At 40.2% G+C, this 135,217-nt stretch overlaps 10 protein-coding genes across 18 annotated transcripts; 4 read left to right on the forward strand and 6 right to left on the reverse strand.

Annotated features, from left to right (window-relative positions):
* Nucleotides 1-222: 222 nt before the first annotated feature.
* emx2 (empty spiracles homeobox 2) lies at nucleotides 223-5,069 on the reverse strand. Its single transcript, XM_039784336.1, has 3 exons — nucleotides 4,281-5,069; nucleotides 2,883-3,067; nucleotides 223-1,494 (listed from the first exon to the last, which is right to left on the reverse strand). Exons 1-3 carry the CDS (start codon nucleotides 4,666-4,668, stop codon nucleotides 1,327-1,329), a joined length of 741 nt encoding a protein of 246 aa, XP_039640270.1. The 5' UTR covers nucleotides 4,669-5,069; the 3' UTR covers nucleotides 223-1,326.
* Nucleotides 5,070-7,313: 2,244 nt separating this feature from the next.
* Nucleotides 7,314-16,585, reverse strand: eif3s10 (eukaryotic translation initiation factor 3, subunit 10 (theta)). 3 transcript variants are annotated; one of them, XM_039784333.1, is made up of 22 exons: nucleotides 16,409-16,585; nucleotides 15,717-15,907; nucleotides 15,472-15,608; nucleotides 15,086-15,249; nucleotides 14,421-14,620; nucleotides 13,963-14,171; nucleotides 13,704-13,875; nucleotides 13,492-13,596; nucleotides 13,252-13,350; nucleotides 12,808-12,924; nucleotides 12,484-12,669; nucleotides 11,911-12,258; nucleotides 11,704-11,808; nucleotides 11,515-11,628; nucleotides 11,282-11,404; nucleotides 10,959-11,112; nucleotides 10,630-10,811; nucleotides 9,598-9,710; nucleotides 9,022-9,518; nucleotides 8,779-8,908; nucleotides 8,482-8,648; nucleotides 7,314-8,208 (listed from the first exon to the last, which is right to left on the reverse strand). In XM_039784333.1, exons 1-22 carry the CDS (start codon nucleotides 16,455-16,457, stop codon nucleotides 8,039-8,041), a joined length of 3,732 nt encoding a protein of 1,243 aa, XP_039640267.1. In that variant the 5' UTR covers nucleotides 16,458-16,585; the 3' UTR covers nucleotides 7,314-8,038. The 3 variants fall into 3 exon arrangements, with proteins under 3 accessions (XP_039640267.1, XP_039640265.1, XP_039640268.1); XM_039784331.1 differs by having other exon boundaries at nucleotides 9,016-9,518; XM_039784334.1 differs by having other exon boundaries at nucleotides 9,070-9,518; nucleotides 16,409-16,584.
* A 1,698-nt stretch (nucleotides 16,586-18,283) lies between these two features.
* dennd10 (DENN domain containing 10) lies at nucleotides 18,284-23,336 on the forward strand. The gene is made up of 10 exons (XM_039784335.1): nucleotides 18,284-18,477; nucleotides 18,563-18,617; nucleotides 19,585-19,781; nucleotides 19,898-19,977; nucleotides 20,085-20,233; nucleotides 20,614-20,725; nucleotides 20,835-20,935; nucleotides 21,067-21,174; nucleotides 21,281-21,375; nucleotides 21,471-23,336. Exons 2-10 carry the CDS (start codon nucleotides 18,572-18,574, stop codon nucleotides 21,636-21,638), a joined length of 1,056 nt encoding a protein of 351 aa, XP_039640269.1. The 5' UTR covers nucleotides 18,284-18,477; nucleotides 18,563-18,571; the 3' UTR covers nucleotides 21,639-23,336.
* A 47-nt stretch (nucleotides 23,337-23,383) lies between these two features.
* sfxn4 (sideroflexin 4) lies at nucleotides 23,384-26,788 on the reverse strand. The gene is made up of 14 exons (XM_039784337.1): nucleotides 26,602-26,788; nucleotides 26,375-26,440; nucleotides 26,225-26,281; nucleotides 26,098-26,124; nucleotides 25,614-25,668; nucleotides 25,317-25,342; nucleotides 25,182-25,235; nucleotides 25,022-25,084; nucleotides 24,856-24,924; nucleotides 24,662-24,752; nucleotides 23,954-24,069; nucleotides 23,790-23,875; nucleotides 23,597-23,714; nucleotides 23,384-23,520 (listed from the first exon to the last, which is right to left on the reverse strand). Exons 1-14 carry the CDS (start codon nucleotides 26,638-26,640, stop codon nucleotides 23,443-23,445), a joined length of 945 nt encoding a protein of 314 aa, XP_039640271.1. The 5' UTR covers nucleotides 26,641-26,788; the 3' UTR covers nucleotides 23,384-23,442.
* Nucleotides 26,789-27,274: 486 nt separating this feature from the next.
* prdx3 (peroxiredoxin 3) lies at nucleotides 27,275-33,467 on the forward strand. Its single transcript, XM_039784338.1, has 7 exons — nucleotides 27,275-27,405; nucleotides 29,454-29,565; nucleotides 30,747-30,888; nucleotides 31,140-31,273; nucleotides 31,463-31,568; nucleotides 32,840-33,005; nucleotides 33,293-33,467. Exons 1-7 carry the CDS (start codon nucleotides 27,370-27,372, stop codon nucleotides 33,341-33,343), a joined length of 747 nt encoding a protein of 248 aa, XP_039640272.1. The 5' UTR covers nucleotides 27,275-27,369; the 3' UTR covers nucleotides 33,344-33,467.
* Nucleotides 33,468-34,127: 660 nt separating this feature from the next.
* tm9sf3 (transmembrane 9 superfamily member 3) lies at nucleotides 34,128-47,545 on the reverse strand. Its single transcript, XM_039783382.1, has 15 exons — nucleotides 47,347-47,545; nucleotides 46,132-46,327; nucleotides 45,861-45,983; nucleotides 43,353-43,513; nucleotides 42,621-42,698; nucleotides 41,951-42,082; nucleotides 41,525-41,691; nucleotides 40,776-40,870; nucleotides 40,522-40,652; nucleotides 39,829-39,968; nucleotides 38,442-38,510; nucleotides 38,190-38,336; nucleotides 37,530-37,613; nucleotides 37,314-37,390; nucleotides 34,128-35,765 (listed from the first exon to the last, which is right to left on the reverse strand). Exons 1-15 carry the CDS (start codon nucleotides 47,440-47,442, stop codon nucleotides 35,698-35,700), a joined length of 1,764 nt encoding a protein of 587 aa, XP_039639316.1. The 5' UTR covers nucleotides 47,443-47,545; the 3' UTR covers nucleotides 34,128-35,697.
* A 1,052-nt stretch (nucleotides 47,546-48,597) lies between these two features.
* Nucleotides 48,598-60,901, reverse strand: si:ch211-117n7.7 (uncharacterized protein LOC751622 homolog). Of its 2 annotated transcripts, XM_039783384.1 has the most exons (13): nucleotides 60,676-60,900; nucleotides 53,563-53,666; nucleotides 53,363-53,468; nucleotides 53,110-53,229; nucleotides 52,931-52,961; nucleotides 52,783-52,828; nucleotides 52,357-52,486; nucleotides 50,610-50,647; nucleotides 50,443-50,522; nucleotides 50,253-50,335; nucleotides 49,695-49,773; nucleotides 49,441-49,562; nucleotides 48,598-49,332 (listed from the first exon to the last, which is right to left on the reverse strand). In XM_039783384.1, the coding sequence occupies exons 1-13, from the start codon at nucleotides 60,765-60,767 to the stop codon at nucleotides 49,311-49,313; spliced, it is 1,053 nt and encodes a 350-aa protein (XP_039639318.1). In that variant the 5' UTR covers nucleotides 60,768-60,900; the 3' UTR covers nucleotides 48,598-49,310. The 2 variants fall into 2 exon arrangements, with proteins under 2 accessions (XP_039639318.1, XP_039639319.1); XM_039783385.1 differs by lacking the exon at nucleotides 48,598-49,332 and having other exon boundaries at nucleotides 49,449-49,586; nucleotides 60,676-60,901.
* Nucleotides 60,902-61,128: 227 nt separating this feature from the next.
* On the reverse strand, nucleotides 61,129-70,468 carry mocos (molybdenum cofactor sulfurase). 3 transcript variants are annotated; one of them, XM_039783383.1, is made up of 15 exons: nucleotides 70,223-70,468; nucleotides 70,036-70,125; nucleotides 69,874-69,940; nucleotides 69,122-69,766; nucleotides 68,931-69,007; nucleotides 68,589-68,788; nucleotides 68,362-68,478; nucleotides 67,895-68,275; nucleotides 67,619-67,781; nucleotides 67,393-67,480; nucleotides 66,894-67,030; nucleotides 64,108-64,204; nucleotides 63,819-63,960; nucleotides 63,620-63,724; nucleotides 61,129-63,131 (listed from the first exon to the last, which is right to left on the reverse strand). In XM_039783383.1, the coding sequence occupies exons 1-15, from the start codon at nucleotides 70,335-70,337 to the stop codon at nucleotides 63,027-63,029; spliced, it is 2,529 nt and encodes an 842-aa protein (XP_039639317.1). In that variant the 5' UTR covers nucleotides 70,338-70,468; the 3' UTR covers nucleotides 61,129-63,026. The 3 variants fall into 3 exon arrangements, 1 of the variants encoding a protein (XP_039639317.1); XR_005637104.1 differs by lacking the exons at nucleotides 61,129-63,131; nucleotides 63,620-63,724; nucleotides 63,819-63,960 and adding an exon at nucleotides 66,459-66,565 and having other exon boundaries at nucleotides 64,107-64,204; XR_005637103.1 differs by lacking the exons at nucleotides 61,129-63,131; nucleotides 63,620-63,724; nucleotides 63,819-63,960 and adding an exon at nucleotides 65,878-65,976.
* Nucleotides 70,469-75,630: 5,162 nt separating this feature from the next.
* zgc:110045 (uncharacterized protein LOC664755 homolog) lies at nucleotides 75,631-87,724 on the forward strand. Of its 4 annotated transcripts, none has more exons than XM_039784288.1 (13): nucleotides 75,631-76,185; nucleotides 79,591-79,699; nucleotides 79,885-79,908; nucleotides 80,041-80,073; nucleotides 80,185-80,301; nucleotides 80,491-80,622; nucleotides 81,611-81,739; nucleotides 82,392-82,481; nucleotides 83,113-83,154; nucleotides 83,568-83,784; nucleotides 84,602-84,654; nucleotides 85,923-86,092; nucleotides 87,363-87,724. In XM_039784288.1, exons 2-13 carry the CDS (start codon nucleotides 79,622-79,624, stop codon nucleotides 87,397-87,399), a joined length of 1,122 nt encoding a protein of 373 aa, XP_039640222.1. In that variant the 5' UTR covers nucleotides 75,631-76,185; nucleotides 79,591-79,621; the 3' UTR covers nucleotides 87,400-87,724. The 4 variants fall into 4 exon arrangements, with proteins under 4 accessions (XP_039640222.1, XP_039640220.1, XP_039640223.1 ...); XM_039784286.1 differs by having other exon boundaries at nucleotides 75,633-76,185; nucleotides 86,423-87,724; XM_039784289.1 differs by having other exon boundaries at nucleotides 75,634-76,185; nucleotides 83,568-83,643.
* Nucleotides 87,725-91,012: 3,288 nt separating this feature from the next.
* Nucleotides 91,013-120,060, forward strand: vwc2 (von Willebrand factor C domain containing 2). The gene is made up of 4 exons (XM_039783070.1): nucleotides 91,013-91,298; nucleotides 102,127-102,856; nucleotides 104,334-104,463; nucleotides 119,131-120,060. The coding sequence occupies exons 2-4, from the start codon at nucleotides 102,206-102,208 to the stop codon at nucleotides 119,280-119,282; spliced, it is 933 nt and encodes a 310-aa protein (XP_039639004.1). The 5' UTR covers nucleotides 91,013-91,298; nucleotides 102,127-102,205; the 3' UTR covers nucleotides 119,283-120,060.
* The last annotated feature ends 15,157 nt before the right edge of the window (nucleotides 120,061-135,217 follow it).

The raw sequence follows: 135,217 nt of genomic DNA on the forward strand, positions 1-135,217 counted from the left end.
CGTCTCCATCCCACTGAGAAACTACTGCAGAGCTGAGGACAACAAACTACAGGCTGGGCTTGTTTTTGTTGTTTTTTTTAAACGAGACTCTAACGCCACATCAGCAAACAACTCAACGTCCATCCAAATGGCTCCGTTTGATGGCGCACACAATAAGAATAAAGCTTCCTCCACTCAGCTGCTCTATAGAATCAAAAGTCTTTACGTTTACTGCGCGCAACATATTGATAAAACTTTATTGACAAAATATTGACAATTACATACTTCTTGGAAGTATAATGTGTGTTAAAATTGTAGCAAACTTAACACAAACACAAAAAAATATTTACATTCTGTAAAAGAGGGTTTTAACAGAAACATTAACTTTTAGCATTTCTGTACATGGAATACGCTCAGTGCTTCTTTTTTTTTTTTTTGAACTCTCAATGCTTGCATTTAGTCCTTCGTGGCAACTTTCACTGGAGGGTCGAGTCCTGACAGCAGGCTGCGTGGGGCCACAGCGACACATTGGTAAAGCTTTAGGTTAAAGGAATGTCCTGATACCTTCCCTTTAAGTACTATTAACTTGTGGTCTGATTCACTTATTAGAAAGGGTTTTTTTTTTTTGTAAATCGAAATTCAATTTTTGTTCTATTTTATAAAAAAACAAACAAAAAAAAAACACCATAACGCAGCACCGCTACTTCATATGTTTTCACAAATCACGTTTACACGAGAATCATTAATTAAAGACTGCACACTTTGTAAAAAGGAAGAAGCACGACATCTCTGTTTGAAAATAGAGTTAAAAACAAAATTGATTATTTCTTCTTCTTCTTCTTCTTCTTCTTCTTCTTCTTCTCGGTTTGAGTAAAACTTGTCAAATTAAAACAACTACCAGGAGAAAAAAAAAAACTATACCATGCAATTCAAGTTTTACAAAAAGCAGTTTGGTGTTTTGGTTTCTTGACGTGGAAACGTTTTTGTTTGTTTAAAAAAAAAAAAAAAAAAACCTTCTGAAGTGCAAACGTCCAATATGAATTGGAGAAGAAAAAAAAATGAGGTGGTGGTAGATGGGAGATTGTAGTGGTGGTGGTTGGTGCGTGGAAGGGTTCAGGTGGGTGGACTGAGACACTGTCAGTCACATTTTCCTGGCTCGTTTGGATTGACAGACCCACGCGGTGACAGCAGTGCCACCAGTCGGGTTTCTCTCACCCTCAGCTGCCGATCTCCGGAGATCAGAAATGTGACATTGGCTTTTTAACCCCCTCACTGTCTCTACACGGCATCCTTTATCCATGTCCTCCTTCACTCAGACGCTTATAATATAGTCTTTTCTTTTCTTTTTTAATCGTCCGAAGTGACATCAATTTCCTCTGGGCTCCCCTGTTTAGTCGCCATTCTCCACCGGTTTATATGATGCGATCCTTTCTTCTTCTGCTGAGACTCCGAGCCCTCCTCCTCCAACTTCTGCCGCTTGAACTTCGTCCTCCGGTTCTGAAACCACACTTTTACCTGAACAGAGGGAGAAAAGAGAAAGGAGAGAGGCAGAAAGAAAAAAGAAAAAAAACCTGGATCAGTGTCACGAGATAAACCGCGATTGTGCAATGCGTAAAACCACGCATACGAGGTATACACACTGTTTTTGTAGCAGGGCTAAATACAAGCAGGCAGCGGGGCAGTGGAAATAAAAAAAGGTAAACAACGTCCACAATAAACAATTATATTCTCATGAAGATGCATGCATGCATTAAAACCCTCAAATTACAATTGCTAGTCTATTTATATAATACTAATTCAAATCAATCGAGTAAAGTATAATCACATTTGGGCACACAAACATCTGATGTCTGGAAAAACTTTTGATGCGTCATCTAAAGTAGGTCAGAGCATTTTTCTTTTCTTCTCTCTCATTTTAAGTATTTCTGCCAGCAAGTAAACTTTAAGAGAAATGAAATAGTCGCATCCATGTCACATATTTAACATCTATTTTCACACACTCCTTTTAATGGACTTAGCTCTGTTAAACGGTAAAGGCCCACCGTGGGGAATTAACAACATCTAAATCGATAAATTGTCTGCTCCTGCTTTGTCACTCTGCAGCCCTTTTAGCTCTTAAACGGCAACTGAGGTGCATTTAATACGCCTTCAGTGGGCCAATTAAAGTAGGTGATGGTTCATTTTCCCCCTCAGTCCCTCCAAAGGCCCCGCCGACCAAAGCAGACACAGCGGACAAAAGACAGCGGCTGATGGGCTCAAACAGCATCTTAAATATGGCAGGGGGGAATTCACTGAACCCGCCTCGTTCTTTGTATCGCCTATCCCATAAAATGGTTAACTGGTTAATTTGCCCTCCATTTTGAAAGGCAACATTCTCCCCCCAAAACAAAGTAATTCAACCCCTCCTGAAATGAGGTTAGGCCTATACAATGACAGTGGATTCGATCCAACAGAAAGCCTCTGTCTTCGATTGACAACATGCATTTATGGACCCCGGTGTGTAAGAAAACAACTTGGTAGCTGATTATTTAAAATTATTGTTTTTGCTAACTATATGTCTATTCTTTGTCGCCATACGTTAGAAGATGCATTCATTTTATAGCGGTCTGTCTTATTTTTATTTATTTTAAAGGCCCCATTTCCCACGGTGCCACGTTAAAAATAAAATAACAAAATATCACATACAGTCTACACTACATCAACCATAATGTGAGAAATATCTTTTTATATTAACAATCAACAGGACTATAACGTGCAGTGACGCCTGTTCCAGCAGCCAGAGCATGGCACAGCACACCAAGAAGCAGTAACAGCGTTCCAAAATAAAACGCACGCGTTGTCCAGGTTCAAGACAGCGGCGGGGATGTGAAGTTTAATGTTGAGGGACATATAGTGTTTCTTACCTGAGTTTCTGTGAGGCTAAGGCTGTGGGCGAGCTGTTTCCTTTCTGCTCCCACCACGTAATGGTTTTTCTCAAACGCGTGCTCGAGCCGCAGGAGTTGCGAAGGTGAAAAAGCTGTCCGGATTCTTTTGGGCTTTCTGGCCAGCGCGTTGTGCAAAAGGAAGCTCTCTGGACTCGTTTCATTACCTGGAATAAACGAGATAGAAAACGAGGATCCGTCATGACCTTTTCTTTTCCTACTAAGATATCAACATCTCCATAACAACCAGCAGGCCTGCGCACAAGCTATGCAACAGTAGTGTACTGGGCAGCCTGGAAATACGGCATGATAATAACAATAATAATGTCTGAGGAGAAGCTGGACATAAGTCAATAAATGAAGAGGAATGATCGAACACGTACGCATTTTAAATGCTTATGGACGCTTTTCATCTCACGTGTGTGAGACCACCGCATGAAGGAGAGAAGGAAAGAACCCAAACAGAGGTATAATCCTGGGCCTAATTAAATTAGCTCCAAAACAGCCTTTGTTAACAAAATCACATCAGGTGAAATGGAAGCAGCATGAAGACGTTTAAATAAATAGCGGCCAAAAACATTTTAGAAATTAATTTCGAATGCAATTCAATTTATCACATTTTATAATGTGATGAATTTGCTTTTATTTTTCAGAAAAAAAACTTATAATCACAAATATAAATACCATAAAATGAGCGTCCAAAGGCAAAAAATAATAATCGAATCTTCTTATTTTCTCTCTCTTAACAAGTCATCTTAGTTAATAAAATCTAAATTACCCGAAATTGGACTCATGTCAGCCTTAGAAAATTAGCAATAGGCTAGTCAAGTAACTGCCCAAATTGTTTTATTTGTTTCCCCCTTTAGAACAAAAATGTATCTTTTTTAATTTAAATGTGAAATAAGTCTTATTATAAACGGCCGAGCAGCGAGATACATTCGTTTTTAAGGCATGGATATATATAGATCATATACCCAGTGCTAAATATAACCTGCAGGACCAACAGTGTATACACACATGTCAACATTTCTACTGGTCTTTTTTTTATTTTTTTTATTGTCTGAATAGACACTCCAGGCAGCAGACAGCTATAGAAGCCAAGGCTTACTCGAGTTCTTTTTGTAAATAAAGAAATTCGTTACAGTTTTTTTTATTTTTATTTTTTTCAGCGAAATAATCCTCTAGATAAGTGTCTATTTTTGGCCTGCGAATTGGAGGTGATTTTGACTTTAAAAGTGCTCCGCTACAGCTTCACCGGTTTTGAATTCCTTGCATACATCCTGCTGTCTGTGCTGATGGAGAGACACAAATCTGGAACCACTCTGCAGCCGCTCGGCATGTTTCGTGCGTAAAAGAGCCGAATCATTTTTGATAACTTACCTTGAAATCTGTGACCCAAGTACCTATATCTGTGTAATAACCAGGGGTAGAAAGTTGAGGGGTCCCTTTGCTGGCTGGCAAAAAGAGGGTGCGGACTGTGAGAGGACGAAAGCGGGTGAGCCAGAGCGTGCGGCGGGGCCACCGAATGCACCGGGACAGCGGAGTTTTGCTGATGAGAGACCGCCTCCGCAAACACCAAGTCCGGGTTAGAGTAGACGCCCCTGCCGCCGGAGTGAAAGCCGTTGAGGAAGGGGTTCATCTGGCCGGAGTTTGCATAGCTGAGAGCCGCTGGCCTGATGGGCTCCTCTGTGCGGGACACCGGTACAGGATTATCCTTCGCCACTAAAGACTCTATAGTAAAACACCTCTTGGGTGTAGGTTGAAACATGGTCTGATAGTCCAGATTCCCCAGTTTAAGTTAAAGTTGTCGTTGGTGCTCTCGCTTAAAAAATACTCCACAACCAAGAAAAGAGGGGAAAGTTTCTGCGCAGTAAATAAGTTGGGGGGGGAAAGGCGGCAGTGTCGAGAAAGCCAAAAATAAAAAGTGCTCGGCTACTCCCAGACTAATCCATGGATGTGATCGTTTTCCTCGCCGGGTTCGTGCAGGCAGATTTGTTAGTTCATGAGCCTAATTAGCGCTGCAGTCCCATAAACAGCTTCCTCTGAAGGCTGTAATGGCATGGTGATTGGTCGCTGCTGCTGCTGCTCGCCTTAAGGTGGAGAAGGGGAAGACGCTTAAAAAGTGCGTCAATGGGAAGCAGGGGCGCGGAGAGGCGGACTCGAACGCGCAACACGGAACGGATTCGTCCAGAGAGGAGCCCCCCCACACGCGCGCACACACACATACTCACGCGCACATATCTCCAGGACATTTAACACACTCATCTGAACCAGTAGAAAAAGCTCAAGGTAGCCTGCTTATTTGCATTTAAGGGCTATGGCAGCTTCAAACTGATTTTTTATATATATATATATATATATATATATATATATATATATATATAAAGGGTGGGGTGCGTGTAGTGTTACTAGCAAGTGATTATTTGTTTAATTATGCACAACAATGTTGCGCAAACATCAAATCAGCTCCGTGAAAGTGTATTGCCAATGCTGTGCGCGCGATTAAAATTCAGCACCAGTTTAATTAATCAGTTGGCCTCCATTTATTTCTCAATTTTGTTCCTGTTTTTAGTTTTCTAACTGGATTTATGTTTCGTCCCTGCTCATTTTCATTTTTCTTTTCTAATTGAAGACTTCATTTCTGCTCGATGGGATGTTTGGGAGACACAAACAAGCTTTAGCTCTATAGATGTAGAGCTTTTATTTTGTCAATCACTAGCTTCTGCGTGAAGACTGAACATCTTAAAAATCGAATAGCACCTTCCCACTGATGGGTCGCTGTGTGTCATTCAGTGTTATTCAATGCAAAGTGCCCAGGTGTTTATTAGAGTAGCTACCTGTGACTGCAGACTATGTGTGTGTGTGTGTGTGTGTGTGTGTGCGTGTATCGGTGACAGAGCAGCAGCCGTGGCCGCGCATCGAGGGCCTTCATACAGAAATGATACACGCTGATAGCACGCCGTGTTAGTCATCATGAGGCTGCTAAGAACTGAGACATGCAGCCCTGAAAATAAATAACGCTGTATATAGGGTTTTACATTTTATTTTGATACATTTTATATTTCTATGTTTTTCTTTGTTTGCATGTTTTTGAGTGTTGATGTCAGACAATTAAAGAGATGAGACTGAATGGAAAACATATTTATTAAAGTGTGAGATTATTATTATTATTATTATTATTATTATTATTATTATTGTCGCCAACTTGTAGTCCAGGAAATATACTTCTCCATACAAAGCTTATGGACAAGTCTACTGGGTTTATTTGTGCGGGTAGGTTAGGTTTAAGGGTCTGTGTGGAATAAAATACAAACCAAAGACTAAACTGGCTTTGCAAAGCTGTCAGAGCACCAACAGCTGTACAGCACATAATCCGTCTGATTTAACATGGTAAAAATGTGTCAATAATTATTATGTTTTTTAATCAGGAATCCTTGGGAGTTGGTTGTTATATGTTTTATTTGAACTAGCTCAGCCAGTTCCTTAAGGTAACGCCTTTTATTTTGTAGCATCACCTAATAAATAATGAATAAATATATAAATATCACTCAATGTCTTACACATGACACATATTATTATTGTCATTATTAGCCTCATTATTTTTATGGTACATCGCAAAATCGTCAACGTAAAGCCGAACTCAAAGCCATTTGTTGTTACGGAACAAGCCAATATTAAGAAGTTAATCATGGGTGAGATTTTTCTTTTTTAAACCCTGACATGTTACTGGTTTGCTAACGGACTGCATACTGACCACTGTCTGCTTGTTCACGTCTCCTGAGTTTTACACGGAGTTAGCTGCTGATCATGGTCATAAACATAACGCACCACGGTGAAGCGTGCCGACCCCCTCCACGGAGCTTTACCGACCTCTAGCGGTCACACGATGGGAGTGTAATAACACGGTACCAACACCGAGGACTGAGGGGCTTTAGTGTACCTTGAAAGCAGAGATCCAGCACGTCCCCAACAAGATGAAGAATGGTTGAGTTTTACTGGTGTCGCACTATGTAGAAGTCAGGGCAGCTGGAGCTAGTACTAAAACTGTTGGGATCTATAAGATTGCTCTTTAAGCACCTTCAGTGGACACAGGCTACCCATACAGTCCCCAACGATTTGTATTTTTACAATTTAGTTTGTCAGAGGTACATAAAAAGGGTTACATTTTAATATGGACTGGTAGAGATACTGAAAGATATTTGTACATTCAGCTATTCTGACATCTCAAGTTAAATGGCACGTTGTATGCCCCATCAGCTTTATCCCTCTATATATACAGTTTATGGATTATCCTCTGACCCCCAAGTTGGGAGCCGCTGTCTCAAATGCCTTTTTTGTACACCAGCCATAAACTGATAGGTGTGCTGCAATCTGTAATGGTGACATTACATTTGAGACAAATGAACAATTAGGTGGTGAGCAAACCTCTTTATTAATAAAGGCTTTATCTGTAAACATGCAACCTGGTTGGATACCGTTGATTGCAACAAGAAAGAGCCACACACTGGATATCAAGCGAGACCAATTGAATACTCTAAGCATGCACAGCAAAATGTAAATTCCACTAGTTCTTTAACAGGTTAAGAAGCATCTGAAACATTAGATGAAGAGCAGAGATCACGGAAGCAGATGACAAATTCCTAGTCATTGTCATTACAACAGTTGTTGATTTGTGGCACAATATAATATCTATGAAAAATGATTAAGAAGAGACGTTGGTGATGCACTGAGTTTGTATTGAAAGATGTAGCAGGTACATATGGTTTTCAGTTTAGTCAGTTTCACTTCATGTAAGGTAATAACCTCTCTAACCATTCAGGGCAGTCATGTTTACATTTGTGATGGTTTGCATGAGACCTAAAGACCTGCACACAAGTTCATTGGTTGATGGTGTTTTGGGTGGAAAGGAGACTGGTTCAAAATGCTGAAAGTCAAAATAAAGATAAAAGGGAAAAAAAATCCCCAGGAAAACTACGGTCTACAAATATTTTGTCCAAAAGGAATAACGCACGAGTATCGGAAGCATGTGGCCATGAATTCACCACTGCGGTTTACTGGCTGATGGGCTACTGAATATTATATTTTTTTTCAAAACCAACTCTTCATTAACTGAGCCAAATGGATGCTGAGGTTACTGCTCAGCGGCGGACAGTGGTCCAGCCATCATCATCGGTTTCGTTCTTGATGCGACGAGGGTTGTCTTTGTCAGAACGCCAGCCCTTTTCTCCATCAAGCTCAGGCTCCGGCTCCCTATCGCTGCTTCTGGGCTTCTCCTCCAGCTTCTCCACACCTCCACGACGCCAACCTCCTAAGGAAACAACATTAGGACATGTTCAGCAGGAACATGTTGATTTCACAAGTCTAACTAGTTAATAAAATAAAATAAAGTATAGTTTGGTGGTATCTTTTAAGACACCTGCCGTAATAAAAAGGTAAACAGCGACCTCTGCTGGCAGAATACAACACCCTCATATAATGTACCTAATTGTTTTGTTAGACAAGAGTGCTTAATAAAGTTTACACACCTGCCCTATCCCTAATACGCATGTAACGGTTACATCCTAAATCACGCTCTGCTCACCTTCATCCTGATCTCTGGGTGGGGGTCTGAGTTCACGGTCATCCCGGCGCTCGCCACCACGGCGCTCGCCACCACGACGATCGTCTCGGTCGGTGTCCTCTTTGCGAGAGTCTCTCCAGGCGCTTCCTCCTTCCTCTGTGCCTGCCCTCCTCCAGGTATTCTCCTCTCTGTGTAAATAGACAGTGACACCGATTAACAGAACTGTGACCACTCACTGAAAAGTCAAGTGTGATGTCATCTGCATTTATCACAAAAATAAATAGGCCGACACTCTTGGCATAGGTCTATCAGGCCCACCTGACTGGACGACTGTCTCTCAAGCTGTCTCTGGATTTTCCCTCTCTTTCGGCATCGTCTCTTTCCTCGCTGGCATCACGGGGAGGACCCCAGCTGTCCTCTCGGGCCTTCTCTCGCTCACGCCAGCCACCTGCAACATAAGCATTGGCTCATCATCCTGCTTGACATCATATGTGAGCACAGGGCTGCTGAGCAGTCGGATTATTCAATAAACCACTCTTCAGGTAAATTACCTACCATTACCTATATTATCTCTATCACTTATTAGCAGCTGAATGGCTGCAGGCTTACCAGGCCTGCCCAGGGGCTTCCAGGGTTTGAGGTCATCGCCACCACGCCTTGGCCCATCATCCATGCCTCTCCTTCCACCTCGGTCATCATCTCCTCCTCTTCGGGGACCCCAGGAGTCGTCCGTGCCTCTACGGGAACCTCTGTCATCATCAAAGCCACGCCTGGGGCCGCGGTCGTCATCAAAGCCTCTACGTGGACCACGGTCATCGTCTCCGCCCCTCCTTGGGCCGCGGTCATCATCAAAGCCTCTACGTGGACCACGGTCCTCGTCCATCCCTCTGCGTAGAGGACGGTCATCGTCACCGCCACGGCGTGGGCCTCTGTCGTCATCAAAGCCCCGACGGCCGCCTCGGTCATCTCCGCCCCTGCGTAAACCTTCTCCTCGCCTGAAGGGCCCCTCTCTCTCTCGCTCCTCTTTGTCATCCTCACGGCCCTCCTGCCTCCACTCCCTAGAGCAGGCATGGGTATGGTTAGAGTAGCCCCTTGCGGTATTAAAAAGGATGACCAAATAGGGTTACCAACACCTACTTGTCAGGCACAGAACGACGCCACTCTGATTCGCCTCCCTCCGTGCGCCTCCTCCATCCTCCTCCTCCTCCTCCTTCCTCCTTCTCAATCTGCTTCTCATTCTCACCCCAATCCTGTATAAGCAAAACACATCAATCAAGACACATCGTGCCATTACGTTGTTATCACTCAATTTGTCACTACAAGGCACTGTAAAGTAATATCAGTTATGATCATTAATATGTGTCGGCCTGTAGTCCATCACTCTGCACTCGGTCCTTGAATTTATGTGACAATATATTTGGGCTCCCTTCCATCACACCTTCATATTAGGGATGGCACAAATCAAATTTTTCACAAAATGTTATGACAAACTATTGTGATAAATTGTCTTGATTATGTTACTGATAGATAGGTAAGGTTGGGTACCAAAACCTACTCAACCGATAGGAATCGGACCGGATTAGAACACAAAACAACACACCTTCGACGTTCTGTGTCTGTGTGTGTCTGTGTCTGTGTCTGTGTCTGTGTCTGTGTGTGTGTGTGTGTGTGTGTGTCGTTACTGAAATATTTTCCCTCCGTCGCTCCGAAACGGACGTAAAGACATCACACTTTCTCTGTAGTCTACTGTTAGCTAGCTACCGTAAATGTAGGCTACTTTGAAAATGCCATATTTTCCCTCTGGGCTCACCAAAACAGTTTGATTCGGAATTGTTATAAAAAGTACCGGTTCGGAATCGTAAAAATCCAAACAATACCCTTAGGCACCATTAACTTATTTATACAGAGGTGTGACATTTACCCATTTTAATGATTAAAAGGCATTTCACAATCCAGTAAAAGAAAGCAAACATACAGATTTTGAAAAAGTCCTTATTTTGACTTTTTACTATTCTAGCCATCATAATATCACAATTATGCTGGGCAACGTATCATGATAAAATCTAGCATGAATTACCTGTGATTCCCACCCCTTTATATTTGAAACTTTGACCGACTGTCAGTCTCAGAACGTCAGTTAAAAAGAAGAAGAAGGAAGCTAGTTTGTACCTTGACTTTCTCCTCTGGGGGGACCCTTTTCTCCTCCTCACGACGCCGTTCTCGCTCCTCGATCTCCTGTTGACGAGCGCGCTGCTTCCGCTCCTGCTCCTCGAGTTTGCGTAGACGCTCCTGGTACTCCCTCTCTTCCTCCTCCCGCTGCTCTTGTTCCAGGCGTTCACGGTCCTCCCGCTCTGTAACAAAAGCAGCATACATATAACGTGTTCAAAATTTAAGAGAATAAGAGCTACTGCATTATGCTCTGAAAAACAAAAAACCAAAACACACAGGGTGTGAAATAGACCTGTACCAGTGCACATGTGCAAAAAGAATTTTATTACCTTTCTTGAGCTGCTCTTCATGGATACGCTGTGCATCTTCCTCCTTTTGACGGTAAAAAGCGTTACGCCTGTCCTCCTTGCGCTGCTTCTTCCTTTCTTCCAGGCGCTTCTTCCTCTCCTCCACCAAGCGCTCCTGGAAAGCTTTCAGTTTTTCCTTCAGAGACAGAATAGTGAATTTGAAACCACAGCACAAGTCATACAGTTGTTCTGCCACTCTGACCCATAAACAGTTATGGCTCTGTGCAGCAATATTACAGCTGTACCAGCAGGGGGCACTTCAGTTTAGTCCACCTTAAGTTGATGGAAGTAATAAATGGTCTTACCTCATAAATGAAGCTACGAGCAGCAGTTATTTTGGACAAGAAGTTTTCTTTGTCCTCCAACATCCTGAACATTCGCTTCTTGTGCTCCAAAGCCTTCTCCCGTTCAACTTTCATGTTACTGATCTGCAACGAAAAGAAAATTCTTACATTCTAGATACTCACCTGGGTCTATTCAATTTCACATCTATGCATGTCATTGTTGAATCAGTGTTTTTTGTTGTTTTTTTACGTACCCTCTCTTCCTCCTGGAGCTCCCATAGTTCCATGTCCTTGATGCGCTGCTCCTCATAAGCCTTTTTGATAAGAGGAATCTCCTCGAGACGTTTTGCCCTCTCAAAGTAGTCAATCTGGAGAGAAAGAAAGATTAGTGTCTAATTCACACCTAAGTGACTGATATTTTCACTAATGAATCACTCAGTTACCTTCTTCTCCTGGTTCTTCAGACGCTCCTGAAGTTCCTTCTTCTCCTTCTCTAGCTGCTCCACCTGTTTGGCCATGATGAAGTCAGGATCCAGCTCCTCCAGGTCCTGTACAAAACAAATGTGTTAATCTCACCTTTGAACCTCATATTACAATGACCTATTTCTGCAATATGGAGTTCAACCTAACTAAATCAATCTACATTTTACCTCAATATCGATATCCTTGAAGGCCTTGGCTCCAAGTTCAGTCTTCTTGATCTGCTCCAGCCGTTCACGGACCGTCTTCTTCTTGATCTGCTCGTGCTCCTGCATGATGCGCTCCTTCTCCCTCTCTTTGGCCTCCTGGCGCAGACGCTCCTCCTCAGCCTTGCGTACCTTCTGCATCTCAGCTTCCCGCTGCTCCAGCTCCTCCTTCTCACGCTGAATGTTCAGGCTCTCCAGGCGCTCCTTACGCTCCTCAATGGTCTGTCTACGAGCCAGGATGCGCTGGTGATCCTTGCGAGCATTTTTCAGATAGGCGGCGATGGCCAGCTGGTTCTGCTCCTCACGCTCTTGCTGAGAAGGGACAAAAACATCAAAATGCAGTTTAAAGTTGAAGAATAAAAGCAGAGTGTACTGTGCCAAATGACACTAATCATGAATTAGAGCTCAATACCATACGAAGATACCTCTTATGCGTCTGTTAGTATTATGTGCGAGTATGTAAAAAGCTAATGTTGGTCACTGATCAGGTGTCTGTGTGTGTCTGTACACGAGAGCTCAGTAAGAAGTGGAACTCACCAGGATGGAGGCAGGCCTGATGACTTGGATGGCCTTGGCCAAGGAAGCCGACATGGCAGTCAGCTGGTTCCGTATCTGCTCTGAGGGCATGTTCTGCAGGAAAGGACCAACAGGGGCATCCTCTTTGGTCGAGTAGTTCAGGTCAGAGCCAAAGCTCAGAGTTCGAGTGCTGTGGTCTATACGGACCTACAGGGGAAAGAGAAATGTTAAGATAAGTTGAGTAAAACGGTATGATAAACACTTAAGTGTAATAACACTTTTGTTGGTTTATCAGTAGTTCATTTATTAAGTAGTAAAAGCAATGTCTCCTGATCTTGACCTTACCTGCAGATCACAGTGGCGGGCAGCATCTACAATGGAGCGCTCCAGCTGGAAGGCGTCCACAAATGGAACCAGGGAGGCCAGACGGGTGAACTCAATGCTTTGATAGATCTGTGCAACCTAATATAATGGAAGCAGAATAATGAGAGATGTTGCTGATTTATTTATTTGATTAGGACAATGCACATTAATCAACATTTCTGTACATTTTCAACTGTAGTCCTAGTTGCATGCATGTCTTTATGGTGGGAAGAAACCGGAGCACCCGGAGGAAACCCACGCAAGCACGGGAAGAACATGCAAACTCCACACAGAAAGGGCTGGGAACCCAGAACCTTCTTGCTGTGAGGCAGAAGTGCTAACCATTGAGTCACCGTGCTACCATAATGTTGTAGATGTGATTTAGGAGAGCATTCCAGGAGAATGAAAAAGAGTGAAGAGAATTACCTGTTGCAGGAGCCTCAGGATGGTATTACTCTGCAAGTGAGGGACATACTGCTGCAGATCAGCCTCCTTCTCAGCTTGGTCTCTCACCCAGTTCAACACCTAGTAGGAGAGTTTGTTACCATACACTGGGATTAGAAACGACTAGTTATCAAATTAATATTATATAAACTGCAACTCATATTACAACGACGAATTGTATATTTTCCTTTTTATCAAGCCATTTGCCGCCAGATTGTTTACCTTGGTCACTCTTCCGCACAGCTTCAGAGGATGAAAGTCTACTTCAATCCAGTTGTAAAGTTCTTTTATGTCAGGTACAACATACTGCAGCAAGTTAAATCTCACCTAGAATGAAAACATTAAAATATAAATTGGTCAAAGCAAATATTAATTAACTGTTTAAAGTTGGCACTGTTGAAACCTAACAAAGCTTTCTTATGCAGATAACGTACCATATCATTGATGAGACTCTGCCGGGTCGGCGGAGACTGCAGGCCCAGGAGGGTAGCCAGCCTGCGGTGTTTTTCTACAATGATGCCATCCATGTCCAGCAGCCGAGCAATGTCAGTGCGCTCGGGGGTGATGGGAATAGACAGTGTGGCCAGGAGGACTCTGGTGGACATCCTAGAGATCAAGAGTAAGCACCATTACCTATTTGGTCATTATCAGAGTCAAATGTGTGCACTTATCTTCCGATAATGAATAACATACCTCTGCATCTCATCTTGGGTCAGATTCTTACGCATTTCCCTTGAGAGGTGATAAAGCCGGTGGAGGGTGCAGGCGTGGAAGAGAGCATTGCCAGATTTCCAGAACACTGTAGACACCTTGTTGTAGTAGTTGGCCATCAGCTGGGGTTTGGGAGGCTTCTTAGAAAGAGCAAAGAGGCCATGGATGTCTTCAACCGCCTTGAATGCTTCCTGTAAAAAGAAACCGTTCTATATTAGTAACAATATCATCTTCACTTTGACCATGTGTCAAATATTTAATTACACTTGAGGACATTCAAGTACTAAGCTGGGGTTTAGTTGTTCTACAGGTCATACACTATATAGGTTGACTACTTTCTAAAGCATTTATGAAAATGTTTTATACATTTAAATTTTTAGTAAGTAGACAAATGCATTTCTATATGGTCCTTTGAGAAATTCAGTGTTAGGTGGACAGACCTGCCAGAGCTCCATGCTAATGGCGCTGTCCAGCTGCACCAGACGCGTCTCCAGGTGCATAGACTGACTTTCAGGGTTGTTCAGGTTGATGGCAGTGCTCTGGTTGTGGTGGCGCTGGATCTGACCCAGATGCATACGCAGGTTGTCGCACAGCTTGCGAAATTCTGCTTTACGAGTGTACTGAAGGCAGAACTTAAATGCTGCAGAAAAGATGACCAGATATTATTTACACCATTTAGTATGTAACATTTAATGGTAATTGTAATTTACAGCTGAATTTGTATTTATTGAACATCTGTGTGACTTTAATGATGCAATAACAAGGTAGAATCTTATAAAAATTAGGTCAAGATAAAAGCAATATTTAAATTAGAATTTTAAATGTATATTTCATGATGGGAACTAAAAACAGATTCCCTCATTACTGGCTGAAAATTACTGTTTATCATTGTATAAATGGTGCCACTGCCATGTTCTGTACCATTGTATTGTACCATCTGAATCATTCAGTACCATCAGTACATCTACCTACATAAAAACAGACAAAATATAAAACATTTTGTTGACAGTAACTTTTATGCAGCCTTAAAAAAAATAGTTCAGACAATAAGAAAATTAAATTAATACAAAACTTTCTAAATATGGTATTCAGTGTGTGTCACTACCTTGCTGGGCAATGTCATGGTACAGGCGCTCCACCTTGGAGTTGTTCCGCAGCAGGTCCAGGCACTGGCGGTAGGACTCCCACAGGAACTTCACCCAGGGAGTGAGCAGCAGGCGATCAGTACGATCCTGAGTGTCCTCTCCACTCACAGCACTCAGGAGAACACTGAAGTCACAACAAGCTCAATGTTTATAATCCATCTTAAAATGATCAAGCACATGCTAATTACCTTATACCCTCAGCTGTGACAGCAACATACTGTATAACACACAATCCTCCAACAACAATAAGACATCGGTTTAGATTCTTTATCAAATTAAAAGGAAATCCAACGACAAATCTGGATACACATTTGATGCTGCAAAAGGAACATTTGAGCATCCTCACCTTTCAGGAGTCTGGATGTTGTCCAGATCCTCGATGTCCAGGACCATCTGCTGGGACTCACCCTTGGCTGTCTCAGTCTTCTCCTCAGCCAGCTTCAGGTAAGCCCTTACCACATCCTCCAGAGATTTGATATTCACCTAAAAGCAAAGAGAGAAGTTACACTTTGACTCAAAAAAAACCAAAAAAATAACTGATGAAAACAACTATCCGATCTGTGCCAACATCACAGATTTCTCCTCACACACCTGCTGACAGATGTTCTTGTACTGGTAGAGACCCTCCTTGGCCAGGTGGCTCTTGCGAAGATCCACGCAGAGCTCCAGGTATTTGAGCATGATGGGCTCGTGGATCTTCTGCCATGTTCGATGTTTCTTGCTCTTGATGACATCGTACAAAACATCCAAAGCTGGCTGCTTCTTGCCAACCTCAAGAAACTCTGTGTAAACACATAAAGAAATAGACCAACATAAGCTCTATCACAGGTTAATGGTAACCGTGTGCATATATCACTAAACCTTACCATCTCGCATCAAGCACACAACCGTGGTTAGCTAAACCTGCCTGACACGGTTAGGCCCACTGGGCTTTGTTAACGTGACATTAGCATTAACGCTACAAGAATACATAGCACTAACAATTTGACAGCAGCTAAGAGGCATTGTCAATAACGTTTTAAACCTGATACGAGTGTTAACGGTCATCTAATAGCCACCTAAGCTACATTTCTGAAATGTCACCGACTTAGCCAATAGTCAGATCACAAAACGTCCTAGCAGCCGGTTAGCTTAATACTAACGTAGCCGTAAAAAAACGATATGGCGGCCCCGCCATTCAAGGTAGCAGTTAGCCTGGCTAACGATGCGTTCGAAGGCTAACGTTAGCATAGTTAGCATGAATGTCTGACAAACGTGAAACATGAAGTTGTATTTCTACTCACCGTTCGCTCGTTTCAGAGCATTCTCTGGCCTTTGAAAATACGCCGGCATGTTGGCGGCGTTCTAGTGAAACTCAAATTGGCTGACTTGAGTGACTTTTGACAGATTTCACCAGTCCATCAACGCCACGCACTCACCCACTGCAACGGTGCTGGCTGAGAAAGGAAGAACCTCGTGAGCGGCCTAGCTAGGGTTGCCAGGTGCGTCACACTACTATCCCCCTATCACGGTGTCTACCCTCGTGAAGTGAACAACTGAGAGCGAAGAAATGAATTACTGTCTCCCAAAATTACGATAAATATTAATGTATCCGTATTCAGGGTTTCAATGTAGTTATTTTTGATTTATGGTCAAATCTTAATATGCATATTTATAAACTTTGTAAACTGAAAATCACTTTTGTTGTGGCTAATTCTGTATGTTTGGGTTAGGGTTATTTAAAAAGGGTAGCTCCCTAAATTATCATTAACATAAGTATAAAATATTTGATACAGATAAAATTATTTGGGCACATCTTTTAAGATAAGATAAGATAATCCTTTATTGATCCTCAGAGGGGGAATTCAGTTGTTGCAGCAGCACAAGACAGAGATGAGTACAGATAGAGAAGTACACAAAATAAATACATAAAAAAGAATAAATAAAATGAAATAAGAGGTATATACAAAAGAGTAAAAGTAAATACAAGACAAGACAAATTACGAGGTAACGTACCATAATGTAAGTGATAAGTTAAAGTAACAGGTAGGAGGTAAAGTAACATGGTATGATATGATTATCAGCAGCGAGTCTATAATATACGTAAACAGCGTACACCAGAAATATAATGTAGTATATGATGTGGTAAGACATTATAACATTCACATTCCAGTAGTGTAGTATGAGGTATAAGAGTATAGGTGCAATGTAATAGTAGTAATAATATACACTACTATTACTACTACTATTATAATAATAATAATATAATTATATAATATAGTGTAACATCGGATATCAATGTATATAATAATATAATATGGAATATAACTAGTAAGTCTAGTTTAATATATAAAGATATATCACATATAGCAAAGAATATTAATAAATCAGGCAACAGAGAGCGAAGGGAGAGGGAGTGGTGAGAGAGTCTTGAGTGTGACAGACACTGTGGGATACATGGTTAGTTATACATGGTTACACACTTGTATACCACAGCCACTGACTCTCTGTAGCTACTGTATGCTGCCACATATAGTTTGTAACTCACTGATGTGTGACCTTGGGTGTTAATTAAAAAGGATCAAATAAATAAAGTGTGGGGAAATAAGATATTGACAACTGTTCTGAATAGCCTAATCCTATATTATTTGTTTTTGAACAAATAGTTCTACTGTAGTACGATAAAATGAATAACAGCGTCCCCATAGATTCCCAAAACCTACAAACGGGGAGTTTCAACAAACCTGGCAACTCTGGGTGTGTTTAAAGTTCCCGTATGCGCTCTACTGATGGCGTGTTCAAGTAAATTCGTTAAATGTCATTTATCAAACTATTTCCGCTTCATACTTAACTGCAGATTAAACTCAATTTCAGCAGATATTTCATATAAAGGATTGAGGTTAAAGAAACACGATCAGGACATCTGTACTTTTGACTCAGTGTGGTATTCAAATGAGACATGCTTATAACATTACCAATGTGTAGTTAGATCATTATTTTAATGTAATCAGCGCACATTTGGACTATCAGCTGATTTAGAAAATGTGACTGATCCAATTGGAAATTTAGGCAGCATCGTTTATTTGCATTTCCCAAGGTTTTTAAATCCTGAATGTATAATGGTGTATAATTTCAGTAACCATGAACGCATCATAACCGCTGAGGTATCACCAGCTGTGATTGGTTGTCTTGCAGCGTGTCTCCTCCCGCTCCTGTCCCGGAAGAAGGAAGAGATTTCGCACAGGGAAAGAGAGAAGTCTGTTGACAGCAGAAATCCCACCCAGGCCACTGATAAGTTTCAACACATTGTACTTTCTTATTGAATCTGCACAGCATCGCGTTCTGTTATTTGGACGTAGCAGGAGCAATCAAGGTACTTCACAGTTGAATTACTGCCCAGAGAGGGAGCTGGTTTGGGGTTTTCTCTCCAGGTAACTTGTGGTTCTGAACTCTTTCAGGTATGGAATATGGCAGCAACTGAAACGCAGCTTATGTTAAGCGTCGGATTAATAGGTAAGTTTCAGTTCAGAGGTCGTTTCTTTTTTCTTTTTTTTTGTTTCGGTTGGTTTTCAAGCGAAGTTGGCGCCTCAGTACGTGTAGGATCACATGATATCAGTGTGACCCAAATGTCTCATCAGCAGGGCTCCAGGTCCCTCATTGGTTAATAATTACTCCTGCATGTTAGGCTCTGTACATGGTCATGGATTGGTTCCTAAAGGCATCCAATAACACTGACCCCCCCATGTGATAAAGATTTGGTCCCAGGAAGCCCTGTCTGATATGATTTTTAACGTTTGCCCAATCTTCTAATATGTTAAAGGTCCCATGACATGGTTCTCTTTGGAGGCTTTTATATAGGAATTAGTGGTCCCCTAATACTGTATCTGAAGTCTCTTTTATATAGGCCTTAGTGGTCCCCTAATACTGTATCTGAAGTCTCTTTTATATAGACCTTAGTGGTCCCCTAATACTGTATCTGAAATCTCTTTCCCGAAATTCAGCCTTGGTGCAGAATTCCAGCCACTAGAGCCAGTCCCACAATGAGCTTTCCTTAGGATGTGCCATTTCTGTGTCTGTAGCTATTGAGGAGGAGAGGGGGGTGCAAGGTGGAGGGTGGGGGTGTGGCCTTGACCAACTGCCACTTTGCTCGTTCGAAAGCCATGATGTCTCTCTCTCCCATGGGTGGGCCTAATTCTCTGGGCGGGCAAAGCAGAGAAAGGGGAGGTAACCTTGCTCCTTATGACCTCATAAAGAGAAGATTCCAGATCAGCCCATCTGAGCTTTCATTTTCTCAAAGGCAGAGCAGGATACCCAGGGCTCGGTTTACACCTATCACCATTTCTAGCCACTGGGGGACCATAGGCAGGCTGGGGGAACACATTAATGTTAAAAAAAACTCATAAAGTGAAATTTTCATGCCATGGGACCTTTAAGATTCATATATGATGTTAAATTGTGGTTTTATTTCCCCTCTGTCCAGAGAAAGATGTGAATGGAGACACACTGTGGGTATGGTGCTATCCCTCTGTGGGCTCAGACCTGAGGCAAGTCCTGCTCAGCAAGTGCTGTCTGACACAGGACAGCCGGGATTTCCACACCTTTGTGTTTGGTCAGTTCTGTCGCATCTGGTACTACATTACCACAGTGGAGGTGCAGGAACCTACAGCACTAAACAAGGTACAGTGTCCAGAGACTCTGCTGCAATTAAAATCTCCAACAAGGAACTTTGAGAGTGCAGCATTTTTATCTAATATTTGCGTTTTATTTTTGTCTCTATTTTCTCCTTTTTTAAGGTCACTCATTTTTCAATAGTTGTTACAGCAAAAGACTTCAACCCTGAGAAGTATGCTGCACTTAGTAGAATACTCTGCAGGTACAGTGTTCAGCTCAGATAACACTGTTTGTACACTTTTCTTTAAATAGTGTTTTATTTTATTTTTTCTTCTTCATTTGAGTGGTGTGTATTTGTTTATTACCCAGGATGTACACCAAACATGGCAGTCCAGTGAAGATGATGGAGGCTTATGTCACCGTGCTCACCAAAGGAATTTGCCAGAGTGATGAAAACGGCTCATTTCTAATTAAGGATTACGATGTTCGGAAAGCGTACTTGGCTGGTTCAGTTAAAGGTAAGACACCACAGTCGGTAAGGAGGAACACTAACTATTATTTTGTTAGGTGTCATTTTGGTAACGTGTCTGGTTTTCATGCAGCAATTCCTTTTTGATCCAAGACAATTTAGTCTTTGGCGAGACAATAAAAGCAACCTTGAAATAAACAGCTCCTACAAGAAAGTTCCATTTGCACATGTAGGTAGCAGGTCACGTAGGTTTTTATCACTCGTTTACATGATAAAAGGTGATATTTTGAATCTACTGCTAAAAGAAAAGCAGAAAAACACAACTGAAATGGATTGTGGTTCATAAAAATTCACTTGAAACACAATCTACGTTCCTTCAGAGTAAACGTGGGTCATCCAGTTTACGTCCATGTTTCCGTTCTGTCTCAGATGTTGTGTCTCAGTTTGGTATGGAGACAATCATCCTGTATACCGCTCTCATGCTGAAGAAGAGGATCGTTGTCCATCACCCTCGGATTGAAGCGTTGTTGGAGTTTACAAGGTGCATTTAGGACTTTAATTCTAAATATTTGGCTTGAAACTTTAATTAACACCTTTTGTAGCGGAGAATATTATCATCTGTGGGTAACTTTTTGTCCGTTTCCCCTCAGAGTTCTGCCGACTCTGACGTGGCACAGGAAAGACTGGTCCATCCTGCACCCGTATGTGCACCTGACTGATGCTGAGCTAGAGGATCTCAAGAAATGCCCTGGTGAGGCTGCCTCCTGCTTTATTTACTCTAATTTCTCCTCGTCGCGGTTGGCGATTAGCCACCATCTGCACATCATCTCATGGTGGGGAAATTAATTATTTATGCATCAATACGTTCGTTTTCCCCCGCAGGATATGTAGCAGGATTTGTAGATCCGGAAGTAAGCAACAGATCAGACTTGTTTGATGTGTACGTGAACCTCCCAGACAGTGTCATCACAGTATCCCAGAGTGCCAAAGGTACAGTATGTTCAAAGAGAAAGCAGTAGGTTTTCTAAGAGCGCTTTGATTCTTGAGAGGGAAGGACAGCATTTCCTTCAGACTGATGTTAGGTGTCTCACCACAGAGGCCATGGCTATGGGGAAGTTGCACAAGGACATCGGCCACCTTATTGTCCAGTCTGCAGAGGATGCTGAGAGATCAGATAGTCAGGTCATTAAGGTGAGAATTCCCTCCGAGCACACGTCTGTATTCAGTCCACGCTTGTAAGAAATGTAGTCCTGAATCTAACATGACAACCGCTCATTAATTCACAGGATATTTCTGTCAAGACTAAAGAGATCCTTGCCAACTTGGTGGCCCTGGCTGATGAGTGCGAAGACTCTAAAATCACATTGGAAGGTTTAAAGCAGCATCATTTCCCTCCGGCGACGGAGAACTTCCTCTTTCATTTGGCAGCTGCCGAGCAGCTCTTACGGATATAGACCTGTTCTCAGACACCGTGCTGCAGGATGACGTTACTGTCAGCAGCATGCTGTTCTGTTTGTTGGGATGATTACTGTTGTCTGAAAGGCTTCTGCACACGCTCACTGTTACCATTAGAGTGTGCACAAGCCAATTTTCTTCTCACAGTAATCTTCACGTGAGGTAGGAGGGTGTCCCCAGCACTGATATGTGACATAAGCAGTACCAGGATGTTTTACATTATAGCGTGAAAGGCTAGCCATAGGCTTGGCTATGTAAGGGATAATGTAGAGCGAGAGGGCCATTATTGCAAAGTAAAGCCCGACCGGGTGATGCAGGACCCAACGTGAAAGGGTTAAAATTGCAAAAGTTGACCCGCTCACTCAACATTATCCCACTTATCACAAGGCTACTAATTTTAACCCACAATTTAGATTTTAAAATGATTTTTATTGATTTAAAAATGGTCCTCCAGAGTCTATGATCTCGACTGCGTCTATAGCAGCCGTCTGCTATTCAGAAATGACAGACTGTAGAATGGCCAATCAGAATTGAGTATTCATTGCCAAAAACATTGTTATTTCTTAATACTAATATTTATTATAATATATCTTATTCCTTTGAGGTCCACATTTGTCAAAATTAAAAACACATGTACTATTGCACAGGTTGACATATTCCTTCATTACCACGAACATGGGAACTGTAGTTCATTTTGAGTCAGTTCTGCTGCCATAAATACTCAATCCAGTTCCAAATGTGTATTCATCTGCAGCTGAAAATAGTCTACAAAGAAATGTACCATTCACTCCTATTTTAGTAATTTTTGTTAAAAAATGACAGTGCCCAGCTGTTTGAAGAAATGGCCTTGTCTTTAATGAAAGTATATATTTGTGGCTTGTTTTTAAAGACTTGAGTCTTCAGTAGTAAGCAGTGGGCTTTGAGCGTATTCAAAGACGGACTAACTTGCTGTTGATTTTGGTCTTTTTATGGGATTTGGTGACAATAAGAAAAATATAAGACTATTCTAGCCTCGTCCTTTAACGTCAGTAGTTATGGACAATGGGGAGCTACAGTTTTTGGAGACAAATAAGCTGGTACTTTTCTCAGCTGGTACATCTGATGGTGCTTTCCACAGGTTAGCTCCCACTCCACATACATACATCACAAATCTTATTCCTGGTTGGAAATATTGGGTACTCGTGAAGAGTTTATATATATATATATATATATATATATATATATATATATATATATATATATATATATATACACATATACATACTCCATTGTAACAAGCCGTTATTGAGTTTGTTGATAGAAACTCCATTGTACGTGGTTATCAGATCACAACTGCAATAGACATTGCACAACGTGTGGATTTATTTACGTTTTTTTTTTAGCAATGTCACATTTTGTATTTTACTAATGACTTAAATACAAGCAAACTGTGTTGTGTTGTGCGAGACTTTTTCAAACAGTGTTTTATAAAAGTGATGGAAATAGAGCTGTTCCTCATTAATCTGCAACTGATCAAAGGACAGTTGTTGCTTCCACGTCCACATAGATTTTTATTGCATTATGTCTTACTGTTATTACTGATGTATCATTAGCGCTGTTGTTTTACAGGTGAGTGCATTTTCAACCACATTGCCAAAAGGATGTTTTTTTTTTTTGTGCCTCAGTATTTCAGTTAAGACACAGAGTGCAATACATATAAATATAAATAAAAAAAAAAAAAAAAAAAAAAAAAAAAAAAAAAAAAAAAGAAACATTTATTGTCATGCTGTCCGGTAATGGCAACATACGTTGTAAAACAGCTCCTCAGAGTCCTCTATGGTAGTATAACTGTCTGCTGTCCGCTGCAGCCTGCAGCTGCTCCTCCACGTTTTCCGTCCTTATCTGTAAAACAAAGTCAATGTCAGCCGGAGTTCATCACGAGGAACACGTTACAGCACAGGAGGATGGAGAAGCTTACCGTTCCCAGCTGTGGAAAGAGACTGAACGAGACCGGGATCATCAAGCCCAGAACAAACGCAACACTTATGTGACGGAGAGGAGCGGCCAGCAGAGAGTTCTTCTGGAAAAGTCTTGTTCTGCGAAGAAAAGTCTATTTGGTGAAGTCTGAAGACGTGTCCAGGTAAATAGAACTAAATGCAAGGTCGACTGACCTCTTTATGAGCAACACCAGGAGATTAGGAACAGCAGCGGTTGTACCAAACAGCGCCGCCCTTGACAGTGCAGTTTCCCTCACGGCCTGAACAAAAAGAAGTTACTGCAAGTGTTCCATGGACAAGACTTTCATTTTTCTCCTCTCTTTTGGTGTCGTTTTTACCTTTTCTCCCGCTGCTTTAGAGAGGCCGACGGGATTTCCGTTGGAGTCAAACACTTGGATCCCCGTTTCTGACTCCTCGCTTCTGACGATTAACACATTGAAGGCGGCCAGAGCAGCTGGAGAGAGTCCCACAACAGGTTAGTTTAAAGAGTTCTACCTGTTACTGGATCCTCACCGGCTGACTTAATATTAAATCAAAAGAAAGGGAAAATAAGCAAATTATGTTATGTAGCATTTTGGGTCTACCTTGGGGTGAATTTATAATGGACCTAGTATCTACTACCAGACATGAAAAATAAAGTTTTCACATTTATGATACAATACGATTCGTGCTGCAGTATTTAGTACATCTAGTGGTAAGGTTGCATATTGCAACCAACTGAATCTACCCCCTTCCCTCACTCCTCCTTTTCCAAACGTGAAGTAGAACCTAGGGTGGCCTTCGGGTAACGTAAAAATGCGAAAGGCCCTCTCTAGAGCCAGTGTTTGGTTTGTCTGTTCTGGGCTGCTGTAGAAAACATGGCGGTGCAACATGGGGGCCCCGCTCCCTGCATTGATGTGATTGAGGCTCATTCTAAGATAACAAAAACACGATCCTTAGTTTCAGGTGATTGAAAACATCATTATTAATATTATATTCCACTTCTGCCAAGAAATCCCCCTAAATCCTACACACTGCTCCTTTAAGTTTCAGAGATAAATACTTACCTGACAGTGGGATTGGTAATATCGACCTAAAGAAGGTCTGGATTGGTGCGCTTCTTACACCAAGACGGTTAATGACGATTTGAGGAAGGGCCTTAAACAAACCCAAAAAAATTAAAATGCTTTAAGAAGCAACTTTTTTAAACATGACAATCAACATGGCACACTTGCCACTGGTACAATCAGGTTACACACACCCCTGCACATGTTGCATAGGAAACTGCTCCAGCGATCAACAGAAGCTGCTTCAAAGACCGCATCTTACTCTGGCGGGGAGAGATAAAAACGATAAAGTGAAGCAGAAACAGAGGGAGGACAGACTGAAGATTAATTAAGGATTCATATACGGTATATACATATTACCTGCTCTGATGAAGAATTTCTATTTGCATGGTTGAACCCAGCACTGTAACTCTGCAACAAAAACTGAAATAATGCATTTTTATTATTATTTGTATTATTAATGTACATTGTGTTGTAATATACTGTATTCTTTTTTAAATATGATGAATATTCTTCATACCTGCCAAAACAGAGCGTGTTTGACACTGCTGTGTGGCAAAAAGCTGGCAACCACCTGAAAAAGAAGATGTTTGTTTGTTGCACAACCATTATCAAGAACAAAGTGTCCGACTGTATTTATTGGATGACAACGTACCAGAGGTGCTGATATTGGCAATAATGCTAGAAAGAAAATGATAGAAGTGAGGGCATCAGCATCTCTTTTTCAAATGAATTGTTTTAGTGACACAACATGATGCACTGTATATGTGCAACTTTCAAAAAAAAAAAAAGATATTTGAGATTTTTAAAGACTTGATTTAGTATCATTATAGTTTCTATAAGAACAGTTTTAATATCTGTTGATGTTTGCATGATACGAACGCACTACGTTCTTTTTAATAATGGATGGAAACTATTACAAGTTTGAAAAAGTCTAGTTTTTAAAACGTACCTGCGGGGCGGAAAACTAGTGGAAGAACAGCACCAGAATCAGCGTGGACAGACGACTGTGAAGACAGAGCAGTCATCAAGACTTCTCACAAAAAAGAAGCACATTAAACTCCTTCAAAATCACAACATCTGGATACCACAGCCTCAAGAGGGAAACACATCTGGACACGTTCAAAGATATAAAACACATTGCTAGAAATTAATTCTCGATTACCGGTAAGAAAAAAATATCTTTTTGTACAAAATGTTTAAAGCTCAATGTGTTTTTCCAAAAAGCCCAAATGATGACATGCATCCACACAACAAAATCAAACCCTGTTAGTTGAACACACAGGCAGAGGGGCAGACCTGTTTTTATATACAGTCTATATGGGGCAGACATTACAGCGCTGGATGTTTATGCAGAAATATATAAAAGTCCATTTAGATTTAATCAGAGACTAATTCTATGTTATTAGCAGTTTTGTGTTTCTTGCAAGACTTACAAGTGAGAGGGCCAGTGCTTGTCCATCCTGGAAGAAATAGAACAGAAGAGATTTAAATAACTCTGCCACACAGGTTCATAAAGCTGCCTGACCACTGGGCAGTTAAGATTCTTAAACATAACCTGACCTTTATATTTAGGTTCTCTCCACCTCCAAGAAGACTGCGGGCCTCCTGTATTTCAGCCTGAAGAGAGCAGTATCAATAGTTAAACAGCATTTATTTTCTACTCCTCTCACCCTCGCAGAATAAGATCACTGTAGTGACTGCTAGACTTACATCAGAGGAAAGCAGGTGAGTGGGATCAAGAAGATTAACCCAGATCTGTAGTCGACTGAGGACAGACTGAAACAGAGGAAAGGAACCTATCAAAAATCTCAGAGGAACTAAGATAAGATGTAAACACGATTTCATTGTAACAGACTGAGTACATCACAGATGGTGCTCTGCATGTTAAAACTGTGTGTGCTGTGTGTGTGTGTGTGTGTGTGTGTGTGCACAGTCACCTGTCCCTGGCTTTTCCAATACAGCAGATTAGGATCCATTAGAGCAACGAGTACATCTACTTCTCATACATTTAATAACTTACAACAACACTACTACAGTACACATTTCACCAGCAGCAGCTATTTCGTGCCGTTGAGGTCAAGTTCCATTTAGAAAGTATACTTCCTCCTTCAACCCACGTGTTCAGCTGTGGGCGGGTTTGTGCTACATTCAGGTACATCGAAGATATTGGAGGTTATACCTCTGTCATGTCCAAGTTGCAGTTGTGTTAGACTAGTCTTTGGTTATTGAGAGAGAGAGTCAGAGAGAGAGAGCACACGGGCCGTGTTCACGCTGAACAAATAACGCACAGTTCCCCAATAACTGTTTAGTTGCTTAAAAAACAACAACAACTAACCACTAACCAGACATCTAAAAATAACTTAAGGGATGTTTGAGTTACATTATGTGTATATTATTTTTCCGTTGCTCAGAAAAAAAGTTTTCTTTTTTTTTAAACTGCTATTTCCTAGGTGGAGTTTATTGAAGCTCGACTTATAAACATTTTCCCAGCACCTGAGGAGTTCACGAGCACATGAAGGCATATGATAGCTTATTTTTTATTTTATTTTTATGGCATCACGTGTACCAGTAGCACACTGTTTTTGGTGCAGAATATCATACGAATAATTGTATATTTTATACAGGTGGCGCTACTGGGAGCACGTGCGTAAATGACGCAATAACCTGCTCAAACCTCTAACCGCCCTCCTCTGTCATAATCCAAAATGGCAGCCACCATCGGAAGACTACTCAGGACCTCTGTAAGTGCAACCTAACATCATATTTGATATCGGCACTCTTTCTCCTTACTTCGCTAGGAAGGAATCAGTAACGGACTACTGTCGGTAGCAGGTCATGATGAGTAGTCTACTCTACACTGAGGCGCTGTTATGGTTATGTGTGTCGCACATTTAAAACCTCCAGTCCCGGTGACAAACCTCTGGTTCGCGGCCGCTGTTTTAGACCAATATGGTTCACAAGAAATATTCAATTCATTATGAGCAGAGTAAGTAAGGGTTTCATTCTAAACTTCTAACACAACAACAAAAAGTAGCGTTGCTTGGTAGGTTTCTGTGTTATATTGGCCATTTGATAGCTACATTGTGCTACTGTAAAAACTCCTGATGTTGCCATATTTCTGCTGTGTCACCCTTTTCAAACTGCACATGTGCTATATGTCACAGTGGAGAGCACCAGTGTCATTGATGACATTAATAATGGTGTCTCTGTTATTCAAATGTTACAGTAAGCCAGCTAGCAAGGACACATCATGTTTTGTGTGATGTTTTTGGTCAGTTTCTTTTAGAGTAACTGTAAAATCTTTAAACTTGAACAATGTCCTGAATACACCTAATGGAATGCTGTCAACATTGTTATCAACTATAACTGTGCCTTTTTTTTTTTTTGCTTTAACGTAGAGCTGGGCAATATATCGATATCCTATCAATATCGTGATATGAGACTAGATATCGTCTTAGATTTTGGATATTGTAATATGGCATAGTAAGTGTTCTCTTTTCCTGGTTTTAAAGGCTGCATTACAGTAAAGTTATGTCATTTTCTGAACTTATTTGCCTTTACCCACTTAGTCATTATATCAACATTTACTGATGATTATTGATAAAAATTTATCAAAAATCTCATTGTGTAAATATTTTGTGAAAGCACCAATAGTCAACACTACAATATCGTTGCGGTATGGATATCGAGGTATTTGGTCAAAAATATCGTGATATTTGATTTTCTCCATATCGCCCAGCCCTACTTTAACATGTCAAAATGTGTACTGTGAAACAAGTATTTATAATATGTGTGCAACGTCCTTTAGTAGGCAGATCTGTTTGTCATGAGGGACACTACTGGTGTTCATGTGGACGTTGACACAATAGCAGTGTAAAAGTATAACCTGTAGTATTTCATATAGCTCGTCTTTAGCTTGAAAAGCATACAAAGACAGGGCTGTAGGCCATGAGCAATATTGACAAGACAAACATTTCTTGCAGACAGAGCTGCTCTGGAGGAGTTGAGTTAAACTTTGATAGGTGGAAGACTTAATATACAGTAGTTACCAATATAATAGGCCTTTTTTTTTTAACATGCATTGTGATATGCATTTTTGCAGTGTCCTTGTATTGTGCATGCTGGCTCACTGCCCCACTTTCATGGCTTACTGGGACACTTGAATAGAACGGAGCCATAACATTATAAGCAACACCTGTGCTTTTCTGACTATAAACACAAAGTCATTTAGCTAAAGTTCGCTTTTTTTTATTCCACAACATAAAATCCACATCAGACCTGTAGACCTATTTTTAGTGTGCTTGTCTTCTTCACTCCTGTTAGTAACAGCGAGTAGTGTTGTCACAGCAGGTGTTCTGCTCTTGGCAGCTGTTGGAAAACCACCTGCTGTGATGTCACTGTTTGGGGTGTGGTCACAAGTGCTCCATGGCGGACTTTTAAAGCCATAAGGTGCTGATCCACCAAGCAGACGGCAAAGAACTAGTGGTGATGAGGCCTCCCGTCGCCTGTGTCTTGAGCAAAAAGTTGCACTTGAACACACCGCAAAGACTACAGTCGATGGCCAATTAGCAAAACAAATAGAGGAAGGACATATATATATATTTTCCCTTTTTTATGAAGGACAAATTCAACAGTTTCACTCTTACTATATTTTAGACCTCATGTTGAGGACACACAACATGGCTGGTTTAACCTTTAAACATAAGTGTGATTTTTTTTTTTTTTCAGTGTATTTGAAGATTATTCATGTTGAATTTCTGTCTTTTTATTTATTTATTTTTTTTTAAAGGCAAGGGTTGCAGCAGGAGGGTTGGAAGTGAGAGCAGCCTGTCAGCATGGATCATCTGGGGCTGCAAGAATCCTCACGGCTCCTCCACTTCAGAGAGCCTGCTTCTCTACCAGTATGTACATAGGGTTGCAAAGGGGCGGAAAGTTTCCATGGAAAGTTAAGCTGGGGAATTTTGGAAATATTCCAATTTGGAAACTTTCATGGGAATAAATGGAAATTAGTGGGAAATTATGGGAATTGATTGGAATTTACGAGAATTAACTGTAAATGTTGGGTAATTCATACAAACTCCATCTTATACAAACATAAATATAAACATTTCGTTTTTTAATAAGCAGACAGGCATATACAGTGAATACAAATGTTGAGTTATTGTTGTATTCTAGAAATGAAAAAAGAAAAACTCCCGTATTTTAAAAACTAAATGTTGGCAAGCATGTAGTAGCCTATGCTGATTACTGTGTGCCATTGACGAATATAGGGAGGACGTTCAACTGAAGTTGCATTAAATCGGGTTCTTTTAACCAAGATTATGCTGCAAGATGTTTTTTTTCAACTACATTTAAGTTCCCTGTTATAGACTGACGGTATTATAACAAGCAGTATTACAAATATCCAGTGTATTTCCCATTAATTCCCATATATTTCCATTAATTCCCATGGAAAGTTTCCAACTTTCAAATTCCCGGAATTTTGCAACCCTATATGTACAAAACCAAAGTCAGAGAAAATGCAGTCGAATTTTGATAAGATGGCTAGAGCATAAACAATTAATTGGTATGACTAAAAAATTCTGCAACCATTTTAATGACCAAGTAATTTTATCAATTAATTGAGAAAACTGGATGGTTTTCTCAAAACAGTTAGTGTATTTTGATAGTTCTATCAACAGATTGTTTATTGTTTTGCGGTGTGGTTGTAAAAGCTTAATATCATACTATATATATATATATATATATATATATATATATATATATATATATATATATATATACACATTTTTTTTTTTTTTATATATATATATTTAATATATATTTTAATTGAAATAAAAAGCTACATAAAATATCCAAGTTGTTGAAAAAGTATTTTCACATTGATTGCATGTCCCGGCCTTACAGTATCACTGTCAATAGCTTGCATGTTTCATCAGTGTTATCTTCACTTTAGATGTAAAGTGAGATTGTTCAGAGATGATTCCAGTGTGATGTCTATGTACCTTAGTCTGTAAGTTACCTTGGTTTTACTGAGCAAACAGTATCAATGAATAACTTGGGTTTGTCTTCTCTACATCAGGCACCTCCAGATGGAGCCCTGCGGTCACTCAGCCTGCTCCAGCTTTTAAGGCCACAGCTGTCCACAATGGGGAGTTCAAGGAGATGAGCCTCGCTGATTTCAAAGGCAAATACCTGGTCCTCTTCTTCTACCCACTGGATTTGTGAGTATTTGTGACCTGCATAAAGAGAACAACATGATGGCTTTCCCTACCTTTTGCACATTGAGCAATGTAAGATGTTTAAGTACCTCTACTGATGGCCATCAGAACTCTGATCAAGTCACACAGGCCCCAGCCCTCCCATCACGTTGTGCTTTGTGACTGTTGAATGGTTATTATATGATATATGTTATTTTAGTAAACATTTTACTCACCGAGCCTTTTTATTTCTCTCTGTGCTTGTCGTATTGCAGCACCTTTGTGTGTCCAACAGAGATCATCTCATTCAGCGACAAGGCCAGTGAGTTCCATGACATAAACTGTGAGGTGGTGGGTGTGTCTGTGGACTCTCACTTCACCCACCTGGCATGGATCAACACCCCCCGCAGGTACCCCCAATTCACTAACATTAACTGGTGCAAAGTTCAACTCTGTGACTTTTAGTTGTTGTTGTATTCCTCCTTTTAATGTGTGCCATAAAGGAGCTTTTAGTAAATGACTGACCTGTGAAGACTGTATGTCTGAAAGACCGTATTGTTAACAGTATCTAACAGGTATTGTTTGATGGTGTTCTGTCAGACTGGAGGCTTGGGCAACATCCACATCCCCCTGCTGTCTGACCTCAACAAGCAGATCTCTAGAGACTATGGCGTGCTGCTGGAGGATCCCGGCATTGCACTGAGGTAGGGTCATCATGCACTCTATGTGATCTATTCACAGCTGTCATTACAGGACATGGAAATGTCACTATTTTACTTCTTTTTTTTTTTAATATTCAAATTTCATTTCCAACATTTACAGGGATATCATTGTCTTGACTAGCATTATTTAAAAAAAAAATGCAGTAAAGAAACACAGAAAAGACAAACCAGTAGAGATGTGGACAGGTGTGCTAAGAACAGTAAAATCTCTTAACTAGTGTTGTTGTTACATCCACCATTACTACTGCTATTATTGGTCATATGGCGTAACAACCACATCACACATTGTAAAGTTATTTTATGAATGAAATAGACATATTACATACCTGAGGGCCAATTCTCGGACGTTTTTGAATCGTTAATCCTGTAATTGCACCTCTATTTATTGAAAGCCCGACCGAGATTGAATCGGTTTTGCCCGTTGTCTTTCACTTTACCTTTTTAGCTTTTAGTTGTTCTTCCTTTAATTTCCTTCTTTTCTGTGATGGCCCTGCCCCAGTATCAGCCATGACTACAGCAGATAGCTTCTAAAATAAAATTAAAATACAATTATGCCTATATAAAGACATCTCCTGCTGGATACTCACTAACACAGGCTTTTTCGGTGTTCAGCCGAAATTTGTGACCTGTCAGAATGTGTGCTCTGTAGCGCCATGTACCTGCCCTAAATTATTTTGTGACTTTGCGGGAAAAATCTGACCTGGGCAGAGGCTTTACTTAAAACTATACAAAAATAGCGTTCTTTTCACTGTTAGTCTCATTTCCTGTTACAAGTCATTCATGATCATCAGATGAAAAATTACAGTTTCAGAACCATTTAAAAAGTTGCATATAGTCACTTTAAAGGTCCATCTAGGGACGGCATTGCAAATTAGCTGTGGCTGGGAATGCTGTGGTGTGTGGCATTGGTTTATGCTACATACTTATACATCCCCATATAAATAAAGCGGTGCGTATGTCTACGGAATAACGATAGGAGATAGCTGCTTTTGGAAGGACTACACCCATTCAAATTACATGGAGATCACAATTCAACTGGCTGCTATTGTTGCTATTTATTTTTGTATCCATTATGTTTGCACATTACTACTGTTGCTACTATTGCTATTTCTGTAACCACAGTACTGATTTAGTTTCTTTAATTTGACGGGGTTTGCTACATTGTTTGTCTTACCTTGATTTAATTTTTAGAACTTCAGAAGTGTTTAAAAAGATAATTTTTATAATTTTTTTTTTTTTTTTTTGTTCTTCAGGGGCTTGTTTGTCATTGATCCCAACGGTGTGGTGAGACACATGAGCGTGAATGACCTTCCGGTGGGCCGTTGTGTTCAAGAGACGCTTCGCTTGGTGAAGGCCTTCCAGTTTGTGGAGACTCACGGTGAGGTGTGTCCGGCCAGCTGGACCCCCGAGTCCCCAACGGTGAGTTCTTTCAACCTGCGATACCATCTGGAACGGCTCGCAAACACTAAAACGCTTTTCAACCCAGTCAGTACTGAAATCAAAGTGTTCTTGTCTATTTCTGTTGCAGACTTAATATGTTGCCAACTGTCTTTTTAGTCACTCATGTTTTTACTAGTGTGTGTGTGTGTGTTCAGGATCTGTCATTGACCTTTTAAAATGGGCATTAGGTACGGCAGTCTTCTGCGAGACAGCCGCAGCGGATACTAGTTGGTAAAGTTCATTCTGTGGAACTGTTTACTTTTCAGATCAAACCAACACCAGAAGGATCCAAGGAGTACTTTGAAAAAGTCAACTGAAAAAGGCAAAGTTCAAAACTCGTACACCTAAAAATAAATGTATACTTAGTTTACAGTTTGTAAGTTGTGTTTACTCATGCACAGCTAAATACACCAATAATAAATATATTCTTCATAAATGGCAGCTGTGTTTTTGATTAATGTGCCGATTGTGGTGTAGTTTTCCCCATTTTAAAAAGGTGCTCTAGGCGATGTTGGGTGACGTCACTTCTTGTTGACGTTCAAAGTATTTTCAAACAAAACAGAGGCTAGCTCGTCCCTCCCTCCTCCTCCTCATCCCGTCCCCCCCTCCTCCTCATCCCATCCCTCCCTCCTCCTCATCCCGTCCCCTCCCTTCCTGAAACAGTCATGAACGCGCATTGTGGAAGTAGCCTACATGCTAACGTTGCTGCGGTGACAGCTCAACCAAATCCTTCTTGTCGGTTATTGGCTGGAAGACTTATGTTTGGTGGTGCAAGTTGGTTTGTTTTTATTGGCGTTTGTGGACCCTGAGCTGTCTACAGAGACCGTTTTTTTTTTTTTTACAGTGTGTTCAGGGGACAGACAGCTAGCGGATAGGAGGAGAGGTTTGCTGTATGTAACAAAACGTAGCCTAAAAAACACGACATCTCTTCGAGCACCTTTAAGCAGGAGGTCAGGATCACTGACCTGTTGACTGAATTGAATTCACCTTCCCCTTGACACTGCAGAAAACACTGTACTACTGTAAGGTCAATGTGACTGTAATACAGTAAATTAATAATTACAAAAGTATTTACCCTCAAAGTCAAAACCACGCTTAATAACCCCTGTACATAAACATGTTTATTTTCTCTTTTTACAGCAAGTTAATATGCAGGTTCAAAATGTCTAATCAGACATTGGTACACAACAGGAGGTGCCAAAAATCAACTTCAGTGTGGGAGAACTGGAAATTAGAAAAGAAAAAAAAAGGCATTGCCACTTCTCATACAAGTAGGGTACATACTGTATTTACACAAAACAGGAAAAAGCATTGGAAACACACCGCGTGTGTGGTTATGAAAACATCTAGTTTTAAGTGTACATAAACTTCACTTTATACACTGTGTGTGCGGAAACAAAGCAATCGCCTCATTCCTTCTGACATTCACAAATGATGTTTCAGGTTAGGCAACAGAACAAGAGGGAAATGGCTTACCCGAAGATGTAGAGCCTTTTGAAGCTTTAAATAATATGAAATCCAAATAATAAAAAAGTGTCCATAAGCAGGCCTACTGTCATCAAAATGCACCTTTTTTTACATTTTGAGATTGAGAAGATGATCACAATCGGAGGGAGGGAAGAAAAGAAAACGACAGCGCTGACTGAAGTGGATTTTGATGGCCAGATGTTTTGGTGAAACTTTCATGCAATTTCAGGCAAGATGTAACAGCGCCACCAGCCCCATCCCAAGCACCAAAGAAAAGAAAAGAACTTTTGTTTTTAACTGATTCATTTTAAAAAAAACACCCTGTAGTAAATCTGTACAACGAAAATACATTTGGGATCTACATCTAAAGGTACATTAAGGTTATATACATTCCCACCCATCCATATATTATCTTTACAAGTAGACTTCATTCAAACCCAAACATTAAGAAAACCCCGGCTAAACGGGGAAATGGGATCACATCAAACATCCATTTAAAAATCGGTTCTTACTGTACCTCAACCGTTGAGCAGTCCCTCTGTTCTCGTCTGCAGCAGGACTACAGCAGGACTAAAATCTCCCTCAACAACTGGATGGATTGCTACTGTAACGGAATTAAGAATCGTCAAAAAAAAACGGGGAAATGATTCTTGAGTGACGACAGCTTCCAAAGTCATCTTTTTGCGGTGGAAGTAAAGCGGAAGCAAACAACTTTACGTATTAACGATATTTCGAGTGACTTCAAGAATACAAAATAGAAATCAAGTCAGAACACGGGCATAAACCCAACTCTCCAATAGTCTGACCCACTAGAACAAAAGGCTTTCAACACACTTAGGCCTCTTCACTGAAGAGAGCATTCCATCAATAAACATGTATGTTCTCTGGTCTCAGGTGGGACTGGGTTGGAAAAGAGAAGCCATGTCAGCCTTGAATGTTTGCCCCACCGTTTGTTTGAAAGCAACTGATAAAAACAGAACCCTTTTGATATCTCTTCCGCAGATTTGCACTTGTTCCGAGTTGCGGCGTTGAAATTCATTCAGAAAATGGAAGAGAAAAAAAAAAAAACCTACATTGTACAAAGTGAGATTCTCACAATCTCTTTGCAAGAAAGAAAAAGTAATAAAGAATGACTTGTGCCCGCCGCCTTTCAGGATACACATAGGACAATCCATTTAATATCCCTGTGTTGCTGCTTCGCTTCTTAGTCAATTTTCACATTTGTGTAGATCTTCCTCACGAAGGCACTTGTTCCCATGTATCCAACGGCACCTGGAAAACAAATGTGTTCCGTGAGTTTCTTTTACGTGGCCTGGCAAGTCATCGCTCTACTCTCACTTTGCAGATAAATCCATCACAGGATAAACTGATTATTGGTAAAAAGGTATCCAATAAAAAGGTTTGAGCAAGAAAAAGCACATCCTATGTCTACAAAATGAGCAGTCTGACATCCAACAAACGCAGAAGGCCCCCTGGAGAAGCGAGCGCAGATGGAGAAAGCTCCACAAAAGGTGCTTTAAGGTGCCAGCCTTGGCCGATTAATCTTCAAGCTGAAGAATGACTTTGGCTTGCAGCTGCTGGGGAAATAGGTCTACTTAACTGCACTCCAAGAACCAATGTGAAAAAATAAAAAAAATTAAAAATGTACAGGCAAGAACTGCTTGTACGTACTAATTTGTTCATACGTGGCACGTATAAGTAAACTTGTAGCATTTATTCAGATTTAGAATTGTGCCTCCCTCCACAGGGGGAGAAACACTCGTTGGATTTAAAAATGAAAACACCTTAATCTGAATGGATTTCTGCGAGTTTAAATATGTATGAAATGAACTAAAATTAATATTCTGTTCATTCTGTTTTCATCATTATCTTGTTTTGCCAATTTACTGAGAGGTGTAACCCCCATCTAAAAACATGCGCTGCTTTGGTTTAGCAAGATGTTTTTTTTAGCATCCAACTTGAGGTCAACCACTCTCTTAATCTCTGTCACAGTACCATGCTGCTCTAATAACATGCCGTAGTTTTGGGTCCCCTCTGACTTCTAACACTGCTACCTTATTTTTTTTTTTTTAAATTAAACTTGTGCACAAACCGAGCTTAACAGCGAGGTTTATATAGCTTTTTGGGGGATCATTATGCTAATCATCAAATCTCACGAACGTGCACCTCCTCATGAATAGGCAGCATTCATCAAGTTAAAACTCCCCGTTTGTGCAGTTAGGAGCGTTTGGTAAATCGGACCTGGAACACTTGGAGAAACTACCCACGCAGAAAAAAAGTAAGAGGTTTAAAAAGGGACAGTTGACCCTAAAATCTAAAATACATGAGTCCATGAGTACGCTTTGTTCTGCGCTGTGATGCGGTTGGCGGGTGTAGTTCAGTACAAAGAAAATAGTTCCTTCATGAAACTGCTCACAACCAGGACTGTGGATTATCTTCAGTAACCAAGTCATGCTTTCTCGAAAAAGACATTGCTGTTGAGTGTTTCAACTGTATTTTTATTTAAGTGACATCTAGTTTCATTATATTGGAGAGAAGGCAGACATCTCTACGGCCGATATCTCCAACACTGGAGCAACAAAACAATCTAGATTGAAAAACAGCACTATGGGTAAGAGAAATAATCTGTATATTTGATTTTGGGGGGGGGGAACTGGCTCTTTAAGATAAGGACCTGCAACAGACTTTGCAATTACACGCTTCTGACTTAATCAGGAGTTTATGAAAGCTGAATTCTGTGAATGTTATCGGTCAAAGAGTCATGCATTTCTTTAGATCAGGACGGTCCTAAAGTATTTAACAACTGGATGAGGGACTCACCACACATGATTCCTAGGGCGGTGCTGAACACAGCCATGTAGCCAAAGTAGAAGGATGTCTGAAACAGCCCGTACATCCTGAGATACGAGGATAAAACATGTAAGCGATGCATTTGATGATTGAAGTTTCTTTTTTGTTCTATGAATTGTTAAATGTTTGTTTTTTTTGCCAATAATACGACTTGTGTGGGTATGTGGTTAATAGACTAAAACTTACTTAGTTTTGAAGAAGTAGTAGTAAAAGGAGTACATGTAAACATAAACAGCAGTGGATGCAGCCGAGAGGAAGCTTGTCCATTGCCTAGAAAGAAAAAAAAAAAAAAAAAAAAATTTGACGAACGTGAGTAAAGAGACACTTAACCAGTAGCATAGGTCCCTTTTTGAATCATTAATAATTCGCCCAGCTCTGGGACTGAGGCAGGTGAACCTGAGGTTTACAGTAGGGCTGGGCGATATGGAGAAAATCTAATATCACGATATTTTTGACCAAATACCTCGATATCGATACTGCAACGATATTGTAGTGTTGACTATTGGTGCTTTCACAAAATATTTACTTTACATTTAATCATCAGTAATGTTGATATAACAACCAAGTGGGTAAAGGCAGATAATAGAACAGTTACAACAGTCTGGTAAGTTCAGAGAATGACATCACTTTACTGTAATGCAGCCTTTAAAACCAGGAAAAGACACTTATGCCATATTACGATATCCAAAATCTAAGACGATATCTAGTCTCATATCACGATATCGATAGGATATCGATATATTGCCCAGCTCTAGTTTACAGCCAACATTATTTTCCACCACTAACTCTATGACTGTTTGGGAAAACCCAGTGTCAAACACTGTGGCAAAACATGACCACACTCACCATCTGTAGTCCTCAGCGTTGAGCAGGAAGTACGTGCACACGATGGTGACGCACACGGTCACGATGCACAGGATGACCAGGACCAGCATCATGAAGCCGTACACATAGTAGATTTTGTAGGCCCAAAAGGACGTGAAGATAAAGTACCTGCAGAACGAGGACAGGGAAAAAAAAACATTGTCACCTGCTGCAACGAGTATCTCCCGACACACGGCTCTCTCTCTCTCTCTCGTTATCACAGCACAGACTTACATTTCAATGAAAATCGATCCGAATGGAAGGATTCCTCCGAGGCAGACGATGACAGCTGGCTCCATGAACCTGACGCACAACAGTCAACATATGAATATGACTGTATACATTGAACACTGTATACAAGTGGGCACATCAGATCCCCCCCCCCACAGACACTTCTGGGCAAAGGTACATGACTTATTGTGCTATGGTAAGAAAGAATGAAAAGGGAGACACAAATTGGAAATTCAAGCAGAGTCTGACAGTGGCCTAAAGTCACATGGACCATTTCCTGTTGGCAGCTGGCAACAGTGCTTGGCAGAAGGCTGTAAATGTTAATACACTCAAGTTTATTGCTTTGCCATTTTTCATTACCCTAAGAGTTTGTATAGACAGCAAAGCCCTTTTCTATACTGATGTCTAACACTTGAACAACACTTGGGATTAATGTGATGCTTTAAGCACAACAGCCTCACTGCCGTCTGAGTCTTTACACTCCCCATTACAAGCCCTATGCCAATTGAATGCATGCCGGACGCTCCACAGTAGTGCTCCGGCGATTACTTCATCAATACACACATTGATGTTTTTCTTTTTTCCTTCATTAATGGCTGTTTTAACAGAGATATTAAAAAAAACAGTATAATTCCAACACCATGTATGTATTATCTACATTTGAAATAGTTTGAATTCTTCTTCTTCTGGGGCTCCAAACGATGAAAACCTCCATTGAAATTAAATACAAAAACAAATACCGATCCAACCATTCCAACTCTTTCTGCCCTTTCACTTAGTCTGGTTGAACCATTGGGCATCGGTGTGTTCTCCATGTACAATACATCACTTTTCTTGCAAACCCTTCATGCAAAAACATATTTGTAAAGAGGACTCTCTACAAGCTGAAAGCATGAAAGACCATTCATAAACAGAGTAGTCCTCTCAGCCATCTGACTGCCTTGTGGCAGGATATTCCAAACCTTTTAAACAGGCAGTGTAGCTTATGCATCTAATTCATCCCATAGAAACCCTCCAAATGTGCTGGTTATTTGCTGTTTTTTTTTTTTTGTTTTTTAATATCGGCTCTGTTTCATATCATTGTAAATTGAAAATATTTGGGTTACTTGTGAAAGGTATGTCATTTTATAAACTAAATAATGAACACGTTGTCAACTATTAGCATAGTAAAAGATGACTTGATAACAATAATTGTTTGTCCCAGTACTACTACGGTATGGGCAGAATGTGTGTCGTCTGCGATCAATGGTAAGTTTGAATTGACATTTTTGGACAGTGTGCACGTACCACGACGATTTCAGCTGTCTCCGACCCCGCTCCAGGGCAAATTCCAAAACGCGTACCTTACTCGGACACTAAGCGGACCTTGCCTGTGTTGGGTCACACCTACCATTTCTTCTCAGGGATGGGTCGCGGCACGGCGTTCACTCGGCAGGGGAAGTTTGGCTGGCCAGACAGATTCCTCCCCAGAATTGTTCCCACGAGGTTAAGCGGCAGAATGACAAAGAAGCAAATACAGCAAACAGCGACCTGCAGGGAAAAAAAAAACAACACAATATTCCGTGTTGTGGCGTTTTCACGTCTGTTGAAATAACAAGTTCGGCGGGTGCAGTTAGAACATGGCTTTTTCCCGGTTTGATTTCAAGAGGGTTACTTGACACTTGGGATGGATCCGATGTTATGGTGATAAGACTCATCGCTCTTGAGTGTTGCGTCTAGCCAAAAACAGCTGTTGGCAGTTAAGTAACCTAAGAGACTGCACTGAGTTTAGGGAAACAGTGTCATGTGGAAAGTGTTTTCATAGGATGTGAGCTGTTTTTAATGATCTTCAGATGAGGACAATTTTCTAGGCTGTACCATGGAAACGTATATTTTCAACGACGAGATGCAGTTTAATCGCCTGGGCCTGAATCCTTGCTACACTATTCTCATTACTTCATCTGTCTATCAGCTCCGTGATTGATAAACTCTCTGTCATATCCCTTCCCCCACAGTGCAGCAGCACAGCCGCACTGATGAAGTGAAGCTGTTGACTCAGAGGAACTCTGTGGTTTTTAGGGAGGTGTTGCTGTGTCAAACCCACCATGGTGCCAAATGGGATGGCTCTGGAGGCGTGGTAGTACATAGCGATGAAGTTGATGAAGAAGGCAGTCCCGCACACCATGGCTGGGATCAGGAAGGCCCCAATGAACATTTGCTTAATCCATCTTCTGCCTGTGTTCAGACGAATAAACAGCATCATGTGAGAAATTTACGATAACTTTGAAAAAGGAAATAAAGCCATTGGTTGGTACACAGAAAAGAGAGAATGTGATGCATGGACTATTTTTTTATTACCTCCTTGTTTTGCATACAAGCTTCCCCCAAAGTAGCCATTGACAGGGGAGGTGGCAGCATACACGAAAATGGCTGTGCTCAGCATGGATCCTCTCCTGCAGAGAAAAGTTATGTGAGTGTGCAGTCCCGAAAACAAAATCAGGAACTAAAAATTACGTTTTTCCTGATGGATTGTGTATTTGTTTTTGGCAAAATGATTTCAAAAGTGGTCTTAGGCAATAGGGGTGGGAATCACCAGAGGCCTCACGATACGATATCATCACAATACGATATTATTGCGATTTTAAAATATTGCAATTTATTACCTTTCTCCAACTTCTTCCCAATTTCAAATTATGTCGCCATAAGGAAACTTTGTCAACACCGGTTTTATCTAAAAAGATAAATTTCTCCATTTGTTCATCTCACTTCAGTTTTATTGCTGCAACATAGGATTGTCAAGCAGACAAACTGACATATAATAAAAGATTGATACTTGGCGTCTGTGTATTGCAGTATTACAGTAATACAGTATTGCCACGGAAAATATTGCGATACCATGCTGTATTGATCCCCCCCCCCACCCCTATTAGGCAATATATTAATTGACAGGAAATAAAATATTTGATATGAGATTCATTTGACTCGGAGCGCGACAGATCTACCTTTTTTTAAAGGAACTGGATCCAAAATGGAACCTGGTATCGAACGCCCAACCCCACAATTACCACAAAGAGGTACAACCAGGCAGTCAGCTGCCAACGACTCACTCTGTGTACAGATCCTCGACCATAGCGACGATGATGACGATGAAGGAGACGGAGAAGATCTGGCAGCCGGAGCCAATGAGTGAGGAGAAGATCAGTGGATGGCTTGACGGCCGAAACACGTCGCCATGTACCTGCTTCCACCCGTATTCATCTCCCAGGTCTCGGTCCTGATGGTGCACAGTGACAAAAATGCAAAATGAGAAAGATGGGACACCATAAAGCCACCCTGTCCATTACTTACGAAATGAGTAGGAAAAACAATGACTAAAAGAATTGAAAGACAAATTGTCCAATCACTAAAACTCAAAAGATAACAAGGATGTCAAAACCTGAAATTTGAATACTCACAATGTTACATTCAGCAAATAACAATGTGCTCAAGAGCAAACTGCTAAGTCAATAAAAACATTTTTTTTAAAAGCGTACCATGTCATCCATTTCCTCCTCTTTGCTATATCTGGCGTAATCCTTTCTTAGTGTTCTCATCAGGATCATGGACACCAGACCCACCAAAAAAATGACCATCATGAAGGAGTTGAAGATGGAGAACCAGTGAATCTAAACAAAAGAATGAATACGAAAACAATTATTTTAAGAAGTTACTACGGTACAAAGCTTATTCAATCAAAACCGAATACATCAAATATTTAAAGCTCCACTGAAACAAAATGAACCATTTAGTGGTTTGAAAACATTGTCAGTAAAAACTTGCTGAATGCATGACTCAGGATATTCAAGGTATTTAAATCACACATATACAAGTTTATAAAAACCCCGCTCTCAGCTGGCTCAGCTTCTGGCTACAAGTCAGGGCAGGAAACACATTTTTTCATCACCTGGCTGTAGTAGCTATTGGATTACTTCATTCAGCTAAATGTCATTTTATAGAGAGCCCCCTGCTGGAGGGGTGGGGGAGTCAAGGAGTCAGCCAAAAGTTACCAGACTGGTCAACTACACCATACTTATCATGGTGCAAGGCTCAACTCGTACCTTCTGAAAGCTCACATGCAAGTGTGCTGTTACAACAAGCCACTGGCGTTCTTGGCTTGCATGATGAAGCACAAATCTGAAACCAAACATATAACATTCAACTCACCCTGTGCTGGAAGAAGGAGGGATCAAGGTACTTGTCGAATCGGTCTTCAAACTTCACGTCTGACTTCTTCCACTTCACCTGTGATAGGAAAGGTGCACATTCATAGGTTGACTGAAAACTAGGGCTGTGCAATCAATCCGAATTTAAAAATCGCGATTATGATTTCGGCTCCCAATGATCACAAAAAACAGAATAATCGAGAAAAAACAATTATTCAGCTCATTACATTTCGCAAGTAAACTCTTGTTTTCTCTGGTGTTCTGAATGAAAAAATAATGTTTAAATACGAAAATTATTAAGGCAAATTTCACAGCTGTATGTGTTTTTTACTGTTGATTTATTCAACTTTTTACAGTTTTTTTAAGTTCAATAATTGCAACGTCTTTCCAGAAGTCAACGAGCAACCGTGTTAAATTATCAATATTGACCAAAATAATCGCGATTATATTTTTTTTCCATAATCGAGCAGACCTACTGTAAACTCACATGTTTACATGACATGTCGAAAATTAGCTTTAGCTATACAGTATGCACGTGTTCAGAACATTGGATACTGCCTCTGCAACAGTCAATGTTTCTCTGTACTTGTCCCATACATAACTAATAAAAGTAAAAAGGAAGAAAAACTAAATAAATAAATAACTAGAGCCCCATAAGATTACAAGACACACACTACAGACATGAAAGGAGCATAAGCATGAAGAAAGGACCAGTGGGTAATTCAGTACTCACAGAGTAAGACATCGCGATTCTGGTGTTTGGCACGAGTCTGACTTTGCCTTCGCTGGTCAGATTTACATCAACAATTCTGTTGCCATTGAAGCCGATCTCCAGTTTCTTGTACGTCCACAGATAATGATCTTCCCCGTTTTCATCCGCCTCACCAACAATACCTTTAAAGAAATGGACATTGAATTAGAGATTGGGTGTTCACAGAAGTGGTCAAATGGACAAGTGTAAACACTGGGCTTCGGTTACATAAAATTAATAATCAGGGTGTGTAAATAAATGCCAAATAAAGGCCACTTGCTGCACTGCTGCTCATTGACTTTGTATCATCATCGTCTGTATTCATCTGTTACATACAGTCCTAAGGCTTCAGCGGTTATCAAACTGTAAATAATCTCTGACTCAAAGCAAATCAGTTTGATGCTAAAACAATCACACTGAATCCACCTCCTGGCTGCCGGTTATTCTAGGTCTTAAAACGCACTGCATATGTATCCTTCTGTTTTTCCCCTGCATGGGTACATGATCAATTGAATGTTAATATAGAAATTCAATGCTATTCCATTGTGGCAACACATACAGTAGCAGATGTGAGGCCACTAGAACTGAGAAAAAAAATAAAAAAATAAAGGCTCACTAATGAGAAAGTTTTTCATGAAGCCCTCAATATACTTTTGCCTCTTCAGGGAGTATCACACCGCTTCTGATTATTAGTATGATATATACGAAAAATGCACATTATTTTGGATAAGATGAATAGCCCAGCAACCATTACGTGTCTTGAGAAAAATCCCTGGGACCAAAACGTCGACCAATAAATCAAATGCAGAGGTGAATTGTGAGTGCGAGAATTTTATTTTCATTATTCTGGATAACAAATTAATCTTGGCAGGCGATGTTTTCAGTCTAATTGACCAACATTGGGCAGGTGAGCTAAATCTAACTTAAGATATTGTAGGAAGTGGTGATTCAGATGTGTTGTGGTCAGAAAGTAACGTAACTTAAAAGATCAGCTGCTCCGGGCTTTCTGTGATTAACCCAAACCAAACGCGTCTCAGACAAGATACGTGCACTGGTCTAGTTAACTCGCTGGCAAACCGGACATGAGGTTAAAGTCTATATTTATTTATTGTGTTTAAGGCAGGAGTATGTAACCTACAACATAGAGAATTGTTTAAGTAAATGCCAGTGCCCCACCCACTACCAACAACATCAGCTAACACAGTCATGTTTGATCACCTGTAGGAGTGGCACCACTCTACAAACTACTACCACGTATGTAAGTGTTCACATTGATAGCTTGTTAGAATTGCAGCATTAAGAAGTGTCTGAAATGAAAGTGGCTCATGAAAATGCTTCTTAGCACAGAACAATCAACACTTCCCAGTAGGGGCTGGGCAATATATCGATATTATATCGACACGACACTAGATATTGTCTTAGATTATGAATGAAATTTTCTTTTCTTTTTTTAATATATATATATATATATATATATATATATATATATATATATATATATATATATATATATATATATATATATATATATATATATATCAGACTGTTCTAGCTGTTCTAATATTTGCCTTTACCCACTTAGTCATTATACCCACGGTATTTGTGAATATATATCAAAACTCTCACTGTGTTAATATTTTGTGAAAGCACAAATTGTCAACGCTACAATATTGTTGCAATATCAACATTGATGCATTTGGTGAAAAATATTGTGATATTTGATTTTCTCCATATCGCTCAGCTCTACTTCCCAGTCAAGGTTAGGGTCAAAAGCTCTTTTCCACACGTGAATGCAGTGCACAAATACCTTAAGCTGTAGGGGTGTAATTAGTCGCAAAATTCAAGGTTTGATATGGTATGTCAAGCCGGTTTCATATACCAACACATTTTCAGTAGAGCCCTACTGCAATGTGCATCACAACTACATTTTATAGTAATTCTAGCATTTCAGTTTATAAAAAAAATGATGTTTATGATTTCATAGTTAAACAGTTTTATCTGCTCCGTTTAATATATACAACTCTCTACAATATAATAGCCAGACAAGATGACAGTAACTAAAGACAGCAGCTAATCAAGCAGAGCACTGCATTGTTCAAACATGCTGAACTTCACCACAGTACTGAGTTGAGTGCCTTTCAGTAAGCCATTTCATACAGGATATAAAAGTGTACCGTCACACCCCTAGTAGGTTGGCCGAGGATGAATGGACAGTCCCACCCATAAATAACAACTGGTTTAACTTCTCCAATATCAATCTGAACACACTGATACACAAGAAGACAGTGTCACTGCAACCCTTTGTGAGAGGCTAATGAGCTAATAAGTAACGGCGAGAGAATGGAAGACACAGATAGACAAGAGTCAGAAAATACAAATACAAATCACAGGACAGCTCACAACACAGACATTTTTCAGTATCTGGCAATTTCTTAGAGGTCTGTCAAACATAAAGGCAGATTTAAAAAAGAAAAGAAATGTATCACTTACCCCAGATGGGCAGGTCATCTATGTACATTTGGTACCAGTAGTGATTCTTTATGGCATAGACAAAGGCATCCCGTTTGGCTTTGTCCAGGTCAATTTCACAGTATGTTGTCTGCAGGACTTCATCTACAAGGGATCGATTATAAATACAATATTTTTTTTGTTAGGAAATAAAGTGTGAAAAATAATAGACCCACAGATGCAGAGACAATTATTTCAATGCTGCCATGAGTTTGTATGTACTCAACAAGTGAAAGTCATAACAGTAGAATACCTTTGAACTTGATGTCGAGGCCGCTGAATTCAAGCTCCACTCCCTGCAGTGCCTCTCCGAGTGTTTCATGGTAATGACTGATTGTCTTCTTGTTGCCCGCGCAGAAGGGCAAAGAGAAGTACTTGTATGTCTCCTGTCGGTTGTGGTAAGGCCCCACTGTGTTCATCCATAAAACTACCTCCTCCTTATCTGTGTACTGCAAAAGGAAAAACAAGGACTCTTTTATTGTTAAGTCCAGCAATGCTTCACCACTTCTTCTATTCCTACTGGAATCATATTTTAGCAGACATAAAAAAATAAAAATAGGAGTAACACTTATAGGTTACTTTCCCAGGTTACATGTCCACACACTGATATTACTAACAAAACAAAGCAGCTAGCTACAGAGACATTTGATTTAGACACTATGGTTAAAAGATGGCTTGTCAACGGTAACGTTATCTTAACAATTCAACTGAAACTTATTAGCTATTGCATTCAAATTCATGCAAACAATAAACTGTAACACACTTATCGCTGCATGAGTGTGACACTATAAAAAAAGTGGTGTAACGTTACGCTAACCATGTTTGCTTACAGTCAGTGAAGTTAATTTCAATGTATATCCGTTTCCTGTTACATTATGTGAGAAAGACAATGTAATACACACTATTAACTCGTAAATCAGTTGTAATTAGGGCGCCTGGGTCTAACTAAAGCGACGAAGAAATAGCGAGAGGCCCCGGTGTTTTACTGGTGTTTCAACATAATGCAACGTTGGTTTCGCAAACAGGATATCATTTCTGGAAAATCCTGTTTGTCGGGACGGCCTTGAAGCTAAAAGATTTACATATTAATTTTGCCAGTTTTGGGTTTGTTGAACAACTAGCTAGCTAACTAACGCTAGCTAGCCTAACTTGGGCGCAGAAAGCTTGTGAAGACCAGTGTGGAAGACGTGCTAACAAGCTAGAATGCATACGCTAGCCATAAGCACTTAGGCCGATAAGTGGTGACAAGTTAGCTAGCTAACGTAATTGAATGCCTATCTGTTTGATAGCTCGCCAAGTAACATTAACAATACATAACCCAACAGGCCAAGACATGCACTCTGTCGTCTCTGTAATTCTGTTTTTTTGTGTGCAGCTAACGTTACAGTTAGCAGGTTACACAGAGCACAATCGTCCATTATTTCCAAGGCTCCCTCTTTTCAATCGGCCTCTCAAAACGCCGTCTTACCGTGTGGTCATGTTCATCTGCGTCTACAGGTAATAAAGAGCCCACTATAGCGAGGAAGGCCGCCGCCGCTGCTACCTTCCACCTGGAAGATCCCATTATTTTCGGAGAAAGTATGCAGAAAGATTGGGGATGTTAGCTTTGTAGGGCTATCCCACCTTCTTCCTGGTTGTATGACAGAGGCAATTTTAGGGATGCTGTCGTACGCATATGGCGTAAGCGCTTTACTAACGCACATCGCACGCACGTTGGATTGGCTGAATTCAATCACATGACTTACAGCCTCCAGTCCTAGTGGAAAGCGATGGATCAAACGGTGAATACAGGAACTCTGTCCGCGCATCGTCCGCAACCTTCAGCCACGTCATCCGACTGCCAAAGACTGGAGCTTCACCTCACCTTTGACAGGGCTGGCGCATGAAACACGATCCACGCGCACAACAAACAGGTCTATTCACTAATGGGCCTGAAGTTGTGTTGAGACCAATGTCTCACTTTTCATGCATTGGAATGCAGTTCAAAGCATTCACAACAACCTGAACCATTAATTTGATCTATTGGATGTACCTCCCCTGAGGATAGTGCGGATAACTTAATACCGCAGGTTAAGACCTTCCAATTCATAGATGGATTATTGAGAGAACATAATATTGAACCTATGACGGCTTCACTTTATAAGTCATTAATGAAGTTGGTTGTACTTCTGTTATTAGAACTACAACAACCAAGTACAATACAAAAATGGCTATATTTATAACAATACTCAATTTACAGCATGTAGTAAGGTTCTCCAATTGTATTTCTCTTTCGAGATACTGTTCTGTAAATGTGGGACAATAGCATAGGACAATAGTAGTCAAACCTTGTCTTCAAAAGGAGACAGATCCATCGTCGAGGACTATTTATACATGCTCTTGAGCTTTAAAGTGTCATTTAACAACTACAAACAATGTGATATATAACTGAATTCGAAATTGTAATGAGATTTGAATGTATCAAATAAAACAAACTATATTTGACATCAATATACACAACTACAGTATATTTAAATGTAGATGTGTATCAGTACAAAATGAAGTTGGAAGGCCTGGTTCAATAAGAAATCTGGTAAAACATTCAGTATATTCAACATAGTGTTCCTGACATTGAGAGCTAGTCAGCAGATTGTTTTGTTTAAAAAACAAAGAAACACAGATTTGGTATTTTACAAAATTAAGTACATTTTAAACACATGAAGTACATGAACTCTGCAAGGTGGTTATATGAGACCAATTTAATGTGTGTTTTGTTAGAACAAAAGTGAAAGGCAGACAGACCAGTGCACTGCTGGTTGACACAGACAATCATCACATTTATTTTAAGTAAACTGCAATGACATTTAATCTGATATTCTTTATACTATTAATATATTAAATTATATAAAATGACTCATCTGAATGCACTATATATATTCTGTGGTTAAACTGAAAGAACTTCAGAACCACAGACATTTCCCAGCTGCTGTCCTTGTATTGTTCTGAAATGTCACTGGTACCTGACATCTTAAGCCTTGGATTGTCAAACTCATTATCCAGTTTTATAGATGAGCATTATCACCACACAACAATGCCCAGTAGAGGGTACATTTAAATCACATTTCCAATGAAAATTGCTATTTATGGTTCTGATAATTCAAAATAAATCAACCACATATAGAGGGGGAATCAGCACTTAACAAGCAAATCTTATCTTAAAAATCATAACTGAATTTTGCCTGAACAATTTTTGCATTCATTCTTAAATTAATGAATGTTAAACACAAAGAAAATCATAAAAATCTGATTTAAAGTAAATCACATACTTATGCAACATATGTGCAGCTGTAAAGACAAAGCAAACACAATTGAATGTAGTATGTAAAAAATTAAACCAGCGCTCTGCGTCCGAAGCCTGGCAAGGTTGTTCTGCTTCCAGCCGTCTTTTCAACATTACAACGACAGCAAAAACTTCCTGCAGAGGAGACATAATGATATATACATGTTGTAGAAATAAAACAGATACATATTTGCTGAGCCAGAATATAATCACTTCAAGCCTTATTACTGAAATGCTTCTCACTTTAGGATGTCTGGCAGACCGGGATCTCTATATAAGCCGTTGTGCAGATACCCCTGAGAGCCGTCAAATGACACCAGCTTGACTCGCTCTGCATTCTGGGCCCTCACTGCTACCTCATACATCTAGGAGGGAAAAGCAAAGAAAGTCTACCACAAACAAATAGTTATCCAAGAGTAAAGACTTAATCAGCTACAGTTATAAGGAAAATACCATCTCAGTTTACATTGTATCAGATTGAAAGTAGCCGGTAATACCTGCTGAGCAAACAGAAAGGGAACTAAGTGATCGTCCAGTGCATGAAGGAAAAGGATTGGGCTTCTCATTTTTTTCAAACTGCAGAATAACAAAAACACATACTAAGCCATTGCATTTTTAGTGGTAATAACAATAATAATAGCTGGTCAATGTTTGATATTATGCATCATTACCTCCGCCAAGGAGGTTATGCTTTCAGTTTGGTTCGTCCATTCGTTTGTTGGTTTGTCTGTCGGCAGGATTACGGAAAAACTACTGGCCAGATTTAATGAAACCTGAAGAACCCATTAAATTTGGGAGCGGATCTGATTCACGGGGAGGATGCACAAATTATTTTCCCCTTTTGTTACCGTTGCGAGATAGGGCATTTGTGCTGAATTCATGTGATGTTGTTGAATAATTGGGAAAAATGAGTCCCCGACTGGGAAAATTCTCATTGTATTAGCATTGTGAGATAGAGCTTGCCTTGGCGGAGGTCTGTGCTCTCCGAGTGCCCTTCTAGTTTAATATTTAACTGTTGTGTATAGCAAGCATGTTAGCATTTCATGAAAGCTTACTTTTCTTCAGTAGGAAAGACAACCTTGTTGTTTGCCCATGGCTCCGGGAAAAAGTAGCCAAAGCCCGGAAACTTCCAGTAATACTTTAAACAGACAGAAAATAAAACATTGAAAGGTTATGGGTAATGCAGTAGCGGTGAAATTAAATGAACAAACCAAATAACAAAAACAATATGTTAGATGAGTTTACCCAGGTAAATGGATGAAGTGTTATCTCCTGTCGAGCACTGTTGAATGCACCCTCCAGCATCACACCATCAAAAACCTCACCTGAAAACAGGAGGAAATAAGTCGTCATGCTCAGATGTTGGAATTATTTTCCTCTATTTGCCAAAATTCCCTGGGAGCGAAACCTACCTTGTTCAATCAGTTTTACTGCAGCGTTAGTGGCCACTCTGCACAGAAGAGCAACATCCTCAAGTTCTGTTTTGTGTCATTTTGTGTATAGTTTCAATTAACAGTTTCCTCTTCAACTTATTCCTGACAGTTTAACTGTAGCTGTGGGCTAATTTCAATCATTTCTGTCATGAATGTACAATGTCAATTAAATAATTTACTATGCAAGCAAATTAAATTAAAAGTAGCATCACAACAATTTAAATAAAATAAAAATAAAAATAATTTATTTAAAGGCTCTGACACACCAACCCAATTATCGGCCATCAGACAGACAGTCTCATAGGTCAGTGACTCAAGTCTGTTCGGTGTGTTCCGTGCCGTCTTCCGTTGGAGGGGCCGTCGGCCTTCATTTTGGCCGACCTGACTTGCTGGGTCGGAGGGCGGGCAGTCGGACTCAATGACCAATCTGATTGGTGGAGTGCTAAGCCAGAAATGAGGAGCAGGATGAGCATGACTAGAGTCTCTCAAAATCGGACGAAAATCTTTTAAACTGACCTTTGTCGATCTGAGATGAAGACAGATTCAGCAACTGCATGGCCTATTTCTCGCTTAAAATGTTTTCAGAAACCCGTTTCGGTGAAGAAGCCGACATGATGGTCTGGTTTTGAAAATTCTGGAGAAGCCAGACCCATGTGACGCGTTCGTCCAATCAGCTGCCGGTTTTAATTTTTTGGGGCGACAATACAGATTAGCGCCGCTTGCTGTTATGGAGAGGTATTACGTCTCGCGCATGCGCAGAACGTACGCTCAAGTCGGCGTCCGGGGCACTTTTTTTGACCAACTCGGGGAGGCAGTCAGTCCGACTGCCTTTTGTGCCGAAGGTCAGCCGTCAGGCTGGTGTGTGAGAGTCTTTAAATTCCTACCATTTCTCCTACCAGCATTGTCTAAAAACATACTTTGCTTTGAGTTTATATCTTATTGCCAGACATGATTGTATTGAATATGGTGAGATCTGTCTGCAGTTTGTATCAAGCTCTGTCTGTAAGACACTGTATTTTTGATTTTCTTTTTTTTTTTTTTAAACATCGACAGTGATAGTATATAGTAAGTCAATTACCTAACTAATCTCTTATCTCTAACAAACTAATGTTTAGAGTATTTTTTGTTTAGAGTATTTTTTGTTGTAATTCTGTGCTGAATGCCAAGTGTTTTGCTCTGTAGTGATTTCCTGTTGAAACATCTTGTGTTTCTGTGTGTGAAGCTCTTTTCTTCATCTGTTCAGCCATTAGGGCCATCATGCTGCTGCTATAGGTTGTGGCTGTATCTATCTATAAATCGGGATATCTCGGTGCGTCCCCACACATGCGCAGTAGGTTACAGCATATATAATGTATGTTTTCCTCTGAAGTACAAGTACACTGTAAGTCAGTATTATAGGCCTACAGTTGCATATTAAGTGCTTTGGGGGCCTTCTGTAAGTTATTTCGGAGAACAATGGTTCTGGAGAAAGCTGCAAGCAGCAATACAGGAGGTGAAGCAATCGGCCCATTCCAAACAGGCACGTTTTGTAGTTATATCGATTAGACACAAATAGCAAAAGTGTCATTAAGGTGTACATGTTGCAAGCTTTTTATGAAAAAGGAGAAGCATGCAATGCACTTCCAAAACAGTTACTACAACAGTGACCTGTTTTTTTTTTTTTTATTGTGTATTTGTGTGTCTACTTAAAGAAAATGCTGTAGATTGGGAGTTTTTCCTTACTGACCCAGTGCCAAGAGAGTGTCCCCAGATGACAACCAGGCTGTTTCCACTGCGTGCTTTGACCCACTTGTACACATAGAGGGCATCCGTGGTCAGACCGGCTTCAGTTGGCTCCCCGGTGGAATCTCCAAACCCTGCCAGAGTTTCTCACATCATATACTACTCACTGACAGATCACAGAGATGCGGTTCACAGCCACCAGGTGGCAGGAAAACCTGCACCAGACACTGACCTTAAATTCAACTGCTGTCTTTTGACTGCCTCAAAACAAACAACTCATCAAGCACGTGGGTGCATTACTCTACAATAATCTTATGCCTGCAAAAAGTATTTAATCAATGTGAGAAGGTTGTGTATTACAATCAATAGAAAGGCATAGAGATGGAAAATATGTTTAAATGAAGAGTCATAAATCTTTAGTTTCACCAACCTCTGTAGTCAGGCACCAGCACGTGGTAACCAAGTGCACTCAATACCTGTTGACATATAACGCTTATTTGTCATCAGAATGGCTACTGTGACTTTCTAGTTCTTATTAGACTTTCAAAAGATTAATGTTTGTGTTGGTGATCACTCACTTTTGCAACTCCTATCCGATGAGGGGCTGCCCTGTAGGAATGATTAACAGGCAACACAAGTGCCAATACATTGGTGTTTTAAATAAAGAAAAACAAAGCCAAATGTGTCCAGCTGTGTGGAATTTCTACTCGGCTTATTCAGGGAACAAACTATAGTACAACTGCATTATTTATCATACCTTGTGCCTGTGTTCCCATGAAGATATATAAAAACTGGACTTCCATCCCTTAAAGTGTTCTGGTACCATGCCAAGTCCTTCCCCTGTGCCTCTTTCCACTGACTTTTCGGGAGAGTGTGCCTTGAACAGTTCAGAACAGTACACTCACTTAGAGACACAAACAATCACTGGATCATTACAGAAAAATATTTGCCTTTTTATATATATATGCTAGAAAAATGAAAAAGAAATGTTGAACTTGGCTTATACTCACCATACGCCAAGGGAGATTCCTTCCTCTGATGTTAAGTACATGTTGATGGTGTGATTATGGGAGAGGTCAGCTGGTCGGCTGAGGTCAACAAAGAACGGCACCCTGACTACAAACGGGGAAAGAAGAGAAGTGAGGCCCTTTTTGGTGAGCAAATTGAGGATTTATAGTACTTCCCAGGGGCACGGAGGGAATTTACTTACGTCTGTGAGTGTAAACAAGGTGCTGGATTAATTCTGGGAGTATTCTCTGCAAAATGAAGATAACAAAGAGAGCCAATAAGCCTCCTTTCAGCCACCATCGGGACCTGAGAACAGAGAGAGACATTTTGTATGTGACTACTGACCATTACATAATGTCCGTCAGAAATGGAGGTTGACCATCTAGGGGCCCTTGAAAAGATACAGACTAACTCAAATACTTGTATTGTGATTTCTGTAACTAAGCCAAACAAGAACAGACTACAATTGAGGGGACTAAGAGCACTATGCATCACCATCTGTTACTGTAATTTAACAATAGTTATTATTGATTACTGGTGATTTTTAAATCCCCTCTGTGGAGCCAGACCAGCTGACACTCTCTGAGCAACACATGTCCAGTCTGAACTAGTGCCACAACACCAAATCAACACCACAGCAACACTGGAGAGGCTTCACTTCCCAGCCACTTAACATGACTTCAACGATTGTGAGATGCAAGAGGTGGAAATAACTAATCATTTTTCTGATTCAAATCACAATTCAGACAATAATGTTTCCATATATGTTTTTTTATGTGCATTTTGAAGTATCGCATTAGAAAATGTTGATATAAACGGCAAAATTCAAAAAATTCAAAACGTCCTCAAATTCAAAAAAACATGTTACGCTCGCTTGAGGTGGTTTTTGCCTTTTTCGAAAAAGAGTTCATGTGCAAAATGGGAGATGGAAACAGCTTTGCAGAATAAGTTGTGATGTAGCGAACATGTAACTCACATGACTATAGTCCCGGTATCCATCAGACAGAGGATGGATCGGGATATGGGTCCCATCCAGTGCGCCATACACTTGTGCTATAGCCTGTGCCTCAGCCACGTCGGGTAAATTGACGAATTGAATCGACAGCTTGAATCGTATGGCCCTGCTCACCGTGTATACACAGCGGTGAACGGTTGTCTCACTGACACCAAATGTCTCTGCCACAACCCTGGATTCTGCACAGGTGGCCAGTTTATACAATGCTACCTCTCTCCATTTAACCAAAGAACTTAGCTTCTAAACTCTTTGATTTAGCAAGCCGGTTTGCAATCTACAACCATACGTAACATCAACTTGTGACGAAACTAAGCTTTGCGTCGTCTAGTTTATTCACTCTAAACCAGTTAATGGAAACGCTTGTAATTTGCATTTTTCGCAAAATGTGCTCTTGTTTATTGGCATTTCTTTAAACCAATCACAATCGTCATGGGCAGCGCTAAGCGCCGGATGGAGCCCCAGTGCCGCTGCAAAATAGCCTCGGGAAGGAACTTGTTTTGGTGGAACGTGTACGTTCAAAAGTTGTTTTAGTCGGAAAACAGCAGAAAACTCAGATTGGACAGATAGTCTAGCTAGCTGTCTGGATTTACCCTGCAGAGATCTGAGGAGCAGTTAACCATAGTCCTCACAAATACACCGGAGTTTAAATTCCAACACAAAGAAAGAGGAAGGTACCGGACCTCTGGCTGAAAAGAGAGACATCCGGCGGAGCAATCCCGGAAGTGGAACGTCGTATAGAATACTGACTGACTGAAGTTCTGGTCCATTCACTGTTCAGATGTGCTTCAGTGTGTATGCCAGAAAGCAAACACACCAACATTCAAACAACAGATGAACACGGCAATGTACACTCAAGCCCATTGGCATGTACAGAGCTGCTCCGCACATGTCCAACCAGTCTGTGTTGCAGCATTAATATGGGTGAGAAGAACTGAATAATCTAATCAAGAAGGCAGGCTGTCACTGGAGTCAGTCTTGACTCCCTGGAGGCAACAGCAGAAAAAGAAGATGCTATTCAGACTATTGTCAATTATTGGACAATACATCCCACCCCCTTCATTAACACTCAAATCAGCCAGAAGAGCCCTTTTAGTCGAAGACTGATTTCCCCACACTGCTCGAGGGAAACATATAGGTCATTTATTTCCACAGCCATCAAACTGCCGCCTTATATTTCCAGAGTTAACACTTTTACTTTACTAGTTACTTCTAAATCTTTTCTAGAAGATGTCCAAAAGTTCATACCAGATTTTTAAATGAATGCACAACTGCAGTGTGATGTAGTGCAATGTTTGTATAACTGGACAACCATTTTTATACTGTAGTATTTTTGAAAATAATTCATGTAACTTATCTTTTAAGTTTACTACCAAAACTCTGAATATGAAAAAAATAATTTATGACTTTTACTTACGTTTAGAGATATTTACAATCTAGTCCTCGACCACACATATTAAAATTCCATAACACTTCCTTGCTAGCCTAGGAAAACCCTGACAAACTTCCGGCAAATTTGAGATATACTCTGCAAGTCAGTCTGGCCAAGAGCCCATTCATTCTGCATGTGTTTGATTTATTGAAATTTATAAATATGTATTTAACAAACCAATAAATGTAATGATCTATTTTGTGAAAACTATAAAATAATATTTTTAATGGTGTTAAACTACGGTTTTCAAGTATAACATATTCAAATACCGTTCAATGCAATGCAATGTTGAACCTGGCTCATAACTCCACAGACTCCCCCCCTCTCCCAATGAACTGTATATTTTTTGTTTTTGTTAAAGAAACTACATATTACATTCCAACAACATAAATTAATTGATTTTCTGCCAAAGCAGTTACCGCAGATTAAGTATTTTCATGAAAACACAGTTAGTATGAATTGCAGTTGAAACATAGCTGGCAACACATGACGTCCAATTTAGTGGACAGTTGATTAATAATATACTCCCAGCAGACAATCAATACTTTTTTACAATTTTCACAACTGTATTACTCAAAAAAAAATTGTTAAAAATGTTAACATCAAATATCACACATCAAGTAACACACTTTTCTTTTTCTTTTTTTAACTTGCAAGGTTCTCCTACTATAGCACTTACAGCACCTGGCCAGTGGGTGGCAGTGTATGGAATGACAGACCAGTGTCTACTGTGGTGGCTGATGTGCAATTAAACCAAAATCCTAGGCTGGGTAAACCCAGCCCGATCTGCCGGCGATTTGATTTCGCCCTGCAGCTCAGGCTGGAAACCTGCACGTTTATCTATCCTGCTTCCGTTACAATTTTGCGGGGAACAATCACAAACTGGCTTATCCACCTGGCGCGCTATCGGCGGTTTAACACAACGACGATAGAGGAGCGACTAAGCAGCTTCTTGTTTATATTAAGCCACCGAAGCGCAGTAACCATAGACGGTTCAGCGAAGTGCTGCAAATGCGGAAGTGCCTTAAAACTGCATTCTATCTGAATTCCAGCAGTGGGCGACACATGCGGTTGCAAAAGGTGTTCGGTTTCTGTAGAAGTCTATGAGAAAGTGACCCAGTTCTCACTTGATTTATTACCTCAGTAAACATTTTCATAATGGGTTTATGGTCTTAATCGCTAGTTTTAAGGATTCTGCAACACAGAATGATGTTAATTTTTTTTTTATCATGGCCTCGTTGATTTTAAAATCGGCGATAAAGCAGGGGGTGTTTTAGGGCGTGACTATGATGTGATTTCCAGTGAAAGTGTGTTAAGTAACGTAAAGTGTAAGGGCTCCTCCCTCTCGTCTAAAATCGTCACATCCACAACCAGGATGGCTGCGCCCGTAACGGCAAACTTGACGACTCATAGCAGATCTCCACAAACCAATGGGCGACGTCAGACATGCGCTGTCCGTTAATATACAGTCTATGGCAGCAACCTGTTGATGGAGGAGCATCTCGCTGCAGCCTGCGGGAAGCATTGACATATATATAATGGACCAACAGAGCCCGTTGCTCTGGACGGAGACCAGTGAAGGCTATTAGAAGCACTTTTCCGGTGATGGCCAGCTTTACTGCGCAGCCTCCAACTGAGAGAGACAGCGTAAATGTGACGTGAGCAACGTGTCTGAAAGTTGTAAGTGTTCTGGTAGCTGTGCCAAGAGAAATCTCAATCATTCCCAATCTTACAGAGACGAAGAGTGTAGGTATATGTAAGGAGATAACATAAGCACAGGCTAATTATTGCTAACTAACATGCTAGTTAACATTAGTAATTAAACCTAAACAGCTAATGTAAGTCGAAACTGCCTGCGAGCTTCTCCTGTACTATACGGTAATTCCTCTACTGTGCGACAGTAAGTCACTTGGTTATGACACAATCGTTAGCCTATTTTTACAAAAACATCTGCTACGGAGCCATAACGTGAGATACAAGGTAATGGAGCCTTTTATACGTTGTCGTGTTTCTTTAGAAATAAACAACGGACAAATAGAGTCTTTAAACGCTTCGGATGTAAAGTTATTCTCAGTCAAGTGACGTAAAAAAAAAATGGCGGTCAGCGGAATGCTAACAGGAGGTGATGGCCAGTTAGCAACAAAATGGCGCCATGATGGCTCGAGTTCTGAAGCGAAGCTTACCCCCTTGGCGGGAAGTCACATCCAAGTCAGCCATTTTTCTTTGCTTACGTCACTCCCCATACGCTCGTTTTCATTTTGAATCTTTTCATTTTATTTGGAAAATGTTATATCCATTAATGTAAATGGTCTGAAAGAAAACTGAATATTCACCAATTTAAAAATGACATGAAATAATATTTTGAAACTTTAAAAAGGACTTACAAATAAGAAAGCCATCTGGACTCTGAACATTTACAGTGCCTTAATGTAAATTTCATGTGCCCCTTTTTCATGTATATATGTATGCATTTACTGTTTTCAATGTGTTTATGTATCTTTTCTTGAATAATAACGTTTTTTGAAGAAAAAAAAAAAAAAAGAGCCTGGTAGCGAAGCTGATATGGCCTCTTGTTTACAATAGATGATAGAAACTGATGATGTAGGCTAAACACAAACAGCATTTCATGCAACAACAGTGACGTTTTCATGTAGTATACTGTAATTGGGCCCATATACTTCTTCGTTAATTTGATTTCCGATTTTGAAATGAAAAGAGTGGTTCGGAAATAATGTAACACTGCTCTGGTGAAAGCCTTGTTTTCATGAGCTTCTGGGGCTAGCTGCTAACTAGCTCGGAAGGCTAATATATAATGGCAGTACTAGTTTCCCCTGCTTTCTATCAATATTCCTCGGTATTTGTCTCTTGGTGTGATTTGCTAACATGCTCGTAGACATGTAAATTAACTGTTTGCGTGCTAGCTAAGTCAACGGTCAACACCTTTTATATTGTAACGTGAAAGCTCAAGCGGCGTTAGCTTCAGCTAAACCACAGCAGCAACTTGCACTGCCCCGTTAAAATGCGACTTCAACCCTCGGATATAACGTTAATCACGGAGCGATTTTACTGTATAGACATCTGTATGTGTGTTCCACCTTTTGAAATACTTAGATTAGGTGTGTTACTGTGCAGGTAATTGAGTGAAGCCGAATATCCGAGGAGCATCTGGCATGATTGTGAATTCTACTGAATTGCCCCTTTGTACATTTGGTTGTAATGGAGACTGAATTCTTGCTGTTAATATGAAAGTCCATGATAACAAAACAGCACACCATTCTAGGATTGTGAAGATCCAGGACTTAGCCAAAGAATTTGAACATGGATGACTTTTCACTCCCTCCCCCCTTTCTGCTAAAGCCCAAACGGTCTCCTAAGCCCCCCCCCACAAGGGAGAAAGAATGCGTGTGCATGAGCAGTGTTTTTTAATTACCTGCTCCATGTAGTTCTACTGGAACATAGGGTCAGTTTCAGCAAATATGACAGAAAGTTAGTTTTATAAGTCTTACCTACTGCATCTTTAAGGACTATTATACTAAATATGGCTCGTTTTCCATTTGAACACATAAAATCAAATGAATGAAAAAGTACACGGGCCCAATTACAGTAACTACATGAAAACTTCACTGTTGTTGCATGAAATGTCATTTGTGTTTAGCCTACATCATCAGTTTCTATCATGAAAACAAGAGGCTATATCAGCTTCGCTAACAGGCTGTCTTTTTTTTTGTCTTCAAAAAACTTTATTATTCAAGTACAGATACATAAACACATTGAAAAAATGAAATGCATACATACATACACGAAAAATGGGCGCATGACATTTACATTAAAGAGGTTGTAAGGTATTGTAAATGTTCAGAGTCCGGATGGCTTTCTTATTTATCAGTCCTTTTAAAGTTTCATAATATATTTTCATGTCATTTTTAAATTGGTGAATATTCAGTTTTCTTTCAGACCATTTACATTTATGGATATAACATTTTCCAAATAAAATTAAAAGATTAAAAATGAAAACATGGCATTTAACCAAATCATTTCCTTCCTAGTAAAAAATGCTACCAGGCTGTCTTGGTCCGTTCGAGCATATGGGGAGTGACTAGGCAAAAAAAGAGGCAAGCCCCGCCTTCCCGCGGGCTGCAGCGAGACCATAGATATATATCTATGCAGCGAGACGTACTTGCGTTGATGATGCCGCTAACGCTGCTACGTCACCCTGGTTGGTCTGATTGGTTGAAGAATTATCCAATTGCGTACAGAGCTGTACAGAGTCATTTGAACTTTGCCCATTGATCACGCCTCTTGTGTAGTGGAAAATACAGAGCACAAGACTCAGAATAATGTTATATCTTAAGCTTGGTCTGGTGATAGCCAGACTACCAAAGCCCATGCATAGGCATAGAAATTGCGTTTGAATTGCTGTCCACTGTATGCGTGAAAGGGTTAAGCTTAACCCTTTCACTAGTGTCCCTTCCACTTTTGTTGTTAATACACATTTCCTGCATTTAAAAAAAAAAAATCTAGGATCTTAATTGTTTAATATAATAGGGTGTTCTAAAAAATATATCAATCCATAAATCAAAGCAAAGCAATTACACGTCTTGTCACAGGAGGGTGTCATTGTTTTCATCTGGTAAATATCAGTTCTTACTTGCTAGGTTAATTATGACATTTCAGCTGGTCCCTATAACAGAAATGCAATCATAAACGATCTCCAAAATATAACTTAGTTGAGGAAGTAGTAGTATACTGACGAGAACACAGGCAGAGAAGGACTTCCTTTAGATCGCAACCTGAGCACAACACTTTAACGTAAAAAAACTGCCAAAGTAAACTAATAACTCAAGTGAAGTAAATTAAGTTCTTAAACTCACGGTGTGCTCTCCTTCTGGACTCTAGCAGAGCTCTGAACTTTGCTGGCTGCGGAGGATGTACCATCCTGTTTGACGACCCTCTTCCTCGCCATTTAATGTCACGTCAGTAGGTTATTAGTTAATGTACTTTAATATTTACTCCAACCTCTGGCCCAGTTACGTTTCTTTCCCTTGGTTCATAACAGCTAACATAAAGTTTGATCAGAGTGCAGTTTAATCGCGCGGAAGGGGAGGTACCTAGGATTGTTAAGGTAGCACTGCTTGACATATGTATAGCACAACATATGTAATATATGACGCCACCTTAAACACAGCACAATCAGTTCACCAGCCTTTGTTTCCTGTCATTATATAAAGACTCCTGCAATGACTAACTAAAACAGATGTTTGATTACACAAATTACATTATACAACTGCAAACATTTTGCAAGGTTCATGCAATCTCAATTGTTCTTTTAGTTCAATTTATTTACAGACAAAAAAGTCTGTAGAAAAATGACACACACACGTGTAAGTAAAACATCACAAAAACAATTAAAAACTCCTCAACAATCATTAAGTGTGCAGACTGCTGTGCCAGAACAAGAGTAAATGAAGGCTTTGATGAGTATGAAAATGCTGTCATTCATATCCTATGGCCTATAAGTTCCAGTGGAGAAGTAAGTAGGTGAATTTTATTTATAAAGCGCTTTTCACAGATACAATCAAAAAGTTCTTTACAGGGGCATAAAAAACATAGAAAATATAATACATAACAAAAACACAATTCAAATGACATAATACACAAAGTGCACACAGGTCAACCAAACGCCAGTCCAAACAGGTATGTCTTTATCGGATTTTTAAAAGAATCCACAGAAACGGCACACCGTATGGGTGGAGGCACAGCATTCCATAGTTTATAGGTGCTACGGACTCAAAAGCTTAATCACCACAGGTGTTAAAGCAAGTGCGTGGGCTAGGCAGTTAATACAACCCATTAGACCTTAAGAGAGTGTGCTGACCAATATGTGTCTCAGCCACATATGACCTTGCAATGCTCGTATGTAAGAGCGTGATTTTTAAACAGAATCCATTCAATATATGCAACAGGGAGCCAGTAAAGAGTTAAGAACAGGGGTAATGTGAGATCTTCTATTTGACCTAGTGAGTGGTCTTGGAGCAGCATTATGGATTAACTGAAGACGATCAAAAGCAGACATACGAAGTGAGGAGAAAAGTGCGTTACAGTAGTCAATGTGAGACGAGGTGAAGGCATGTAAATAATAATAATAATAAGCATCTCAAGTTTAGTTGGTAAAACTACAGATCTTAGTTTATTTAGATTTCTTAAAGCAACACAAAAGATTCTTTTGAATCTTAAAATAATGTTTCCAAATAATGTTTTTTTCAAGCCCCCATAGCTGAAGAATAAAATCAATTTTATGTCTGTAGTACAATCCCAAAGATACTCGCACGGTCACACCAATAACACGAAAGCTGATTGGCTGCAATAAAAGTGTGTAGTTGTAATACAGCGGAATTATATTTGGACTAGCGAGAGAAAGAACTACAAGACAACAGAATACATTAAAAAAAAAAAAAGAGCATTAGAGGTAGCGTTACATGGACGTAGAAAAATTAAGACCTAGAACACAATACTTAAGTTAATTTAAGACTTTTTCAGGTCTAAAAAGTTTGATTTTGAAATTTTACACTCTTTAAGACTCCGCGGAACCCCTGGTACAAGCATGTCACTCTAAGCACATTATTTCTGGTGGCTAAGATATTACATTTTTTTCTGGCGTTCCATCTGATGTCCAAGTCTGCACCACGTTGAGAGCGTACACTGAGCACCGAGTGTCTGCTAGGTTTTTCCATTACAGGGAGCAATATGTTATAGATTTGTGGCAGCAGTAACAGCACTGGTGTGTTTGGAATAAATAGCAATATAAGCCTCCATGGGAATAAACAGAGCAAGAACTGTGGGGAGGTTAACATGAGCAGCGATTATTGGATCAAGCCTGAAATGTTTTGGCTAAAATAACAGGAATATATTCAAATTATAATTTTGTCATGCAATTAAATACACTTTACTGCACACATTTTAAGAATGTAACCATTGGGGGGTAAAATAAATCCAGAAGTCTCATTAATTTCCCATCAAAATGGATGGAATAAAATCTGAATGCCTGGGTATGAAATGGACACTTGAGAGGACAAAAGCCACACAGACAAATTAAAGAGCAGCATCTATAGAAACTCGCCACAGTGTTTTGACAGGTGATCTTTAGGATGTGCAGCGCAGAAATGACGTCTTTGGGCCAAAGACGTCAGCAAAATAAATAAAGAGGATGATGCAGATGACTACTTCAAGAACGGTGTGGCTCTGGCTGTATCAGGGAACCAGCAGAGAGGACACTGGCTTTAGTGGAGCCTTCTGGTAGCTGATGGGTCAGGTACACACCAAAAGTGACCTAAAAATGCACAAAATTACAGGCAAAGTGATTTTTCTTTTCATGCACATGCACTGGATGCATGGATTCCGCTGGGATTTTTGTTGTTGTTGTACTATCAATGTAAATAAGGTGCAAGAGTGCATAAAAAAAACCCATAAAAACAGAGCTTGTTCATCAAAAGAAAAGTGCCAGGGGAGTGATTGCATGATGGAAGAGGTTGTTTAATGTTGTATAAAGTCTTTCAAATGTAATCAAAGCATTTACAACTAGTGAAGTAGTTGCAGCTATTAAATGCAGTAAAATATGTTATTTATCTGGTATAGACATTGTGTCAATCCTTGTGTTAATTTAGTTAATAAGTTACGTCAGTTAATTTGAAAATAATGACTGTGTTTGTTTATTAATTGGTCCCTGGCCTCGTGTCAATTTTGCCAATGTGGCCCCTGGGCAAAGCAAGTTGAGTATCCCTGATCTACATGAACAAGCAGTAATTGTTTTTGACTGACCTTCCCATTGCGGTAGGCCGCCAGAGACATTAGCGGCTCTTTTGTTTTGGTCCCAGTCTCCTGGTCTACTCCAATCATCTGACACCTTCCACACTGACCTGCAAACTTTGGGTAAATCACAAAGGGAGGACATTCATTTCGGAGAAATCCACTTTTAATGCATTTGAAGATTTCATCACATATCTAAGTGTCAGCTCACCACGAATGGAGTGTTGCCAATAATCAAGTGTGGCCAATTATCCTCCTCAAACGGTTCTACTCCAGCGATGACTAAATTGGCTCGGAAGCGGCTAATGATATTCTGTGTGTCAAGGAGCTGATCGCCCTCGGAGTCGTCCTGCCTGAGAAAGGGGATGTTGAAATTGCAGGTTATTTTTTGCAGCGCTACGTAAATGATCCACTGTGATGTAAATGTACAGGCGTCGACACATCCTGATGTTTTTCACTAGAGCATTGCGTATTTTGAATAACACAACATGCGTTCTAACCTGCTGCTCATTAGTTTCTGAATGAGCTCCACACTGGCACGGTTGATCATGAGATACTGAGCTTCATTTACCAGGGAGAGGGACGCTGAGGTGGTGGCTAGAAGGGAAAGATATTATATATTACCCCAGTGATTTGTTCAATTTGAGGAAAACATTCAGATCTCTGGTTTGTGCAGCCGGCATCCTCACAGAGACTCAAAACTGAGGTTCTGCTGTAATACAGAGGGTGACAAATGTGTGACTTGAGTAAATTTGTCAACATTAATCAAATTGTGCACTGACAATTCAACAAACGTGAATTAAGGGTGGGCGATAAAATCTATCACTGAGTAGCTAATTTCATACAGCAATATCAATCTCAATTTTTAAGCCAACGAGTCCTTGAAATGCTCCAAAAATGTAAATTAGAACATCTACTATTCAATAACAACCAGGCAGACTCCATCTGCGGAGAAAGATTGTGTGATACGATCAAAAGCTCCAGAACAGCTAATTAATGGACCTTGTGATAAGATTGTTTTGTAAAATAGCAACATATATCATGATATAGTAATTATTCTAGAAATTTAATTAAGAATCTGTTAATAGATAAAATAGCGAGATGAGAATGGACTCATCCAGTGAATGAAAGACCTGAACAACGAAGATAATTCATCATATTTATGCAAACAACCTGTGAATCCAATAATGCTATAAAGCTGTGCCGCTCATTGATGCAAAAGCTGGCAAATATAGTTATAGATATTAAAGGAGAACTCCGGGCAATTTTTACGTTAATCTTGATCGCTATAAATATATGAGTACAGTCGATAGCAAAAAAACCCGAACAGAATCGGTCCTAACAAACTGGAGTTGCTGGAGCTAATGCCCATAGCTCCCAGTTAGCTAAAACGGCTAAAATGACACTATCGACTATGTAACTACATGGAAACGGGATAAATGATGTCTGTGGCTTGCACAGTAACAGCGTTACTGGCGCTGCTAGCCTTCTATAACGCTATTACTGTACAAGGCACAGACATAATTTGGCCCGTTTCCATGTAGTTACATGGACACTGATATGGCCATAACCACTACAGTGCTCAATGACCTATTTTTGAGGGGGAAATAAACTACAATTTTTCACTGCAAAGGCATGACCTGTCCTCTGGAGGACATCCACCAGACCAGCGGGTGCTCGTTGGATTGTTGTCGGCCGCGGTAGGCGAGGAAGGCGGGGTGGAAGCTGAAGCAAGGAGGCCGGTCGGGCCTGCTAGCCCGGCTAAGGAAACTACCAAACAGATCGCCACTGCCAAGACTCCTACTCACCAACGCCAGATCGATGTCACACACAATAGATGAGCTACAAATACACACGGAACTGCTGCGTGATCATTATCGCAGAAGCCTGACCGAACACACTCTCGGACGGGAGCTAGCAGCTAGCAGGGCGAGCTAGCGGCAGGATGTCTGAGTTGAAAATGCATCTTGTTGTCACGTAAGAGCCCTGTTCATTTTAATTGAATTTTGTGTCTGTTAAGAGGCACAAAGACACTCTTTATCTTATACCCCCAAAACTGCCGTTGTAGCTAACTGGGAGCTACGGGCATTAGCTGCAGTAACTCCAGTTTGCTAGGACCGATTCTGTTCATTTTTTTGCTATTGACTGTACTCACATATTGATAGCAATCAAGATTAACGTAAAAATTGCCCGGAGTTCTCCTTTAAAAGGGGAACTTTACTGATTTTATACATGAGAGTCAGTTTTCTGTCATGAGGAGTAGTACTCACACTGGGAAAATAGTTGCATAATGTCTTCTGTGGCTCTGGAGGGAGCTTTCTAAACATCTTGATGATGTCATCAGGGTTACCTCAGTTTGGGTTTGGAGTCTACAAATATTTAACAGAAAGCCTTCATTGCAAATGATGAAAGACATGGGCATTTACCAGTCATGTAGCATCAAATAAAAACTAATTATCAGTAGCATTATGAGAAAGGTAGGATCCAGTATTTTGGAGCTCGACTCTATCCAGAAACTAAAAGTCAGGATATTTAAAAAAAAAAAAAAAAAAAAAAAAAAAAGACATCTGTGCAGCACAGGCTGAGATATCCTAAACAGAAGCCCTAATTTTCCATAATGCAACTCAATACTGTCTCTTTGTTAGATCCTCCCTGGCTGGTAAATACCCATGTCTTTCAAATTCCTCATTGCCAAATTGCAACACATTTGTCTCAAAGCCCAAGCTTAGACACCCGACATAAGTAATATTCCCAGACTTGACAGAGCTCTTTCACAGGCTGAGCACTACTAACCGTAACACAAAAACTGCACAAGATGTATAAAACTGATGGAGTACCAATAGCTACCAACCTAGGTATATCCAAAATCTCGTTTTACAAATTGTCAGATGGTTCTAATCAGTGCCTTCAAGTACCCCTTCATAGACATCACCCGTCACACGTTCCAAATGTTTTCATCTGAATAATAAATAGAATATATATTATTATATTGCCCAAACTCAGTCTGAATGTCACATTTTCAGAATCAGGTTTATTGCCAAAGTATTTACACTTACAAGGAATTTGCCTGATGGTTGGTGTATACACTCTTTTACGTAGTAAATTGAATGCTTTTAAACAGTAAGTATAGTAACAGAAAAATATGAAATTTCTAAATTCCAAGTGACTAGCAGAAGAATTGCAAGGTCACAGCCACAACCAGGTAGTATTAGCAGGATATGGAACCACAGATTGCTCATGCACAGTATTACAGATAAATTAGAGCCAGGCAGAACAGGTAAAATACTTGTTTCGGTTCCTCCACTAGGCCTCTTCTTCATGTCTCGGGTGAAATCAGGACTTTGTCTTATCAGGCGGCATGGCTGTCCAAGGAAGTTTGAAAGCCACGATGCAGCCTCATCCCCACAGTCGACAGTCTCCACCCTGGGGGAAGGAGGAGGATTATGTTTTGGAGGGCCCCGAGGGAAATCTACAGAGTTTGATGCTGCTTTTGTGCAACATCTAATCCAAGAATCAGTGGATGAATAGCTTTTTCTTTACTTGTGACTTGTCATGCAGGTATCTGAGGAGATTAATATCATCTCATGCTCATTGTTTGTTTTTTTCCATTAAAAGTGGTAAATAACTGGAATTTAATAAGAAATTGAGAGCAGGAAAAGAATCATTTATGTCAGCGAGAGAATGCACTGACTGACATGAGTGAAAAATATGGAACAAATGATATGTGTCACAGTATTTCCTGCAGCTGCTGCTTTCAGATTTCAGTTGTTACATTGCCATCTCACCTGTCACCACAAACTTTACTCTGACACACCCGATAGCTTGTGTGCATTTGAGTGTTGTTTTCCAGGGGAACCGTAATGGTATCTATCCCTGCAGGGCAGTGGGAACAAAATATATAAATCCTCTGACAAAGAGAATTCATAGCAGAACATCCAACTGATTGAAATTTCTTCTGGTTAAGTTAAGCACTGTGATTATTTTTAGTGAGCCGCTGATAGACTGTCTGACCTGATGCCTGCAGGAGCAATTTGTTTGAGGGCAGGTGGACTTGTGGGTGAATGAGGCATAAACGCGGCTCTCTCTTCTGACTCAGACACACGCCGTTTCCATTCACCACCATCCAGCTTCTGTCATACAGTAAACCCAGTGGTCCCACCGGCCAGTCGTTGACCTGCATAAAGAACAGCACAGAGTCAATTCAAAGCAGAGACAGAGAAAGAAATAGGACAGACAGGGCCAGAAAAGAAATATGAAAGAAAATAAATGGTTGGGTTATCCTCAAACCTCATAGGCTCCACATGATTTTATGGGATATATGTAGATGTTGGTCAGAGTATAAGCTTCCTCGTGGCTGTTTGAGTCTCTGTGTCCAAATCCCCTCAGTAATACTTCTGTAGGGCTCTCCTTCTCATCTACTTTACATATTTCTCCATTAGGGATTTTGATTGGATATTCATTTACATCCTGGGATGCTGCTGTGGCTGTTTTTAGCTTCTCTATTCTCACTTGGTCCACTGTGACTGGTTTCTCTACAAAGCACTCAACAACAAAGTTCAGGAACTTTTGACAGTCTTCAAATGTTGACATGTAGCCAAAGGACACGCGTACAGATCCGGTCGGCTGGCCGTCCACCAGGTCGATGCAGTCTCCGCAGACGTGGCCAGCCTTGGAGAGAAAAAGAGAATGTTTTATTCCACCTACACATTCCCTTAACAGAATTTGACTTTTTTTTCTATTCTTTGATCTCTCACCTGCAGGTTTCTCCTCATCTGCTGATTGGTGATCCCGAGGAAGGACTGACAGGCCCCGGTGTTGCAGAAGCAACCTGTGCGCACATGGATATTGTACAAACTGGCCATTCTGTCCACCTGAGGGCAACGGAGAAATTGTTTTCTTATTCACCAGCGCTGCCTACGCATACACATGCAGTATAAAACTGTAAACCGAAAAAGAAATAAATCCTGTTTATTGAATGCACCTGAGAATACCCAATTATCTGTCCATAACAATCCTTGAGGTTGAAGTTTAGGATTGCGCCCTGTGTGATTGGACTCTCAAACTGGCCTTCGGAGTATATCTGAGCAGCTGGTAGCCCGTTGCCATGGCAAAGACTTGACAGCAGCATGTAAGTGTAGCGTGCCAAGCCAAACGTGTGCTGTTGAATGTTGTGCATGCCCCCTGAAGTCAAAAAGGGATGAAGATAGGAATTCAGTTGATGTTAACTTGTAGCAGATCATACGTATATAACTGCATATATATTATGATTCTGCTATTAAATCAGTGCAGGTTTTTCATGAAACAACATGCTCTGTAATAGCACCTGTGATCCTGTAAAGAGCGTCAAAACCATGATTTACAGCAATGATGTCCAAAAAAGACACAGTCCCGTCTTCAAATCTTTATCAGGGAGAAAGAAAACATTGATTTTAGAATAAGGATGCAGCAGATATGGAACAACTGTGAGCTTTTTAGTGAATATCTAGGATGTGGCAGGCTTGCATAGTACTTTACCTGTCAGAAATGTTTGCTGCCTGCACATAATAATCTTCTCCAGAAAGGTAAGCTGCTGCTGTGCCTCCTCCAAAATAAGTCTTTTTTAGCATGCCTGCTGCGTCGTTACGGACAAGAAGGGCCCCCAGACCTGTGGGGAAGCCAAACATCTTATAGAATGAGATAGGAATGAAATCAGCAGGGCACTCCTGTAGGTTTAGAGGGGAACAGCTGACATGAGAGGCTGCATCAAGCAGCACAAACCAGTGGCCTTGGTGGTCACATGCTGGGTAAAGGTGTCTCGCCTGGATGCCATTCACATGGCTAAGGGGATACTTCCTCCCAGAGAAGTTGCTCTGTGCTGGGTAGCAGAACAGGTGCGGCGTCTGGCAAATAACATCTTCACCTTGAGCCCCATCCTTTGCTTTGTTTTCCACTTCCCGTGGGGAGACAGGCAAGGCAACTACCCCCAGGCCAGAAGTCAGTCCTCTCATGCCAACTACAGAGGTATGGCTGTCAGTGAGGTAGCAGAAATGACTCCCCGCTTTGCTCTCAGTCTGTGGCCTCCAGGGAAAGCTCTCAGCCACTAATTTGAGTGCGGATGTACAACCAGCAGTGAAAATCACAGAGTACTCCTCAGGGGTGGTGTTAAAATGCTGCAATACCCTGTAAGAAAATGTTCTGTTTTTTACTCATTTGAACCGGCGGAGTACCATTCAATGGAGTCATAGGGGCCTATTATAAATGCTTCTTTGGGCATGAATAGACTTTACCTGTATCTGACCCTCTCCACTGTGTCATGTGTCAATCTGCTGCTGGGGTTATGGCTGTGTGGGTTTCCTATTGGGGGCATATAACAATACTTAAATGTTTGGAGTTGTATGACTAAATAAATAATAAATGAACACTTCATGTTTTAATGTGAATTCTCTCACCGTACACGTTTCTTGAAAGGTCCTGAAAGTAGTCCCTGACCAGAGACTCTGGGTACAGAGTAGTTGCTGCATGATCCAGATATGTTGTTCCTGTTTACGATCAAAAAGAGCAGCCATGTAAGCGGTCAGCCAGCGACGCCTATGGCTGTCACTACTGCTCATGACTGAACAACTACTATTACTGTACCTTTAATCCGTGTGAACTCCCGCTTAATCACTTCTTGGAGGTTTTCCTCATGATAACCGTAGTGACTCCACACTTGCTTAAAAGTGTCAAAATTGCAAAGGTTTTGGAAATCCATCGACCGCTTTCCGCTGGAGAAAGCTAGAGCGGACCGCAGGGGTAGCCTACTGTAGTTAACGTTACAGGCGTTTCAACGCGCGCGCGCGCGCGCACACACACACACACACACATACACACACACACACACACACAACTACCTTTTAACTCCTTGACATGTTTCAGGGTCTAAAGTCCGGTTGATCTGATGTCCTACTCCATTTGTAGTCCTCGTGCATATACTGGCATATTTTACACCGTCTCGAGACTATTTACTGGTAGAACGGTTACGTAGGGTTAGGTAGCCAATACTGCCCTACAAAGGCAAAGTGCAGTAACTACGCCAACACTGAAACTGAGAAAAATAGCATCAAAGTTTTCATACAGGCCAGCCAAACATGTTGTAGGTACAATAGTGTTGATACTTTTATGTAATACCTTTACAGGAAGGAAAATGTTATACATAAAAAAACAGACCATTGATATGACCTTTGACCCTAAAAATGTAGATACTGCACTCTGCCTTTGTCTAACCTCAAGCAACTAAAACACTATTACAAAGGCAGAGTGCAGTATCTACAATTGAAATGTGTTAATCCAACTTTCTTTTTTTATACCTTATACATTTTCATTTGTTTTAATTGGTTTTATGTTTTGTTTATGGATGTTTATAGGTTGAGTGTTGAAAGTGCTTGGTAGTAACCTTCATCCAGTGTATTCAAGAATAGTATTTTGTCGTAATGCCCCTGTTACATCAGTCCAAAATGATTAAATTGTTATTCTCATTATTTTCCCCAAAACATCCTTATAATTTTACACACAATCAAAATGCTGGAATTTTTGTTTGTGTTTGTTTTTATGTTAATTGAAAAGTAATTCATTAAATACCAAGGTTACTTATAAAACGGCACTTAAAAATTCATATACATTTAACAACATAACTCAAACAGAATAACAAGAGTGTGTGTTGTGTGTGTGTGTGTGTGTGTGTGTGTGTGTGTGTGTGTGTGTGTGTGTGTGTGTGTGTGTGTGTGTACACTCCCAAGCTAGACAACATTATAAAGCAGATGCGTTAGGCACAGTCACAGTATGCTGCCTTACTTTATATGAAAAATTGTGTTGTTGCGTGAGACGGTGTGCATATGTCCATTTCATGTGTCAGTCAATTTTGCGAGACATTAAAAAAAAGATGTTTTACTCTGACAACTGAAAATAGATATTGACATATTAATATTTTTATTGAGAACGTAGCCTATCTCCATATAAAAAAATACTCATAAAATGAAATGAAACTAGTGTAACTGAGCGTTTCTTATATTGTCTCACTGTTTGGGCTCTAAAATAAGACGGCACGTCTCACTTAATTCAACCGCTGACAACACTGACAACGGTCAGAAAATACAACGCTTTTTCCACTTCCCTTTTCCCGTCAAAATAAAAGCTCTATGTTTACAACTTCCTCTTAAGCTTCAACTGAGAGATTACCTAATAAAATACATTACAATAGCGTAAGTAATGAAGACAACAAGAAACAAAACAGTTATGACAGCGTTTCCACAGTGGATAGATGCTAACGTTACTGCCTTCAAGGGGAGCAGGTAAGCTAAAATGGTTTATATGCTAGCGGCTCGCTAGCTAGTGACGGCAATTTATTGTTTTAGGTGTTATTTGCCAGGTTAGTTGTTCATATTTTACCATGTTCCTTACCGCTGTCTGGATACTTGCGTTTCAAAGCTAGAGACACTATAAGTTTTCCTCGGGATTGTGCCATGTTTCTCTGGGTTAATGATGTTGGCTTGTTGGTGGTCTGTATCACAGTGTCACCTCGCGCACGGCGTTCCTATATCAGACTCTGTGATAAGGATGCTGTGCGCGAGGCGGACAGATTGGTAGATTTGAATGTGGCTACAGAGGCAGACCGCAGTATCTACCGCGTCAAAGTCGGGTAAACAAAGGCAGAACGCAGTAACTTCACTTACTGCGCTTTGCCTTGGTACTAGCTACCGAGTCAAAGCCGGGTAAACAAAGGCAGAACGCAGTAACTTCACTTACTGCGGTTTGCCTTGGTACTAGCTTGGATTTTGTAGTTACTGCAAATTTGACATAGTGATTTCTCTGAAATGGGATACAGTTGAACCAGGAGTTTTTGTCACAAGACGTAGGAGATGTTACAAAGCCCATTTCCAGTCTAAACTCAATTTTGACCAAATATGTAGTTACTGCGTTTTGGCTTTGTACGGCAGAATAGACATGTTGACATTTGAGGAGAATTTAAGTCATTAACTCCAAAAAGTTGAGTTTTTGTCGAAGTGGACACTGCTGGTAAGAAACCACAACGAGCACAGCTCAATAGTCGAAACCCGGTTTACAACCAACTGCTTTAATTTACATATCTACAATCATGTGACTATCCAGTTTTTGATATCTCCTCCCCCTAAACTTTTAGCAAGTTTTAACTTGATCATTTTTTCTCTCAGCAGGAACATTATCTTATGTTAAATGGAGTGCAGACAACTATGAGGAAGGGCAAGGAAATTATTTAATGTTTGCAAGACTAATTTGGGATTATTTTACATTATTTTAGTGTACATTAAAGGAGACATGTCATGCTCATTTTTAGGCTAGTACTTGTATTTTGTGTTTCTACTAGAACATGTTTACATGCTTTAGCTAATGTTAAAAAATAAACATTATTTTTGTCATACTGTCTATATACTGTAAATGGATGGCTCCTGGTGGCGTGGCTGTTGCCATCTTGGCAATGCCCGACATGTTACAGTTGAATTGGGAAATCAGAATTTCCGAGTTCCCAGTCGGAAATATGAAGTGGAATGCCCCCTGAAGTCTAATATCCCCAATCGGGAAAGTCGGGAACACGTCGTGAACCCTGACATGACAATCCAACATGGCTGCTCTGAGCATCAACAGTGAAAGCTGTATTTTGTTTATTAGCACTTTCTACACTGTGTGTATGATACACACAGTACTGTCCATCTTCTATTTGTGGACATGTTGCTACAACGGGTATTGCCAACAATGGCTGACCTAGCTAGAGTCCCCCCACGCCGTTAAATATAATGGTTTTCCGACTTGTTACTGTTATTTGACACACACTGCACATGAAGGAGTAAATTGGTTAAAAGCGGGTGACATTCAAAATCTTTAAAATATGGATTAGTTAATATTATTCCATTGTAATGATTACCTAATGTCAGGCCACTAGACCTGCAGAGTGTTATTAAAGATAATGATACAAGAACCATGTGTAGGCTATATTTTATTTATCCTTTAAGCTGCATTCACACGGCATTGGCTGTCGAATGGTGCGGCAAAAACGCATGTCTTTCCGTTCATTTTGAATAGAGGTAGTAGCCTATGTTCAGGCTGCGGCGGGGGGTGCCACAGGGGGGAGGCGGAAAAAAAAACGTAGCAGACTGCGGCAAAAGTTGAGACCGAGTCAACGCAACCCAACGTCACGCTGCGGTGGCCAATCATGTAACCTGCGATCAGACTTGTCAGTCAGTTTTGAGGTGGTGTGAGAGTCCCGTACATATATCGCTGCCACAAGAAAGTTTTAAAACTGTGAGGGTAAAAAAAACAACAAAAAAACACAAGCATTGTAGCTTGTCTATTTACTTTCTGTCTTTCTCCGTGAAATGAAGCTGCCTTTAGGTGTGGTCGGAAACGTCGAGCTCTATAAACGATCTGATGGAAAACAGTAATTGTGAAATATAAATTTTATTGTGCTACATTGGGGGGTTAAATAACACAACAGGACGTCACACAAATGAGCCATTTAAGTGCCGGATCCCCTTTTGGCTACGTGAAACGTGCGGTATACTCGCCGCATCCGACCTGTCGCACGCAAATGTGACATCATGGGAGCGCCGTAACTATTTATACTTTCGCGTGGTGGTTGCGACACTAGTTGCAGTCTTCTCCTGAACAGAGGCGTCGATAATGAGCAAAGGCTACCGACTTTGCTATTTCTACGTACTAGAAGAAGAAGAAAAAGGTAACCAACGGCAGAACTGGCAGCAGCATTGACGTCAATGTTTCGATTTGATTCGATGACCTACTTCGTCGGATCAAGCCTTTCATTCACCATGAAAGAACTCCTCTTAACCCAGTAAGTTTACCAGAGAGACTTGCAGTCACTCTAAGAGTCCTGGCATCCGGTTGTCCTCGAACTCGTCCATGCATCCTGTTTCCGCTTTGTTGCGCGCCCCTGAAAAAAATACAGTGGTCGCACACTTTAAATCCTGGCGCGCCAGCGAGATCTACGTCATTTTGACATCACATTGGCCCCTGCTAGGTCGGCTGCGGCGACTGTAAAAAGGCCTTTAGCCATTCTTTAAGTATAGGTAAAGTTGGTGCAGCTATGGCCCCCTTTCCTTTTATTTTCAGGCTATTATTGATTTAAAATCTACCCTACTTTCAGTAACTTTAACTGATTACACCAACAAGTCTCAGTAATAGTTTAACAGTAATCCCATTACACATAATCCCTGAGTCCTTAATCTCATTGACACACAAGGTACATGAAGGAGAGGAAATTAGTCCCAAGTGATTGGCATGAAATGGCGGATCATCTCATGGTGTCTGAAAGGACGGAAATAACTGTCAAATACTTTTTCAGATGCCATGCCCTTGGCCATTTTGATAGCTGTATTGTGGTTCTGATTCTGTTTGCAGTTTGGAAACAAAAAGACAAAGTACAAGTTTTATTATACTTTTCTGAAATTGTATTCACCTTTCCCTGACCCCTGATCCTAACCTAGCCTAACGAGCTAGCCTGAAAATGTTTCTAAAAAGTGAATAATGGCAAACTACATTTACTTTTAAATAATTATCTTCATCTTTGTGTTTTCATGAGGACCTTCAATCATTTTATCACAGAAATAAAACTTGGAAGTTGCATTGAAATCCCATTGAGAAGTGAGTGTAATGTGGCCGGCTTAGATGTCTGATAGACGGCCATGAGGCTCACATCAGCCATCATTGTCCCTGTGCAACGCAGTGAGTAGTAATTAAATATGCCACTTATGCTTCACTGATTCATTTCCTTCACAATTTCGAAGCTCAGCTGAATACATTTTTTCTGTGCAGAAGGGCTGTATTGTATCCAGTATGGCCTCATTACAAGGGCAGAAGGGCTTGTTGTGGGGGAGGGCAGAGGCAGTGAGGGGGGACAAGCACCCCATGAAGACATTGTGCTTAACATTACTAAATAGCTCAAACGCCACATTGTCCTTCCCAGCCCTCAATTAGTCGGGGTCCTTGTACAAAGCACTGATTTGATACCGGGAGATTTATTTTTAGAGAAAATCCGGCCCTGTGCAGGCAGGAAGCTCTCTGAAAATCTAATGAAGAACACAGCAGTCATGCAGAGTTGTTAGTCCCAGAGCAAACAGAACAAAGCTTCTCTTCAATGTCTGTATGTGTGTTCTTGATGACTGCAAAAAGGCTAGACCTCTCAGATTTTTTGTTGTGGTGGCTGTAACTGTAGCCTGCTCTAACTGTGCAGGACAGTGTCCAGCCAAAGAGCCTCTCTGCCCTACCCTCAGGCCTCTTCAGCTTGTGGATCTCCGTGCGGAGGAACGCCTCTTTGGTGGCTGTGACAGGGAGAATTAGGCAAGAGATGCGGGTTCACTTGCCCTGCGTAGGGGCTTATCTTGGGCTAAGCTGAGGGACTAATAGCAAAGCCAGCCTCCGCTCCAGCCGGTCTGAGGGCACAGGGAACCATCTGTCCACTCTGTGGATAACTGACAACAAAGGGGGCAAACATTGAACACGGACTACAAACTAAAAGGCCATTCATTTAGGAGATACCACAAATACAGAAGAGGAGCAAGTATTTTGTATATAAGGTCAGTACTTTAAACTAATCATTCTTGTTGCATTATAGGCCTCTCACTGAGCCACAACGGCAAAGATCAGACTCCTTCAAGCTCAGATTCTACTGGTAACAATGTTGCACACTAATGTCAGGGTTTAGCCAGACACACAGTTGAAGTTTTTAATGCAACCGTGCTTTTTGGTTCTGTAGGGAGCTAAAGAATGCATGCCTTCATTTTAATGCACCACTCATGACTCCCATTAGTTAAATTGTGCTCGTTGTTTTTCTGTACTCTGCTGTGTTGTAAATATATTTTGTTGCGCTATTAACTTCAGAGGTAGTTTGGTCTATAATGAACTATCACATTAAACCAGACATAAATCTCTTATACTGTAGTGTAACCTTTGTGTTGAGGGAGGAATGCCACGCTGCATGGACCCTTGCTTATAGTCTGTGTGATGGTTATAAATAGAATGTTACTTTAGATATTTAAGTAAGTGATTAGTCACAGGTTAGCAGAAATTAATTTCATTATGATAAAGATAAATAATGTAACACATTATATAATATATATATATATATATATATATATATATATATATATATATATATATATATATATATATATATATATAAAATATAACATGTATAGAACATTGTTTCAATTATTGTCTATTTAGGGGCTGTTGTATGTAATAATCTTGTGAATACAATAATCTTTGCATTACAATTTTCACAATGTTAAAGATTGCTTTGTTTTAGTCTGAAATTTGGAATACATTTTCTAATGAAACCCCAAGTAATCCACTTAGAAATTGTTCTCTATTTCCCCTAAGGATTAATGCCCTGTTTTTTTATTGTCTGAAGCACACTTCTGCCTGTCGGTGCTCTGGGAGTTGGGTTGCTGTAGATTATCTGTTTTATCATGTATAGTCTGCGTGTGCTGTTGTGCGCCAGTGTTTTGTTCGGAAGTCTTGAGTGGGCGCTGACGTGCTAGAGGTGACAGAAATGGGTCAAAAGGGTCTTAGCATTAACTAAACAAATCCCGGCCTATAGGATTAGACAGAGATGTTGCTGTTTATTTGATGTATTCACTATAACTTTATAATGATACACAGAGAGGAGAATAGCTGTCAGTCTTGTTAGCCACCATTTATTCATGATGTTGTTAGGAGTAAGTCCATTAGCTAAATCTGGAATTATCAACACTGGAATGGGCTAGAACAATATATCATTGTAAACGTGTCTTTGCTCCTGGAAAACTGTTTTACTTACTTGTTATTTACTGATATTGCCACATTTCATCGGATAATATCTGCCAATTGTGTTATCCTCAGAGTTAGCAAGTCCAACCCATACTCATTTTGGTCTTTTTTTAGATGTGGAATGGCGGCAGAGAGTTCTGTATTTATTAGTTTCAGCAGGGGTCTGTGGGAGGATAAATAGTTTGATATTTTGGGAAATACGCTTATTTGTTTTGTTGCAGGGAGTGAGATGAAAATATCAATACCATTCTGTCTGTTAAATATGAAGTTACAGCCTGTTAGCTTAGCTTAGCTTAGCATAAATAATGGAAACTCGGGGGGATACAGCTAAAATCCATCCCCTCTAATGTTAACACTAATCATATCTTGTTTTTTTTAATCTGTACAGGGATTAAGTAAAGTGTAAAAATTATAACTCACTATTTTATGGGGGATGCGCCAGACTATATCTTGGCTGGAAGCTGTAACTTCCTGGAGTCTCCACTGTTTGCTTGGCAGCTGGTCAGAGCCATGAAATAGTCCACCGTAAACATTTTGTTTATATGGATTAAACCAATACATTTTAATCAGTGAGCTTTAGAGTTGCTGCTAGACAGATTTTGTTACCTTTAAACAGAGACAGGCCAGCCATTCCCTCCTGTTTCTGTCTATGCTAAGCTAACCAGCTGCTGGTTACAGCTCCATAATAATCATACAGACATGAGAATGGTATCAATCTTGTCATCTAACTCTCCACCAGAAAGCAAATAAGCATTTTTCCCAACGTGTCAAACTGTTGCTTTAAAAATGTCACTGTGCATATTGTTAAAACCCTGGAGTAGGATTGAATTAAACTCTGGATTAACTGGTGACACCTCATGTTCACTCACCAATAACGTGCCGCCATCTTCCCTCCCCTTTATTACCAAGATCTCAGAAAGTAGATCTACCATTTGCATTAAGCCAACAGGTTTCAGAAACGTGAAAAGTAATCATAATTTTCTAACAGTTTCACATGTGACTGCCTAATCAGTCCATGCAAGAAGTCCCTTGTTAAATTACCTTTTTCTCATTTAGGTTATTTTGTTTATAAATTACAAATTCCTCCTCTGAGTCAATGTTCTGTGTACATTGCCTCTCAAACAAAGAGCTTTACCAAGCCCAGTGTTAGAAATAAATGATAAAAGCATTTCTCAGAACCATGATGGCCAAATAAACAATGTGGCCTTAGTCCTCCTTACACTTGAAGTCTTCTATCTGTCTGTTATGGTGCAATATACTGCCCTTCTGTCAAAGCATCGAGAAATTCTTTATTTGTTCTGCAAATACAACGAATTGGATACGCGGCCACAACAGAGCACAACATACTCTCTCACACACACACACACACACACACACACACACACACACACACACACACACACACACACACACACACACACACACACACACACACACACACACACACACAGTCTCCATGGTCAGGCACTTGATCCTCAGGCCTTCACAGCACAAGTGTCTTCCTTTGTATCTTATCTCATCCGAGGGACTCACACAACTTTTATCCAGCCGGAACTAAAGACACGGTCCCATGTGAAGAATGCACCTACTGATAGGCTTATCTTCCCCCGCTCACAACTACACGGTCAGAAGACAAACAACAACGATTAATAACTCTTCAGAGAGCATCAGTCCCATGATAATTTCAAAAGCAACATAAAAAAGGACTGTTCCAACTTGGAGCATCTTATGGTCACATAGCATTTTCAAATAGAGAACTTTTTTATCTGCTGCAGACTGATGTACCCATGATGCTTACACACAGTTCATGAAAGCTTTTATTTTTGCTGTGTTGCTTGTTCCCTGTTTCCCAGGAAAATCATGTTGAGCACAGGAAATGATTCATTTCACATTTCCTGCAGCTGCAGCAGTTTGACTGTAATAAATAGAAGAAGAACAGGGTAGTGAGCAATAGCAGTGGTGATTAACACAATTACTTAAGAAGGCTGGAAATGTATTGAAACGTAAAGTTCATCAGTACAATACTCCTCACACAGTGTGACTTTGTAATAATATTAGAATCTTGTAGATCACCTCTTTATCTTAACAGACACTCTGCTAAAGCACCTGAAATACTTGCGCTCTCGTTATGAACGGGAACTGTCTTGAACCATTTCTCTCTTTCTTTGCAGACGATTTACATTAAAGCTTGGAAAACAGAGAATGTCTGACAAGGAAGAAATGGCTTCAGATGGGAGTCTGAATGTTACACTGACGTTAAGGCTGCTGATGCATGGAAAGGTAATAGACCGATGCGTAAATAGTTCAAATGATTGTGTATTTTTGTAGTAATATCCTAATGGTCTGGTAATAGCACATAATTGTTGATTAAATGATTACATCCTGCTGTAAATGTGAAAAGCTGTTAGAGAACATCTTGTGTGTTGGCACTTGCTTGTTAAGGGTTGTTATATTTTCATTCACAGGAAGTTGGCAGCATAATCGGGAAGGTAGATATATATATATATATATATATTTTTTTTTTACAATTGTTCATCCTGCTTTCTTACCGATTGTCTTTTTTTCCTCCCTATATAAAACTAATCAAGTTTACTGTTTTATATTTTCCTACTTGATTCCAGAAAGGAGAAACAGTAAAGAAGATGAGGGAGGAGGTGAGCATTCACTTTGACATCTGTAATTTGAAAACTTATATAATTGAATGAGTTCTGGCAGATAAATTTCAACAAATTGAGGCTGGAATAATTGTGGATTTGTGTTTCCAGAGTGGTGCTCGTATCAACATATCAGAGGGATCATCTCCAGAGAGAATAATTACCATCACAGGACCCACAGAGGGCATCTTCAGAGCTTTCTCCATGATCGCAGAGAAGTTTGAGGAGGTACAGCAAAACAAATGTGCAAATTCTAGTGTTTAACATGAGAATTTACTAAAGATCCTTCAAAGATTTTGTCTGAAGTCTGAAGGACACTGAATGCACCTTTCCCTTAGTCTTGCAAAAAAGAGACTTGTCAAATAAAGCTGACGTTCTTTTGGTCGGTGCTGAACATATTTTTGAATCCTCCCTCAGGATATTACTGCAGCAATGACAAACAGCAACGTGACAAGCAAGCCACCTGTGACACTACGCCTGGTTTTCCCAGGAAGCCAGTGTGGCTCCCTGATTGGCAAAGGAGGCTCAAAAATCAAAGAGATCAGAGAGGTAGGAGTCCTTTCCTCTTTTTAAAGGTCCCATGGCATGACAATTTCACTTTATGAGGTTTTTTAACATTAATGTGAGTTCCCCCAGCCTGCCTATGTTCCCCCAGTGGCTAGAAATGGTGATAGGTGTAAACCGAGCCCTGGGTATCCTGCTCTGCCTTTGAGAAAATGAAAGCTTAGATGGGCTGATCTGGAATCTCCTCCTTATGAGGTCATAAGGAGCAAGGTTACCTCCCCTTTCTCTGCTTTGCCCACCCAGAGGAAGGGAGAGACATCATGGCTTGCAAACAAGCAAAGTGGCAGTTGGTCAAGGTTACACCCCCCACCCTCCACCTTGCCCCCCTCTCTCCTCCTCAATAGCATTTAAAGCTACAGACACAGAAATGGCACATCCTAAGGAAAGCTCATTGTGAGACTGGCTCTAGTGGCTGTAATTCTGCACCAAGGCTGAATTTTGGGAAAGAGACTTCAGATACAGTATTAGGGGATCACTAAGGCCTATATAAAATAGACTTCAGATACAGTATTAGGGGATCAATAAGGCCTATATAAAAGCATCCAAAAAGCAACATGTCATGGGACCTTTAATTTTCTATGAGGAAGTTGTGTTTTTGCACCCAAACAGAGACAGAAAACCAACTCCCTGCTGCTTTGACACCTCAAATATCAAACACTCCAGTCAAACTTTTCCTTTTTTTCTTTGCCTTAAAATGTGTGTATTTTTTGGTTGCTGCTCTTGAAAATCCCACTGATTAGGCCTGTAAAGATCGGCGGAGGGTGAATACTCATTCTGAATGGACAATATTTGTGTACGCCTCTTAAAAATATTGGAACACACATTGCTATTTGGCTTGCAGCTGCTCCCTGCATGTCAATATGTGTTCGGGGTAATTTGCGGGTGCTTGAAACAGCATTTCAATTTGGTTGCTGCTGTGCTCTTTTCAGCAATAAATAGCCTTTGTTTTCTTCTGTTGTCTGGTGATGTTAAGACCACAGGCGCTCAGGTTCAGGTGGCAGGAGACATGCTGCCGGACTCTACAGAGAGGGCTGTCACAATCTCCGGCACTCCACAGGCCATCACTCAGTGTGTAAGACACATCTGCTCTGTCATGCTGGAGGTAAGCACTGTCAGACAGCAGATGATCTTCACGTTCAACATCTCTATTTAGGTGTCAAGTATGTCACATTTGTTTAGGAGGTGGTAAAAGGTATCCAGTAGCACATTGGGGATATTTTCAGAGCCTCCTGCAAGGCTAAATCTTTGAATTCAGGTTGTAGTGGTTGGTCATTCTCATGAGATGTGCAACAATAATGACACTATTTGCTTGGATATTCAATATGTTATTACTTTAATGATTTTTTTTTTTTGTCTGACATACCCCCAAATATCTGTCAGAGTACCCCGTAATTTGGAATTACTGATATCTTTAAAAAAAAAAAGAATTATGTATATAAGATTGAAACTAGTTAAATGGATTCCTGTAAGTAAAAGAAATGAGCTTAGATTTATGTTCAGTATCCACTTGACTGCTTTTTATTGTCAAAAAAGCATATCAATCCCCCATTATCAGGTCTATTCACAGGTATCATAGCTTTCTTTGGTCCAAGCTCTCATGTGTCCCAACTTTCTCAACCAATGAAAGGGGTGTAAAAAGATTCAGCAGGCGATATAAAAAGGGATATAAAATGCATCAGTGCCAGTAAGAGCTCTTTTCTCAGTTGTAGCAGTGTATAAATTCTGCTTTTTGGTTTGCATGACTGTGTCTCTAGTCTCCACCAAAAGGAGCAACTATTCCCTACCGACCCAAGGCCATGACTGCTGGAGCCCATGCAGTGTTAGCACCACAACACTCTGCACATGTAAGTAGCAATATGGGAGTTATTTAGCTGTGATTTTAGCAGCTTTGTTAAAAGCATGGTAATTGAATTGCTTCCTAATTGTGTGGGAGCTCGGAGTCACGCTGATCATTAAGCACATTTCACCACTAGAGGGACACGTCTATGTAATTATACAGCAATAAGCTCTTCGTATTGTAATGCTGTAAGCAGTAAGATGAGCTAATGATCACATTAGAAAGTTTTTGGCCACGCTGTAATGTGTTGGAGATATAAATAACAGTCCTTCACATTAATAATTCCCCTGCAGTGTGAAAGATGTCGTGACTAAAGCTCATGTTTGCATGTGCTGGCCAGTTGCTGTCCTGAATCTGGCACAATCTGCTCTGACCTATCAGACATCTGTTTATGTTATTTGATTTCTGGCCATGGTCAAAGAGGGGGCAAAACAGCAGATGACATTTAGATGAAATTCCATCAAATCCATACACATTAGAGCTATTGAAAAGAGGAAGAGAATTGATTTTTAGAAACACACTCACTGCACTGAGTTTACTCTTTATGCTCTGTGACAAATTCACATTTCAAGTGACATGTTCAAACATGTCTGCACCTCTCACTCCTACAACCACATCTCTTCTCTTATTCTTTTCAGGCGTTTGCAATTCCAGGGCAGTATGCTTTTGCGCATCAAGATGTAAGTATGCTCATTTGGGTGACTGAAACCCGCTCTAATGACCTACTCCTGCCCACTCCTTCCAAAGCCACCACTATACACCCTCTGTGTACCCTACTCTGCAAAGATGAAACTTCAATAACCCTGATCTGTTGACATTATTAACACTAACACATTGTAGCAGCATGCATTGATTGAAATGAAAGTTAAGATCTTTAGAATTCATGATCAGTGAAAGCTTTGTAGCCAGAGATGTGTGTTTTCAGATGACTGCCACGAGAAGCCAGCATGCTTTCTGAAGGAAATGAATCTCTTCACACTGACACTATCTGTGATGTTTTGTGAACTTCAGATTGGTTCTGTATTGTAGTTGTCAACTCCTCTGAAATAATCCAGTTTGATTGGTTAGCTCTAACTTCCTTCCTACCCTGCAGTTGACCAAGCTTCACCAGCTGGCTATGCAGCATATCCCCCTCCCTTCCCTTGGGCAGAGCAACCCTACCTTCCCTGGTACGTACCCACGGCTCCCCGGGGAAGTCCATCTATCCCTCTGTCTTCACTCCTCTTCGAATCACATCATCAACACCCCTGTCACTTCAGAGAGGATCAAGGATGTCTCCATTCTCTCAGAGTTTACAGACACTCTCACAGGTTTTTTTTTAAGAAGGTGGCTTTACAGAGATGTGCATATAACAAAAATGACCGCATCTATTTGTACCAGAACTTGAGAAAATATTAATATTAATATTACTAAATACATATTAATACAAAATAGAATAGTGAAGTTGTAAGGTTAAGCCACCAAACTAGTTTATTATCAACCATCTTGCAAGTTAGTCACTGAAATATTTAGAACCCAAGAGTATAAGACAGATGGAAGCAGACAGAATGAAAAACAAAAGTAAAACAACAGAGTTCTCTGAGAGGGAAATGTGAAAAATGTCAGAAATATTTACAGTTTAGTAAATATATAACATTTCTCATTATTTCTCATACCCTCCCAAAATTTCAGCTCCATCTGTCCAATTTCCTTCTCCAAAACATCTCTTGACCCCATCCTTCACCTTTGCAACATTTCTCCTCCAAATCTAACATTGTCTTGGGCCGACCATCCCTGACCTCAGCCACCCCACGTACTCATACTCTGCCACAACTAACTGAGGACAAAACATTACAACATTTTGATTATATAAGCAGGACTGGTGTGATAGAGCTAATGAAACATGTTAATTTGAATGAAAATGTAGCTCATCTTATTGTAGCAATGTAAAATAGGTGCATAGTATGTGTGCTGAATACAGTACGTGTCTGTTTAGTTTCAAGATTTTCTTGCCATATGCCATTTTCATGTTCCTAATTTAGCAGTGTGCCAGTGATAAAGTAGACAAAGTAGGTTAACTTGTCATGCAATGAGAGTGGAAGCCATTAGTGCCATACTGTTGTTCGCATTCCTTGTCCTACTTTGCAGGATTGGATGCATCTGCCCCCACAAGTTCACAGGAGCTGGCAATACCTAACGATGTAAGTGCCACATTGTTTTTGTTCTCCCAGCACTAAATGTGATGAGGAATGAAGAATCTATGAACACAAAATCCCTTTCCTTCTTAGCCGCAGAAAGGGATTAATGCTTTTGTCTTTTTTAAACATTAATTATTGCATAAATACACCACAATCAAGTATTAGCTTGTTGTGGCTTGAATATTTCGGAAAAAAAGTAAAGATATGAGTGGACCAACAATAGTCTACTGGCTTGGCTACTTTAGATTATTTTCATCCATAATCAGAATCATAAATCATCTCATGTAATCATATGTTATATAGGATTTATATTTCTATGGAATAACCGACAAGTCCTCCAAACCATAGCCTACTATAATATGACCCACAGGAGGAGGTTTCATAAATTAGCGCCCCTAGCGGTGTCTCGGAATTACACAACCTAACCTTTGAAATGTGTTTATTCACTTTCTTGCAGAGAGTTAGATGAGAAGATAGATAGCACTCTCATATCTTTATGGTAAATATGAAGCTACCACCAGCAGCCAGTTAGCTTAGCATAATAGAAACGGGGAAACAGCTAGCATGGCTCTGTCACTAACATGTTATATCTGATATGTTTGTCCAATCTGTACAAAAACCTTATTATAAAAATGGCAGGTTGTGGATCCAGGGGGGTTATGTGTATTTCTTGGGCAGTAGCAGCGACTTACTGGAGTCTTGATGACACCTTGAGATTGCCAGGCAACCAGCGTGAGACTCAAATTGTTATTTTTACACGTTGGTATTTGTATGGATTAAAAAAGCGAAATGTAACTTGTTAGTGAGCTTTAGAGGTGCTAGTTGGTGGCCAGACAAAGCCAGGCTAGCTGTTTTCCCCCTGTTTACTGTCTTTGTGCTAAGCTAAGCTAACTGGCTGCTAGTGGTAGCTTCATATTCATCGCAGAAATGAGAATGGTATCACTGTCTTCTTATCTAACTCTTGGCAACAAAGCAAATATATAGTATCTTTTAACATGTCAAACTAGTCAGTGTTCCAGTGACAACATTCACAGTACCGGCAACTAACATTTCATGTGATCTTACAATTAGGCTACAGTATGGTGTGCTATTAATATAGGTAACAAAAACACAGCTGGGAATGTGGGTTTTTTATTGAAAAACTACCAGGAGTCTGTGCTGCTGTCACCATGTCAGATGCTTCCTCATGCTGTTTTGATATCTAATTCCTGGAAAGCATGTTAACATAACCAGTTTTGCCATTTGCATGTTTCCACTCTCCCCCTTTCTAGTTTATTGGCTGCATAATTGGAAGACAAGGCAGCAAGATCAATGAGATTCGCCAGGTCTCTGGAGCTCACATCAAAATTGCCAGTGCCACTGATGGCTCAGCTATGCGCCAAGTCACGATCACAGGCTCGCCCGCCAGCATCAGCGTCGCCCAGTACCTCATCAACGCCAGGTAAGATATTACGCAGGGCGCACACGTCCAGCAGGGCATCACATTGCGGCCTCATGATAAGACAGCCAAGCTATTGAATGAGGGCAGAGATATTGTGCTCAGAGTGAGGCTGGATTTGTTCCATCTCACTGCTCCGTTCTCTTGACTGCATTCAAATCCTGATTGTCTCTGCTTTTTAACACATTCCTTCTTTGATACTTATGTTTTCTCCTCTTTCTCTCACCTCCATTCTCCCTTGTCTCACCCATTCCTCCCCTTTTCATTTTTTCCTCTGTCTCCTCTTAACCCTTCACCATCTCAACTCCCTCTTCCAAACATCACTACCTGCAGCTTAGAGATGGCTAAATACACCATGCAGGCTGCTTCCTCTGCGAACCCAATTGACCTCAACATGAGCTTCTCTCAGCCCGCTCCCACTGCCTCCACTGCTGCTACCTCTATGGCCGTCCTGGCGGCCACCACTTCTTCCCCCGCCATTAACGTCCACTCTCCCTCAACCTTGCAAACCATCCAAAACCAACATTACGCCGTCCCCATTTCCAGCCTGCTTGGCATGAAAACTCTGCCCCTCCTGGCTGTCCACCCAGCAGCTGCTTCCAGCCTAGCTCAGGGTTTTTGCCCTTATACCACAAAAATGACAACCAGCATCAAAAAATCTGAGCGGCAGAAGTTTGGTCCTTATTGACATCTGCTTTTAAGTCTAGTCAGTGTAATGGACTGGTAAGACATTATTAAATGATGAGACATGATTTGAGATTGAGCATACATGTATAGGCGTTACACACCAGTGTGTGTACGTTTTGCCAGTGTAGCACTTGTTTTCCATAAATCAGGAGAATATTAGAAACAGACGGAAAGGATGGTAGTATCAAAACATGTCCACATTAATTACAACAGGCAGCTGAGGTGCATATTAACTCAGTATTACCTTGCGGACATGCACAACAATGAATGTTGGTAACTCAGGCTTGTACTAGTATCCTAGAAAAAGCTATTTTTCAAATGGATTCATGTTACAGAACTTTATATGATGAAGACTTAATCCAGGAGAGGTATTTTCCATGATGCAAATATTGACTTAGTTTTCTATCCGTGTAACTAGTTTACAATCATTTTTTGTTAGATCATTCTAAGTAGTATTATATTACGTTGTGCTTTGTTGGCAGCAGGCTGTTAAAATGTTTGTCTTGTAAAGTAGAAGTCAGTGTGTTAAGTATTTCCATTTTTTTTTTTACCAAGGATTGTCAACCTAACCTTTCCTTCACTGTAGGCTCTCATCAGTTCTAACAGGCTTGGGTGTTCTGTAGTAGCGTTGTGCTGTTGCAGTTCTGATGGGATTATCCTAAAGCCACATTGGATTCTAGTGGATTTCACTCTACCCGTAATCCTGTAGAGCGGGACTGGCCTAACTAACTCATTTATTGTTTCTGTAAGCTAGCTTGTTCCTTGTTTATTTCCCAACATAAATGACTGGAATGCTCCAACTTTCAGCATCTGAAATGGACTCGAGCCGTTATTGTAATACATGTTTTATTCATGTGTTTCTGGTGTGGGTCTTCCGACAAACAATGCCGATTTGAAATATTTGTTGATGTAATGACTTTTAAATAAATGGGACTTTTTATGAATACAGATTGGTTGTTTTTTTATAATTTTGTCAGTGAAGAAAACCATTTTCATTTCTGTTGATTACTATATACTCTGATGATTTATGCATTGTTTACTAAGTGTCTTTGAGCTTTAATTGTATATAAATCAGGACAACACTTTTCCACTCAGCTGGAATTACAGTTAATAACTCAGAGAACATTTTGTATGTTTTTTTTTGTATAAACAATTATTTAAAGAATGTATGTAAAGAGTTTGTTTGACTTTGTTTTCATGAAGTGGATAAGGTATATGAGCAACTATTGGTATTGGGTGTGATATTTATTTCATTTTAGCATTTTATTGATGCAAATCCTTGACATGTAAGTGGACTTCTAAACACACTGACATGAATAAGGTTATATTTATCTTGTGTTTCTGTCTGACACCCAGAATAATATGACTCAGAGCAAACACTTTATTTTTGCCGTCTTTGGATATTTTTCTCCAAAGAGGAAATGTGCATCAGCCTGGACATGCAAAACATTAAACAGCAGTGATACTGAAATATAGAAAACAAGAGAGCAGGAACAACAGCCATTAGCAGGTTAGACACACATCCATTTAAAGGTTTTGGCAGATATACAAAGACTAGACTGCACCATGATTCTAGTCCATGGTATTATGGATGCAGTTTGTTGATGGCAGAGGGCACAAAGCTCCTGCCCAAACAAACTTTTCAACCGGCACTCTCCTGAAAAACAGAAACAAACTTGAACTAACCTCACAGTAAATATTCAACACATGTTGTGGCAAAATTCTCACGGGTCCTGGAAAAGAACAACTTATCCTCCAGTTGTCCGCTCAAGCATACTGCTAATGGGCAGGTAGGGTATAGTGAAGTCAGTCTTTGCTGCTCTGTGCCAACTCTTTAACCCTTTCCCTCTGTGAATCTGACTCCCCCCGTCTTTTACTGCATAAACCAGGAGGTGGGCACTTCTGTTCTGCCTGATCCATGGAGTATGGGTAGTGAGCCATGTGGGCCACGTCCACAGGAGGGCTCGAAATGCTGAAGTAGAGATAATCAATAGTTAATGGGGGCAGCAATGTAATGACAGTGAAGGATGACATTTGAACCTCGGGGAAGGTGTAGCACCAGAGAACAGTCCTGCATGTATGCTGATGGGTGCCCAGGGCAGTTATGAGTTCACAGCCAGCTTCTAATGCTATATTAATGATTTCCTTTTCCAACCTGACACAGGCAGGAGCGAGGGGCCCATTTTTTAGGCTTGCTGCAATCATGCAGTTTTAAAAAAGCAATTTAGAGGTAAATAAGTAAATAAATATACGTTTTCTTTTAGCTGCATAACCACCTGGAAGTTCGTAGCAAATTGGTAGGCAAGGCTGTCACTCAATCCCTGATGAAAAATCACTGCAATACTTTGTCTGTGGTGCCTAATTGTATTTTTTTACTACATGGTATTTTTTAAATAGGCCAGTGTTGTTATCATAAAGCATAATACTTTATAAAACTTTCTGTACTATATACAGTAAATATAGAACATTTTAGTGATTGTTATGGTAAACTTCTGGTTTATGGTTTTTAAAATCTCCTACATTATTACTATAGACTTAAAGGAACTTATCATGTTTTTATGACATACTGAATAGTTTTGGAGACCTTTTGTTGTTTGTTCATCTATTGCATTCCTATAAAAATTATATATATATATATATATATTTTATATTTCTGTGCTGTAAGTTTTTTATATTTCTGTGCTGTAAGTTGTCTGTGTATCTTGATATCTGCATGCAGGGCTGCAGGCTGAGGTCACGTCCTTAGTACTTTCTTGGTGGGATCGTTTGGATTTTAGTTAACATTCTACCAGTTGTGGAAGAAGTCAAAGTAGCAGTACCACAATGTCAAATGTAGCCCACTCCATCACAAGTAAAAGTTTTGCATTCAAAATGGTTCTTAAGTAAGCAAAGTGTACCTAAAGTATAAAAGTAAAAGTATAAGTGCTGATTAGCAAATGCTAGCATGCTAAGGTGGTAAACATGGTAAATATTACCTGCTAAAGATTGCCACTATGAGCATACAGCATGGCTAAGCTGTACCCTCTTTCTTTATCTGTATCTGAAAAGTTACTAGCTGCTGTCAGAGAATTCGTAATAAGCACAATATTTCCCTCTTAAACAGATTGGATGAAGTACAACATTCAAATAGGCCTAATAAAGTAAAGTGCATATAGGCTAGTACATGAGTAGGCTACAAGCACGTATAGTACATGAGTCAGTGCCTGAATTGGACCAAAAAAGGTGCCAGCAGTTGCATGACATGATCATTGCGTGTGTCTTAAGATATATTTATATTTATATGTATATCATGTAGGGGTGACCCCGAATAGTCGACTATTCTAAGGAGCCTGATTCGACCGCGAATCTCACACTTGAAGATTTGCAGGCGATATGGGGGTGCTGAATGTCGGATTTCACATAGAATTGCTTGGTTTCTTCCAATAAATCATGATATATAGCCTATTTTGGAACACATATCAGTCTATGATATCAGCCTATTAATAATACTGTTTATAACAATTTCAAGTAAGGGTAGCCTACTCATGTGGACAAAAGTCCGAGGTGCCGGATGAGTACTGGCCCATTTCAGGCACTGACATGAGTACTTTATTTTAAGTGGATTCCAGTATTTTTAGATTCAATAGCCTAGCCTATATTTAACTGTAACTACCATATTCCAGCAAATAGACAAAAGTCTTCAGCATTTATCTGCCAGAGTTTTATTTCTGGCAGTGTAGAGAAGGCTGTAAAACATTTAGACCTTCATTTTGGTAAATGAAAGAGAAAGACGAACAGTCAACTGAAGAAAGAAAATGGAAAAAGAATGATCATGATGATGAGGGTGGTGGTGTAGGCTATCATGTGTGCGAGGGGGGGGACTCAGTGTTTCTAAAATCCTTGCTATGGCCCTACATGATTCTTGATGGATTACAGTGACAGTTACACTCATTTATTTTTGTTTTTTTACTTCCCTCCTTGTGGAATGTGCTTTAGTCTTTTCTCATTCTACAAATTGGCCAGTGACCGAACGGTGTCACGGAAACGACTTCCTAATTCCAGATAATGAAGTAAAGTCGTTAATCACAGCAGTGCGTGTACCTCGTGGACCGACCTGGGAAACGACTCTAATTGGCAGCCAGTTGTTTCTCAGTGCCCCATCTAGCGGCCGGCCGGCTGAACGTGCCCCCGCCTCTTTTCCCTCCCCCATTTATTAAATTATTTATTTTTTGTCACCGTGAGAAATAAAGTGCCAGTGTATAGCAGGGCACCAGAAGCTGCGCGGCACTTGCAGCGGCGGATCGCCGGACACGGAGGGGAGCGCTTTCACTCACTGTGGCGTTTTTAAAGTTGAGCGCGACACGCTGATGAGCTGCGAGCATCCTCTGGGAAAACTGTGCTTTTGACTGGCTTAGCGAGCGTCAGTTCACATCTCTTCACCACAGATCATTTGTTGCTGTCGTGGCTCCGCTGTCCAACAGTCCGAAGGCTGCGTTTCATCCCAGACGCACTGACGGAGACGCACGCACTCCGAGGATCACAGGTGAATTATAGCCAGCTGCTGTCACTGTTGCTGTGTGGGGACGCGGCTTAATTATTTGTGCATGTTAGGCTAATTTTATGAATGCTGAGGTTTTAACATCAACTTACTTTGCTGTGTTTTCTCTTGAAATGGGTGTATATGTCATGAAGATTTCACTCACCAAACACACAGCAAAGCCACCATGGCTGCGTGGAAATTAAATAGCATCAAAAGCTTTTATATGCAAATAAGCTTGATTTAGGAAACTGATGCAGATTGTTCAAACCTGCAGGGAAAGGCTGTTGCACCTGTGGAGGCTACATAGGTATTAGTGTAAGTGAACTGGGTGGCCGTTTTCTTGCAAATAGGACTGAGGCTGCCGTAAGAAGCATCAGAGAAATTTCAAGTGGCTGCACAAAGACTCTGCCTGCTGCTTACACACTCCAGGATGCAACATCCAGTCTATACACATGCCTCTAACAGGGCTCAGACATATAATACAATTTTCATCATTTCATAAATTCTTTCATGTCCAGAAAAGTTTGATTGATTGATAAAGGTGGTTGAATGATGATATCCTTTTCTGAGAACATAGCTGCTTGTTTTTATGGTGGCTGTTGCTTTTTGCAGTTATGATAGCTTACATTGAGATTTATTCACATTTTTATTTAAATATCACATCTCTGACAAGGAAGAAAGTCACAAAAGCTGCTTGCCACTACCATCATCATCACATCATCATCATCATCATCATCATCATCATCATCATCATCATCATCATCATCTTGTCTTCTCTTCTGTCTGAGTAATATAAAAAGCCGATTTGCACTTTTCTCCTTAATACATTTTCTGCTCCAGACTTCCCCTGGCAGGGCTTTGTGTATGAGCAAATTCTCACCTTGTTCCACCGCACATAATCTTAAGATTATATGACAGTTTTGCAAGGGCTGTTGGTTTTGCATTGCACGTTTAGGCAAACTTTCTTTTGATTTAGGTCACTCGTAAGATTTTCAGTCAGAGGATAAAATTCAATTAGACAGCCCTGCAGCAATCTTCCCTCCCTGGCAGATGGCTTAATACTCTTGGATCCTGCCTTAGTGTCCCTTATTGCTCTAATTGGATTTCATCATTTCACACTGTTTATTTGTATAAAAATGAGTTTTAAAACGTGGCATCATTAATTCAATACATTCTCAGCCCTGTCAGATCCAAGCCCACTAGCCACCACTGTCTAAACATTTCACATCTCGTCCCCCATGATCTGCTCTGTCATAAACTGAAGTAGACCTCAAAGTAAATTGTTGCGTTCCCCGTGTTGCCATCGATGGCATGTTGGGATGTTGGAACAGTTTAAGTAGGAGAATCTGTAATGTGCAATAAATGAAGTGCAGGCAGCAGCGGAGAGGGCGTATTGTCTGTCTGAGTTAATTCCAGCCCTGAGGAGATGGTTTTCCTCTCAATGACATCCAGTTAGATTTTTTATTTTTATTTTTTACAGAGGGGCATCACAGGAGTTTTATTCTCCAAGACAATGTGGATGTGGATGTTTGCTTGTTTTAGGGGCTCATTGTCAGACTTAAACTGTGTACACTTAAACAGAAATCCAAACAAGAAGGATGCTGGGAGCCTCAGCACTGCTGTATCACTTGTTTGTTATAATTTTCTGTCACCATGAAGCTTTTCAGGCAGGACAAATTCGCACATTTGCAAATATTCTTTTATGGAGACCAAACGGTAATTAGAAATAAACAAATAGATTTAAAAAAAGCTTGTGTGTGGAAAATTCCTGGAGATGAGAGCACTGCCTCGGTACATTTGGCCCTATTTATAGCATCGTTGTGTGAGTGAAACAGCTATCAATCTCCCTGGAAGAAACCTTTCGTGACATCAAAGTATAAAGCGAGGAGGCAGGTCAACCTTTACACCACCACGCTTCGTGTTATTGAAGCCTTGCCAATTCCATCTATATGAATAACAGTATCTTATTACTAAAGGTAGAGCTAAAATTTCACTCCGAGCTCAGGTTGTTGTGTCAAGACTTGTGGGCCTCATTCGCTCTGCTGGGTAATGAAAACGACAATAATTTATGAGTCATAAATCAATGCGATGGTGAGCATCATTGAACCGTGAACTAACAGCCAGGTTGAGTCTCTGCTTGATTAATCATTGTTGCTGCACCTCAGTGGTCAAAGCGGCTGTGTTCAATAGCCTGAGATGTAAACAGAACTTTGGCCTTTGACAGAGGGATTTATATTTCCAGTGACGATAATGACTGAACCTGCTCCTGCTGGCAAACACTGAGGCTAATGCTGGGTTCATTCTCACAAGTGCAGGAAGCCAGTGCAACATTTAAATGTCAGTAAAAAAAAGTAATAGCACAGGGCCCACAGCATTTAAATTTGCGATATTGATAGAGGAGCAGCTTAACAAAATACAACTTTATTGTTGTGAAGTTAGCCATTTATGGCAGAAGATTGTAATTTTCTGCTGCTGCATGGTTGCAATTCCAAAGTAACATCTTCAGAATATGTGATAATTACTGAGTCCAGAAAATCCACATGTGGAACTTTCTGAAGACAGAACTGAAAAAAAAAAAAAAAAAAATATATATATATATATATATATATATACATATATATGTAGAGGAGTAAACCTCTGAATATGGGCGCGTGCTCTACCAGGTGAGCTACCCAGGCGCCCAGAACTGAAATATTTGAGCAAAAGAGAAACCTTTTTAAAAAAAATCTGGTACTATTGATGACGGTCTGGTCACTTTGACTTGACTGTGATTACTGGAACTTGCAGCATTCATTATCCTTACATTTGACCTAATTTATACATATATATGTCGGTATATATATATATATATATATATATATATATATATATATATATATATGTAATTCGTACTTTTGCACAGTATTGTATATATATATATATATATATATATATATATATATATATATATATATATATACAATACTGTGCAAAAGTACAGGTGTGAAAAAAATGCTGTAAACTAAGAATGCTTTCAAAAATATAAATAATTATTGTTTATTTTTATCAATTTACAAAATGCAAAGTGAGCGAACAAAAGAAAAATCTTTTGCCTTCAAACCAGCATCAATTCTTATAGGTACTTGCAAAAAGTCAGGGATTTTGTAGGATTGTAGTCAGGTGTTTGATCAACCAATTATAGTATATAGGTAGTTATACTGCATCAGCAAGGCCTCTCCCAGACAAATATTTCAAAGCAAACTGGTGTTTCAAGATGTGCTGTTCCAGCTCTTTTGAAAAAGCACAAAGAAACGGGCAACGTTGAGGATCGTAGACGCAGTGGAGCTGGGTTGCAGAAAAATGGCAGCAGGTGCTCTGGACTAAGGAATCTAAATAAATGTGAAATATTTGGCTGTAGCATAAGGCAGGTTGTTCGCCGAAGGGCTGGAGAGCGGTACAATAATGAGTGTCTGCAGGCAACGGTGAAGCATGGTGGAGGTTCCTTGCAAGTTTGGGGCTGCATTTCTGCAAATGGAGTTAGAGATTTGGTCAGGATTAATGGTGTCCTCAATGCTGAGAAATACAGGCAGATACTTATCCATCATGCAGTACCATCAGGGAGGTGTATGATTGGCCCCAAATTGATTCTGTAGCAGGACAACAACCCCAAACATAAGCTAAGGTCATTAAGAACTATCTTCAGCGTAAAGAAGAACAAGAAGTCCTGGAAGTGATGGCGTGGCCCCCACAGAGCCCTGATCTCAGCATCACCGAGTCTGTCTGGGATAACATGAAGAGACAGAAGGATTTGAGGAAGCCTACATCCACAGAAGATCTGTGGTTAGTTCTCCAAGATGTTTGGAACAACCTACCAGCAGAGTTCCTTCAAAAGCTGTGTGCAAGTGTACCTAGAAGAACTGACGCTGTCTTGAAGGCAAAGGGTGGTCACACCAAATATTGATTTGATTTAGATTTCTCTTCTGTTCATTCACTGCATTTTGCTAATTGATGAAAATTAACTATTGACACTATCAACACTTTTTGAAAGCATTCTTAGTTTACAGCATTTTTTTTCATACCCGCCTAAAACGTTTGCACAGTACTGTGCATAATTTAGTGTTTTCCCCCCAAAAATGAATCTTCATTAAAATCCAGACCGATAGAATTGTTTGTGGGTTTGCTAATTTTGAAAACTATGAAGAGTAAAAATACACAGTGGTGAAACAAGAAATAAGCATGACATGTTTTACATACTGCTTATGTAGCTAAATAACAGTGATAGCGCCCTATATTATATCTACAATGACAACATTGCCTGACAAAGATCTGATATTTGCAATCTTGTTGGCATTGGCTGATCGACTTTAGGAAGAATCCCCCCACCCTCTCTCCCCCCCTTATTAACGATCAAGCTATCGAAGTAGTGAAGCAATACAAATACCTCGGTATTATAATAGATGACAAACTCACCTTCGAGCCTCGAGTTGACGCTGTCTGTAAAAAATCACACCAGCGCATGTTTTTTTATCGTAAACTTCGCAATTTTAATGTCGATAAGACCTTTATGAGGATGTTTTATTGTTGTTTTATTGAAACTATTCTTTCTTTTGCCTTTGTGAGCTGGTTTGGGTCCCTCACTCTTAAAAACAAAAACAGGCTGCAATACATAACTAAAGTGTGTGGCAGAATTTCCCCCAACTCTCTGACTGACTTAAAATCGCTATATGAGACAAAGACCCTAAAGAAGGCCCAGTCAGTCCTGGCTGATATAAACCACCCCCTGAACAGCTACTTGATCAGTCCTTCCAGAAAAGAGTTTTTTTGTGATTGTTGTGGGCAAAAATCCTTGATTAAGTGGCACGTTTTCTTAAAAAATGCGATGAAATATGTGGGATATTTATGCAATTTTATGCGATGAAATTGCAGGAACTTGCAAAAACTGCGGTTTGATGAAAAAGAGAAGAAAAAGTGATTCCCTCAACACCCTGCTTGTTTTTTAAAACTTTATTTAAAAAAATTGTTTAAAGATATTCAGTCATCGCAATACGTAAACAAATAAGATACAAAAATATATACAAATAATATAATATGAAAGTAAAAATAAAAGTAATAGTCTAAACAGAGGGAAATCTAAAAGATACAAAAGAGACAGACTTTCAAAAATTGTTAATAATATAGACAGCAGGAGCACTTAAATAAAGAAATTTGAGTAGACATCAGATATTAAGATAGCTTTCTTATTGGATACCAACTTAAGAGACTCAAAGTACATGTCAAATTCAACCTCCAACACCTGCTTTTCGATGAAGTACACGTCACTTCATAACGTCACTTCATAACGTCACTTCATAACGTCACTTCATAACGTCACTTCATAACGTCACTTCATAACGTCACTTCATAACGTCACTTCATAACGTCACTTCATAACGTTTCCATGGCAACAGAGAAGTAAACGCAACATTTTTCAACTTTCTGCTAATATATGTGACTTTTTTGCAACAAAAATGCGGGGATTATGAAATCATGCAAGCCCCGCATATTTTGCGCGGAAATTGGCAATTTATGCGGTGAAAGTGCGGCATATTTGAAAAAATTTGGCCCCCGCATAAATATGCGGACTTTGGCTGATTATGCATTGAATTATGCGATTGCATAAATGCGTTTTTCTGGAGGGACTGCTTTATGTTGTTGCCGTCTGGCCGCAGATTCTGTCTGCCTAAATGCAGGACAAACAGAAACAAAAACTCTTTTGTTCCTGCTGCTATAGGTTTTGTTAATAATTCAATGTGAGATGTGGACTTCTTGCCCCTCGGGGATAATGAAGACTCCTTGACCTTGACCTACTTTCTTGTTGTTAGGGGTGTATAAATATTAATAATTGCTTATTTTTCCTATGAAACATCTTCACATCTTCTACATCTTCATATACAATAGACAAAATATAGAAGTGGTAACTTGCCACAAACTTGGCTTGCATACTTGATAAAAGTGACAACGTAAGGAAATGTACATAAAGCATTGTTACTACACCAAAAAAAGAAGTATTTCATGTTTTTTTTATGTTGAATGGGCTATATATTTTCTTTGTTTGCCAAATAAGTCCTTCATAGACAAATACATGTATAGTATGTTATCCTACATAGTGACATTACTCATGTTTGGGGTCAGTTAGACCTCTTATGAACAAACCTATAAAGAGTTATACAACTCCAATACAATGAACCTGTTTTTGATTTGGGAAGGTGCTGCTGCATATAGTCAACTCCAGTCACAAGTATAGAGTAGATGAAAATCTATTTGTTACACAGCAGGAGCCTCTGAGACCCCAGACAGAAATAATGTGTCATTTTCTGGAACATACTGTAGCAAGCACATCTGTGAATCTAACACTAGTATATTTATAAGTCACTGAAGGACTGTCTGCCTCCCTTATTGATACTGAGTTCTAATGATGGACTGTTGTATTTCATGGAAATAATAGCAGCTTTCTCCGCTGCTGCGTATCCAGCAGAGGCCTTCCTGCTGTTGAACCTGTCAGGCCTGAGGTTTGAACCGATAACTTTCACATCTTTGGTCTGAGCTCCGACTGTTCGTAGCCGGCTTCATGGAGGAGGATTAGAAACTCATTGTACCACTTGACCATTCAACTTTGATCATATGAGCGCAGATGTTTTAGTAGGACATATATTTAAGATCTATATTTCACTCCAGGGGTGTGTAGTTTGTTTGCCAGTTCTCTCAAACACACACACACACACACACACACACACACACACACACACACACACACACACACACACACACACACACACACACACACACACACACACACACACACACACACACACACACACACACACACACTCTCTATCACTTCTCACAGCTTCAGCTTGCATCATTATTTATTAATCAAAATTCAATTTAAAAAAACACTTTAGATTACAATGTAGCACATCAGCAAAGCTAAGGAGAGGTCTTGGTTTTATTAGAGTTATTATAATGCATGTTTAACTACGGGTAGGCTTTCTGAAAACTGTTTTCCAACCTATCAGAGCGCAGTACAAACTGCATGTTTTTGCATTTTGAAATTCACAAGAATTTGACTGAGTTTGTTTTAAATTGTTCCTATATTTGCATATTTCTTTTTTAATGTACCATTTTTGGCTTAACTTATATGCCATTTTATCACTTCATGCCACTTGGTAATAGCTTGGACCACTTGGAACCATGCAGAGTCCTTTCAGTTGGTGAAAAGTTGTGGAAACAGTGAAACCACATGCCCACTTGGCTCTGGGCGGTTAATAAAGGTGACTGTTCCTCAAGACTAAAATATACAGCTTATTTTAAATAAGTGTTTATTTTCCAGAGATAATTGTTTGGAGCTGACAAGTGTTAATTGGAGAGTTGTTTTTCCACTTTCAGAGCTGATTTTTTTTTTGTTGCTCTGAAGTGGGTGTTCAAATGTGTCAGACGTGTGAATGAACTCAGTGATGCTGGCTTATATAAACTCTGGTGTGCTGCTGATTGATGGCTAGAATCAGTACAAGGCTTCACAGAGCATGGGCCGTTTCGGGTGCAGAGTTTCAGAATCTGTTGTTAGTTAAAACAGAGAGTTTCTACATCAGCTTTCAGATATCTTAAACAAGACTTTACAGAACCATGGTTGCAGTTTATCAAAAATGATTTGCTCATTACACGCAAATTAATACTTCACAATTGGTCTGTGTAATAGTCCATAGCACAAGAGTCTACCCTATGCTGCAGAGATGTGTAGAGACTGTGTTGTATCTTTTTTCTTTCCAGCCAAACTGACTGCAAATATTCAAGATAGAGCAATGAAGCAAAAAAAAATAAAAAAAAAGATCTGCAGGGCTTTAGGGCAAAGATAAATCCATGACCTTTCTCCAAATGGCTTATATGCAACACTTTAAATGCATGAAGTTTGTAATCACTTGAACCTGAGGAGTGGTAAGAAATGGTATCCACAAAGGCATATATATATATATATATATTAAAAAGGACATAATGCATGTTTCAAGCCTGCATGTAATTTATGCTGTGTGGCTGAGAATTAATTTGACATTTAGAAAAGATGACATCTGTATTAAAGATGGCATTAGGCTGTAATGAATGTAGGACATCATTTAATTTGCAGATCCAGAGCATCAACATAAGGTTGTAAAGGTTTCGTTTTTATGGAATAAAAAAAAATAATAATACGCATAATATGAATATGGTTACAGTTTTTCTATATTCAGACCCAAACTAACAATGTGCAGTCTGCCTCTCAGTACTTGTTTGTAGAATTTCTCACACTGTGTGTTGCACTAAGCTCAGAGTCCATTAATTTCTGCTGAGGGCGTGATTCTTTAAAAATGGTCACAAATATAGTTTCTATTTTCAAGAAGGCTTTGTATTTTTGTTTTTTAAACAGCAGGGCACAGTAGTTTCAAGCAAAAGATATTTAAAAATAATTAAACACTGGATTTGTTGGGGGACTATTTTAAGCCAGGGTCCAAATTAGCTCTGTAAAATGCATTAATCCTTCATAGTAGCATTTATATACGTTGCAATGCTAACATGTTCACACAAGGGGTATTTCCATGTGAATTTGCTACATTTGTGCTAAGCGCTGAGCTAAAACAACCTACCAAGTCATAAACTGGCAAAATTACACAACCACCAGTGGCTTTTACATACTGAGAGTAGGAGTCTGTGAGCCACTGAATATAGCCTATGGCAAGTGGAATAACACTTTGTACATGCGGAGAACATCAGTGTGGCTCATTGATGTGTTTTTGAACTACAGTGGAGCAGGAGGAGTGAGCTAAATTAGGCTTTTGATATAACCACAATACTACTTGTTAGTAGGATCAATGTGTTGGTAGTTCTTGTCTGTTAACAGTGAGAAAAAATGTCTATCGGCAGCCTAGGTCTTTAAGATAGCCTACTGTGGTGCTGTGGCTAGTTTGTGCCCAGTTGACAACCAGCCTAAGGGCCACCCAGTACTCAGTCCTGAAAGAGAGCACAGTACAGCACAGCACAGAGGCAGCACAGCACAGAGGCAGCAGCAGTTGCAGCAGCACTGTGACAGCTAGTAACAGCTGTTAAGGTGGAGAGGTGAGGCTGAGAAAAGCCAAATGAGGTCCTTTTACTAATGAGGCCTGGACTCATCTCTCTCTCTCTCTCTGTTTCCCTCTCTCTCTCTCTCTCTGCCCCCCCCCCCCTCTCTCTCCTTGTCTCTCTCAGCTGCACCAGCGTTATCGGTATGCACCTCGTTTCTGCTTCCTCTCCGTTCCACAGCAGCTCCAAGGATTCGGCCTCAAACATAGCAATTCAGCTAAAACACCGCACAAATACCACTGGCGTGCCAGCAGTCAATTTCAGCCCTTTTCCCTCAGACTGCATCAGAATTCATGAATATCAAAATGCATGACTTAAAACATGTAGAGAGACTTTGGCTCTGTAGTTGGAGCTGGTTAGAATTAATGCGGCTGGTTGTCCCAGCATTATCTCTGTCTTTCTGTGTATTACCAGACGTATTTGCTTACGGCTTATTTAATGCTTACTAGTTGCTCTACACCTCCTGTTTAGGGCTCCCAATCGCTCTGTTGGAAATTAGCTGTGTGCACTGAGTTTGACAAGTTAATCAATATGGTAAACTATTCATAAACAAGCACAGGCAGGAGTTTACATGTAATTGTTGAGTCAGTCAATATGGAGTGATCTCACCTTTCAAAATGAGCTATAAATGTCAACACGACGGCAGCCCGTTAAACGGAGCTCAGCGATGACACCGAACATTTGGTGAGGAGGAAATGAATGGAAGTAGGCCATCGAATGCAGCAACGCATCATAGCAGGCATTTGAATTTCAAGACGCCGCAGTAAATCAAGTTAAGCAACAGACAAAAACAAAACACACTGACTGCAGCTTTTCAAAAAATGTGCAGTCTCTGCAATGCCTGCAGTTGATCCTGGGATTACTCTTGGCTTGAGCTGGTGTACATTGACTCCTCACGTTGCTGAAAACTGTAAAGAAAGAGATGTGCTTTTACTTTTGATTAAAACAAACCAATGAGATATTTAGTATGCTTCTTTTAGAGAAAGGTTTTTTTTAAAGATTATTTTATTATTAATCTTAAAAAATCTTTTATTATATTTTTATTATTTAGAGAGAGGGGGAAGACATGCAGGAAATCATCACAGGTCAGATTTGAACTCTGGACCTCTGTGTCGAGGCATAAACCTCTAAATATATGTGCGCCTGCTCTACCCACTGAGCCAACCCGGCCACTAGAGAAAGTTTTGATGCACATCGACACTTTGCAAAAGATCTGGCTTTATTTTGAAATTGATATGGCTTCTTCTGTCAGCTATAGCAGATTCATCTTTCCAGACTGGAATTATGTTCTATTTTCAAATCAATTTCTGCTTTTGTACAGTTAACTGTGATTCTTTTTTTTTTTTTTTTTTTTAATCAGACATTGATCCTGATTCTTTGTTCCATAGGAAGAGCAGGAGCTTAAGAGTGTTAGATTCAGGTCCTTTTTTGGGCCATTTTCCGTTTACTCTGTCACTGCTGGGAGTGATTGATGCAGGGAAGTGTTACAGTAGGAAGCAGTATTGATTTCCTAACACAGCCCTATGAATACTCCCTTTCCTGATGATCCAATTCACAGGCTTGCGTCACACTCAGCGGGATGCTTGCTTGACATGATGGAGCAGTGCTCCAAAGTCGGCTGAATTCCCCGCACTGCTCTAGAGGCTAAATGAAACAATCCCCCCGCCTGGGATAAAAATTGACAAAATACAAAGCGCATAACCCCAGTTTAATTTTCTCTTTCCAGATGGACTGGCTCACACCTGAGATGTGAAGTGTGTTATGTGATCCAAGGTGTTTTCCCACCTCGCTGGTGGTGGGGAGAGATGCTGCACTCCGTTGCCATGACAGCAGAAGTTCTCTTTGTTCTTGGGTTTCTGATGAGCGGTGCTCAGTGTAATCCTATAGCAACCTTACCAGCGAGCCGAGAACGTCTGGAAAGAGTGTTGACCCAAGCCAGGGAGGACGGACATCAGGACGAGCAGGCCCCCGAGGAGCCGCTGAGATACGGCGCTCAGCAGCGGCCGGAGGAAATCAATGCTTTGAGCTCCAACAGGAATGCTTCGAGCCGCGCCAGGCTGTACCTCAGCTCCCAGACACGAGGATCTAAAGGCGGGAAGCCTCAGGAGCTGTGGACTGAAAAGGACAGCCTGAATCAAATAGACGAGGGCCCCACCAGTGACGTCACGCTCTCCCTGGACGCCATCGACGAGTACGCCTACCCAGACTACAGGGGGAAAGGCTGCATGGATGAGAGCGGCTTTGTGTTCGCCATCGGCGACCAGTTCACCCCGGGCCCTTCGACGTGCCCTTGCCTCTGCACAGACGAGGGCCCTCTGTGCACCAAGCCAGAATGTCCCAAAGTTCACCCTCGCTGCATTAAAGTGGACACTAGCCAATGCTGCCCGATGTGCAAGGAGAAAAAGAACTACTGCGAGTTCCGGGGCAAGATCTACGCCTCGCTAGAAGAGTTTAAGGTGAGCTCATTAGCTGCATTCACTCATTTTTGACATGCTTAAACTTGAAAGAAGTGCTGACAGAACACTGCTGGCTGTTCAATGGAGTTCATCACAGGCACTACACAGAAACTAAAGTTACCTTGCCTCACAGCATGCAAGCGAGCAGGCAGGCAGATTTATAATGGCAAAGGTCAGCACTTGTCTTTTTTTTTTTCCTCACACAACGCCTGAATATTACCGGAGGCTGACTTTAGCAATGCCTGCTTCAGCAGAGTGTTTCCATATTCAGTTTGTTGATACACATGACAGAGTTTCAGTTATAGTAATGTTACAACTCTGCAGAGCACGCTGCTGCATGTGGGTGTTTGTGAAGAGACACAGAGATACATCAACGTGATCTTTCATGTTTCGTCTTCTGACACCTCTTTAAAAAGGCTTGACTCAGGATTGCACCGCAATCTTGGTTATATCTACATGTACCTAATACTTCTCGTTACCTTGGCGAGTGTCTCAGCAGGAGGTTAAGGCTAATATGGGATGTTCCTCCTCTAATTCACTGTGTTAGCGACAGCTCAATGTCAAGTCTCAATGTCAGGAAGCTCTACTTTCTTAAGAGACATACGTCAGCCTTTGTGCTGTGTGGTGGGGGTGGGGGTGGGGCTACTTTGAAACTAAGCAACAGGCAGGGTTTTTTTTATGCTTGATTGCTAAGTTCTTGGGCTTTGTACTAAGTGCTGCCTCGCTCCATTTTACACAGTGGAGTGCCATGCGGAGGCGCAGGCCTCTGCAATCTACAGCAGCGCTGGCGGAATTAACCTCTGCTCTCTTGTTGAGATTAAAGGTGTATGGCTTCACACGAGCGGCAGCTAAATGAAGCCTTTTGCAGTAAAATCTAATTCAAACTATCAGTCCCGGCTTTTGTCCCACATTTTTTTTATTTCCAGACATACAGGAATGTTTGGATAACCCATCATTTCTAATGTCTCTGTTCACCCACCAAGAAAATAGGAAACATCTTTCTTTTGTTTCCCATTGCTATTGATTTTTCCATATCCTCTGATTGGATAGGGAAGTTCAATTCTCGACTGGGCTCTCTCTCAAAGGCATTCATTGGCAATGAAGGTTAGAAGGATGCGACTTCCCTATAGATTGTGTTGTGACGTTGAATGCACATTGTATTAAACAAGCCAGACAGGCAGGAGTATTTTGTGTGTGTGTGTGTGTGTGTGTGTGTGTGTGTGTGTGTGTGTGTGTGTGTGTGTGTGTGTGTGTGTAAAGACAGAGAGAGAGAGAGAGAGAGAGAGAGAGAGATAGAGAGAGAGAGAGAGAGAGCAGTGTAAAAAGAGAGACAGACACTGAGACAAACAAAGAGCCAGACACATAGATAACAAGAAATGAATCAAGAGGAGAAGACTCTTTGTTGTCTGTGTGTGTGTGTATCTGTGTGTGAAAGGTGTATAAGGGTGTTAATTACTATTTCTTCTCTGCTATCCAGGTGTCTCCATGTGAGAAGTGCCGATGTGAGCCAAGTGGGGAGGTGTTGTGCTCTGTGGCAGCCTGCCCTCAGACTGATTGTGTGGATCCGGAGTACGAGCCCGATCAGTGCTGTCCCATCTGCAAGACTGGTGAGCAGAGACAATTTCTTTGAAAAATAAAACTACTAATAAAATACTTTATTCAAGTACAACCAGTCTGCTAGTGGTGGCTGCGGAGCAGCTCAACTCAGAGCAGACTAGTGTCAAATGTTTTTGCTCAAGGGGACCTCAACAGGAGTTATGAGGGCAAGCTAGCATGATGGTAATTTTGCTGATGCAAAGCATGCAGCATGCTACACTGCAGTGGTCGCAGTCTCTTGCCAGAGATTTGAATTAATTTGATCTATTTCAGTGAAGTCACACCAAAAAAATTAGGTTAATCAACATGCTTATGTGACATTTTTAGGTCTTAATTTCTTGTAATTACCCAGTTTATCTGAGGGAGGCTGCCTATGTTCCAAATATGTCGCTACCGTCTGGTACAGAAAATTGAGGTCCACTTGTATTTCTTCTAGTAGGGGTTGGAGGTTTATGATCTTGTTGGTTTGAAATGCTTTGGCCTGTCGGAGAAGAAGGAATTCAGCAGCTCAGAGTCGATTATCTGAAGTTGTTTCGGATGATTCCAGACAGCATGTCCTAGATTATGTCCCCTTGTTTTCTTGGTGTGTGACTCTAATGCAACATGGCAACGTCAGCAACATTGCTTCCTTCAGCAAAAAGAATGATGACTTGCTATATGTATCTCTGACTTGGAATCTTAACGTGGCGCAGGCTGTATGGTATAAACAAGAGCAAGCAATCTGCATTTAGACAAAATCCCTGTGATAGTGACACGTTATACAGTATGCTCCACAAAAAAAGGCTTCATCTGTATGAGCCACTGTATGACATTACTGTTTGAGTAAAACTGCAAGCAAGATATTTAGATTTTCATGCTGTTTGTTGGAACTGAGCATTTACACTCTTAATGATGAACACAAGAGAATTAGTAAAATAACATTGTGCAAGTGAATTTGTAAAAACAAGGTTGATCCTCGAAAAAGACACAAAAAAAAATACAAACACATAAACTGGATGAAATAAACCAAATGTCCACAACACGACTCATTCAGCTTATAAGATAAGAATGATAAAACTATTGATCCCACAGCAGGGAAATTCACTTGTTACAGCAGCTCAAGAGTCAGAAAGCAAAGAAAAAAAGTGATTGAGAGATATATAAAAATGAAACAAGATAAAGCAAAACATAAATAAAATTAAATAAAATCTATATGCACCTTTCACTTACTGCATACAGATATGTCCACGATGAATATTTGGACCCATAATTGTAAGACACACATGGTGTGTACCATTGTGCTAGTAAAAAAAGAGACTGTAGGCCTATATCTATTCAGGAAAAACGCAGGATATGACTACCATCTACTTAGTTCATTTTTAATTACATCCAGAATATCCCATGAGCATTATTCATCTATCATTTTAGAGTCATAAAACATTATAGACATGTAATGACTTTCCGTGAGTAGTTATCAATCAAAAGTTGTCCTGCTCAAATTAAAAGTCTGTCTAACAACCTCCAGAGATAAGTTGAAAACATTGGTAGTCATGGAGCGTTACTCACTCTATTAATATTTGCCTGTTGTAATCTTGGGGAATACTGTACATGTTGGTCCTTTGTTCCCAATTTCTTTTTTTGCTGCTCACCAACTTTTTAGATATGCACATATTGATCATGCTGAAAGTGCTTTGTGCAGAGTTTGGGCAGCGCTCCATGCTTTCCCCTGTGAAATGCTCAGTGGATTTGCTGGGTTACATCCGCAGGCACTGTGTCTAGGAGACAGATGTAGACACAGTACCATACTCTATGTGCATAGATGTGGCAGACTGAAGAGAGTGTAATCAAAAGTCCCACCAAATCCAAGGGCTCATTCAGCCATTGAGGATTTTCACTTTTAAGACGGCATCATTCCCTATTACCATAAGATTACCACACATTACCATTCAATAAACAGAGCTCACTGTGTTTGAGACGCCAAGGCACTACACCGATTTTACACACCTAAAATAGTTGACTCATCATGAGGAGTACTACTCAGCCTGTGAAAACACCAACAGCTGTATAATGTCTTTGGAGGAGTTTTCTAAACCTGCACTAAATTGGGGTTGTGGAGTTTGAAATATGTGGGCTGTAGTCTCGCTTTGCCAGACCATCCTCCAAGGCGCTGCAAAAGAGGGTCTGGCTAGTCCAAACAGCATTCCGGGATGGGAAAAAATCGTGCTCTGGCTTATTGGCATTTCTTTAAACCAATCACAATCGTCATGGGCGGCGCTAAGCACCGCATGGAGCCGCTGCAAAGTAGCTTTGGGAAGGAACTTGTTTTGGTGGAACGTGTACATTCAAAGGTTGTTTTAGTCGTGTGAGAGAAAACTCAGATTGGACAGATAGTCTAGCTAGCTGTTAACCTACCCTAACTGGAGCAGTTAACCATAGTCCATAGAATGCCGGCGTCCATAGACATCGGCGAAAAGACATGCATCCAGTCGGAATTTCCTGTGGCACCCGAGCAGTCCCGGAAGTGGAACGTCGTGGATATAGACTATGTGGGCTATAACCAGGCAGAGAAGTGTTTAATACAGTTGTGAAGTAGGCGTAACAGCTGTTTCTGGAAGTAAAACCCCACTGTAAGTTCTCATTTAAAATGTTTCTTTTAATGGTACCCTCAATGTTGCTCAACCAACACAGGAGTCTCAGGAATGATTTAACAATGCTATATGTTAATGTTATGTGGCCCTCAGTTTAAATCATTTCACCTATGTTTCTGAGAAATTGTTTGGTTTGCCAGTTTGGCATGGTGGACCGCTCTAAAGACTACAATACCCATGAACCTTGACAGAACCTTGTTGCTGTGGAGAAAAAGCCAGTCAGAGGCTTTGTCGTTGAATTTGTTTACAAACCACGGCACCATAGTTGCTGAAAGTAATTTAATTTAGGTTCCAGAATGTATATTTCTTGCAGAAATGCACCTTGGGAGTTGTACTTAACTTCTCCCTCTAATTGTTTATTTAAACAGGCTTTACCTTTGATTTTGTATCAAAGAACCAGATTTCTCTAATGCAGCTGTTCCTCATTTGTACTGATGATTCAACCAGGAAAGTTTGTAGTTTCATTTAGTCACTTGCCTTTTAAGAGACACGTGCAAGCTTCAAAATTCACTAGTGGGGTATTTAACTAGTCTATATCAACGACATTCCACTTCTGGGATTGTTCAGGTGCTGCCGGAATTTCCGCCGGATGTCCCTCTTTTTATATTTTATATTTTTTTTATTAATCTTAACTGCACTGAGGAAGGTCTGGCAATGCGAGACTAACATGATGCTGAACAGTCTCATTCAGCACCACGGACAGCTCCCTGCACGGTCAGGTCTGGCAATGCAAGACCAGGTATTTACTGATGTATTTAATGTCGTAGAGCAAAATAGAAATATCTCTTAAGCTTGTGTTAACCACAGACCTTATTTCAGGCAGCTCATTAAAAAAAAAACAACTATTGACTTTGAGACAACCGTGCAAAAATCTAAACTTCTGGGTTTTAGGACTCCTGCAGCACTCTATAGGGACTAACAGTCAGAATCTATCTCTGCTGCTTTGAGTTTGACCACTCTTTCTTTTTTTTTTGTACCCCTTTAACCTGGTCATTTTCCATCACCCATACACCTGTATGGCACTTTGCTAAATTTTAGAGTAAAAACTTTTAGAGTAAATTTACAGGAACACGGTGATATTTATGAAGATTCAGAAATAGCCATTGGCAGCATTTAGGCCTTATTTGTGCAGCAGTCAGGTTATAGTGTGTTTAAAGCAGTAGCAGGTGAGAATTGTATGTTAAAAATAAGTATATTTTTACAGTTTGTGCCAATCATTTAGCCTAACTTTCTCATTTATTCGCTCCTGCTGGTGTTTTCACATATTCAGGATAGCTGTGAATTTCAGAGCTGTTAATTAGGCAGAGTTGAGTCTCGTTGTGGCAGAATGTGTTCAACAACCTTGTAATGGGCAGGGAATATATCTGGCTATGATTTGTTGAACAGGGCTGATGTGGTTGTCACCATGTAAGCAGGAAGTGTAAACACACTCCGCAATCACCAAACAAATTTGTAAGTGTCAGACTTTGCACAATGCTGGTCACCTTCCACTGGAGTAAATGGAGGTCTCTGCCCGCGAATAATTAATAATAATAATAACATGTCGCTCTGAAGACTCAATTGTCACGTTTACATTTGCATTTGCAGTTCATTTCATGCTAGACTTGACACCTTATAGTAAACATAATAGATAACATGTTCAAAAATGAACTACAAAGGCAGATACCTTATTAAATAATTGGATGATACATTAATCGGACGTAAACTAAATTAAATGAGACATCACTCTAAAATGACAGCACTGATTCTTCCTTCAGCTCCTAACGCTTACACATTAGATTTCACTTTGTCTTTTATTCATGACGCCTCTTTGCCAGGTATTACAGACGCCTTGATTTAAATGATGAGGATCATTGATTGTCAGCTCCCATCTCGCCACCGTTGATCATGCAGTGCTCAATACGAGACAGCGCTGCAGTGGTAGCTCCGTGATGAAATATTGATGATGTAAAATAAGGTTATTGGAGGTCGTCAGAGAGTTCCCGTTCAGGTTGGTGTTGTTGTCTTGTCTACAGATGTTGTTTGAAATGTAGACAGATGTTAAGACCTCCCAGGAACCCTGATGCATCCGAAGTGTCAGATCAAAGCTCAGCTCATTAATGGGAAAGAATTAAATAGTCATCCAGATGTGTAATGTCACCGAAAAGGAAAAGTAAACTGTGTCGTAGAGTTAAAGACTGAGCATTAAAAAAAATATGTAAAAAAAGCGCAGAAAATGGAACAAATGAGGTGAAAGATTGAGACATCGGATCTGTAAAGAGAAAATAACTCTGATTTCTCATTCAACAAGTCATGCTGCCTTTTACCCTTATTACACAGCTAACAGCCCTTCTCCTGTTTACCAGTTTCATAACTATTGATATAAATCACAATGAAGTATTTCAATGTTTGATAAGTTCACTAAATATGTAAACGCATTATCTTGGCCTTTTCAGGCATGCAAAATCAATGCTTATGGCAGCGCACCCTGTCTCAGATGTGCCATTCAGCCTGTATGTGAGGAGACACTTGGGGAACAGCCAGGCGAGGAAGATGAAAGTATCGCTAGCATCCACCCCAGACAGTTGTTCATGAATATCAAAGAACAGCTGCGAATGGAGGCAGGTTCTCATCATTTTTTACTCATTATCTCAAAGCACTGGAACACATTGCAATTAAATGGTTTCATACCCTCTAAAGTTTGTGTCTCGCTCGCCACCATAAAGTTTGATTAAACAATATTGATTAATGCAAAGAACACCTAGTCATTACAAGTCAAAGAGGGAAAACATGCTCTCTATACGTCAGTGTTTTCATTCCTGCTTGAAGTATTATGTTTTGTTTCTACAAAATATAGTGTTCTTTTTTTTGTTTCTACAATAGTGTTCTTTTTTTATTTCTACAATATAGGCGTGATAAGTGTTTGTTGTAAATTCTAAGCCAAGCGTTGTCTCTCTCGCAGTGTCTGCTTTTGAAGAATGCTTAGGGGGAAAAAAAATCTATGCAGGAGAAGCCTCTCTCCTCAGCACCTTGGCCGTGGCTCCCTCCCTCTTGTCCTTTGCTCTTGCAGGGTATTGCCCTGGCAACGTGTGAGGGAACAAGTGGTGCTCTTCAAGACTTAGACATTAGGGTCAACACTAATCTGGGGTGATAAACAGCCTGAACCCGAGCCAAAATCACTTCAAATAGAGCAACACGAGACATGGTAGCCTGGTTACCAAGAGAGATGGAGACTAATTTAAATTAAAAGAGGCATGATTCATAGAGGGTCTTTAAAGATGTGGCAGTTTTTTTTTTTTAAAGGAATACAAATATAAAATACAAAAAAAAAACACGACTGATAGGAAAGTTGTTTATGTGGATGTGAAATAGTGTGGTTTGTCAATTTGAAGCAGCCTCCATCTCATCTTGACACGGAAAAGGAATAGTGTAGCGAGTCAATAAATGCAAAAAGGAATGCTCCTTTTTTTTTATCTATTTTTTATTGTTTTTTAAATTTTTAACATACTGAACAGACAAATAAAATTGAACAAGAACAAAAACCCTCTCCCACCCCCCACCCTCTGCGGCCTTGAGGAAAAAAAAGAAAAAAGAAATCCCACTCTGCCTAGTCACTCTTCTCTAATTCTTGTGGCGCTGAGGTCATTAGGTCTGATATTTGTGCTGCTGTGCTTTTCCACAAGTCTATAGTCGATTACTTGGCTTTGTTAATCCTTGCTGTAGAGAGCTCCAGCATAACTATGTCTAGAAAATACGCCAACCACCGTTTTATACAAAGCGAGTGGGGGGGGAGCCAGCATTGAGCCATCATTTTCTTGGTTGTTGTCGAGCCGGCTAGCCAAACTTTCTTCTGTCTCCCAAGCAGGTGTAATTTAGAGTCGGCATTAAGTAACAAAACAATCGGGTCAGTAAGAAGTCAACTTCCTATCACATCAGATATTATTGATGTTGTTTTATTCCAGAACTCATGCACCTGTTCACACTTCCAGACCATGTGCAGGAAAGTTCCAGTTTGTTCAGGTTGACAGAACGTGCAGTAGGGAGTTGGAATGACTTTAGAGACGTATCTCTTCTGGGGAGTCCAATATGTCCTATGACATATGTTGAAGTGGATAATTCTCATTTTTTAATTGACTGTTCGCTAAACCCTGCTTCCCCTTGTTACTGTTACTGCTACGGCTGTCAAACTTTCCGATAACACGTGGTACATACATAGTTTACAATGATAACAGTGGCAAATTTACTATTTACTATAATTCCCAGTCAGTTTGAAACAATCAATCTTCGTTTTCGTGTTGGCTAGAATGACAAATGTTGTTTGCAGATGTTTTTAAAATGTATCCAGCTAGCACAAGCTAATGTTAACGCTAAAACTCTGTCCGTCTCCAGCTGACTTTATTGCTTCCTGCTGATTACTTTAAAAAACAAACAATTGTAAATGAGTCTTTTATGCGCACATACGATGGCAAAAAGTCTGCATGCGCTACAGCTGATGATCCATAGAAGACATGCAGAGACTGTAAAAGTGCAGCATTGTTTGTGTCCTATAGGGTATAATAAACACAAAACATAATAAAAATGTTGTTCTAAGACAATGCTTCAATGTTTGCATTTTCAAACAGTAAGCTTTTCTTGGACAAGGGAAAAGAATTTGAGGATGAGGAATACCTGATGAGTTTGGCAAACGTAACCGTGTTCAATGCAAATTGCTGCCGTGTAAACTTCCCTGAACCAAATAAAGAGAGAGTTAAGCGAACAGTTCAATTAATAGTACAATTATTGCTTCTTTTTAAAATGCGTTACTTCAGTATACAACAAACATAATGATGACCTGTAATGAATTAAGGTGTGTGTTTTAACATTTTACACAATGACTGTTGGCCATGATGTAATCAGGAATGATAACTAAAAGCCTTTTAGATAAACTGGAGTGGGAAAGTAGGACTTTTTGCATCATTTAATGGATTCACAAAAGGTTATTTTTCGTTTTTCATTTTTCACCTTTTGGTTTTATTATTTCATCACACAGCTACATTTTATTATCTGAAGGTAATTTTCCACAACTGGACTTCAGAGTTATGATTGCAATAGAGAAAGGTCACTATAATGAAGGTAATAGTTAGTCACATTATGTCTTAACAATTACAGGACTGCTGGGTTCACTGAGAGGTTTTCAGCTTTGCTCTGCTAGTTTCGGTGTTAATTTTCTTCTGAATAATAAGTCAACATTAATGTGACTTCCAAATACATTTTTCACAAATACAGAAATGGAGATATTCCAGATTGACGTCAAAGCTTTAAATGTAGTTATACTGTTAAGTAAATCTGTCACCTGGACACCGCTGTGATGGCTAGAGAGCGTTTGTGGCTCCGTCCCTGTGAAGGACATCGGTCGTGACAGTCATGCTACTTGTGTGCAGCTGTGTTGCTCAGCCACAAAGATGATCAGTGGCCGCAGTCACTGGAGACATGCAAATAAACATTCACATGAGGTGGCACTTCCTTAAAAACTCACTTTCACTGTCTTTAATGCGAGGTGGTTTATATTTAAAAGTCTGAACTCGTTTTCACACAGAATCTCTGATAGAAATTATTTATATTGTTGTTAAATCAGTCTCTCTTTGCAAAGTTCTCCCATTTCCTGTCTTTACAAAGCAAGGGCATTTTTTTATTGTGCATTTATAATGCAAATGTACTCAAGAAATGCATTAGCATGAGTGATTTCTGCTATTCTTCTCTTTCCATTACCTTATAATGGAGCTCTGAAGGTTTTTTAACATTTCAGAGTGTCGGGATGTGTCCTCGTTTCCCCGTCCATTATCTGGCACTGCTACAGAGCCAATAGCCACAGGTGCTAATGGCCATGTTTTTCACACGCTGCCCATGCCAACTTCTTACACGCTGTAGCGACAGTTTGGGTCCAACTGTTCGTGAACATGCACAGTCCATTTGTCTCTGCCTCTTGTTAAAAAGCTCTGAAGCCTGATGTGCCTATAAAAATCTCTTTTTTGCCACAGAGAGGCACAGAAAGACAGATAGTGATGGAGAGACAGGGATGTATTATATTAATGAAGCAATGGCAAAAAGGTGGGTGTTATATGAATGGCAGATTAATAGGGTGACAGCAATGAGTAAGCACAGGGGCGCCGAATCCATGCATTAATTAACACAAATGAGTGTCATGCTACTGTGAGTGACTGGCTGACAGGCTGTGGTTTAATCCCAGCTCCAGGAGGAAGTACTTTTGATTTATTTTGTAAAGTGCATTGTTATTTTTTGCATTTTTCTCAACTAGCATATCCTTGACATGTGCATCTTTTATTTGAGACATTGTGTTCTAAATGTCGCTAATGATGATGAATCAGTAGCGACAGCAGCCTGGGCCACAGTTGTTATTCAGATTGGGTGTGTGCTTGTTCATCTGAAGACTTATAAATGTGTTTGGGTTGACATTTTGACAGGCCTCTGCAAACTATTCACATTGATTGATGTGCCAACACGCTCATTCTGGGTGCTGCTGTCCAATGAAATGCAGTGGCTGCAGCTGAAAGACTCCCCATTTATCAGCATCTTAATTATACAACAGAGTGGCTCAAGACCTTGTTAGTCTAAGGGAAATAGCCATTGTTATGCTATACCTGCTGTTGTGGAAGCAATTTCGCAGTGTTTATATTTTGCAGTGCGGCATGAGAGATAATGGATGATTTATGAGATATTTTTTCCAGCCACTGGTTGAGGACAGAGGCACCCTTATGAGACAAAAGTCTTCGCATTACGCATAGTACCAAAGAAGGTAATGCTGTAGATGAGGGGTCTTTAACGTTTTTTAGGCTAAGGACCCCTTAGCTAAAAGAGAAACGGAGTAGGGACCCCCTATCACATATACTGTATAAAATGGAGCTGCATATTAAACTGTTTTGGATGGATTTAAATAAATGGATATTAATATATTATTTATACATCATGTTTTTATGTTAGACATACATGTGGAACAGTGAATCCTTAAACTTAACTGTATGGCTGCCATAGTGGCCACCTTGCCCATAGTTGCCTAAGCTTATCTTTAATATGTAAATTAAATGTTTTTTCACCAATAGGCCAATTCATTTTTGCTGTTAATATGTTGGATTCATGTTAATGTATATTTTCGGCCATTTTAATTTTGAAAAAATAAACTTTCAAAAAATTATCTTTTTAACATAATTTGGCGGCCCCCCCTGCACTAACTCTGAGGCCCCTCCATGGGTCACGGACAGCCTGTTGAAGATCTCTGCTGTAGATAATGCAAGGAAGACCTCTATGTTTGGTATTGTGACAGAAGGAAGCCACAAAATAAGCCAGGCTCCAGTGGTAGTTGATTTCTTTGCACGTCTCTGTGCGGCTTACAACTACTACCTTCAACTTCAAAATTTCCATTAGTGAGATCCAATTTCCTTCAAAATAATAAAAAAAGAACAGTCCCTTGGGGTGCACTTCAGAACTATATTAAAGCACTGTGTAACAGTGCTTAATTTGTTTTTTTTATGCACAATTCCCACTCTGCATTCCAACCTTGAAGTTATGGAGGAAGGCTGCCTTCAGCAAGATTTCTGCTTTACTTGTGGTGTAGCCAATTTAAGGAGTGTGGAACAAATACCATTGAATACCTCTCATGTGCGCATTATAATGGAATTAAATTTGAGTCTGAATTAAAAAAAAACTTGGGTTAAATGTCTGAATCCCAGAAGAAGACAGTGGAAGAGATAATCATGTGAATGGGGTCCTTAAGAATTCAGCGTAATCATCGTAATCTCAGGATGCTTTTGTTTCCTGAAGGGTGCTTGGTCTTCCAGAATGAAAATGCTCCCATACATAAATCATGAGTGGTCACGCAGCTATTTTGACAAGCGGATACAAAGCCAATTGATGATTCATGGCAGATTGGAGGTGAAAATGTCACAAACTGCTAATTCCACCTTTAAAGGGACCCATGTTAAATGTGATCAGCATTGGTTTCATTCTGAATGAAATCATGTCAGAAATCTTGATGCTTGTGTATTTTTTCTGTGCCTCTTATAACACTATTTTGGGAAGCAATCAATGAAAACTCAGACGAGAGAGAGCCCATTTTCCACTGAGAGAAATGAAATGAAGGGTCTCTTTTTTTTCTCATTTGGTCTCTTGTGTTTTTTCTCTTCTTTGACTGCCTGCAGTCAAGTTTGCTAGGATGTCATAAAAGTTATGATAAAGAAACAAGATAAGATGACTAACAGCACTGAACTCCATATGGGAATGTGGCCATTGCAACAGACATGGCATCTAAAAGTAGCGTTAAAACCAAAACTGAAGTCCTGTCCTACTTTTGAAGCTTGTTTCCCATTGGCCTACGTTCCACAATGTATTTTCTCATAGAGGGTTTTCTTTGTGGAAAGCTGAAATATGTGGCTGGGTAATTCTGCTCATAATCCTCTTATATCTGGTATACATATGCTCATATAAATGACTATCTACTAGTTATTAAAATGTAAGCACTTTGTCAGAGCATTGACCTACTTCAGCTTGCGTCTTTCATTAAAACAGAAACGTTATTAAAACCTTGTCATTTAATTATTACAAAATATAGGCTACAATACAACATCAAATACAGTATATGAAATATGTTTTGTTGAAAAAATGTGGTAGGCTGTATTAGGCTATTTTATTAGCAAGAGCAGTAGGATAATTTATCTTAGAATAGCACTAGCAACATAATTCAGCTCTTTGGAAACTACAAAATGCACAGTGGAACGAAGGCAACAACAATTAGCATGAAGAGGGCTCTGTGCTCTGTGCTCTGTATAATGGTAATAACCAGAGCCAAATAACCACATTTGTTGAGCAAACACATTTGGCAAACTTAGAATCCAGAGAACAACTCCCTGGTCACATAAAAAAAACAGCCATTCATGTTGGTAGATGCAGCTAAGGCTATTTGGGAAGTCTTTAGGCTAACAAGCTAACTGAGATACAGCAATTCTAGTACATAAGTCAGTCCTTCCAGAAAAAAAGCGGAGTTTTTTTGTGATTGTTGCGGGCAAAAATCCTTGATTATGCGGCACGTTTTCTTAAAAAATGCAATGGAATATACGGTATATTTATGCAATTTTATGCGATGAAATTGCGGGAACTTGCAAAAAATGCGGGAATGTGCAAAAACTGCGGTTTGATGAAAAAGAGAAGAAAAAGCGATTCCCCCAACACCCTGCTTTTTTTAAACTTAATTTCCAAAAATAGTTTACAGATATTCAGTCATTGCAATAAGTAAACAAATAAGATACAAAAATATATACAAATAATATAATATTAAAGTAAAAATAAAAGTAATAGTCTAAACTGAGGGAAATAAAAGATACAAAAGAGACAGACTTTCAAAAATCCTTAATAATATAGACAGCAGGAGCACTTAAAGACATTTGAATAAACATCAGATATTAAGATAGGTTTCTTATTGGATACCAACTTAAGAGACTCAAAGTACATGTCAAATTCAACCTCCAACCAAGGGGGTAAGCTTCACTTCAGAACTCGAGGCATCCATGGCGCCATTTTGTTGCTACCTGGCCATCACCTCCTGTTAGCATTCCGCTGACCGCCATTTTTTTTTTTACGTCACTTGAATGCGAATAACTTTACATCTGAAGCGTTTAAAGACTCTATTTGTCCATTGTTTATTTCTAAAGAAACACGACAATGTATAAAAGGCTCCATTACCTTGTACCTCACGTTATGGCTCCCCAGCAGACGTTTTTGTAAAAATAGGCTAACGATTGTGTCATAACCAAGTGACTTACTGTCGCACAGTAGAGGAATTACCGTATAGTACAGGAGAAGCTCGCAGGCAGTTTCGACTTACGTTAGCTGTTTAGGTTTAATTACTAATGTTAACTAGCATGTTAGTGATCAAAAATTAGCCTGTGCTTATGTTATCTCCTTACATATACCTACACTCTCCGTCTCTGTAAGATTGGGAATGATTGAGATTTCTCTTGGTACAGCTACCAGAAGACTTACAACTTTCAGACACGTTGCTCACGTCACATTTACGTTGTCTCCGTCAGTTGGAGGCTGCGCAGTAAAGCTGGCCATCACCGGAAAAGTGCTTCTAATATCCTTCACTGGTCTCCGTCCAGAGCAACGGGGTCTATTGGTCCATTTTATATATGTCAATGCCAACACCTGCTTTTTCGATGATGTTCACGTCACGCAATTACGTCACTTCATAACGTTCCCATAGCAACAGGGGAAAATGGCTGCTCTTGTGTGAAGTAAATGCAACATTTTTTCAACTTTCTGCTAAGATATATGTGACTTTTTTGCAACGAAAATGCGGTGATTATGAAATCATGCAAGCACCGCATATTTTGCGTGGAAATCGGCAATTTATGTGGCGAAAGTGCGGCATATTTATATATTTGCATATTTATGAATATGCAGACTTTGGCTGATTATGCATTGAATTATGCGATTGCATAATCGTGTTTTTCTGGAGGGACTGATAAGTCAGCTGCAAGGGCACTATTCTTTTAACGTTAGCTTGTGTCCTCAGTTAGCACCCAGCTACTTTTAATTAGCCAGAAACACACTTTACCAGTATTGTCACTTACACTGATCCTCAGTGCTGACGTTAGCTAATATTAGCCATAAGCTACTGGTCACACTAGACCAGAGGCCTGTACTACGAATCAAGATCAACATGCCCTGGATTTCTTTCAGTTATCCAGCTTCACTAACCCTAACAAACGCGGTCCTGCATAACCGGTGTCACGACGGTGGTTAACAACTAGTTCAGTCAACCCAGGGTTTCCCAATCCAGCGGCGCGCGCGTTCACATAAAAGAGGCGGTGTTTGCGCACCACGACCAATCGCAAACATCTACCAGAGCCGCATGTTTTAGATAAGAAGAGCAAATTATAATTCTACATAAATATGAAGAACACAGACTCGGTTTTACAGGGAAAACGCAATACAGTCGCTGCTTCCTAAAACAGGAAGGAAGCTGGCAAAAAAGAATAGCTGACGCTGTACGCGTAAATCACAACTCTTATCAATATCACTTCCCCATCTGTCAGGCACAAGATCTGACCATAATTACACTTGTGCTTTCCATAAACTGTCGTTGCTTTAGCCTATTATTTCAGTTGCAACCCTGGCAGTGGAAAGCGATCGTGAGAGCAAATAAAAAGTATAAAAACATAATTCAAACCGATGTGCACATTGGCGACACACGGCTCAATAAGCCAATATGTAATTTAAATAATTTAAATAAATATATATATTTCATAAAAATACCCATCAGGGAATGTTAACGGGGTTGTCGGTCTCTAAATGTTTTAACTTTTATGAGCCACCCCTTTCTCCCCCCTCTCTCTCTCTCCCTCCCTCCCTCTCTCTCTCTGCGCACCAAGCTCCGCCTGATCTTCTAAGAACAGTGACGCCGTTATCAATCTATTGATTGGTCAGTAGGCGGTGCTTTTACACCGGTTGATCTCTGATCTCCAACTTAACCTGCTCCCGACCAGGTTAGGTGTTCAGCATGAGTTACCACAGCGATTGAACCCGGTAACAACTAATCCTGTTGCCCTTGGCTACAGTTAGTAGAACTTTCACTGAAGGAATGTGCATGGGCATCTGCATTTGTAGAACAGCCAATAGGAATGCTTTCTCTCTGAACGCACTTGTGATTGGCCAAAGTCTCCTGTTAAGGGCTAGATTTTCTAAAGCCTGAAAACAGAGCCAAGGAGGAGATGCGGAAGTCTAGTTTTCTCTCAGACCACTTGACTTACAAGATGATGAAAGATTAATACCAAATGTTTGCCTAACAACACCAGCAATAAACTGCCTAGTTTGACCAGAGCAACAGTTCACACAGCATATTAAATTACAGAAGCTAAGTAAATCCTGCAATTTCAGCATTGATAATAATGTGACATGGTGCTGACAACACAAAATAATTGTATTAATAATATATAAGGCCAATTTGAGATACCATTTTGAAACATATTATAAGGCTTGTTTTAGGTTTTGCTTTATAATTTCCCTGTTTTTCTTGTACAGGGCCAAATTGCTACGTGGACACATCAGTGATACCAGCCGGTCGAGAGGTGAAGATTGATGAGTGTACAATCTGCTACTGCACATATGAGGAGGGCACATGGCAGATTGAGCGTCAGGCCACCTGCAGTAAGAACGAGTGCCAGCTGAGCTAAAGACTGGCACGGTCAGAGGAGACATTGGCACGCAACACCAGCGCCAATCCGCATGTAAACTCTCGGCCTTTCACCCAGTCTACCAGACATCAGGGTCGGACAGAAGCCCTGGAGCATTTCAGCATTTATAGTCACTCCTGTATTACTGGAAAAAAAAAATGCTTTTATGAAAGTTTATAATCCACACACAGAATATCTATTTATCTATGTATTGAATTATTTATGAATATAGACAAATAAAGGAGTAATTAATGCTGAACTAGTGAACACATATTTTTTATAGCCTCTGTATTTTATTAAGCAATGTATTGGACCAGAGGTCAAAAAAACAGAATGTATAGAACACACACGGCTGTCTTTGGAGATGAAAATCTCAATGTCTTGACATTCGATGTCACCTGACAAATCCTGACACCCGTCCCTCTACCACCAAAGTGCAGGCTAGACTATGTGCAGTCCACTTCAGAATCATGGGTACAAAATTGCTGTGTAAGTCGATCAAGTGCTGAGTTAAAAACAACGGGAAAACAGAAGGAAATTCTAGAGGACTTGACTGTTTCCTAATTTCTTTTATCTTTTTTTTGGATGTTCAAATGTGTATTGATTTGAAAGTGCTTTTTTGTATTTCTCTTGGTATCGTGTGTTCTTGTTTCAAATAAATGCCAGACTGCTCTCTGTAAATGGTCAAATGGTACTTACTTAGTAAACACTGTGGAGAGGATGGTATTTCACATTCGCAGACTTCCAACTGAATAAAATGTTTGCAATTTCACTTGAATCAACAAATGACACTGAGATGGATCGAACCAATTTCATCCAATTTTGTGTTTCACATATCACAGGTAACCTTTGAATGTGACAAACATGTACAAATCCACCCTTTAGATATAAGCATTTATTTTTATTTTTAAGCTCCAGACTAAGAACAGCGTGTGTAAAAGCTACAGTTAAATTTTTAATGAGTTGTCAAGAGTTAAGCTATTTAGTAATGCTGCGATTTCATTTGCAATAGCTATAAACATCACAATATAAACAAGAGAGGTTGGAATCTCAATCTCAATAGTTGCCTCTGGATTTCCATCTCTATTAATCACAGAAAGACTGGACACTACGATGCCAATATTCTAACAAAATTTAAAAATTGAAAGGTCATAAGACTTGCAGCATATTTTTCTTGTCTTCATCTTCACTTTGAGGATGACGGGTAATGAAAGCAGAGGGCTCATCGACCAGCGGACCAAAATGATGATTACCAATTTAAGTTTGGGTTATGAACACTGAAGAGCAGGCTGTGATAAATGGATGCAGATGTTGTGTGTCTTTTTTTTTTTTTCTGTCATCTTTTGCATCTGCAGCGCGGCACTCTCTGTGTCACCCTTTGCAATGTGCAGGCCACTCCGCAAAACTCTTTGATCAAGGGGTTGCCAGACAACGATGTTGCATCTCCAGCCGTGAGACGTGCCTGTCAGCCAGCCGGCAGGATCGAGGTAAATAAGCCTAAATGCATGTGCATGCTACGTGACAGGCTTCTCACAGAGCAGTAGCGGAGAGGTGGCACAGATCTATTAAGGTTTTCTGGCCAGCCTTCACTCCTCTGTTTCTACAACTGTAAAGGTCCTCTCAAACCAAACTCATTCATTCAAGGAAAACAGGACTTGTGCATACAAGTAGTATATGATTAGTCCTCTAGTAATACAAAGTGCTCATTTTCATACCTCCCCTCAATTTTTGCTGTGTCGTGTCTATTCTTTCATTTTCCAAGCTAATACTCCCATATGTCTAATTGCCCAAGCAGCTAACCTGCTGTGAATTACTCAGTGAAGTAATCACTCTGATCAGTGATGTTATCTGTAACCCCTACCTGCTCTAGCCAGGTCATTAACATTAACAATTGGCTTTAGATCAGTTCGCATTCCAGCAGTTATTTAAGATCAGCTTTGTGCATGATTGGATAGAAGAAAGCAGTCATTAAGACTGCCCATAAAGTCTACTCATCAGAAAGGATGCTGGGTCCTTTACTTGAAATAAAATTCCCAGAGTGGTACGCAGCTAAACTCCTTCAAAGACAGGCCATTAATTGGACACATCTGTTCAAGAAACCCATAAGAGATTAGCCTGGTCTCCCCAATGCTTTAACTATGTAATTAGGTTTTTGCCCCGTTCTGGACAATGCACACCCCTGCACTGTGATGAGATGTGTGCTCATATTACAATAAGTGATGAAATTCATTATTTATCTATAGCAATCAGCCAGCTCTGTAATTTGAAATTAAAGTAAGCTTTTGGTAAAGGATTGTGAAATGTTGTCACCTGAAAAGTCCGGGGCTATATTTAACTTCAAGCAGAATTATTCAAAAACATTTTGAAGTCATCTTTTTAGTTAAAGGGAAACCTTTTATGGGTTCATTTTTTAGGATTCATGTTTACAGTATCTACACTTCAAGCTGTGTGAAGACAACTCATTTGAGACTGCTGGGAGCCTAATAATGGTAAGTGAAACTAATTTGTAGTAGAAAAAAAATGTTTCACAATATTGTGCTGTGCAGAGCTGTTTGTATGTCCATGTTTGCAGCAAGTATGTGTTTTCATAGGGATGCACCCCCCACCATTTTTTTTTATTTAAAGTTTTTAGGTCTTCTGCCCCCATCTTGTCTTATCTGTCTTTTACATTTTTTTAAGGACTGCACTGCAAAAAAACAGGATCAACTTTAGATTAAAAATAAGTGCACGCATACATGTTGTATGTTTTTCACTCACTGTTTGATTTTCAAGTTATGTGATATTATATTTCACTTTATGTAGTCAAGTCAAGTAGTGTAGAACTTTGGTTGTGCATCAGTGAAAACAGTAATAACACAAGATAAAAAAAAACACACAAAGGCAATTAAATACAACATAGTAAAGACATAAATAAATTAAATCAATATTTACTAAACGTGGTTGGGTGGTCAAATTGTTGGTACCTTTTCCTGTTGGAGTTTCACCAAAAACTGACAACAGAGGATGTCCTCTATCTTAACATCCAAAACTGCACTAAACAAATTTGTGAATATGAGCAACAAGATATTGGGTGTCCAACAGTGCACATTATCAGACCTGTTCTATGGACAGGTAGTAAGGAAAGCTAATGCTTATTCCTTGGTTGGTTATATATTCTAGTCTGTTGACTATGTGTTGAGGTTGTCAGAAATGTTGATAAAAGGGGTTGGTGATGTAATGTAATGGATGCTGATGTTATTGTTGATGATGGTCATTGTTGATTATATTGTGTCAACTTTGTAGGCTAATATGCACTTTTTCCTACCTAGGTTACTTTGACACTGCTATCCATGCACCTTGTACCTGTATTTATTTGTCCTCGTACTGTTACAGTTGTGTTCCAGTTGGACTGTGTGTAGAACTTGTATGTATTTAAGTGTCTTGTATGTGTATGTATCTGTGTATGTATCTGTCTTTACAGGTCTCCCCAAAAAATCAATCAGACAGCTGCAGCTGATTCAGAACGCTGCTGCTCGAGTCCTCACTAAAACCAAGAAAGTGGATCACATCACTCCAGTACTGAAGTCTCTACACTGGCTTCCAGTGCCTCAAAGAATTGATTTCAAAATACTTTTACTGGTTTATAAATCACTAAACGGTTTAGGGACAAAATACATTTCTGATCTGCTACTACATTATGACCCACCCAGACCTCTCAGGTCGTCTGGGACAGGTCTACTTGTTGTCCCCAGAGTCAGAACTAAACAGGGGGAAGCAGCGTTCAGTTTTTATGCTCCACATATTTGGAACAAACTCCCAGAAAACTGCAGGTCCGCTGCAACTCTCAGTTCTTTTAAATCTAAGCTAAAGACCTATCTTTTTGATGTTGCTTTTCTTTAAATAATCTATTAACTTTAATTTCTTAAACTGCACTGTAACTTTTATTCTTATACTGCACTATCAATTTTATTCTTGTCTTTTAATGTTTTTAATTTGTTTATTAATGTTTTTAAATTGTTCAATTGTTTTTAACTGCTCTTTAATGTTTTATGTAAAGCACTTTGAATTGCCCTGTTGCTGAAATGTGCTATACAAATAAAGCTGCCTTGCCTGCCTTGCCTTGCCTTATGTGTTTATACTTGCTGCACACCTAATCACCCTTCAGGGACACAAATAACATTGAAGTTGAAGTTGACACAAACTGTTTGAACCCCTCCCTCCTGGCAGGAGGCTGCGGTCCATCAGGACCAAAACCTCACGCCACAGGAACAGTTTCTTCCTGACTGCAGTGGACCTCTTTAACAAGGCCAGGGACCCCCACTGACAGACTCTAACAGAATCTTAACCCCCCCACCCTCAGTCACTACACATAACATTAACACACATATTATACTGTGAACTTTTGCACATCCTGATCAATACTTTTGCACACCCTGCACAAACCTTACATTTAGTCTTCTTCTTCTCTTAAAACAGTTACATTGCACATATTTGTTATAGTGTCTTGCATTGTACTGCATCTACTGTGTATTTAATGTTATTTGCTGTAGTAGTACTGTGCTTGATTGTTTATTCCCTTTTTGACATGTTTATTGCTTACTGTATCGGCCACAATCTTTCCAGCACGCTTCAGAGTCCTGGTGGCGTAAAGGTCCTGGAGCGGCGGCAGATTGCAGCCAATCACCTTCTCTGCACACCGAATGACACGCTGCAGTCTGCCCTTGTCCTTGGCAGTGGCAGCAGCGTACCAGATGGTGATGGAGGATGTGAGGATGGACTCAATGATGGCTGTGTAGAAGTGCACCATCATTGTCTTTGGCAGGTTGAATTTCTGCTTCGGCTGCAGGAAGTACATCCTCTGTTGTGCTTTCTTGACGAGGGAGCTGATGTTCAGCTCCCACTTAAGGTCCTGGGAGATTATAGTTCCCAGGAAGCAGAAAGACTCCACAGTGTCAATTGTGGAGCCACAGAGGGTGATGGGGGCAGGTGGGGCTGGGTTCTTCCTGAAGTCCACAACCATCTCCACTGTCTTTAGAGCGTTGAGATCTAGATTGTTTTGGTTGCGCCACTTCACCAGGTGGTCAGCCTCCGACCTGTAAGCGGACTCGTCTCCATCAGAGATGAGTCCGATGAGGGAGGTGTCGTCCACGAACTTCAGAAGCTTGACGGATTTGTGACTGGAGGTGCAGCTGTTGGTGTACAGGGAGAAGAGCAGAGGCGAAAGAACACAGCCCTGAGGGGATCCGGTGCTGATGGTCTGTGAGTTGGAGACTTGTTTCCCCAGCTTGACATGCTGCTTCCTGTCAGACAGGAAGTCAGGGATCCACCTGCAGGTGGAGTCAGGCACACCAAGCTGGGAGAGCTTCTCCTGGAGCAGAGCCGGGATGATGGTGTTGAAGGCAGAGCTGAAGTCCAAAAACAGGATCCTGGCGTAGGTTCCTGCAGAGCCCAGGTGCCGGAGGATGTAGTGAAGGGCCAGGTTGACTGCATCGTCTACAGACCTGTTGGCTCTGTAGGCAAACTGCAGTTTCACAAGTCATCACAGACTTACTCAAACGTAGCCAACTTCCTCAGACATAAAAGGCAGTGCACATATTGGTGTTACATTTAAAGCTCAATTTATTAATCCATTATCCCCTTGCCCTTGACGTTGGTAGAAACATCCAAGAAGATAAAAGGTTGTGCAAACTGTGTGAATTAGGAGATGTTGAGAATAAATCTGTTTTTCTTTGTATTGTCCTTATTATGATGAGTTAAGAGCACCTATCTTAAATGAAATGTTTTGGTGTACTGATGACGACAAAATGGAGTGGTTGTTTAAATTTAATGTACATAAGTTGGCAACCTTTGTCTCTAAAGCATGGGAAAAATGACAAGAAGGTTTATTTGTTTAATATATGTAATTTTTGGGACATTTCTTCCTCCTTCAGCAGGCTCACTATAACCGTATCATCTGCAAGCTTCAGATGAGCAGTTGTTAGTGTTACTGTACGGGATGTAGGCCTATAGGAGAGGAGAGAGGACAATTCAATTCAATTCAATTTTATTTATTGTGTCAAATCATGACAAGAGTTATCTCAGGACACTCTACAGATAGAGTAGGTCTAGACCACACTCTATTGGGTCATTTACAAAGACCCAACAATTCCAGTAATTTTCCCAAAAGCAAGCATTTAGTGCGACAGTGGTGAGGAAAAACTCCTTTTAGGAAGAAACCTCGGACAGACCCAGGCTCTTGGTAGGCGGTGTCTGACGGTGCCGGTTGGGGGTGTGATGAGCAATGGCAATAATAGTCACAATAAAGATACTGGAACAATGACCAGAAATAGTAGTTGTAGTAGTTCATGGCATAGCAGGGCGTTATGGGACGTAGCAGGGCACAGCAGAGCATAGCAGGGCGTAGCAGGAAGTAGCAGGGCACTGCAGAGCGTAGCGGGGTGTAACAGGGCATACCAGGGCACGGAGCAGGACCACTGGGACAGCTGCAACCATGATTTAGGTGCCACCCTAGTCCAAGGAAACACACTGGGCAAAAGAAACACATAAGGACTGCCGGGAATAAGCTCCCCAGAGCTAAGTTAGTAGCAAGCATTTCTGGGACAAGGATGCACACAGATGGAAAGACAGAGAAGAGAGAAACTCAGTGTGTCAAAGGATGTCCCCCGGCAGTCTAAAACTATAACAGCATAAGTAAGTAATAAGTAGCCTCGTTGGGATGGGGTCTAAGAGACAGGTAGATGGCTTAGCTGAAGAGACCTTTAACATTAATTGTTGAAGGTCTATAGGATAAAAGCTGTTAGGACACAGCCCTGGGGAGAGCCAGTCGACATTAACCAACATATTTGAAGACATTAGCAGACCCAGAACATGGAACATAATGGTCATTCGTGAACTGCAACACCATTTTTGTAGATTAGATTAGATTCAACTTTATTGTCATTGTGCAGTGTACAAGTACAAAGACAGCGAAATGCAACCAGAAGTGCAAAAAAAAGCAGAAAAGTGCAATGCGATATATACAAGTATAGACAGGTGGTGCATAGGCAGGACAAGAAATATGTATGTATGCATGAACAACATGTACAGATATGTGCAATGTAGTAGCAGTGACATTATACTAGTAGTAAGAATAATATAGATATAGATATATTCAGTGTATTAACATAATATATAATAAGAAAAACTGAATAAATATGGATATACTGAATGAACCATATATACAGATATGTACAGTATGTACAGCTATGTGCAGTGTGGTAACCTTATAAGAGTAGTAAGAATAAGTGTGGGCAGGATGAATAGTATGAAGAGCAGTAGAATATGGCTATGTGTGGGTGCAATGTTGTAATGTACAGATTGGGGTGTGAATGTGGTTGTTTCTATGTGGGACGTACCAAACTAAAGACTGAGGGACACGTTGTTTGAGCATGTTTATGGCATGCACTTCCAATGACAAATACCCCATGGCTAAACATTTCAGACAGCAGCCCCCATTCCCTCCCCATTGAAGTAATCTGCTTCTTGCTATCACAGAGAGAAACCTTTTGGATTTTCCAATTGAAAGCCATGGTGTATCCAGGACTAAATGAGGATTACAGATCACTCTCCTTTCTTGTGATCAGTTTCTTTTGTTTCTTTTTATTGTTCATGTATATAGATATTTTTCTACTCAGTTGTTAGTTATAGTCATTTTTTTCACTATTATTTAGCATTTTTGGACTTTATTCTATATTAGTTATTATTACTCTTTGCTATGCATTATAAATAGGAGCCTTGGTTTTCACACTGTTCTGAGAGCCAGTAGATGTTGAAGTTAGTCCAGAGAAATGTCCATTCACTGTCACTGATCTGTTGGTGAGGAAGTCCGAGATCCAGCCAAATGAAGCTTTAGCATAAATTCAGTCAGGTAGACTATACGTTTGCATGCTAAGGCCATTTCTGTGCAAATTGTCACAAATGGCAGAGGGCCCTCCCTCTCCCCATCACAGCCAGTCTTTGCAGCTCCATCAGCTTCATCAGAATCATCAGCCACCCCTACCGCCGCCAGATTCTGGACTTCATGGGGGGATTTATCTAGCTGCTGCTCAGGGCAGACGCCCCTCAGTTACAAATCTCCCTGTAGAGTCTAAGCGCCAAAGACTTTCTGTCAAGACTTAATTATCACATAACATCTGATCTGTCATAATAAACATTTATCTATCCTTCATTCACTTGTCACAACATCAGTGTCCAGCCCAAAACACTCAATAAGCTTCTGCACCAGCAGGTGAGGCTGTGTGGTGTTAAAAGCTAATGAGAGGTCCATAACCAACAGTCTGTCATGGTTCTTACAGTACTACCCTCTAAGTGCTTATAAATGAACATGAGCAGAGTTATATATTTGATTAGGAAGTACAGTTTCATAAATATTCCAAGGCACATTTAATAATTTTGTTAGCATACATTTTGTATGTTTAAATTGATCCTATTGTCATTTTCTGGAACAGTCTCTTGTAGTATATTAGTGTAACATTTCAATATATCAAATTCAACTAAAAGTTAATCCCAGGCATCCTTTTAGATCATGGATGAATCAGTATTGATTCAATTTCAGTCATGATTGAAAATCGGACAGTTATTTAACATAAAACATAACGAGCCCTTTCATCTAATGTCAGGCATCAATGTAGCATCATATTTTGCTATCTGGGAAGTTATGTTGACACATAAAACTTTACAAGATGTGTTAGTTAAACATTGTTTATTTGTAGGTTGTCTGCGATACTTAAAAAAATGGGTTTCTGAAAAACCGAGGTATGCATTTAAGGGTTGAAATGAATTCAAACACTTGAGGTAAAGCATTGTGAAGCATCAGGCTGCATGATTGTCCTACATTTAAATGACAAAGAACTTAGAAAAGGAATGTGTATTTGAATAATATCTGAGATAATAACTGACTTTTTTCCATGGCTGATGTATTTTTTATCAATGTATAGCATTTTGGATTTCTGACACATTCCTCCCTTTTTGACATATTTGATATGTTTCTCAGTCATTTATTGAAACCCATGTAATTAGTTAAAGGGCAATTCCGGCGCAAAATGAACCTAGGGGTTAATAACATGTGTTCCGAGTTGACCGTTCTCTGGGATATGTTTTCATGCTAATCGAATGTGTTTCTAACTTGAAACAAGCTAGCGCACACCGATGATTAGCTTATAACGCTAATCAGTCAGAGGGTAAAGTAAAAAGAAATCACTATTTCTATACCACTAACAAGGCTCAAAATAGCACCACACTTCCACATTAGCATAATGAGGGTCCCTACATGTAAACCGAAGCATTGAGAACTTTGTAAGTGTACAGACAGTTTATTAAAAAGATAGATTATAAAGACAGTAGCGTTCACGCATACTAGCAGGCACCATCTTGGGAAAACAGTCATGACCAGTCGAACAACGAACGCTGTGTTTGAGCTATGTTACTGGTTACTGGTGCTATTTTGAGCCTTGTCAGTGGCTGTTACTTTACCCTCTGCCCGAAGACTAGCGTTATAAGCTAATCATTGGTTTGCACTAGCTTGTTTCAAGCTAGAGACACATTCGATTAGCATTAAAAAACATATCCCAGAGAACGGTCGACTCTGTACACATATGTTAATAATAGGTTCATTTTGTGCCAAAATTGTCCTTTAACTCCACATGCTTGAGAGAGATACTGAGATTAATATTTCCAATTTCTCCAAAATGCTGGTTGATCAAATCTTCTTTAAATTTATGAAGCCTTATTGAGTCTTTTAAAATGATAGTAAGTCATTGTTCAATTAAATTATTATGTCATATTGCAGTTCAAAATATAGAACAAGGAGTGATTTCATGAACAAGTCAAGACTGTTTTTGCAGCTTGGTTTGTCTTTAAAGTTCAGAACAAAGATGCCATTTGATGTTTTAGATCAAAACACTTTGGTGCCAACTTCAATCAAAAGTTTTGAAAGCAAAGGAAATCTTGTATGATTTCACATACACGGGTGTAAGCCTACATCAATGGCCCTATCGGTCCGCAGTCATATGAAATGCATTAAAAGCTTTGTAAGCCAGTGATTTGACAGAGGTGAAAATGTTCCATGAGCCCACAAGACAGGGTAATAACCAAAGGGTCAAGGTGCAGTTTACCTGCCTACATATTTAGCAGGCAATGTTAAGGAGCTTTGATTAATAATCTCCAGAAAGCAACTCATAGTATCTCATCTAATAAAGCTATGAAGAATTCATGCTGTAATGATCTGGGCTTCTCACTTAGAAGGGAATAATTATGTAGGATTTAGTTTTTTGTTACACGTGTATCTTTAAACAGGAAGAGCTAGATGACAGCTAAAGGTTATGAATATTTCATGTCACATTTGCAGCGTTTATTTCAATTTCTAAGGGAGCACTGAGCTTTTAAACCAGAATCACTTTAAATAAAAGAGAGCTTGTTATCTGTAAGTGCATTTAGGCTTTTCTGCTTAATATGGGACTGTTATCAACAGCACAGTTCATTAGTAGATTTGCGATTCTTCTTTCAGAGAGCTGTGAGACTACAGAGTGAATTCCAACCCTCTGTTTTTCTGTCAGAAAGAGTTTATTCCTCTAAATTTCAGTTCTGAACATTAATTTCACTGGACAGCTGCTAAATGCTGGTAAAATGCTTTGAGGATTCTATTTGCACCTTCTGAAATGGCTTCCAAGCACATCACCTCTAATCCATTAAATCCAGCTTTGAATCTCCTGACAGTTCTGCGAGTCATCCTTCAAGCCACATGTAACATTCCCATGTGATTACGACGCTCCTTGATCAATCTGAGTGAATCACTTCATGATTGTGTGCCTGAGTCTCCAGAGTCTTGGGCCTGAAATTGTCCTTTATAGATTTGGTATTATATCTCCAGCACTCCTCCTCTGCCATTAGCCAGACATTCACATTTTCAATTTCACCTCTCTGCCTTGTCTTGCCTCCAGATGAGGGTGACACTGTTGCAGTGTTGAATCGTCTCCCCATTCATACATCTGGGGAGCACATCTCACAGATTACCAGGTCTTAGGACAGGGTATGGGAGGCAAACACCAAACTTGGCTTTGTATAAGCGCTAAGAAGCAATCTAAGCCTGGGACAAAGCAAATCACCTATTTTCTTTAAATAACATGTTTTATATAGGTGACTGCAGGTTCAATTTGCCCCTATCTATCACAGGGTGTTATAGGCCAGCTAGGTAAGTAATACGTCTTGGAGCATCTTGGAGGACATGCAGCGTTTCAGCATTTTATCCACAACAGACAGCCTATGCCAATGTGACCTGCTTGCTGAATATTTTTTAAGGGGGTTCAATTCAGCAGAGCGCTGCTGAGCCGCGCACATCTGCATAAGTTGCTGTCAGGCTGGAGATAGTATTGTGGATTGTTAGGTTATCATAAAGGGAGCAGCTTTTTTTGTCAGCCCTGTGGAATACAAAGTGTTTGTATTTGCAACACAACATTCATCCTGGGGTTACTGTTCGTTTGCTATTGCCCTTGTATGGTAATTCATCATCTAGGTCTTGATACATACTGTGAGAGTGCCCAGTGAATGTATTATCCACCAGCTCACACGCCGCTGTAGTTTCCTTTGGGATATTTTGTCGAAGAAAACTATAACGATGTCAGACCTCAATGCAAACAGGCTGGCAGAATGACTTTTTTGCTTTTTTACCCTTCCAAAGAACATAAAAAGCCTTACTTGGGCAGAGAGGAAATGGAGGTTCAGACTCAGTGGGCGACCACTCTGTGGTTTCTTTACTATGTTTAAGGCTCAAAAGCAGGTATTTCACTTTGGTCAGAGGGAATGGAAACAGCCTAGGTGGGCAACATGGTGGAGGTTTAATAATGGAAACCAATGTCTAGAGCGACAAGTCCATCTTTCTGAGCAACAGAGAAAGTCCATTACCCTCAGTGTTTCTTTGGTGCATGGTCCTATTTGTAATTGAAAATCTGAGGTGTGTTGTTGCGCACAGATCAAAAGCACCAATGCGGTGTGGTGTCCCGTATGCTACTTTTAGACACCTCAAGATAAAGACAAAAATATTCCTAAAAGTAGAAATGATCAAAAACAGCGGTTCCCAACCTGTTTGTCTGGTGCAACCCCACATCCCTATCAGATGAGCTCAAGTACCCCTTCATCAGCACAGCCACACATGATTTTAAAGTGGATATGAATTAACGCAGGATATTACAATATTTTTTTTCATACAGTTGAATGGTCTATTTTAAGGTTGGTTTTGAGTGGCAGAATCTGAACCCTAAAACCATATTACCATTACCTACTTTTAGCTTATAATTTCTACTGTTTAGCAATTACTTTCAGCCAGAGTTGTACTAAATTGAATTAGTTACAGTTACTGGTTACCTCATTAAAGAAATAACTGGCAAGTGGGCTAACGGAGTTACTGTAACGCTTTACAAAGTCCCAACACTATTTCAACTGGTTATCCATTACTTTTAGCTAACTATTTCAACTTTTCATCAATTTCTTTTTCAGCAAACCTTTTTATCCATTACTTTTAGCTAATTATTTCAACAGTTTATTAATTACTTATAGCTGACAATTTCAACTGTTTATCCAATAATTGTAGCTAACTATTTCAAATGTTTATCCAATACATTTAGCTAACCATTTCAACTCATTTCTATTTTTATATTTTTTATTTGTTGAATTTGGCTAAACACTGCAGAAGTAGGCTACCCTTAGTGGGAGTCACTGATCTAAAACACCAGTTGGGCAGAGTCATAATGTGTTTCTGTGCATGGTAAATGGTGGGAAATAGTTCATTCAGTTGCTTGTTGATTATTTTTGAACAGCACTTTATCTTTGCATCGTTTTCTGCCTTATTATTTCTGGAAGCTCATGGGTGTGCTTCCTTGTAATCTAATTAATTACTTTAATGATGTGAGACCTGAATAGGGTGACTCACAGTAAGACTTTTTTTCTCCCCACCAGTTATTTCCTGTGCAGGCCCTGTCTTCTTCGCAAGGAAGACAGGCTGTTATCCCAACTTACTCATGATTTACAGCTGCTTGTATATCTGCTGCAGTCAACATATTCATCACTGAAAGTGACATTGCATTATGCCGACTCTCCCCTGGGGAATGTTAACATTAAACATCATGCTCATGCAGCATCATGATAGCCCAGAGGGTGCTTTGCAGGGGAAGAGTGTGTTTGAAAACTTCCGTATTAAAAGGGTTATAAAGAGCAGATTTTTCACTCCCACCTCCCTCATGAAAAATGTACAGCGGCATATTCATTACTTCATTGAGCTAACTGAGTGTGACAAGCAGAGAGCCGCAGCAACCGAGGGCAGGGAAGCAGCAATACAATAAAGCCTTCGGCCACTCTCTGAGGACATGGCTACCCCTGCTGCTTGCGGGAGCTTCATCTCTGAACTCTGTTTGGCTTTTTCCAAATGGTTGAGAGTGCCGCACACAACATGAGACTAAGTTCATTTCAGCCAATTTGCCCTAATCTAAAGCATGCATGGTCATCGGGCACTAATCAATTCACTTCCTTTACAGTGTGATGAATTTGACCCATGAAGGCCCTTTTGCTATAAATGGGATCATGGATTTTCCTTCGTGTACAAGACATACGGACATAATCCCAGAAGTGGATGTATTAAGCACTTCAGACATTGATAAGGTTCTTTGGTATGAACTGAATTGTATTGTATTATGAGTGTAGCAGGTATGTTATACCATGCATACAAAGAGATGGCTTTGCATGGGTATGACTTTCATTAGATATAGGCCTACAGGTATCTGCAGGCGCCTAATGCGTCAAAGCTTTATAGAAATGGCATGAAAGATTGTAAAGATTAATATCTGTCTGTCATCTGTTCCTTTAGATTGGTTTCATTTCTTGAAGCACTGATTCCCTAGCACAGTTTGTGATGAAGGAGACTGTCTGTCTACAATTTGGAGCGTCCTCTCCACTCTTGGATGATCCATTCCCCGCGCCCAGTAGCCATATCTCCTCCCGGCCTTGCCTGTCTGATCCCAAGGTGTCATCTTGGGTCACCCTCAGTCCTCTTGATTAATAAAAATAATGCCCTGCCCAGAGCAGCATCAGCCCATATTGTCTTCAGCCACAACACTAGAAGTGTGACTTTGCTTTGATGAACCTCTGCAGCAGCAGCAACAGCAGCAGCAGCAGCAACAACAATGCCTCTTAATCCAGAGCAACAGTTTCCTTCAGATGGATGCAGCCTGTGCAAATTAATGGCTGCTACACTGTAGCATTGGCCCAGCACCATGGGCAAAATGTGTGATTTAAATAATTTCTTAGACTGTGGAGGAGTCTAGAGAATGGTAGACAAGCTGACTAATAACACAGGATTCAGTAACAAGGGCTGCTCCAATGGTAATGACTTCTCACTCCAGCAATATCTGATTCCCTGCGAAAAATACAGTCATCTCAGCTGAGGTTGGTATTTAAATTCCTGCAACAACAGAAGAAAACCCTGAAATAATTTGGATACAAAGCATTGGGGGAATATAATGTGGTGTATGGAGGTGTTTCTAATATGGGAATTATTAATAGACTCCAAATGCAATAAATCATGTGGACCTCTGGACCTATATAACTTCATTCATTAGAATTGTATGAAAGTACAATCAGTACAGCTCTCATAAGACATAAGACAGATGCAACAAATGGGATGTTTTTGTTTTGCTTTTAAATCTGGAGAGCGATTTCAAAGTGTTATTTGTGCTTCCCTTTTGTGGAGAAACATTGTGTGAGAGTCGGGCGTATTCACCACTCAGTTATCAGAATAACTCTAATTAGGCTATTTTTAACACATCCTTTTAAACAGCTCTTGGGTGTTTACATTTGCTAATGACAGCCTGAGTAAAAATCATCTATCAGCAAGCATCACCATCATCACCACTGACACATTAACATGGATCCTCTCCCAAGAAAAAGGCCACCTAGCAGGGCGCTTGCACTATTTATATAAAGCATGCATATGCAGCTTCAGTATGTATATATTTATGTGGAATATTTACATTTGCACATTGCATTTCAGACAACCCAAGCAAACTAATTAATAGGCACTGAGGCACATTGTATTGGTGGTTTTTTTTGCTCCAGTGAATATAAGACGCCAGATTACACCATTTGTAAAAACATTCCTATAAATCCGTGTGATTTACATAATTTTCATTTAGTTTACTGTCAACTTTAAAAACACATCTTACATTTGAAGTCAACACCGCTTGTGGTTGTTGTTAAGCCTGCATGCACAGAAGAAAAATCATTTTAATATTTCTTCAGGGACTTCAGGTATTCCGCATTGGCATTTATGGTCACCTTGATGTGCTATAATGGTATTTTTAATATCATAATGTATCATCATAATATTGCAGCAGGGACTTATATTTTCTGCTGTGATATTTGTGGACTGTCACTTAATTCATAAGGGCATACACAGGCCTGTTTGCTGGTGTTCCCATTTGACAATACAGACTCTATTACTCCATCTAGTGGTACTTGGAAGGAAAAGCAGACAACTGCTATCTTCTACGGAAAGGAATTTTTCTTTCTTTTTTCTCCAAGAAAATAAACAATTCCTAACCCATCACAAGAAGTAATGTAGCATTCTCTCGGGAGGTCCAGTTCTCTAAACCCTGAGGCAGGGCCATGTCTTCTCATTATTATTTGCCACCAAAACACATTTGGGTGGAAAAATGACGCAACATTTTTATATGGTCAGTGTGATAAATAATTTGTAGGTTGCCAAAATATAGCAGCTCACAGTAAACATAATTTGTCGTGAATGCTCCCCTGAGGTGAATTATTGGTGTGTGTGTGGCATCCAAAATTGATACAGGGGCGTGTTTATTAGCTCTTTTCTCCATTATTGTAACAAATACAAAATAATGTGTAAAACACATTCATGTTACGCTTAG

Source organism: Perca fluviatilis, chromosome 19, assembly GCF_010015445.1.
Source record: "Perca fluviatilis chromosome 19, GENO_Pfluv_1.0, whole genome shotgun sequence".
Lineage (NCBI taxonomy): Eukaryota > Metazoa > Chordata > Actinopteri > Perciformes > Percidae > Perca > Perca fluviatilis.

Coding starts and splice junctions, on each gene's coding strand:
- dennd10 (XM_039784335.1), top strand. CDS start 18,572: ATGGCAGCAACTGAAACGCAGCTTATGTTAAGCGTCGGATTAATAG. Junction 19,782..19,897: donor AACCTACAGCACTAAACAAG/GTACAGTGTCCA, acceptor TCCTTTTTTAAG/GTCACTCATTTTTCAATAGT. Junction 20,234..20,613: donor CTTGGCTGGTTCAGTTAAAG/GTAAGACACCAC, acceptor GTTCTGTCTCAG/ATGTTGTGTCTCAGTTTGGT.
- prdx3 (XM_039784338.1), top strand. CDS start 27,370: ATGGCAGCCACCATCGGAAGACTACTCAGGACCTCT. Junction 29,566..30,746: donor GAGAGCCTGCTTCTCTACCA/GTATGTACATAG, acceptor TCTCTACATCAG/GCACCTCCAGATGGAGCCCT. Junction 31,274..31,462: donor ATGGATCAACACCCCCCGCA/GGTACCCCCAAT, acceptor TGGTGTTCTGTC/AGACTGGAGGCTTGGGCAAC.
- tm9sf3 (XM_039783382.1), bottom strand. CDS start 47,442: ATGGGATCTTCCAGGTGGAAGGTAGCAGCGGCGGCGGCCTTCCTCGCT. Junction 43,514..45,860: donor AGATGACCTGCCCATCTGGG/GTAAGTGATACA, acceptor ATTTCTTTAAAG/GTATTGTTGGTGAGGCGGAT. Junction 40,871..41,524: donor GTCGAGGATCTGTACACAGA/GTGAGTCGTTGG, acceptor TTTTCTCTGCAG/GAGAGGATCCATGCTGAGCA.
- si:ch211-117n7.7 (XM_039783384.1), bottom strand. CDS start 60,767: ATGGCGAGGAAGAGGGTCGTCAAACAGGATGGTACATCCTCCGCAGCC. Junction 52,829..52,930: donor ATCGGATAGGAGTTGCAAAA/GTGAGTGATCAC, acceptor ATATGTCAACAG/GTATTGAGTGCACTTGGTTA. Junction 49,563..49,694: donor CCTTTCTGTTTGCTCAGCAG/GTATTACCGGCT, acceptor TTTCCCTCCTAG/ATGTATGAGGTAGCAGTGAG.
- zgc:110045 (XM_039784286.1), top strand. CDS start 79,622: ATGTCTGACAAGGAAGAAATGGCTTCAGATGGGAGTCTGAATGTTACA. Junction 79,700..79,884: donor GGCTGCTGATGCATGGAAAG/GTAATAGACCGA, acceptor TTTCATTCACAG/GAAGTTGGCAGCATAATCGG. Junction 80,302..80,490: donor TCGCAGAGAAGTTTGAGGAG/GTACAGCAAAAC, acceptor ATCCTCCCTCAG/GATATTACTGCAGCAATGAC.
- vwc2 (XM_039783070.1), top strand. CDS start 102,206: ATGCTGCACTCCGTTGCCATGACAGCAGAAGTTCTCTTTGTTCTTGGG. Junction 102,857..104,333: donor CCTCGCTAGAAGAGTTTAAG/GTGAGCTCATTA, acceptor TCTGCTATCCAG/GTGTCTCCATGTGAGAAGTG. Junction 104,464..119,130: donor CTGTCCCATCTGCAAGACTG/GTGAGCAGAGAC, acceptor TTTCTTGTACAG/GGCCAAATTGCTACGTGGAC.
- eif3s10 (XM_039784331.1), bottom strand. CDS start 16,457: ATGCCGGCGTATTTTCAAAGGCCAGAGAATGCTCTGAAACGAGCGAAC. Junction 13,876..13,962: donor ACCCAAGATGAGATGCAGAG/GTATGTTATTCA, acceptor CTTGATCTCTAG/GATGTCCACCAGAGTCCTCC. Junction 11,629..11,703: donor TGAAGAACCAGGAGAAGAAG/GTAACTGAGTGA, acceptor CTTTCTCTCCAG/ATTGACTACTTTGAGAGGGC.
- mocos (XM_039783383.1), bottom strand. CDS start 70,337: ATGGATTTCCAAAACCTTTGCAATTTTGACACTTTTAAGCAAGTGTGG. Junction 70,126..70,222: donor GGAGTTCACACGGATTAAAG/GTACAGTAATAG, acceptor GATCGTAAACAG/GAACAACATATCTGGATCAT. Junction 68,789..68,930: donor CGCTCTTTACAGGATCACAG/GTGCTATTACAG, acceptor TTTTGACTTCAG/GGGGCATGCACAACATTCAA.
- sfxn4 (XM_039784337.1), bottom strand. CDS start 26,640: ATGGATCCTAATCTGCTGTATTGGAAAAGCCAGGGACAG. Junction 25,343..25,613: donor ACTAGTTTTCCGCCCCGCAG/GTACGTTTTAAA, acceptor TTTTCTTTCTAG/CATTATTGCCAATATCAGCA. Junction 23,876..23,953: donor CTAAAGCAGCGGGAGAAAAG/GTAAAAACGACA, acceptor CTTTTTGTTCAG/GCCGTGAGGGAAACTGCACT.
- emx2 (XM_039784336.1), bottom strand. CDS start 4,668: ATGTTTCAACCTACACCCAAGAGGTGTTTTACTATAGAGTCTTTAGTG. Junction 3,068..4,280: donor CTTGGGTCACAGATTTCAAG/GTAAGTTATCAA, acceptor CGTTTATTCCAG/GTAATGAAACGAGTCCAGAG. Junction 1,495..2,882: donor TTAGCCTCACAGAAACTCAG/GTAAGAAACACT, acceptor CCCTCTGTTCAG/GTAAAAGTGTGGTTTCAGAA.